The sequence below is a fragment of the Astatotilapia calliptera genome, chromosome 7, assembly GCF_964374335.1.
Source record: "Astatotilapia calliptera chromosome 7, fAstCal68.1, whole genome shotgun sequence".
Lineage (NCBI taxonomy): Eukaryota > Metazoa > Chordata > Actinopteri > Cichliformes > Cichlidae > Astatotilapia > Astatotilapia calliptera.
Window position 1 is genome coordinate 61,421,030 of NC_137428.1, and position 140,145 is coordinate 61,561,174.

At 42.2% G+C, this 140,145-nt stretch overlaps 10 protein-coding genes, 1 long non-coding RNA gene and 1 other non-coding gene across 31 annotated transcripts in view; 7 read left to right on the forward strand and 5 right to left on the reverse strand.

Annotated features, from left to right (window-relative positions):
* Positions 1–204: 204 nt before the first annotated feature.
* LOC113026924 (F-box/LRR-repeat protein 14-like) lies at positions 205–3,614 on the forward strand. The gene has a single exon (XM_026176218.2). It carries the CDS (start codon positions 1,110–1,112, stop codon positions 2,319–2,321), a length of 1,212 nt encoding a protein of 403 aa, XP_026032003.1. The 5' UTR covers positions 205–1,109; the 3' UTR covers positions 2,322–3,614.
* A 746-nt stretch (positions 3,615–4,360) lies between these two features.
* LOC113026925 (ELKS/Rab6-interacting/CAST family member 1) lies at positions 4,361–25,383 on the reverse strand. Of its 11 annotated transcripts, XR_013910629.1 has the most exons (23): positions 25,195–25,383; positions 23,258–24,022; positions 22,945–23,133; positions 19,802–20,093; positions 17,611–17,738; positions 17,421–17,498; positions 17,176–17,331; positions 16,024–16,191; positions 14,339–14,506; positions 14,101–14,238; positions 13,851–13,991; positions 13,338–13,478; positions 13,039–13,232; positions 12,489–12,500; positions 11,761–11,896; positions 11,512–11,643; positions 11,232–11,288; positions 10,473–10,633; positions 10,130–10,277; positions 8,884–8,979; positions 8,607–8,685; positions 7,392–7,577; positions 4,361–6,993 (listed from the first exon to the last, which is right to left on the reverse strand). XR_013910629.1 is itself a non-coding variant. In XM_026176220.2 (22 exons), exons 2-22 carry the CDS (start codon positions 23,801–23,803, stop codon positions 6,856–6,858), a joined length of 3,402 nt encoding a protein of 1,133 aa, XP_026032005.2. In that variant the 5' UTR covers positions 23,804–24,022; positions 25,195–25,381; the 3' UTR covers positions 4,361–6,855. The 11 variants fall into 11 exon arrangements, 8 of the variants coding, with proteins under 8 accessions (XP_026032005.2, XP_026032004.2, XP_026032011.2 ...); XR_013910631.1 differs by lacking the exon at positions 11,232–11,288 and having other exon boundaries at positions 17,421–17,495; positions 25,195–25,382; XR_013910630.1 differs by lacking the exon at positions 11,232–11,288 and having other exon boundaries at positions 25,195–25,382.
* Positions 25,384–28,328: 2,945 nt separating this feature from the next.
* On the forward strand, positions 28,329–60,095 carry LOC113026928 (serine/threonine-protein kinase WNK1-like). Of its 5 annotated transcripts, XM_080304792.1 has the most exons (30): positions 28,838–28,991; positions 30,196–30,431; positions 30,628–31,450; positions 44,131–44,303; positions 44,888–45,108; positions 46,794–46,951; positions 48,473–48,561; positions 48,642–48,861; positions 48,983–49,084; positions 49,247–49,589; positions 50,123–50,256; positions 50,581–50,646; positions 51,032–51,067; positions 51,513–51,632; positions 51,872–51,970; positions 52,729–52,808; positions 52,898–53,057; positions 53,146–53,262; positions 53,347–53,460; positions 53,543–53,591; positions 53,694–53,837; positions 53,931–54,883; positions 54,981–55,052; positions 55,191–55,283; positions 55,394–55,712; positions 55,874–56,051; positions 56,140–56,333; positions 56,447–56,587; positions 56,692–56,921; positions 57,051–60,095. In XM_080304792.1, the coding sequence occupies exons 3-30, from the start codon at positions 30,665–30,667 to the stop codon at positions 57,411–57,413; spliced, it is 5,754 nt and encodes a 1,917-aa protein (XP_080160918.1). In that variant the 5' UTR covers positions 28,838–28,991; positions 30,196–30,431; positions 30,628–30,664; the 3' UTR covers positions 57,414–60,095. The 5 variants fall into 5 exon arrangements, with proteins under 5 accessions (XP_080160917.1, XP_080160918.1, XP_080160919.1 ...); XM_080304791.1 differs by lacking the exon at positions 28,838–28,991 and adding an exon at positions 28,329–28,537 and having other exon boundaries at positions 30,196–31,450; XM_080304793.1 differs by lacking the exon at positions 51,032–51,067 and having other exon boundaries at positions 30,196–31,450.
* Positions 60,096–60,304: 209 nt separating this feature from the next.
* rad52 (RAD52 homolog, DNA repair protein) lies at positions 60,305–65,120 on the reverse strand. Of its 3 annotated transcripts, none has more exons than XM_026176243.2 (11): positions 64,978–65,120; positions 62,682–62,783; positions 62,465–62,558; positions 62,318–62,385; positions 62,122–62,240; positions 61,955–62,030; positions 61,636–61,868; positions 61,379–61,539; positions 60,887–60,940; positions 60,572–60,808; positions 60,305–60,494 (listed from the first exon to the last, which is right to left on the reverse strand). In XM_026176243.2, exons 1-11 carry the CDS (start codon positions 65,023–65,025, stop codon positions 60,433–60,435), a joined length of 1,254 nt encoding a protein of 417 aa, XP_026032028.1. In that variant the 5' UTR covers positions 65,026–65,120; the 3' UTR covers positions 60,305–60,432. The 3 variants fall into 3 exon arrangements, with proteins under 3 accessions (XP_026032028.1, XP_026032027.1, XP_080160925.1); XM_026176242.2 differs by having other exon boundaries at positions 60,887–60,958; XM_080304799.1 differs by lacking the exon at positions 60,887–60,940 and having other exon boundaries at positions 60,572–60,825.
* prr5a (proline rich 5a (renal)) lies at positions 65,116–74,881 on the forward strand. Of its 2 annotated transcripts, none has more exons than XM_026176237.2 (13): positions 65,116–65,132; positions 66,549–66,594; positions 67,032–67,203; positions 68,359–68,489; positions 70,751–70,876; positions 70,961–71,041; positions 71,506–71,554; positions 71,674–71,731; positions 71,831–71,922; positions 72,008–72,148; positions 72,599–72,734; positions 72,829–73,101; positions 73,188–74,881. In XM_026176237.2, the coding sequence occupies exons 4-13, from the start codon at positions 68,359–68,361 to the stop codon at positions 73,481–73,483; spliced, it is 1,383 nt and encodes a 460-aa protein (XP_026032022.1). In that variant the 5' UTR covers positions 65,116–65,132; positions 66,549–66,594; positions 67,032–67,203; the 3' UTR covers positions 73,484–74,881. The 2 variants fall into 2 exon arrangements, with proteins under 2 accessions (XP_026032022.1, XP_026032020.1); XM_026176235.2 differs by lacking the exon at positions 65,116–65,132 and adding an exon at positions 65,165–65,304.
* A 615-nt stretch (positions 74,882–75,496) lies between these two features.
* On the forward strand, positions 75,497–77,329 carry LOC113026933 (transmembrane protein 60). The gene is made up of 2 exons (XR_013910632.1): positions 75,497–75,689; positions 75,909–77,329. It is a non-coding gene; the product is annotated as a transmembrane protein 60 (transcript).
* An 856-nt stretch (positions 77,330–78,185) lies between these two features.
* Positions 78,186–98,322, reverse strand: LOC113024968 (lysine-specific demethylase RSBN1L-like). Its single transcript, XM_080304796.1, has 8 exons — positions 96,877–98,322; positions 96,485–96,610; positions 95,415–96,088; positions 87,632–87,769; positions 87,358–87,500; positions 87,093–87,260; positions 86,680–86,791; positions 78,186–80,690 (listed from the first exon to the last, which is right to left on the reverse strand). The coding sequence occupies exons 1-8, from the start codon at positions 97,358–97,360 to the stop codon at positions 79,008–79,010; spliced, it is 3,528 nt and encodes a 1,175-aa protein (XP_080160922.1). The 5' UTR covers positions 97,361–98,322; the 3' UTR covers positions 78,186–79,007.
* A 3,180-nt stretch (positions 98,323–101,502) lies between these two features.
* LOC113026934 (uncharacterized) lies at positions 101,503–111,956 on the reverse strand. The gene is made up of 3 exons (XR_003272969.2): positions 111,817–111,956; positions 111,584–111,651; positions 101,503–102,262 (listed from the first exon to the last, which is right to left on the reverse strand). It is a non-coding gene; the product is annotated as an uncharacterized LOC113026934 (long non-coding RNA).
* LOC113026927 (uncharacterized) lies at positions 104,249–113,239 on the forward strand. The gene is made up of 2 exons (XM_026176228.2): positions 104,249–110,736; positions 111,752–113,239. Exons 1-2 carry the CDS (start codon positions 104,322–104,324, stop codon positions 112,459–112,461), a joined length of 7,125 nt encoding a protein of 2,374 aa, XP_026032013.2. The 5' UTR covers positions 104,249–104,321; the 3' UTR covers positions 112,462–113,239.
* A 1,079-nt stretch (positions 113,240–114,318) lies between these two features.
* On the forward strand, positions 114,319–118,733 carry fam185a (family with sequence similarity 185 member A). The gene is made up of 8 exons (XM_026176244.2): positions 114,319–115,068; positions 115,149–115,258; positions 116,285–116,377; positions 116,590–116,728; positions 117,551–117,592; positions 117,681–117,776; positions 117,882–118,016; positions 118,169–118,733. The coding sequence occupies exons 1-8, from the start codon at positions 114,633–114,635 to the stop codon at positions 118,279–118,281; spliced, it is 1,164 nt and encodes a 387-aa protein (XP_026032029.2). The 5' UTR covers positions 114,319–114,632; the 3' UTR covers positions 118,282–118,733.
* A 14,113-nt stretch (positions 118,734–132,846) lies between these two features.
* On the reverse strand, positions 132,847–136,902 carry fbxl13 (F-box and leucine-rich repeat protein 13). The gene is made up of 9 exons (XM_026176246.2): positions 136,679–136,902; positions 136,466–136,586; positions 134,761–134,923; positions 134,564–134,683; positions 134,322–134,445; positions 134,142–134,222; positions 133,700–133,834; positions 133,430–133,593; positions 132,847–133,346 (listed from the first exon to the last, which is right to left on the reverse strand). Exons 1-9 carry the CDS (start codon positions 136,706–136,708, stop codon positions 133,232–133,234), a joined length of 1,053 nt encoding a protein of 350 aa, XP_026032031.2. The 5' UTR covers positions 136,709–136,902; the 3' UTR covers positions 132,847–133,231.
* A 124-nt stretch (positions 136,903–137,026) lies between these two features.
* LOC113026937 (leucine-rich repeat-containing protein 17) overlaps positions 137,027–140,145 on the forward strand; it is a 5,352-nt gene continuing 2,233 nt past the window's right edge. The window contains exons 1-4 of one of the 3 annotated variants that reach the window (XM_080304798.1): positions 137,027–137,254; positions 138,681–138,790; positions 139,486–139,618; positions 139,701–140,145. The exon at positions 139,701–140,145 is cut by the window's right edge and continues 32 nt beyond it. In XM_080304798.1, coding sequence (XP_080160924.1) covers positions 137,223–137,254; positions 138,681–138,790; positions 139,486–139,618; positions 139,701–140,145 — 720 coding nt within the window. In that variant the 5' untranslated portion in view covers positions 137,027–137,222. Of the gene's footprint in view, positions 137,255–138,680; positions 138,791–139,416; positions 139,619–139,700 lie in introns of those variants that run through there. The other 2 variants (XM_026176247.2, XM_026176248.2) reach the window with 2 other exon arrangements.

Here is a 140,145-nt window from a genome sequence, read left to right on the forward strand (position 1 = left end):
ATCACTTCATTGTGATAAATTAATTACTGAATTGGAAATGGACAAATTTAACTCAAACATAGTTTATGAATAATTTCTGACCCCTGTTTTTTTGCTGACTGACACATCTATTTTATTTGCAGCCCATAGCACATAAAAACAACAGAAGGTGACCTGGTCCTTTTAGAGACAGGCACATTTACAGTCCATGCATTTCAGAATACATGAAAAACTGAAAGGAATGTTTTGTTGTGTTAACATGGTATTTTTGGAAAGTAGCAAATTCTTTAATGGTGATTGAAATGTGACCAGAACTTGCAAATCGATTATGATTAATCACTTCGATCATGACACACTGCTCTCCCCTACATAAGCTGCTTTTGTAAGTTAAAAGTATCGGCATTGGTATCGGCAATGCTGGCCCTGTGGTTACTTGGTATCGGATCTACCTAAATTTGTAGTATCGCAAAGCACTATTGAGTTTGTTGGGGTTTTTTTGTTTGTTTGTTTGTTTTTTAACCATACAATCTTATTTTAAAAAGAAAAAAATGTTCATGGATCCAGTAGGAGTCGCTAGTCGCCGTGCGCTAACAGTTGGTTTATTCATGGGGGAGATCCGGGATGGAAATGCCAAAGAAGATAAAGGAGCCGGGCAGCTGTCGTTGTACGAGAAAACAGCGCGAGAGATAAAAGTTCCTACACAAGAGAGTTTAAGCGTCGCCATGAGCTGGAGTAAAGAATAAGCTGTTCCGGGCGTCTTGGACGAACGGGCTGTCCGACTTTGAAGCTCTCAAGTTTGGACAGCTAGCTGACGCTGCGCCGCTGCTGTTAGCCTAGCTTTGCTAGGTAACTACTACGTCTCCATCTCTGAGTCTCCTGCCTCTGTCTCCACCTTGTCAGCAGTACCGTGCAGCTAGTGGTCATTTTGCGTGCTCTTGTTTTTTATTGACTCTAATAGAGCATGTTTCTTTTTGTCATTCTACACTTGAAGCTGTCCGGTAGCTCGTCTGTATGCTAGCTGACGTTAGCTAACGTTTGCCGGGCCAGACAGCAACTTCGGCAGCAGAGTTTCGGGGGAGTATTGTCGCTCACAAGCAGCCTGTGCTGCCAAAAGGAGTCCGCCTGCAGACATGTTTGAAATGGAGACGCATATCTCGTGCCTTTTCCCGGAAATCTTGGCCATTATTTTCAGTTACCTGGACGTTAAGGACAAAGGGAGAGTAGCCCAAGTGTGCACGGCCTGGAGAGACGCGTCCTACCACAAGTCGGTGTGGAGGGGGGTGGAAGCCAAGCTCCATCTGCGGCGAGCCAACCCGTCTCTGTTCCCCAGCCTGCAGACTCGGGGCATCAAGAAGGTTCAGATTCTCAGCCTGAGGCGAAGTCTGAGTTACGTGATTCAGGGGATGCCGCACATTGAAAGCCTTAACCTGTGTGGGTGTTTCAACCTCACAGACAACGGTCTCGGACATGCCTTTGTGCAGGACATCTCATCCCTGCGAGTGCTGAACCTCAGCCTTTGTAAACAGATCACTGACTCCAGCCTGGGAAGGATCGCTCAGTACCTCAAAAACCTGGAGGTGCTTGAACTCGGGGGATGCAGCAATATCACCAACACGGGCCTGCTGCTCATTGCCTGGGGCTTGCACAGACTCAAGAGCCTTAACCTGCGTAGCTGCAGGCATGTGTCTGACGTGGGCATCGGCCACCTGTCTGGTATGACCCGCAGTGCAGCGGAGGGTTGCCTCACCCTGGAGAAGTTAACTTTGCAGGACTGCCAGAAGCTCACCGACCTCTCCCTCAAACATATCTCAAAGGGCCTAAACAAGCTCAAAGTGCTCAACCTCAGCTTCTGTGGGGGGATATCTGATGCGGGGATGATCCACCTGTCACACATGACCCACCTGTGCAGCCTGAACCTGCGGTCGTGTGATAACATCAGTGACACCGGGATAATGCATCTGGCCACGGGCTCCCTCCGGCTCACCGGGCTTGACGTCTCCTTCTGTGATAAGATTGCTGACCAGAGCCTGGCTTACATTGCCCAGGGGCTATATCAACTGAAGTCTCTGTCTCTGTGCTCTTGTCACATCAGTGACGATGGCATTAACAGGATGGTACGCCAGATGCACGAACTCAAGACTCTAAACATTGGACAGTGTGTGCGAATCACAGACAAAGGCTTGGAATTGATAGCTGACCACTTGAGCCAGCTGACAGGGATCGATCTGTATGGTTGTACTAAGATCACCAAGAGGGGCTTGGAGAGGATAACACAGCTCCCGTGCCTTAAAGTGTTAAACCTGGGACTGTGGCAGATGACCGAGAGTGAGAGGGTGAGGTGAAAGCTCTCCTGTTCAGTCCACATTTCAGAGGAGACTCTGCTTCCATTCTTAAATTTACCTTCTATGCTGCGACTAAAAACGAGGAGCCGGACTCGGCATTCATCACTGGAATATTGTTCACCTCTGCTGCAATACTCTGACTTTATTTCAGTCTTGTCCTCTCCTTCCTTAAAGTGCCCCAATTATGCTCATTTAGAGGGTCTGAATTTTTTATTTTAGGGATCTACCAGAATTTATTTCATGCTGTCATTGCTGCTCAGGTTGCATTGACCTAGCCCTCCACAATCTGTTGCCTGATTTTAAAGAAAAAGAAAGAAAAGGCTTTAGCCACAGTAGAAACGCATGCTTTTCAACTTTCTAAGTGATTGTTTTGTTAGAGTGACAGCTGCTTTAGATTAGTCTAAATAGTCTCCACTATTTTATGCTCAGTCTGCTGGCTAACATCAAAACCAGAAAAATTTGGAAACAAAAGAAGCTTGGTTGTGAATTTGTATTAAAATATGGTGTATATGTGCACAGAGTAAGGATATGAGTATTTTTAAAATGTGATGTAAATTTCAGAGGCAACAAAATCCAGAATGAGGTATTTCGGTCCAGCAGCAATGTTTTCTGTGGGAAAAGAGAAACTGTATTTGTTATAGACAACACAAAAAAAGGATGAGGGAAACCACCCAAAGCATAATAGGGGCACTTTAAATCTCAGCCTGTGTACAGTTCCTACTGTCTAGCTACCTCATTCATTGAACACAGGAGTGCCTGCTGTTGCTAAATACTAGATTAGAGTTTATATTTTTGTGACGCACATACCAATGGAGATTTTGATTTCTCTTTTTCATCCTTTTTTTTTGGTTTTCTGAGTAACAGCTAGGCATTTAACTTTAAACAGAAGTGCTCGAGTGCTTGAAGTTTTTGTAATAGATTTTGTTTGTTTTTTTTCCTTGTTTTTTTTATTTACCTGTAACATTTTTTTTTTTGTAATTGAATGACTAAAATTTGTACTTCAAATTGAAGTGGGTGAATCACTCCTGTCTTTGTTTACCTATGTTTAGTGGCCTCCCTTTCATATTACTGAGGAAGTAAGTTATGTATCACGTCTAAGGTTTATCATCACATATACAGTGAGGTGTAGTCATTAGCAACTACCAAGACTATATGCAATACTTTCAACTGGCGCTTCCAATGATAACACCAGAGTATTTCTTTAAAAAAAAAAGAAAAAAAAGCAGTAATTTAAGATTGTTTTATATTCATACAGGAGTGATATTTATGAATAAAGAGGACAAATATGTTTGATTCTTGTCTCTTATTTGTAACAGCTGTACCAACTTTGATTAGGTGTATGATTATAAGCTTTTATTTCTGTGGTTTGTACAGCTTCTATTGGCTGTGCAGTATGTTTGATCAGTTTTTGGTATATTTCTATAGTATAATGCTGAGTTATATCTGAAGTTGGCATAATACAAATGCTGCATAGTCAAATTTGTTAACTGCTATGGTCAAAATCTGAACCACAGAACATGCATTTGATGTATTTCAACAAAATATATTTATTTTATTCCTTTTTGAAGCAACCTAACTTTATTGTGGACCAAAGGTGAAGTAAACCTACCACAGCCTTCAGACATGGTCAAGATGACCTGCTGAAGTTCAGCCTGAGTATCAGAAGAAGTGTCTTTGAATGTGGCATGGTTGTTAGTGCCAGACGGGATGGTCTGAGTCTTTCAGGCACTGCTGATATACTGGTATTCTCCCCACAAAATCAGAAAGGTCCAAAAAACAAAATACCCTATGGGTGAAAATGCCTTGTTTATGTCAGAGGTCACAGATTATAGGATGGCAACAGGATAATACGCACTAGTTACAGCTAAGGTCAAACAAAGGACAGATGTGACAGCTACACTACATGTCCATTATAAGTCTTTATTTTCTTCTGTTAGTCAACTTCCCTCCTCTGTTTCAAAGGTAGGAAGCGATTGGAAAGGAATCAAAAGTAGGAATTTAAAATTAAAGGGGAAAAAAAAGCCCTCATAACAAGAAAACAAGGCTTATAATTTATTTATTTACATACATACAAAATCCAAATAACTCACTAACATGTTGCTTTCTTTTTACACAGTTTGATTCTTGACATGAATAAACAGAAGGCAGTACATCTGTTATACAAATGCAAAATAAAAACTAACACCATGAACTTTGACAGAAGCCCCTTAAGCAGCTCTGTGTTCCACAAACAGGAATTGAGAAAAAGAAATCATTAAGGCAAGGGCAGGGACACACAGGCCAAAGCAAGGGGGGGGGATTCTGAAAAATGCTTTTTCTGTAGTGATGACAGGTTACAGATATTAAGGAGAATTTACTGAGCAAAAAAAACAAGCATCCAAATAACATCTTCCAACACAGGGGGGTGTTTTTGTTTTTTTGAAGTACACCCTCCCTCTCAAATATACCAGTAAATTTACAACATACATAGAAATAAAAATAAAAAAAATCACCCATTTTCAGACGTATACTGGCGCAGTTTCACACTGTTGTGTAACATTGTGTTTCTCTTATGACAGCAGAAGAGCCAGGCGTATTTTTATCCGTCAGGCTCGGTCTGCCTTTGACATCAAACAGCCAAAACCATTGACATAAGAAAAGACAACACTGGAATCTCAGATAATACATTTACATCACCCTCTGGTGAACGATTAGAAATAAAAGTAAGAAAAGTACTCTTCCCATCACACAGTCACGGTTTGAAACATTTGTAGTTCACACATTATTTTGACACAAGTTTTTTTTTTTGACACTTCTTTCCTCCATTTCTGCTGAGGACGTTAACTCGACAGTCATGTTGTTCAGAGCAGCTTGCCCTTCAAGATTCTGTGCAAACATTCAATGCATATCGATACAGTAAACATTTTATATATTTATATATGTGTTATATTTATATATCTCTATTGAACGCGACTTTCCGCAAATTGTGGCAGTACTGTGTCACACGCGCGCGCACACACACACACGCACATTTTGTCCTGCAGACAAAATAAGACACAATGACAACTGCACTGCTTTAACTTTTCCAATATATATATATATATATATATATATATATTTTTTTTTTTTTTTTAAGAGAATGCACAACACCTTCCACCTAGGTACCTTTATTCAGTCACTGCACATGTTAAATATCACGTTATTTACAAACTTATCTAAAAAGTCAAAATCTGCTGAAAAGTGACCTTTCTGGAAATGTAGATGCACTTAGTAATTAAAAACCACAGCCCTGAAGAGTTCAAAAAACACAACAGCAGAGGCATCGGTCGTTTTTGTCAGCGATTCAGTCGACAAACTTAGGATCAGGTGGGCTTTGAGTACCATCTAAAGGAACTTTGGATGAAGACTGAATGTTCAGATCGTAATTTCTTACATCATGCCTTAGCACCAGTATTACAGAGGAATAAATATCCCTGCGTTAGGTCCAGTACTTATCTCTGTGCATGCTCCAAGGCCACTAAAACGTTCGCAAAACAAACATTGCATACCCTATAAACAAGTGGACAAGTGTGCAAAACCATCTAAAACTTATTAATCGTCACCAATAATAAAAAAAGCTTCTTTTTTTTCTTTTCTTTTTTTTTTTAAATCCTCTCTCTCATCTGTTGAGAACATACTAACTAAAATCTGACCTTTGTTTTATGTCAAAGGTCAGGCCTTGACTCCCCCTCTAATGACCCAGCCACAGACGATGACAGTAACACACCTACATCCTAATCCAAGCTACGTGGACAGACCCAAGGCTTTTGAGAATATTAATGTTGCATTCAGTGTTACTATTCAAGGACCAAACTATTACACAGATCCATGGTTTACCCACTGGGCCCAGCTCCTCTCCGCTCCCTCGAGATGTAGCAGCTCCCCAGTTCTCCAAGACCAAAAAAGTGCTTTCCTGTCCAGAGCAACAAATAAACTTACTACTTCAACTTGAAAGTTCTGTGAGAGAAATCCAAGGGGTTAAAGACTGAGATCAAGCCGAGTGCTCCTGTTATCAATAAAGCTATCTAAGGAGAAAAAGGTTGGCAGTATTCTCCGTTGTGCGTAACTATGTGCAAGTCTGCTTTTTTTCCCCCCTCCAAATTCACCCATGTTCAGTTTTTAGTTTCCTTTAAAAAGCAAAAATCAAATTAGGGGTGTTTGCAAATGCTACTTATTTTGCAACAACCGATAGTGTGCTATTGTCTGCCTGACAGTGATGAGGTGTGCACGTAAAATCTATCGGCGGCTGTCGTTACCTGTGTCAAGTGCCATATTTAACAGCACGAACATCCCTAATTTAATTTTGCCAGCCTGACAGATTAACATGTGGGACAGGAAAGCACCCAGAGGTCCTGACAGTTTGTTGCAGGGTAGAATGAGGGACACGAAGAAGAGGAGTCCAGCAAGATGTGATAATGCCCCCTACTTTCTCTTCTCTCCAGGAACCTTTCACTTTTTTGGGGGGTGGAGGTAGGGAGACCTGGACTCAGACGGGTTGTGTCTGAGGTCAGAGTTTTCAGCAAGACTCTTCGAGGGCGTTGACGACCTGCTCCAGGATATCAGGGCAGTAGTCTGCAATCTGCTGGAGAACAGAGTTGGCATATTCCTGCAGCTCTCCGCTCTCCTTCTCACACACCTCCAGCTCCCGCTCCAACTGCAGGAGAAAGGGCAGGAATAGCTTTTTAATAGCATTTGCATTTCTACACAGCCATCAGCACAATTCACAAAAAGGTGCATGTTTAGGTATATCTGAGGTTAAAAGAGGGTTCTTAAACAACACACAGCTGCATCTACTCCATTCCTCTTTTGTCTGTGATCAGTTTTCCCTGCTGCACCTTTTCCATTTCCTTCATGTTAAGTCATGTTACTGCACTGGAAGTGTGTTTGTTTGTCTCTTGAACCGATTCCCTGATTTCCTCTTTGAATTGCCTCGCCACCAATAAAATCTCTCCAAAAGCATATTTTTAATGCTCCCGCAAAATAAAGCTTAATATGTATCAAAGAAGCGGCTCAGAGATGAATGTCACGATGACTTAAGAGTTTCTTCATTACCTGTTCGGCGCTCATTTTCTGGAGGTCCTCCTCCCAGTCTTCAGGGTCGCTGTGGTGGTAGTGAGCGGGCGGCGTGAGCTGGCTGAGGATGCTGGGGTCTCGATCGTGGCAGAGGTCTGTCAGGTGGGCGATGTAAAGTTTGAGCTTACTGCGGTTCTGGGACAGGGCTAGAAGAGGGGGTATCATCTGCAAGATGTGAGGAAGAAGAAGTGAGAAAGGCGATTTGAAGGAAATGGCACGAAAAAAAAAATTAAACGATAAAATTTACCCCGGTTTAAACGGTTGAACAGAATGAAAGGAACCAAGCACGAGACACCACTTGTGTTTAAAAACAAAGAAAGCATAAGCCTTGACATGCATGCCCATCACCAGCTCATATGACAGCCAAAATTCCTGCTAAACCCCTAAAGCTAGAAAAGTGGTTCCCAAATAGTGTTTCAAGCCATGCTGAGATACAGCGAGTCGAGTCCTGATCTGCCCCGCGATTTTATGACGATTGGTTAGAGTAGCAAAGCACTGTACATAATATAAATAATAATGATAGCACATTATAGCAGAGCTCAGTACATCTGAGCAATTTCTACATGTTTGATTTATAACAGCTAGTCATGACAAATAAGTACAGCAAACTAACCACTAACAAAGGAGAAAAACGGTCAGCAGACAGTATCATTAAAGCCTGAGTGAATGGTGCCCAGTGAGCCAAGAGAGGCACTTAGAAACAAAACATCCCTTCTGAGAGAAGCTTGGCTGTGCCATAAGAGTCTGGGCGTTTTTGGGGGTTTTTTTGGTGTGTCTTTGGCATTTAAAAAAGAAAGAAAAAGAAAGCCACTCTGACAGAGTAAAGATTTGTGCCGCTAAACAAAGTGTCCTACAAAGCAAATAACTAAACCACTGATTAGATCAAGTTTAAAGCCATTATCCAACACCTGTTTGTCTGAGCCAAACGTCAGAAGCCAATCATTAGCATCAGACCAGTGACATGCAAAGCTAAGCTGCTTTCATTTGAAGTGATGACACTCTGGGCGCACGCACACGCACACACACACACACACGCACACACAGAATTCCCCACCCATAAAAAAAAAAAGCAGTATATGAATGCTGAAGCACAGGATGAGTTTGTGAGGAGAGATGTGCATCAAAAGCACCCCACAGAGAAATGGAAGACAAGCAAACATGCCAATGGAGCAACGGCTTTTCATACAAGCTCACCCTTCTGAACAAAATGGCTGAGAGAGAGGGGAGGGGGTGGGCAAAAGGTTGGCTACGCCCAGATACCCTCCTCGTCATCCTGTTAGCCACAAGGTAAGCCAATTGCAGCATTAGGAAGGAACATCTGGTTAGTGTGCAAAACAGACAAGAAAAGTAGCAGCAGAAAACTTCCGAGTTTTAGAGAGCAAGCCGTGAGTTCAACCTTACTTACAGACGTGGCCACAAATCGACTGAAGAAAAATTTAGCAAAGCAGTTTATGGCAGTTAAGAAAACTACCTGATCTGGAGAGGGTTTGTGATTCGTTTGGTCAGGTGCAGTCTTCAGATGGTCATCCTCGTAGTTGTCGGCCATCAGCTTCATCCTGTTCTGGGTCTGCAAAGTGTTAAAAACATCCAACTAAGATGAAGAGGAAATCGTAATTATGGCCAAGGTTTTATAGCTAACTGCTGAAATCTTGGGAGTACAGCCTGAAAACAAATTGTTAACAGGATAAATCTAATCTTACTTCATCATTTAATGAACACTGCCTGGCTCAGTTTTCACCACTGTGCACAGACGTCATTTGCATGTTATTGTACACACACACAGATGCGTGTGGAAACAGAAGGTGCACCAGGAAGTAAGAGCAAATGAGTTTGATTTACCATCTAAGACGACATAGTTTCTCTTGCTATTTACACTCATTGAATTCCTCTCCCTAGATCATCTCAGATTTGTCCCAAGAAATTCCAAAGATTCAGATGATGGAGATGCGACATCAACTCATGCTATGCAGGGTTTGATAAAACAGGCAAGTTCAACATGGACAGGCTCCAACAGGCATTTTCAGACTGGCATATAAAAAGAAACCAGTTTGGTTGACAGCGTGTGTTCAGTTTAACCTGTAGTTATTTCAGTTTTTGCCAAATTAAAAGTAAAAAATTTAAAGATATCTGCTCCTCACAGGTAGAAACACTACAAGCATATGCAAGCACAGTGAGGAGAGACAGGAATGTGGGGAGACAGAATTCTTTGCCACACGTCTTTCTCAACTCTAACCCGAGCTGCTGCATTTCAGCCATTTGGCATATGGTCATCTGGCACTGGCATCCCAAGCATGTGATTTCAAAGACTAATTAACAGATTGAACTAAGATGAGCTCTAACGTGCACATCTGCTCAGTAATTATTAATGCCACAGTGCTTTTAGTGTGAAAGTCAGACCTAAGTATGAGTAGTAGTAGTAGTGAAAGAAAGGTAGAGCCATTCACTTTAACTAACAATACATGGTAACACCCGTTTCTTTGTGCTTAAAAACACAGCTGCAGCACATTCTAGACATAGACAGTTTTACTTCTAATCCATCAGTTTCATAGAGCTTTTACTTTTTATTTAAAGAAAAGATCAAAATTATTCCCCCATCAGTCCTGTGAGGATTTATTTTCCTGCATATAGCAGCTGGAAACCTGGAAAAACTTCTGGTACCAGCGTTACATCTTTCACTCCATCACCCTCTCTGTGAACACCATCAGCCCCCTCCTCACCTGCTGCTTGAGCTGCTGCACCAGTCTGTCTTTCTCCCGCTTCAGCTGAGCCACTTCGTCCTGGGTCTTCTTCTTCTTAGAGGATGACAACTCCAGTAGTGCAATGTTAGCGTCTTTCTCGCTAATAGCCGCCAACAGCGCCTCCTGCCTGTTAGGTGGAGATGTAACAATGTGGCATTTACCCACAAAAGTAAATAGCTCGATTATCATTTATTATTCATTGCACAACATTAGCCTGCCATCTGGGAAAAGCCAGAATTGGATGACATTTTACAAGATTAAGGCGGTGATCAATAATCCAGAGTCTATGCAATCCCACTGTGTGTGTGTGTGTGTCTCTTACTTCATCTCCAGCACCTCCTCCAGGTGTTTCCTGCGCTCGGCTCTCAGGGTTGTGAGGTGAGCCTCTTTCTCACACAGAGACTGCTGAGTGGAGGCCAACTTAGCCCTCATGGACTCAAGCTCCTGCTTCACCTTCTCCATGGCCCCCAGCAGCTCCTCCATCTGGGAACACCGACACACACACACACACACACACACGCACACAAACAGCTCAATGATGATTGGAGTGGATTACCTGAAATCCACCAGGGAAAAGGATGGAGCTTTTTTTTCCAGAAAAGACACTGGATGATTTGTCAGTCTCTTATAAGAGGGAGGGACAGCAGAATTCACGTGGTCTGATGGGAAGGACTAGGGATCAAGACTGGATTTCATTTACCTGTTATTTAATTTAAACAGGCACTACAGTTATTCCTTATTAAACATTTACTTAATCACAACAGACTAAACAGGGGAATTAATGAATAATTCATGCTCGAAGTAAAAATGTACTTGGCTTTGGATTTCATTAAAGTGAAAACTTTAATGAGCATCGTTTTAAAAGCAAACAGCAGGTAAACAAAGGCGCATAAATTACATGGGCTGGAAACAACACCAGCACATTTCACACACATGCAGTCCCTCCAACAATTACTAAAACTTGACCCATGTATCCTGTGCAGGGTTGTTGCATGAGACTGCATGAACTGTAGAGGTGTTGCTTTTATTGTGTCCACCCCCTGTAAGAGTCGCTGCTCACTGACACATACTGGGCTCATACCTTAGACCACTTAAAGTTGGCGAGGTTGGACTCATGCATTGCTTTGAGTGAGTGCTTCTGAGAGGCGGTGTGTAGCGGAGAAAAAAACAAAACAAGAGAAAATGACAAGCAGAGATGAAAGAAGAGGAAGTAAGAGGACGGACAGGCAGAGAGGGAGAGAAAGGATGAGCGACAGCACAGTGGCAGCAGAAAAAGGCGACAGAGGAAGAACTGCAGTTTCTTTTAACCGTGCGGTGCTGGGTCATAAATATTGCTTTGCTATATTTGTGTGTTTGTGTACCTGTTTCTCCTGAAGTGACCTGGCAGCCTCCTCCTGTGCGAGCACCATCTCTCGCTCAGCAGTGATTTGAACGCTCTCTCTCAAGGCCTCCTCCAGCTCCTCTATGCGCTCTGTCTTTTGGCGTAAAGTGTCCTTCACAGTAGAAGAAGGAAGGAGATGTCAGATTCGCCCAGTTGTACCCTGACTGAGAAAGGCAGTAGCATTCCTACAGAATTTGCACAGTGCAGATCATCCACAGGCAAGCCTCACCTTCACCTGCTGGGAGTTCTCAGACAGGTTGTCTTCCCTCTTCCTGGCTTCCTCCATAAGTCGAGCATTCCTGCTCTTCTCCACCTGCTCTTTGTGCTTCAGTGATGCCACCTTCTTCGACTGATCCTTCATTTGCCTACAGGAAGTCAGTTACATTAGATATTCTATTTGGAGCAAGAGGACAAATCAGACCTCATTTTGGGCTCCAGTTCCTCTAGAACAGTGAAAATGTGTCTTACACACAAGTGAACAGCAAGCATTTTCAAGATATAGCGCTGTATTTTACCACTTTGAGCTTACGGATGCGTGACACAGATGGCTTATCCATAACTAAATAAAGGAACTCATGCAAATAAAGTCATGGGACCAAAAACAAATATTGTATATTAGGTATGTGCTTGATGACTCAGACATTCCCACGTTACAATTTCTAGGTCATTAATCGTTGTACACCAAGTAAATGTAGTTGATTCAAATATGGACATAAAGAGGTATAATTTGCCATTTTAAACAAACATTCACAATCTTACAGACTTGCTTGGGTGAGATTTCAGGCATCATTTTGACTTTGAGTGAAAAAACAAACAAACAAACCCAAAAACAATAAAGCAAAAAAGGAAAAATGAGCCTGAGCAGAAGTAAGAAAAAGACAACTGCTTGCAGCTCCACAGGAAGAGAGAGAGAGAAATGTGTCAAGGTGAGGAGGAGAGAAAAGCATTGTCACTAACCTTGAGGCCAAACTGGCGGGGTGGGAAATTTCCAATGAAAAGACAAGAAAGCAGTAAAGAGAAAAGCAGACTCAGACTAAGAGAATAAGCAAACATGGAGAACAAGACAGAAGGGGTTTCACTCATAAAATATCAGCTCACGGATTATGCAGCATCTTTTCTGGATCTAACAAGGTCATGTTACACAAAATAATAATAAAACAATTGCAGGAACATGAAAAGAAGCTGCCTGTTGCTGAGCATGTCAACACTGAAACAAACCACCTCACAAAACCTCAAACACCAGCTTTCAAAGCACTCCTGCCAGGATGTCAAATGGCAGAAAGCCAATTTAGACTGCTTTTAATGTGCCAGCCACAACAGTCTCTACAGCGATACCACGTCAGATGTTTACATCGCATGTGACGAACAAAGGTCAGAAGTCCCAGAGACAAACTGTGGACCTACATTATACCTCATTAAATACTTGTTATACACATTTATATGGTGCATCCACCCTTGAATATCCACCACATGTACACATGCACACTGACAAGATCCACAAACCCACCTCTCCAGCTCACTGATCTTTTTGTCTTTGTCATTTTTCTCATTCTCCATTTCTCTGAGTATCTCCAGGAGGCGGTCCACTTCAGCTTGAGCTTTCCCAGAATCCTCTCTGTGGCGGGCCACTTCCTGTTCGAGGTTCCTAATGCGCTCAGGCAGCTCAGTGTTGGCTTGAGCTTCCAACGCTGCATTCTGAGCCTGATGGAGAACAAAGGCTGTAGTTTAGACATTTCAGGCCACGTGAGGTGCCTGAAGCTTTATTTAATGTATTTGTATTTAATACGTATTTAATGTATTTCTCACTCTCTTAAGTTGATTCTCCAGTTTGAGGCACTCTTCCTTCTTCTGTTCCAAGGCAATCTCAAAACTCTTGAGTCTGGAGTCTTTCTTCAGCCCTGAGGAGGCCAGGGAGGAGGCGTGCTCCTTTAGGTCCAACAGAGAGGTCTGTGTGTGTACACACACACACACACACACACACACACACACACACACACACACACACACACACACACACACACACACACACACACACACACACACACACACACACACACACACACACACACACACACACACACACACACACACACACACACACACACGTGAATCCATTCCAGCTTTAACTAACAGAGCATCAGACTAAGAATACATTAACACCAATGCAGGCATCCATGCCTCAGTGCAAAGTTAGGACTAACAGGGGGGAAAAAAACAACAAAAAACTGATGCCCGTGTCTGACAGCACTGTTTTATTATATTAATAGAATCACAGTAAACAAGAGTTTGCCTGTGTGTTTTTTTGCATATGTTTCTCACCTCTCTGTCTGACAGGTCTCCCTGCAGTAAGCTCAACCTTTCCTTCAACTCTTTCAGCTCCTTTTTGGTACATTCAAGCTCCTCCGTCTTCTCCCGGTCGTCTCTATCTCTCTGCTCTTTTAGACGCTCGATGATCCGCTCCTATAAAGAGGTGGAGGAAAGAATCAAGCAAGATTCTTATACAGATTATCAACCAACATTTGTTTATTAATACAGATGGACTAATACAAGTCTGCAGAAATTAATCCACCTTTTCTGCAAGAGACTCCTCCAGTGTTGTGAGAGCAGTGTCAGTATTGGAAGTGTCAGCCTGCAAAGACTTTACTCTCTCCTTCAGGCTGCTCATCTGCTTCTCCTTGTCCCTCAGTTGTTCCTGCAGGTTCTCGATCTGCAGTGAAAACACAAGTAACCATCAATAAAATTGATCTTGCGTTGGACACATATTGCCATTTCAAAAATAAGATTGCACTATTCTCTGTTAACGTTACCTTCTTCTGAAGCACATTGATCTTGCGCTCCTTAACCTCCAGCATATCCTTAAGGTCGTGGATTTCCCCATTGAGGGTTCCCTTCTCCTCTGACATTTCTTGTATCTGCTTGCTCTTTTTATTCAAAGTTGCTTCCTTCTCTTCCAAACGCAGGCGCAAGGCATCCACCTAGATAGACAAGATGGGTTAGCAGTTTACGGACATGAACTACAGACGTGTCCTGCTACAAGTTAAAAATGAGTGTGGACAAAAGCAAAGATTTAAACTTCTGAGGAAGATTTCAGAGCGGTGTTGTGTTTCTGAGATAAAAAATACTATTATTTTACTATTTCCATGTCATTGTTTATTCAGTACCTATCAGTGTTTTGAGATACGAGGTGTGCCTGTTTATCCAGATTAAAAAAAATAAAAATCAAGCTTGGTTCAGGAAAGAAAAAAAAAAAAGAAGCTGCACAGTCACCCAGTTAAATTATGCAATCGGTGTGAATGGTTATGAGTCCGGTGTGTAAAGGCCTCCACAGTCTATACCAGGGGTCAGCAACCTTTAACACCCAAAGAGCCATTTGGACCCGGTTTCTACGGAAAAGAAAACACTGGGAGCCGCAAATACTTTTTGACATCTAAAATGAAGACAACACTGTGTATATTGGTTTTTACCTTTATGCTTTAATTAATTAAAAAGCTGAACTCAAATTATCCATGTAGCAAACAAAAACTGTGAGCCGTCATCCCTTCTGGGCTATCGGAGTGTAGCGGAGCCTTGACCAGAATTTTAAAAATAATTGGAAAAAAGCACTATGCTCCTAAAAAATTAAAAATAAATATTAAGTATCTGCATAATATTTATTTTACCTGGTTAATGTGCTTTGCGGGGCGTGACGTACCTGAGTGGCATCCGCAATCACGCCTCACCGGCTTGTTCTCTCTGCTGTTGTTTGTATGTGTCGGGCTGTGAGCTGCAAAGCTACAGCCGGCTGTGTGTGTGAAAAGTGGTCAATAAAGAGATGCTGAAGAGCATGTTCATGTAAACATCGTTGGGTCTGCCGTGATATGTTTACAATCGGACTTCTGCTCCTGAACCTCTGTGCACAGTGCATGCTGTACGATCGGGGCTGTACAAAGTCACTTTCCTCTTTACGCAGGACTGTAAGCTGTTATCTGTGAGGCGTGAGCGGTGTTTGTTTTTAGCATAGATCATGGTGGAGAATAGTTGTTCACATACGTATGTGGATCCGAAGATCGACACTCCACAAATTAGGCATACTGGTAGGCCACTCTCGTCAGAAGTAAATACAAATGAATCTGCCCAGGCATCATTAAATGTTGTATTTTCTTCAGATATTTTTCTTTTCTTACATTTCTCCATACTTGGCCTACCTGGGGTTGAAGGTCTCAGTAAATGCACGTCATTTCGGCAGGTATACTGGCTTCCCTGAGTGTGACGCTTATTTTGAGCGACGAAAAATAATAAAATATAACTTTATTTTTATTTTTATATTTCAAGATCAGAATAATCTTCCAATTTAGAACTAACACAAATAAAATACACTTCAGTTAGATTTATTTTTCCAAACCATGCAGAGCCGCAATATAAGGACTAAAGAGCCACATACAGCTCCGGAGCCACAGGTTGCCGACCCCTGGGCTATACCAATACAGTGGGTGAGAAAGTATGGATACTCTACCTCCGTCTGTAAGATGGCAGCCCGCTGCTCTTTGGCAGTGAGGGATTCCTTGAGGACTTCAATGTGTTGCTTGCTGTCTGAGAACTGGTTGGTAAGCGTCTCCAGTTTTGTCTGCAAACCGAGCAGCTCGGTGTCCTTCCTGGAGAGGTCCTGCTTCACCTGCTCCATCTGAAAAAAGATTAGCCCGAGCGCAGAAAGAAAGAGGAAGGGTTGGACTAATTGTAAAATGGTAAATTGATTCTTATATAGCGCCTTTCTACTGGCGGAGCACTCAAAGCACTGTATACAACGTGGCTCACTCACCCATTCACACAATGACTTTCTATCTACCAATCACAGACATTCAAGTTGGGGTTAGTTTCTTGCCCAAGGATACTTGGCATGCAGATCAAACCTTCTGATCAGTAGATGGCTAGCTCTACCTCCCGAGCTACTAGGGGTGGGGGGAAAAATCGATACTGTGTAGTATCGTGATATTTTGTTTGCTAATAACGTATCGATACAGGGACAGCAGAAATCGATATTTTGTTACAAAAAAAGTTTTTGTGGACTGGAACATGCTCTGACTTCAGAGCATGTTGATCAGCTCCTTTTTCTGAGCAAGAATCCTGACATTCCTTCACTGTCCAAATGTGTTTAACTTTTTTTTTGGCAGCAATAAACATATTTTATTTTAAGTTTAAAACTTTTTTATTTAATGTAAAATTATACTTTGTTTTAATTTACTTTCAAATTCTTCAGTTGCTAAATGGGCTGCATAGTTTTCATAAATTGCATAGTTCAGAATAGCTATAATTGTACCAGATGGTTGCATTCAGTTAAGTTGGACTAGACTGTAATACAAACCGTTCAGTTTGTCAACAATAAAACTGACTGAAATGAGAGAAAGACTGAGTGTGAGACTTTGATATTAGATAAAATGAATATTGATAAAGTTTACCTTTATGTACAGAATCTCAATATCGCAAAATATTTTTTAAAAATTGCAATAATATCGTATCGTGCGTTAAGTATTGTGATAATATCGTATCGTGGGATGTATGGTGATTCCCACCTCTACAAGCTACAGCTACCGTGAGAAAAAGGTAGTTTCTAGGGTTTTATGTGTGAACACAAAAAAAAACCCATAAGAATTATTACACAGTCTCTGACCTTGTTCTTCATGAACTTTGTGTGACTGCGGTAAACCTCCATCTGCTTCATCTCTTCTTGACGCTCTTCACAGCTCAGAAGTCCATTCGATTTCAGCATTAGCAGCTCCTCCTCCATGTCCCTGAGGCTCCGCTCCATTGAGTTGATTTTTGCATCCTGGAGTTAATGGAAAAAGGTTATCACCAATAGCATGTTGTCACCAATACACTATAAACACACACACATTTCTCTATCTAAATGTTCACCTTCATGTCAATGACAGTTTGTAGGGCCTTAGTTTTGGTGGACTCTGGAGTTCCTTCATACCGACGGTGCAGCTCCTGCTGTGTCAGATGTAAAACACGGTTGATGAATATCGATATCTTACCAATCAAACCAAATATGATGGAAAGCCTTAAAAGTAATGCATGCCAAAATTAATAAACTGGAGATTACCTCTCTCAGAGCAGTGATCTCCCTGTCTCTCTGGTCCAGCAAACTCTCAAGGTGATGCCTGTGCATTTCTGCATCAGCCAGTCTCCTTGTCCTCTCCTGGTCCTCCTCTGATGCCTTGGCAGATGGTCCTAACACAGCAAACATAACAACTTGTTACAATTCTGATGTATGTAAAAAGACTATTATGAAGTCTAGATGTTTACAACAGCCAATTGTGTTTAACTCTCAGAGACAAACAAAGAAACAAAAGCACACAATTGTTTAGCAGGTAAGGATATCCGAGGATAGACTCTGCACATCTACTGTAAAAGAAAAACCAAACAAACAAAGCACACAACATTGAACCTAATGGGCAGTGTAATTTAACTTACTGAACCCCTGAAGCCTTAAAAACCTGCCATCCTAAAAAAAAATCAAAAAAAAATCAAAAAAAAAATCATAGCGAATGCTGAGGGAAGTAGTGTGCAGAGGTCACCAACTTTCTGCAGAGTCAGTCACTACAAACCTCCAAACTTCATGCGGCATTCAGATTAGCTCGAGCTTCATGGAATGGGTTTTCATGGCCAAGCAGCTGCATCTAAGCCTTATATCACCAAATGCAGTGCTATAATGCATGCCGCCATTGGACTTTAGGGCAGTGGAGATGTGTTCTCTGAAGTGATGAATCATGCTTCTCCGTCTGGCAATCTGATGGTCTGGGTTTGTGGATGCCAGGGGAACGGTACTTGTCTGACTGCATTGTGCCAAGTGTAAGGTTTGGTGGAGGGGGTATTAGGGCATGGGGTTATATTTTAGGAGATGGGGTCAGCACCTTAGTTCCAGTGAAAGGAACTCTTAATGCTTAGTACACCAACACATTTGGACAATTTCATGCACCCAACTTCGTGTTTGGAATCATGTTCTGTTGCAGCATGATTCCACAGCAGTACACAAACCAAGGTGCAAAAAGACACAGATGAGCGAGTTTGGTGTGGAAGAACTTGACTGGCCTTCAGAGTCCTGACCTAAACCCGAGAGAACACCTTTGGGATCAATCAGAGCGGAGACCTCAGTGTTTGACCTCACAAATGTGCTTCTGGAAGAACGGTCAAAAATTGCCATAAACACACTCCTAAACCTTCTGGAAAGTATTCCCAGAAGAGTTGAAGCTGTCATAGCTGCAAAGGGTGTGCTGACATCATATCGTATGAACAAGATCGTATGTGTTTGAAAGCAGACAAGTGAATGTTTTTGGCAATATAGTGTAGTTTCTAGCTCTAAAAACAAGCACCAAAGGTAGAAGTGCCTTAAACCTGCCTATCTATTCTATCCCTCCAAGCAAATTCCCCCTTAAATATTTCCCTTGTAATTACTGTCATCTATTAGACTCAAAAGGGAGGATAAAGCAGGATATGAGTTGCTAACCTGTGAACATACAGTCATCTTCAGATTCGCCGCCTCACTCATGTCCAGTTTAAAAACAAGATGACGGTCAGTTCGAAGACTTCCCAACAGAACTTTGTAACTTTGTTAAGCAACAGGTGACATTATGGAGGTGACATCCATCTTTTACATACAGTCTGAGTGTTTCACCGCACCTGTTATAGGACACCAACCGTTCTGGGGACTGGCCTGAGTGTTTATACTGTGCAAAAAAAAAATCTAGTTATGATTGCCCTGTTAAAATGAGCCCAGAGTGAGTACATATGTGACAGGAGTTTAAAAGAAAGCCCCAAAACTGCTGAGGGTTCAATGGGTTTAAGCTTTTTCTGGAAGGAGTTTTAGGTTTCTTTTAATTTCATGTACCTTTGGGTTCTTCAGATTTCATGTCCTTTGTATTTACACCCTAGGGAAGACGGCATGCAATTACTTTTTAAAAACACCTGAGCACAGGCTTGGAGTGTCTTTAAGCTCCTGCTTGAGTTTAAAGGAGAAATCATGTCTAGAAAATGGAGCAGTGAATGCCACAATTGACCTACAGCTGTGTGAGCATTAAAGGAGCTGAGGAAAATAGGCTGGGACAAGTGGTAACCTGAGACCTACTGAGTAATAAAATGTTAATGGATGAATATGATTGGCCTACAGTTTATTTGTTTCCTAGTGAACCCTATACATGAACCAGAAGACATGCAACAAACAGCTAAACAGTCATTAATAATCAATCAACTGTAAACTTCATTAAACTATTTTGGTTTTTCCTGCTTAAACCCACCTTTGCTCTGCAGCATTTCCAGTAGTTTCTTGATGGACTCATCTCTGGCTGCCAGGGTCTGCTTCTGTGTGTCAATCCTCAGCTCCATCTCCTCCAGGGTCTTCCGAAGAAGGAAGAGCTCCTTGGCCTGCCTCTCATGCTCACCCTGTAGCCGTCGGTAGTTCTCCTCTGTAGGTTCGGATGTCAGGGCCAGGTCCCTTCCTTGACTAGCAGGATCTTGCTGGAGCAGCTGGTTCAGGTCCCTCTGGATCCTTAGCTCATCTTGGAGAGCCTGAACAGTCATCTGGAGATGCTAGGGACAGAGGAGAGACACACATATAACTGCTGACAATTACTGGTTCTACTCTTTGTTCTCTAGCCTTTATTGCAAGGCTATTTATATGACAAGGGAGACGAGGTGAAAATTTTATTGATTTTATGAATGATGCACGGGCTACTTTCTGGGAATGGCTCCTGGTAGAGTATTGCGTTGCATCCAGCCAAACAAAAACTAATCATAACTGAAAATTCAGCAGCGCCACAACTTATAGATCCAAAACATGGAGGCTTTCTGAGCATTGTTGCAATTCATGGCCAGAGAGAGAGATGCAAGTGGTGAAACACAATAAGCCCCGTATAGTATTGCATTGTTTGTGGCATCTGACGCCACAGACTCTTGGCAGAGTTGCTGTGAGACAGTAACACAAGGCTGTGTTACACTCTGGTCTGAACCAGCTGCGAGCATTTTCAGATGACAGAACAAAGAGAGAAGTCAGTGTCTGCCTCCCTTCGTATCTCTCCATCCTCCACCTCCCGCGCCCCCTCCCTTTCCTTCCTTTGTTATTCCCTTCTTCTCCTTCCACCAGCAGTCTACACTCCTTCTCTACCTCCCTCTGATACTCTCACCTCTCTTCTCACTAACCATCCCTTTCCATCACCCTCTCCACCCCGTGACTAAGGCTGACTCACTGCTGTGACTGCACCGATCCACCCCCCCGACACAACAGACGCACACACATGGGGAGATGCATGTGCGGACAAGAACTGACACACACACACACACACACACACACACACACACACACACACACACACACACACACACACACACCTCCCTTCCTCAGCCCCCATATTCTCACTCTCTTCTGAGAAAAGACAAGAGTTAGGTGTCTGAAAGAGCACAAAACATTGCGGTTATATGATGCACTTTCTAAATTGATATAACAAGAAGTCAACACATCATCTACAGCTTATCTTCCACACTGGATAATGTGATACAAACATTTTGTGTAACTTAACTCTGTGGCACCGCCATCACCACATCCAATAATTAAACATCTTTGGCAAATCTCACAAAAAAAGCAGCGTTTAATCAATGCGGCAAGGAATCATTAACAAGAAATAACTGGTGATTATTCTATTATTATCTGACTTAATGTAGGGGATGAAGATGGTCAATTCACACTACAACATATGGCAGTATATAACATTAATATTACAACAGCAAACAAAACAGAGGAAGAACAAAGCAGAGGAAGACTCGCCTGTGGTATGAATTGGGAAACACTGTGTTCAAATTCAAAGTAATCCATTTAAATATATGCATAAAAATGTAGACATCTGCTTAAACAGCTTTACATGAAACTTAAACAAATGCCCTCCAATGAGGACCTGAAGGGAGGCAGCTTACTCTTACAGACAAAAAGCAAGTAGCAATAATTTAAATCATATGCTTTTAAAAGCAAGACAGGTTTCAAGTTATAGTTAAGTAGCATTCCTCTCATTTTTCTGCAAGCGGAAAATCATTCACACCACCTACACCTCACAATTTTTAAAAGCGATAACTAATTAAAAATATCTATGGTTAAATTTCTGGCAGTTTATTTTCTCGACAAAACTAAAATCATATTCAGTCAACCTTTTTTTAGTTACTCTCTGGTCACCTCCTTAAAATGGCTCCACTTTAAGAACCACCAACGTAAAGTTATCTTTAGGCCTAAGACTAAGATCTACGCAAGTAGTAGTTAGGGTTAAGGTTATAGTAAGTAAATGTAATAAGCGTAAGTTAATGCAAAGAGTCAGTACACTGCTGTGTGCATGTTTGCGTGTCCATGCTTTCCATTGCACGTGTGCCAGTGTGGGAGGCGGAGGCAGACATACAAAAGCAGACATCTTTAAATTAAAGCACTCGCTGATTACGCAGTGCTAGTCAGGCATTACTGGGAATTAGTCCAGAGTGTGATTCTGTGACTCAGCAGGAGTGAAAACAGCAAATTATACAGGTCTGCCCACCCATTAAGAACCACAGTGAAACAAAGACGATGCCTCTTCATTAACGAAACCCAATTTGCACGAGCCCAACAACCTACCGTAGAGTATTTAAAAAGACCTTATCTGCACTTATCCAATTACACTTTTAGATTTTAAACCATAGAACCATCCTATGCAAAGTTTGTCGACACTACACTTATTTATTAAGAAAGAGGGAGTCGAGACAGAAATACCTGCTTAGATGAACTCCTATTTAACGGTGCCAAAATATGTACGGTGTATTGCTATATACTTAGTTTTAACAGGTGTAGGTCACAAAGGTGTGATTGCTTCACTAAAATGTTGACAAAAAATTTAAAAAGAGAGATTTGATAAAATCTTCAAATTGCATATATGCAGTATGTGATGATTAGTGCTTAGTTAAACATCTAAACACTAGTCATTACATACTGCATAGACGCAGTATTAGTAAATTGTAAATTGCACTATTTGCAAAGCCCTCCTTTATTATTGCTACCTTTTGTAATGTTCTCATCTCTTCTTTTTTTTTTCCTCGCACATTTTTCATCCTGTTCCTCAGATGAGACTTCCACCCTTTTTCATCTAAAATGCACAAGCATATAGCTGCATATAAGAGGATTAACTAGATGCTCAAAAACTGTCACTAACCTATGCAGAGAGAGAACAAAAAGAGAAAAGCATTTGTACTAAAGCGGACACACTGCTTGAAATGCTTTTTTCCCCCCTCCTCAAACATGTTAAGCTCTGGAAGTTTGGCAAATCTATCCAGACTGAGAGACATCATATGATGAAATTAGAGGGAAAACCCCCCAAAACAAAACAAAAAACAAAACAGAGGCTAAAAGTCTATTTAAGCATTAAGCAACGCTCACCTGTGCTTCATCTTGAATAACACGATACTGTTCCTTCCAGACGGCGATCTTGGATGCCTCATCTTTTCTGAGAGCTCGCTCCTTTTTTAATTCTGGACTCCAGAAGGTCTTAATAGAGTTCATGGAGGAGCTGAGTTTGCTTTCCTTAACTTCCACTTCTCGCCGCAGCATCTCATTCTCCCGCAGAACCTGAGAACGCAGGATAAATGGTAGGTACATGACAACCCAACATATGACCGGTGAATGCCATAAATTAACCTCTTCATCAAAATTTCAGAATTGAGAAAATCGTGGGAAAAAACTGGCAAAGTACCTCTTTGAGTTGGGCCTGCAGGTCAAGTATGGTATTGTCCCTTGCCTGCCTTAGAGAATGGGGCACTGTGGAGGCCATGTGGTGATCTCCAAAAGCTAGGGCATCTCCAGCCATCATGCCTGCTGGTAGCACAGCATTGGCAGGCACTGTGGTGGAGATATTAGGAGTACTTGCTGCTACAACTCCACTGCTGCTACCTCTCGACCCATAAGTCACCCTCTGTCTCCCCATGGTGGTCACTGTGCCACCAGTTTTGGGAAGGTGGTCACCTCCCATGGTGACCTCATTGTCACTCAGGTACATTGGTCCTGAGGTGGCATACGCAGCATTGAGGGACTGGATGTTCTCCATTGAAAGGGTCTTGCCTCCTGCTCCTCCAGGACCTCCCCCACTGCCTCCAGTGCTGTTGGTACGCCGGTGCCCCATCCGAGGAGAACGGGGGAGCCGAGGGGAACGGCCAGATCCCTGATTACCAGTACCACTTCCATCTCTTCCTCCGCTATGGTTTGTATCCCCTCTGCCAACAGAGCGAGCACTACCGTACATTTTTGACTAAATAGAAGGGAGGCACTACCAAATCTGAAGAACAACCCTTAGTATCTGGTTATATCGTTATGAATTTTACTAGTGTTAGAGATCCAGCTTAAACTGGTGAGCACAATGTTCATGATACAACAGAGGTCTGAAACACTCCACTCTCAGGGGTTGCTGATGCTAACAGACCTCAAAGATAAACTAGCCACTGTTACAAATGAGGACATCAATCTGCAAAGAAAACACAATTGTTCCCAGTTAACTGCATAGCAACAGCACACAAAATAACACATGAATAAAACAACTGAATGCATGCAAAACTGAAAACAGAGTACCAGTACAGACTGAAGGTTTCACTGTCTTAACTGAATACCTTCCTGCAGTACAGACAGTTACGCAACTGTACACAGTCATGTCTAAGAAGAAAATTCTTCTAGTGAAGGGTCCTTTGGAGAGAAATCTTTGCTCTAATCTACTTGAGGCCAAAGGTAGAAGTGATTTTAGGTTAGCTTTCAACAAAATGTTAATCTTGTAACAAGTACTTTCAGGTCACAACCATATAATTTGCACATATAGTCTAATGTTACAAGGTTTTGGTAGTAATGTAATGTGTCTAAGTAGTCTGACGTGTGTGTGTGTGTGTGTGTATACATACATACATACATGTATGTATATATGTCCACCACAGACATTTATCTTGAGTGTGTTTGGCCTTGCTAACTGCTAATGTCACGTTAACACGCCGGCTAACAGTAAAGCATGACACTTGTGCCTTTAATGACGCTTTAACCCCGTTTGTTAGCTTCTGAGTTTTATATTCCATTGTGTATTTTGCCACCAAAATAAATGCTGGCTCTCCGATTCATTCTTCTAATTTGCTATCGCTATGGATTAAAACTAGCAAGGGAGGGAAGGAGGGGACTGTCCATGCTGGACATTGTGGGGGGAAAAATGTCTGAGCGTGAAAATTTGTATACAAACGGAAATAACAGTTTGTCAGATAGCTGGGTAGATGTTTAATGTGACAAGTTAATCGTAAGTGTCGTCAAAATGTGACACGTTTAACGGGAATCAAAGCTTTTTTTCCTTTTTTTTTTTTGCACAATCCCATCGACTCCGTACGGTGTCTGCTTTGGAGACACCCATATCAAACCATATCCATTTTCCTTCTCCTCAGCTCAACGGTTTTTCATTTCAAGCTACGGTTATTCATTCACCGGTTTACATATATGTAGCTGTGATACTGCTAATTATAAAAGAAAGGGAAATACGACAAACGCTTAACGTTAGCTCGCCGTTACATATGGAGGCTAGTATATCCAATTTATGTGGTCAAGAAGAACCTTTTTTTTTTCTCGCTAACACAATAGCCACAGAGGAGAAAAACCCTCCGAACAAACTACCTTTGTCGTTGTCTGGTAGAAGCCAAATCCTTGTGGATAGTGGATCCTCTGTCAAAAATAAGTCAGCTGCAAAAATCGTTCATTTTACGTTAATTCCTCGATAAATGTCTATCAGATTTTCCCATCTTTTCACCAGCAGTACCAGCGGCTCAGGAGAGCCAGGGCGCCTCAGTGACGTCAAGCCTCCGGCGCGCGTTCACGGCGGCCTTCCTCGCCACGCTTGGATTTTAAAAGCGCGGTCACGATTCTACGTTAGAAGGAGGGGACGTGGACAGCAAGAAATTTACCGACATCTCGAAAAATACAAAGCTTTAAATGAACATAAGGACAGAAGTCAGAGGTGAGGGGAGTATTTTGAACTTAAATGCAATGAACATTCACATAATAATAGGAAAAAGTAGTTTACCACCATTTGATAAAGAATCGGTCCTCCTGATATTAACAACAAGTATTATTCAGATATGAAGGTATGATGGGCTGATGATAAACAGAGCATTTTCATTTCGAGTGAAATTTATGAAAGCAAATACATGTGGTAGGTTTAGGGAGTAATCACCAGCAGGGGGCAGGGCATACCTGCAGGAAATGTTTTAATAAAGAAACGTTAATAAAAAAGAAAATTGCAACTCTTCAATTCATCTTTCCCATTATGGTTAAAAAGTTAAATATAGCACTTTATAGGCTGCTATTGCAACAAAAGACTAGTGATCAGACTGTTTCTTTCTTTATCAAAAGAGATGTTTAGGACAATGTAAATGGTAAATGTGTAGATTGAATATTACAACTTTATTTACGTATAGAGCTTATACTGTTTATATTATTTTGCAAAATGTTTTAAAAGTCTTACAGGTCATAACCATTTTAGTGAGAATAAAATCCCTTAAAACAGAATACTTTGTGGGTTTATATTCCCCCCCCCAAAAAAAATTACCTGGAATGTCCCCAGGAAATATCGTGTGATGTCTCTTTTAGGTCACGTACAAACGTGACCACAAAAGCTGAAACAAATCTCTATTATAACTATACTTATTACTACATATTTAAGAATATAGGCTAATTTATACAAGAACAATATAAAATGAACTATTAAATATAGTAGCAACTAGAAGTATGAAAGTGTGTGGGATAAGTCGTGTTTTTCTGTGTACTAAAACATATTTTGGTCCATTGTTCCTTTGTGAGCCTTTCTATGGAAATGGAAATGGAAATTTCCATTTTTCTGTCCCTAACATTTACAGAAATATTGCACTCCACACATGCTTTGGGTGTTACAATTTATTTTTATGTTCAAATAAAATAATATGTTAATTGAACAATTACACCTTCTTGATCCATCAATTTATAGACATCCAAGCACTACAGGAGTTCTCATCCCCACGGTCAAGTACTGTCGATAAACACCGTGTTATTTTTACTAATTAATTAATTTTACAATTGTAAATGTGATAAACTACATTAGATTGTATGAAAAGGCTATTATTTTGAAAGAAAACACCACAGTGACTTCCTTTTACATATTTCCTAAAGCCTGATAAAGAATTGGTCATGATTGCTCAAGTTTGTAATAATTTTTCTATTTTATTTCACATATTTGACAAGGTAATAATTTTACATCCATTGAATTATGTTACACATCAGAGCTAAAATATAAAAGATTGCATCATACTTAATTACTCATTTCTAACTGTTTTTTTTTTTTTTTTTTCATTGTTATAGCAAATAAATGGTTGCACAAATGGACAAAAACACAGTTTTAACAAAGGTGAGTGAAAATAATAAAGATAATCTCCTGAAGTGTTGCATGATCATTGTTATTATTAGTCTGTCATTCTGTCTACAAGGCTGAAAAATCTGAGGGAAATAAATTCCTAAAAGGGTTTAAAACTGCCAAAAGATTAAGGTAACACATGTGACAAGAAGATAGTCTATATTTATCTCTAAAATACATGTATACAAAAGATATAACCAATCATTAATCTGTCATTTTTCTGGAGATCTAGGCCATCATCGATGACGTAACATATAATGAAATACAGAAATTGATGTGAAAAAAAAATCTAATTACAGATCAAAGAGATCAGGAAATTTCAAACAACATGCACAGTCATAAAAAATAAACTGTTTCCACAGACTTATTTGGACTAATTTCACTTTAGATCAATAGTATGCACCCTCACTGTGTAACTCTGTCAGTGTCAAGACTGTCTGATTTTGAATTTCAAAGTAAAGGCCTTCAGAGATGTCATATATGAGCTATCTTTGTATGAATTTAAAATGCTATTATAAGGAAACTTGCTATTTCCACAGACCGATTGTCAGATTGACCTGATATTAACTGTATAATAATGAGAGGATATGTACTGTGGCTCAAAATTGGAATTAAACATTGACAAGAGGATTTTTCTATATACTGGTGTTCTGAATGCAGGTTTTAAAAAAACCAACAACAACAAAAAACAAAACTCTAGTCAAGAACCGTGGGTAATCAAATTTCAAAGGACGATACTTTTGTCGTTCATTTCAGACTGACTTGACCCAGGTGGTAAACACTGTTGGGGTGTGCACTGTGGATCTAAAGTGAAATTATTATGTTAAAACAGCATATACTTTTCATATTTTATTATTTCTATTTAAATTTGGAATATATTTGTTTTAATAGTATTTTGTTTTTGTTTTCTAGATTTCATTTATGATTTACATATATCATTAATGACGGACTAAATGAGTAGATTGACTTGGAGATCCCTTTAATTTTGAAACCAGACCTTAGTTTCTCTTACCGTAATACCCATAACACAAAACAACGTGGGGGCTGGCTCAATCGTTTCAGTAAAATGATCCAGCTCATTAAATTCAAGGGTGCACATTAGTCCGCTTTATCTTCCCTCCATTTAACCTTTCAGAAATGGGCTCATTTATTGAGGGGCCCTCTGTGTAGTTGTCCATATTGACCTAAGTCTTTTTATTAATTTAAAATCATTAATTAATTTTGAATATGCTTATTACGTATGATTTTAAGGCTTATATCATTTAGTTTCATGGTAAAATCAAAAGCAAATGTAACAGCATCAAAGCCTATCAAAGCGATCGGTTTGTGAGCGTGTGTGTGTGTTATGGTTATGAGGTCATTCTCCGCCGGCGCAGGCGCTTTGTGCTGAAACCGTTTCTCTATCTAACTGCGCTGCTTATTTGAAAAGCGAGCCCCAATAATCGCAGCTTCGGTTCTCACACTGGGGAACGTATCTACCTGACATTTAGCTACACGTGTAATCTACCTGTGTTCTGTTTTTTTATCGCTGTGAGGACCGCTGAAACGCCACTGACCGTCACTTGTCTTATTGAGGTAGGTCGCTATCTGCCACCCGGCACAGCTCAACGTTAGCGCTTGGCGAGCTAACCTGCTAGCTACTAGCAATATTAAACTCACAAGCGCTAAGGAGTTAAACTCAGCTTATCATTATCAAACAGAAATTATTTTTTAAATAACGTAAGATAGTCTACCACTCAGCTATGGATATTTGACTTGAGTCAACAAATTCAAACAAACAAACAAAATAAAATCGCTAACTGCGTAATAACAACAACAAACAAGCGCTAATGTTATCAGATGGCGTTAAATTGAATGGAGCAGCCAGGAGGCGGGTCTAAGCGCGTTAGGCCACAAGAAAGACCCGCCTAGCTAGCTTTGAGTAGATGGGTAACAGTCATTGCTTTGGTAGCTGTTCAACCTATTACACCGGTCTAGCGCATCCGGTGTGATGTTAACCACTCGGGGATGGAAACGGGACCCGAATATGGTAAAGTTGCGAATTATAGCTTATTTTTAACGCTTACAGCGGCGTTAAAACGACGAGAGTGGTGCCAGTAATGTGAAATTGTAAATTATTAAAAGGGAATATATTTAAAGACGTGACGCGGAAATTGGTCACCGTCGGTTATCGGTTCCCTGTTAAGGATTAGCCAGCGCCAGCTAACTAGCTGTTTGCTAGCCGTACTCGTTAGCTCGCTAACAAAGAGCCTCTCCTCCTCCTCGCTTTGAACGAGAAAGTCGCTGTAGCTATTTCAAATTGATGTGCTGTCGCACATACGCAATGAGGACAGATGTGTGTGCATGAGAGGATTAAATTAACTCCGACTCATATTGTGTTAATTTGCGCAGCCGTTTGTTTTATTTTTCTGAATGTTATTACAGCCAACGTTATCCGGTTTAGTTCTGACATTATGGTTGCCTGGTCAGGTAATGGCTGCAGCCGTGGCAGGATAAAGATGAATAAGTAACAAAATTTTCAACGCAAGGTTGCATGATTAAAGCAGGAGAGGAATGCCAAGCTGCCACTGCTGTCATAAAATGCTAGATGGCCCCTGTCTTTTGCGGATACAGTAAAAATGTTTATGGCCTTATGCGGCTTTAAGAAGTGTATTATAAACTGCGTTAGCCTTTCTGACAATATTAATTGACATTAAAAATGCTAATAATATTTTTCGCTTATATTGAAAACATTGCTTGCATTTTGTAACAAATCTCAGGTGTAGAATCAAATGTCATTGTCGCCTCCCTTGTCATATAGTTAAAATGCTTAGTTTTGCTGTGCAGTAGTTATAGATAATAGCTTGTTTAGTTAACCTGTCAGTTGAATTGTATTTTAATGGAGCACAGCTGAACAATACCACTTTAAAGGGAAATTTGCCATGTGTCACATGTGCTAGGGTAAGACCGAAAATCTTTTGAGTGTAGATCTTATTTCTAAACCATAAATGATCTGGTGGTTAAGTGTATTGCACTGTAAATGAAGTCATGTTTTAATTCTTAGATTCTGGTCTATAAGCTGTACTTAGCACTAAAACAGAGTTGTTAAACTTTTGTTAAACTGTATACACTGTAAATTCTGTCTGCAAGACTAGATTAGACTAGATTTTCACAAGTCTTGTTGACATTTGACATAATTTTGGCTACTTTTCAAAACATGTCAGGAAGCTTTTGTTTTGTATTTTCTCTTGCAGTAATACTGGACTGGAACAAATTGAGACTGTCAGCTCATCCCGCCTTTGCCTGGACTGGGGAGTTTAGTGCCTGTGCCTGTTGTAGGCTGTGTGTGTTTGTTCCTCACCAGTGATTCCTTATGCTTGATCGAAGCTGCACCCTGTGTCGTACAGGATGGATGGTGTGGACTTAAAGAGACCTGTATATCAACATCAGCACTTTGTGTTCTGCTGCAGTGTTCAGTCCCTCTCCATTTGTAAGAGAACGCATCTCGTCTTACACCTTCAGTCCCCGAAATATATTTATAAAGATAGTCTTTGAGCAATAAAAAGGGAGAGCTGGAGATAGACATTGTAAATCTTTCTCTTTTTTTCCTTTTTGAAGCACAGCTAGATATTGCTTACATAAGCCAAAATGGCAAGCATGAAAATATCCTTATTTTAATTTTTCAGTTATCGTACCTCCTTAACTCTTAGTGTGGGTGGTGGGATGTCGGAAAAGCCAGACGACAAAATGGTGAAGTTCCTGGCTCCCCCTCAGAAAAGTGGAAATGCCCCTAGTTCTGGTTCAGATTCGATGGTTGGTGAGGGTCGGCCAGTGGAAGTGAGACGCCGGCATCACACCATGGAACGCGATCGATGTAACCCTGAACACCGTTTTCTACGTCGCAGTGTCATCAGTGATTCTAATGCCACAGCTTTGGCCCTTCCTTTACCCAGCAAGATCCCCATCCCTACGTCTCAGCTGGTTCAGCCACAGGAAGCAGTCCTCCAGCAGCAAAAGACTGCTGGTACTTACTCACCCAAGACTGAACCAAGTTTATCTCAAAATGAGAAGTCTGTGGATGATGGAAAAGAGGGAGAAGGAAAAGATATAGAAATAGCCAGGGTGGCTGTAGTGCCTTCACAGCAAGAGCCTGCTAGAGTGCGTGACATCTGTGATGGAGAGGCAGTAGTAGCAGCTCACACGACACCCAGCCTGGAAACAGAATTGCCAATTCAAGTTGAACCTGAAAGCGGCACTGAGGTGAAGGTACAACACGAGGAAGGAGAGGAGGCAGATAAGGACGCCAGAGCCCGAGCAGAGGCAGAGCAGCGGGAAGCTGAGAAAAAAGTCCAAGAAGACATCGAGGAGGCTGAAACCAAAGCAGTGGGCACATCACCTGATGGACGGTTCCTGAAGTTTGACATAGAAATTGGACGTGGCTCTTTCAAGACAGTCTACAAGGGCTTGGACACCGAGACCACTGTGGAGGTGGCTTGGTGTGAATTGCAGGTATGAAAACGATTGTATACAACGATTGTACTTTGTAACACACACATATTGCCTCATTTCCCCCCGCTTTTTTTTTTGTTTTTGTATTATTTTTTGTATGAGTCAAAATAATTTCCGTTCACCCTGTTACCTGAGCTGCAGCTACTATCATTTCCTTTCAACCAAGCATAGCCAGCATTTCCTGATTGTTTCGCTCTACATTTTTCATCAAAACAGCCAAAGAAAACTTCCCATTTCCTGATTTGACTTCACTCTAAGAGACTGGGAAGTTATTTGGTGCTATCAGTGCTTCTTTGATAAATGATTATTCCTTTATTCTTTGAACACAGGAAATTACCTTTTGACCAAATGTGTGCAGAATTGTTGTAGTCATGATAATGATTTTCCACACTTACTGTTCACACTGTTAGAGGATACTGCTAGAAAATCTAAATCTAGTTTCTGGTATCTAGTGTAGAAATATAGAAAATGCAACTGAGCAGATTCTTGAAACATCACTTTACTCCCAGATAATGGGACCTTTTGAAGCTTTGACTAAAATTACATAAAAGATTATAAATCTCAGAAATCCCATTACTACTACTGCTACTACTACTCGGCTAATAATGGCAACAGCAGGAATATTTAAGTTGACTTTATTAACATTCAGCGTTCTTAGTCACAGATCTGACCTTTGACCTACTTTTGAGTGGACTTGTTTTACCCCCCCCCTTTTTTTTTTTTTTTTTTGGCTTGTAAAAAATTTGTTCTGCTGTCTGTCCAGTTATAGCAACTATATAGCCCAGAGCAAAGTTTAACCTCATTCACCACATGAATGTTTGCTCTCACTGTCATGCTTTACCCTGCCATGAGAGCAGTAGGACTCACATGGCTGCGGAGAGAACCACAGTAACACATGCTCACTGGTTTCAGAACAATGTGAAGATTACGGGCAAGTTCCCCTCCCCCTCTCACACAATCTCACGCATGCTCAATGCATTCCTTTTTTGAATGCTTGCCTGAATGTAAAATGGGTCAAATTCCTCACTGAGGAATCTCCTGCAGGCTGACCTGCCAAGGCCTGCTTGTGAACCATCAGTCCACCTCCCACTCTCTTTCAGCTTTCTCACATTTTACTTTCCTAAATCTCAAATATCTTATGTATAATACTTGGGTGTTAGTGCAGTATAAGATGGGATACATTTTTAGTTGTGGTTTAAACTGCATTTAGTGGTGATTTTTTTTTTTTTTTTTTTTTTTTTTTTATTTAATTTGACCTCAAGACAGACTTCTTGCAGCCCCTGAACTTTCCACTAAGGTTGTTCATAGTAACATTTTTATTTTCTTCTTGAGCTCTCAGTTAGTATCACATCTGCAATTTGAGTGAACATAACATCTTACCCAGTAAATTTATGTTGAATTATTCAGAAGAGGGGGGGTTTCGGGGTCTGTCACTTCCCAAGCCAAATATGCAGATCCATCCGCTGTGGCGACCCTTTGGGAAATTAAGGGAGCAGCAAAAGCGTTTCCAAACAGCTGAGTTGTACTATTCTTGTTAAAGTCTCTTTCTGTCATTCTGCCTTTAGTTGAGCTAAATCTGCCACAACCTACTAAGAGAGAAGTCAGTTTGGGGTTTTAGAAAAGAGTGAAAGTGAACTGCTGCAATGGAAGGACAGAAACAAAAACCAGAACAAAGATACAGCTTCTAAAACAGAAAAAAAAAAAATCTTTTATCTCAATATGAGACTGAAGAAGTCACTTGGATGGGTGACGAAATATTTCTCCCACTGAAAATGCTATGTCCAGATGAACAGAATCAACCTTTTGGGTTTTATCGCAATACTTTTGCTTTCATTAGTAATGAAACCCATAAATGTAACTGAATTCTAGTTAGGTTTTTGTTCACTTGGCCCTCTTTGCTTTTTCCTTCCACTGCCACCTCAGAAGTTTCAGAGCTAGAAACTTCAGCTGTACATGAGAAGCTGAAATCCCCTTTACACGTCAGAGGTTTTTAATGTAGTCCCACGGTCATCCAGGTGTTAGCATGCCTTCAAGATGTACAGAGATGGTAACACTGGGTGGTATATGTTTACACACATTATTTTATTTAGATATGTTATCTTACCCTAGTTTCATTAGTCCAGTGTTAGGGGCATTTGATGATACTAGAGGTGCATATATTTAACGTAACAATTACAATGAGATTTAAGATTGAGTTGTTTAAGAAAGGAGTAGAGATCCAAGAAGTTAATTTAATTGGCGTCCTGCTAATACTTGAGTCATTGATGCACAATAAAGCTTGCAACATATTTGTTAAGAATTTGGCGTGCCAGCTATGAGCAATAGCGTATCTTGTGGCTGCTTGCTGGTGAAACGAGCCAGGCAGGTTTCCCCTTATAGGACCTTCAGTTTATCTCTAACATGATTAAAATGAAATGGTCACATTTGTAGTCCCATGCCTTAATGCTCTTTATATACACATACACACACAAATAAACATGTAAATCTTTTTTTTTAATTCATACATTTTTTTAGAGATTATGTAGATGTAAATAAACCTTAAATTCTTCTGCAGTTTGATTTCACTCTGACCAAAGGCAGCAATTGCAGGATATGCAGCAACTTTGCCTGAAAACTGTCTTTGAAATTTTAATGAAGTGGCCCTGGCTTTTTCAACCTATAAGGCAATCTGTGCTATAATTGACTGAGAATTTTTATTTGTTCACCTTTATTCACCCACTAATGAACCCCCACAGTTGTTTCACACTGCAGACATGTCTGAAGGATAAGTAGGTCACCCCAGAGAGGAAGTTGAGGAGGGACCAAAAATAAAAAAAGAAGAAATTAAGGAACCTCCCCCTTTGGCTCACTATTGCATTTTCAACTATTCAGTCTTCCAGTTGCTGCTTCCACGCCTCCTTCCTCTCAAATACAGATTGAAAGATGAGTAAGAATACTCCAGGCATCCTGTATAAACTATGGCAGCCCTCTGTCCAGCTGGCCGATGGCATCCGCTGGAAGTGACATGCTACAAGTATTTTAACAGAGACCTCATCACATTTCATGAATCAAGGTTTTCAGGTTTACTGTAAGAGTTTAATTTTCTAATTGTGACAAATTTGGATAGAAATGTCACTGAGGAAAGCATTAATGGGATTGCTCACTAAAAGCACAAGGTAGGCGGTAAACCCTATCTCAGCCTGAGGTCAAAGATTGGTGACACGAGGAACAACTATGTTGTACCAGTTTTACAAACAACAGTAGAACAGAAATACTTGGTGTGATACTGGTTCCCTTCTCACTCTTACTGTATAAAGGTCATGTCCTTTTTAGCTTGAGTCACTGATTTAGATTTTGAGAACACTATGGTAATTTCTAACCTTTATTCAGTCAGGGTCATGCAGAATATTTCTTCACAGAAAGAACATTTTTGGGTGGCTTTTTATTTAACCTGTAGGGAGCTGGTGAGGAAAAACTAACTTTGCAGTTGTTGTTTTTTTAATTGTATGGTTGGACTTTCACTCTTTGAATGCCATTCTGAACAAAAATTTTATTCCATAGGTTTCAAAGTGATACTATCAAACATATCAAATTTAAAAATACATTTAAAGCACCACATGCTTGAGTTTAGTTTGTAGAAAATAAAAGCAGCCACTGTAGTAGTATTGATCAGAAACATTTTAACAATATTCCCCACATGTTAAGGTTGTTTATTAATGGATGAAGGTTTTAAATACAGTTGCAAACTTAATGTTAAACTCTGCTTAAGTTTCAGATTTTAACAAATAAGAAGGAAGACAGATGACCTTTCAGTGGTTGTTTATCTATATAGTTTAAGAACTTTTTTTCTTTTTTGGGGTGGGGTGAGGGGTGATATACTCAGTAAGCACTGTATTGGTTTCTCTTCTAATTTGACTGGATATCTGTTTTTAATTCAAAGTCAATTAAAATGTGATAATAATACTATTAGATTGTGAAAGAGCCTGGATCTGGCAACTTTTTTTTTTCTTACTCCCTGATAATTTGCGTGGCAGTCACCGTGATCTTTGACCTCGATGTCATGTTACATTGTTAAGAGAACACCAAATATTTCCACAGATGCTGCATTTAATGCAACTAAATAGCAAACGGTGACACTTTTTAACATGGCTTTCAGCTGTTTGTCACATCTTAGCCAGAGGGCTCCATCTTGACCTTAGTGTCAGTGTTAGAGCCGAGATAGAGCCGATCCTCGGCATTATCGTTAGCATTTTTTCCTTTGTCTATTTTTAGGCCTGTTAGGTTATTTATACCGTCCTTTGCCTCGAAGCAGCATTTTCCACTCTGCTTTTGAGATACTGTAGTTAACTGTCCTTCACATTGCTTCAAACACCTTTTTTTAACACTTTATTTTTATTGGTAGTTTTGTATATTTTTTTACAAAACATTCAGACCCTTAACAAGTACAGAGCATCTAGGCTAGCAAAGACGCATTTAGAAGAAAGAAAAAAAAGACATCCATTTATGGTACAATCAAATCAAATAGGTGAATTACAGCAATTCAATGTTGAGATCGCTATATATTTCTCTATTAATACGACTGTAATTAATATCGTACAGTTGTGTCAGATCTCTAGGCAGAAACACTCCCAAATATTTGATAGCAGTTGCCTCCCAATTAAACTTGAATTTTGCCAGTAGTGTCTGGTCCGGAGAAAAATTAAATGACAGAACTTGAGTTTTTTTGACATTAAGGACATACCCTGAATACAGGCCATATGTTTCCAACATCCCCATTAACACTGGTATACCTGAGCTGGGATCCATGATTGTCACCAAGACATCATCTGCGTATAAACACACCTTGTACTCGTCCCCTCCTATTACAATCCCTTTCAACGATGTTTCCTGACGTATAGCCTGGGCTAGAGGTTCGATAAACAAGTTGAAGAGGTAGGGGCTTGCTGGACACCCCGTCTACATCCTCGTTCTAAAAAAATAGTATCGGAGAGGCTACCGTTAATTTTTATTCTGGCAGTAGGGAGAGAATAAAGAGCTTGGAAACATCTTATAAACTCGCTACAGAAACCAAATCTTTTCATCACTAGGAAGAGGAAGTCCCAATTCACTGAATCATATGCTTTTTCAGCATCTAAGCTAAGAATAATTGAGCTTTTTTTCTTATTATTAATGTGTTCGATGATGTGTAAAGCTCGTCTAATATTATCGTGGGTTTGTCTATTTTTCAAGAAACCCGTTTGGTCTTCATCAATCAAAGAAGGCATTACAGCATCCATTCTTCGCACCAAAATAGTTGTGTATAGTTTATAGTCTGAGTTCAGGACACTTATCGGCCTATAAGATTTGCAGTTTAGTCTATCCTGTCCCCCCTTTGGCAAAACCGATATGAAGGCCTCCTTCAAAGAGGGAGGTACCAGACCTCCTTTCAAAATGTAGTTAAAACTAGTTTCCAACAGGGGAAGAAGGCTTTCCCTCATGGTTTTGTACCATTCGGCAGGGAGCCCGTCGGTACCTGGTGATTTATTGGATTTAAGGCTGGAGATAGCTTTAATTATTTCTTCCCGAGATATTAAGGACGTTAACTTACTATTTGCTTCTCGACCAATCGTAGGCAGGTCTAAGGAATTCAAAAAGTCAGTCATCTTATTTACATCACCCTGAGTAGATTGACTATATAAGGATTTGTAATACTTTTCAAACGCTTTTTGAATTTTATCCAGGTCAGTTACAACATTGTTACCAACCGGGTCTCTAATCTTATAAATATTATTTTCAGCTTGCTGTTTTCTAATCCGCCACGCCAACCGCTTCGCCGCCTTAGGCCCCGCCTCATAATACCTCTGTTTCATGAACCTTATGTTTTTCTCTACTTCTTCGCTCAATATCTTATCTATCTCCTGCTTAATCTGTCTGATCTGATGGGTTACTGTAGTATTTTTATCCTTTAGACCTTACTGTTCCAAGGCCATTAATCTATTCTGCAGTTGTAACAATTCTTGTGACTTTTTCTTTTTAATCATGGTCGACCACGCAATTATTTTTCCTCTGAGGACAGCTTTGGCTGCATCCCATACAATACTGTGATTTGTCTCTCCATTATCATTGTCCTGCAGGTACAAGTTAAGATCGGCTGTCATTTGTTTCACAAAAGCGGGGTCATTTAACATACCGGTATTTAGTCTCCACAAAGGTGTCTTCCGTGTCCCGTCCAAATGTAACGTTATATAAATTCCACTGTGGTCAGAGACATCTCTTGGACCTATTCTGCAATCTTTTATCCTGTGTAAATCCCTATTAAACATAAAACAGTAATCTATCCTCGAATACACTGAGTGTCGAGCAGAGTAAAAAGTGAATCCTGACGCTGACCCATGGATAGATCGCCACACGTCAATAAGCCCTAATTCCGTTAACATTCCTTTAACCCGTTTCCCTCCAGACGTGCTTTTCCTGTCCCTATTATTTGAGTCTAATCTGGGATTTAACAGTAAATTAAAATCTCCTGCACAAATAAGAGTTCCCACCGTTTCCTTAGAGATCAAATCAAATATCTTCTTAAAGAAGCTTGCGTTGCTTCCTGGGGGTGCATAGACATTTAATAGTGTGACCGTCTTATTCTCTATTCTACCTTTTACTAAAACAAACCGACCTTCCTTATCACTTATAGTAGATATATGTTCAAATTTTATTTTATTTGAGATAAGGATAGCTACTCCTCGTTTTTTCCCGGCCCTATACGATGAATAAAATGTATGTCTGAAACCCATCTTTTTTTAATTTCTCATGTTCTGCATTAGTTTCTTGCCAATATGCCAAGTCTACTGTCTCCTTTTTCAATTTGGCAATTAATTTGCTTCTTTTAATAGGGCTATTCAGGCCATTTACATTTAGTGACAGCATTTTATAGAAATTATAAGCCATCAAGTGGATATGTGGAATACAACATAATCAACCCAGACCTCAGAACATCACAACCAGAACTCACTGAACAACAAACACACAAAACATTAACAGGAGCTTCCAATACAAAGGATATAACAGCATCCTTTGACATTGAGGGGACTGGCCACAGGGTGGGGCCCCTCATCCGACAAGAGGGGAGTGACCGACAAAAAAGCCAAAAAAGGGCAAAAAATAAACGAAACAGTCTCTTATCGCTACTAGACATAACGTGGTGGTTCTCTAACCATGTCCGTAGGCACCAACCTAAAGAAATATGAATTCTGAAGGATACGAAAGTCAGTGTTCCTGCGGTTAGATTATCAAAACTCTACCGCCAGCTATCTCACCGTTGTCCCGCCATCAGCTGTTCACTCGTCTGCTGACACTTTTTCTTGCTCCCTCCGGAATGCTTGGAGTTTTTCCCGCACGTGCTGCTGGAAGCCGCCCCCGCAGTGTGCTGTCTGCGTTTCCCAAGGAAGTAGCTGCTTTATCGTGTCCTCTGTCATCCTGTTGGTTTGGTTCCCCAAGGTGATCTTACCCACGGCTATTCCCCGCTTTCTTAAATCCTCGGCAGCTTGGCTCGCGGTATTATATAGGACATTGCCTGACGCATAAAACACTCGCATCTTACTTAGTGGTGTCTGGAAACGTTGTCCTTCAAAGCCTTCTTAACTGGGATATATTCCTGTCTCCTTTTCTGCACTTCCAGGGAGTAGTCATGATCGAAATACACCCGTTTGTTTTGGATATGTACCCCTTTGTTCCACGCCGTGCGGAGAATCTCTTCTTTAACAGAGAACCGGAGGAAGCGCACTATTATTGAGCGTGGTGGGGCGTTCGGGGGTGGTTTCGGTCCCAACGCGCGGTGTGCGCGCTCAATGCCGAGAGCACGGTCCGGGCCGAAATCTTCGCCTAGGTGGTCTTTGATCAGATTTTCAACAAAGGTAGTCACCGACGAGCCCTCCGAGTTTTCCGGTACGCCGTAGATCCGGATGTTTTTGCGCCTAGTGCGGCCCTCCATATCGGACACCTTTTCCTGAAGCGCCCGTTGATTTTCCAACAGCTGCACAAGTGTATCCCTAACACCAATGTCCCAGTGTTCCGAGTCAGCCATGTTGTCCTCGACGTGCTTTAGCCGACCAGTCATCTCCTCCACCTGATCCGCCATCTCGTGTAATCTTTGATTCAATTCCTTAGAGAGTTCGGCCATTTGCTTCTTTACATCCTCCCGAAATTCCGTACCGAATGCTTTGAAGTCACTCTTCAATTCGGTTCGCAATGTAGCCATTTCGGCCACCAGTACGCTACTCACAGCATCCCGAAGCCAACCCAGACCTTCACCTCGGTCGCCATCTTGTCCCGATGCGAGGCTTGCCTCACTAGCCGCGGCGTCCTTCTCCATTTCACAGTCAAGAATGTTTCGTAGCCCGTATCCTCCCTTTTTAGATTTATCCCCACTCATTCTTGAGTCGAAAAATGGCAATGTAGCCCTAATACAGCTCTCGAGTCCAGGGAAACACACGGTTGGTGCCGGAGGTCACTCTCTATGCGGCCATGCGGTGCTACGAGCCACCGGAAGTCCCCCGCTATTTGTCTTTTCAAATTATCCTGGACTTCTTTCAGCTCAGCGACAATGTTAGCTTCAATTGCCTCCATAGCTCCGTGTAGCTTTAGCTTGCTAGCACCGGCAACTTCTTTCGGTGAAAAAACTCCTTCCTCCGCACTTTCTTGCCGAATTCCTCTTCTTTCTCTTGTTACCCCCTGGCATACAACTATGAATATTCTTAGTTGTGTTATAACATGTCAATTTTCAAGGGGTAACCAGACCGCCCAGGAGCTGAAAGATTATGCTGCAACCAGTTTCCTCACCATCCGGAAGTCCGCTTCAAACACCTTTAAACTAAAATCATCACTCAACATAGTGTTATTCTTCCATAAGTCTCAGAAGATACATTTATGCATATTCAGTAATCAGTTGAAAGAGCTATGTTGTGCTATTACTGTGATAAAACTGATTAGGTACAAGTAGAATAAAAGGGTCAGTAACTACATCCAGAATAATTAAACATACTAGGAATGGTTATTCTGGAAGACATTGATATTTTAGTATAGTTTATGTTGGTCATTTTAGTTTTTCCATTGTTTTCAGTTTTTCTTGATGGGTTATTACTGTTTGGAAAGTCCCTGTCTGATATCGCTGCTGTTTTCTTTATCTAGTCAGTCACTAATTTTGACCCAAGAATATTTATTTTATTTAATTTGTAAATATCCTAAAGGCAACTAAATATAAGGGGAGAAATGCGTTGTTTAAAGTTCCTATTGACACAAAGTCACTTAAAAATGAAAGAGTTATTTTGACACCATTTCAGTTGACCTCACTGCACGGGATTTCTGGAGACAGTTGGGTACTTTCCCAGTGACAGTATAAGCAAGACATGACACAGACCAGAGAGCTCTTTAAAGTAACAGTCAAAAGAGGGTGTGATGTGTTGTCGTCCCTTTTTCGTTTAACTTTCATTGACAAAGCAAGGGAAAGGCGTGCCTGGAGTATGTGGAAGATCTTCATGTCCCTGACCATGTTGCACAGCCCCACTGCTGAGGGTCTTGTACCACCAAATTCTCTGGTGGGAACCTGTGATAAATAATTCTCAAGCTGAAGGAACATGTCGAATCAGCTTGGTTACCTTGTACCTCTCTGAAATCAGCTCACGGATAATAGCGGACCAAACGGAATGTAGCTTTGGCAGCTGTAGAAGCAAAAATGGGAATTCAAAAATTGAATTCAGCAAGGACATAAAGGATGGCTTTCACTCAGTGTTGGCAGAAATTCTGGCAAAACCCAAACACTTCAGAAAGGGGAAGCAGTGCTTTGTACACAGTGCATGCAGTGGAGATTGAGTGCTTCACGCTTCACCTGGACACAATTTGGGGTGTATAGGACATGCTAGAGTGGGGATTTCTATAGACCGATCAATTTTGTGCGTCTATAAAGTGAGCTAGGGGGATTTCAAGCAAGTTAAATTTGATCTTAACTGCAAACTATTCTGTTCTTAAAAGATTGCACCCCACCCAAACTGCTCTCAAATTACTGTGCACAGTTGTGGCAGGCTTGTAGCATGCTGGCTCCAGACTGGACCTTGTTTTTGCCTATTTGTTTTAAGGAGTTTCATGTGGCCCTTTTGAAGGCAGTATTAGACTTTGGCTTTGTCTTTTTATTCAGTTTGTACATCAGCATGTCATGGCCTTTACCTGCCCACCACCTACTGATGCCAACCTTTTTTTTTTTTTCATTCTTTTTTTTTAATTTAAAAAAAAAAAGTTAAATGATAAATGATGGCCTATAGTAAAATCAAAGTAAGTTAAATATAAATATAATGTACATAGAGAGAGTGCTGCATAAACAAAACAAAAGTACCTCAGTAAAGTCTGGACGTTTTAGGGCTAGATCAGATGATCCTGAACTCCTCCCTGGTCCTAGTGATGTTCCATAGTGATGGTCGTAGTAGATGGCTGCCCCCTCCCTGAGCCTGGTTCTGCTAAAGGGTTCTTCCTGTTAAAGAGGAGTTTTTCCCTCCCCACCGTCACCAAGTGCTTGGTCATAAGGGGTTGCCTAGGGGTTTTCTTTTTATTATTGTAGGGTCTTTACCCTACAATATAGGATGTTTTGAGACAACTTGTTGTCACTTAGTGTTTTCTCTGGGCTGGAATGGTGATCACTCCTTCAGAGGCATAGGCTGCTAAGCCTGTACCAGAGGGGTGGTTTTGTACCTACAATGCAAATGCTTGTATTCATACAAAGGTTTCATATTTGGGCGGGTGGAGGTTTGGGTGTTGCTCTGAGGCTGTGAATACTGCTGTTGATGTTTTGCATGACTGTTTTGACAGAGGGAAAATTACTGTCCAGCTAGATAAATGGATAAATCCTCTGGAAAGTAGGTCATTAGGTCCAGTTGCAGTTTCAGTTGGTGGAACCTTAATTCTTCCATCTTCTGTCACTGGTGTTTCCTTTCAGTGATTCCAGATTTATTGTCCTTCCTTACTCCTTATTGTTGCTCCTCAAATGTTTTTTTCCCTCAGTTTATCAATTTGTTTCCCTCAGACATTACGCAAACATCCAAGATATCTCCCGTTAAGGCTTTTTGGTCAGTTATGTTTTTGTTCAAGTGATGTCAGTTACTGGAACATTTTTGCTATCACATACTTGCAGTCAAGAGCTCACACTGCACTAAAACAATGGGCTGAATTTCCTGGACAGCCTGGCCTATGGCCAGTTTTACCAGGCTTGTTTAACTTCTATGGGTTTACTGCTCTGTAGTCATACAGCCTATAAATGTAGGTCATGCTAGCAATTGACAGGAAACTAGAGTTTTTTACCCTGCAACATTTTTGTTAATACCCAGAAACTACAGGAGGATTTAATGTCATTCCTTCTGCATGCATCAGTCAGTTGATGGAATTTTAAGTCACACTTGACCAACAATGCTATCAGGTGTACATACATACTGCTATGATTCATTTACAGTTCATCAGCTGCCAGACACTTGACTCTTTGCTGAGAATACAGTGTCAGCCTCAGTTGCGCAATTGGCTCTATATATTCGTTGTTTATCTGTGATTGTTCACGTTTTAAATTGTCTTACTGACTAAATTACCATAGTTACTCTCATCTTTGGATGTGTGGCAGTGAAAATCTGAAACCATAACATGGAATCATGTATATTGATCGTGTTAATACGATTTGATAGTGGTGGAATAGGGGTTTTCTTGCTCAAAAAAAGATGACTCTGCACATGAGTACAGATCGTTTTCTTATACTTGACGTAATGTTTTGGGTTTGTTTGTTTTTTAAATTTCCCTGTTATTTTGGGCCATTCAATTAATGTAACAGGAGCCCTGGGCTAAAGTAAATTAAATGCCACTATCTGTCTTAAATCTTTAGTTACAAGGTTTTTACTTTAACTGTGTATTTTTAAAGTATATTTTTAAAAAAAAATTTTAGCCAAGCTTGATGCATTATTTCTTTGACATGATTGTCTTCATTGTGCTGATATCCCATATTTCTTACTGAGCACTGGCTCTTCTAGCATTTTGTTTTTCTTTACCCAAGGGCAAACAGAGTTGGGTGCGTTTTTTTTAGTATGCAGTCATCTTCAATAGAAAACAGGCAGCCACATTCCTATATCCTACTGTATTTTTCCTTTTAGAAGAAGAATGTATACTTTATTGATCCCCTTGGGGAAATTCCTCTCTGCATTTAACCCATTCACTCAGTGAAGCAGTGGGCAGCCATTGGGCGCCCGGGGAGCAGTGTGTAGGGACAGTACCTTGCTCAGGGGTACCGCAGGGTAGCCGTTCAGTGGATTTGAACCACCGACCTTCCGATCATGGGGCCACCACTCTACCTACTGAGCTATCCCTGCCCCTCTTTTATCAAAGCATATGTGAAATTTTTGAAAAACTAAAAGCATCTTGAAAACCTTTTCTTAGTTAAACTGCTAGTGGATTAAGAAATACTTTGTATGAATGTGTCTTTGTAGGTTTTCATTCATCCAGCTTAGAAGCTCCAAGCCCCTTAGCCTTTGTAGGAATGGGTGAATTCAGATACTAAAGAACAGATGTAGAGTTCAGGTGTTCCTAATGATAATTTTTTTTATTACCACACTGTACATTGTACCTTTTTATTATTCCGAATTACATGTGCATCTGTATAAATGGTGCTGCACTCACTGAGTGAAATCTTCCTTTTTCATCCCTTGTAGGATCGTAAGCTTTCGAAGTCGGAACGGCAGCGTTTTAAGGAGGAGGCTGGCATGTTAAAGGGACTACAACATCCCAACATTGTTCGCTTTTACGACTCCTGGGAAGGACCCTCCAAAGGCAGGAAGTGCATTGTGTTGGTCACAGAGCTCATGACTTCTGGGACACTCAAAACGTGAGTTACGGTGGCAGGGGATTTGTAGATGCAGGGCATATTCAGTATACACACTGTAATAGGATGGGTTCATCTTGTTTTGACTTACAGTTGATGTACAGATGTAAAAGTTCAGATGTAAAAAGCAAAACAAAAAAACCTCAAAACCATAATCTTAAAGTGGACTCTGAAGTTGATGTGGAGCCAGTGCAAGTGACATAGAACTTAGAAGACTTAGTTAGAAGCCTTGCAGTTGCATTCTGAACAACTTGCAGCTGAACACACATGATTGGTAGTTGACACTGAAGTATTAAATTGTTATATATTCATAAATTTTAACTTGGCTGGTCCGCATGTCAGTGTTAGCTTTTTAACTACTAGAAGTTAGCCGATAACCACAGAAGCAATGTAGTTAGCAGCTGATACATTAATGTGAAAACATGATCAGTCCAGCATGTGTGTAACATTAACAGACTGTTAATTTCACAGGATAACCAATTCTTTTTTATTAAAGTGTTTTTTCTCTCAAGAAAAAGCCCAATGTTTAAGCTGAAAGTATAGAAAGTATTTTACCCTAGTGAATAATATGATCTGCTTTCCTGTAGATATCTGAAGCGGTTCAAGGTGATGAAAATTAAAGTGCTGCGGAGCTGGTGTAGACAAATCCTGAAGGGCCTCCACTTTCTTCACACTCGGGCTCCTCCAATCATCCACAGAGACCTTAAATGTGACAACATTTTCATCACAGGCCCCACAGGGTCTGTCAAGATTGGAGATTTGGGACTGGCCACTCTCAAACGCGCATCCTTTGCCAAAAGTGTTATAGGTACGAATCCAGTGGGTTTTCTGTTTTCTGTCCTGCAATGGGACAGTACCTTTTCTGGGGCCATGATAACATGTTTTATGGAAAATTATGGTGTGTAGATAAGAGATTGTTTTTCTGACGATGTGGTTCAAAAACAGACCACAGCGTTTCAGCTGTCTCTCAAACCACAGCTCAAAAGGAGGCCAAATACTGTGGTAATCTTAGGAAGATAACCACAAGGTTTTCTCTCTCTGCACTCATACAGTAACTAATCAAGTTTGGTCTTTGTACAGAGTATTTCTGTTCTATGTTTCTCCACAAAGAGAGAGTTTTTTTTTTTTTCCCAGGCATCTACTGAATGTAAGTAGCGCCTAACATTTCTACTACTGTTAAATATTAATATTATGGTAGTTGTCGTGCCTTCTTGCAGGCTAACCTGGCCATGGCAAAAGGTATGGCCTTTGCTCCTGTCTTAGACTGGTCTTTGTTCTGTGGTTTGGAAATATGTGGTCTGTTTGCCAGTTTTACCAATGATGTTTAACATCTCTTTCTATGGGTTTGCCTCAACAGGTTTTTTATTTTTATTTTTATTTTTTTGGTGTTTGTCTCTTGATGTTTTTGAAAATATTTGCAGGACTGCAGAATCTTTTTGCTCCATCTTTGTGTCCAGGGAGCTCTCCCCACTTTCTCTCTGTCAGCGTTTTGCAGTTTGTTTGTTTTTTGTTTTGTTTTGTTTTGTTTTGTTTTGTTTTCTTTTCTTTTGTTTTCTTTCTTTTCTTTTTCTTTTCCCTTTCACAGTCTTGGGTATGCTTTTAAAATGTAGGCTCTAGCCTCAGCTGTGCCCCATTCTGCTGTTTGGAATGAATAGGGTACTGCTGTTCATTGAGTAAGTATGATCTTTTATGGGCCTGGTAAGTCTGACAGTGTGCTGTCATACGCATCAATATCAGAAAAATACATTCAAATAACCAAATGAGTTTTTCTGTGTAAGACCTGAGATTGAATATAAAATAATCTACTAATATAAAAAGGCTTATGTGCACGGACACACTGTTGAGCACTGTTACTAGCTATGGGATCTGCTTCTCTCAGCCTTGACCATAACACTTTCTTCCTGCAGGGGAGGATGAAATGGTAAGTCAGACATCGAAAGGTGGGTGTACTATAAAAGGGAATGTTATTGTGGCTGTAAGGTAAGGTCTTGACAAAAGTTATTTCCATAGCTAGTCCTGTTTACATTACAGGGTCAATTGGCATTACTGTGAACAAATTCCACTTCGGCATGGGTATTATTCCTGAGTGGTTCATTTTAGAGGTAATATTTGAATGGTGCAATGTTATTTATTCAGGCTAACCAGTGTGTCCTGCACATTGGTTATCTCAGCTACACGTGTATATCCCATCATGTTAAGGTCTTACACAGACAAACACGTGCCTTCTTCTCAACAGTCTAACTGAGCCCAGCTTCTCCCTCCTTTTTTGTTTTCTCTCTTTTTTGCTTTCCTCCCCCTTTTTTCTTTTTTCTTTTTCCTCTTTCTTCCAACTTTCATCTCACAGGTTCTACTCCAGGGGATTTCAACAGGCTGGTCAATCTTCTCATCCTCCTCTTCCTCAACCCCTCATGGGTTAGAGGAGCAGAGGAGCAATGGGTTGTGAGAAGCCCACTCAATCAGTAAGGGAGTTCTGAATAGTTGTTTTGATTTAAGGTACCCCTGAGTTCATGGCGCCTGAGATGTATGAGGAGAAGTACGACGAGTCAGTGGATGTGTATGCCTTTGGAATGTGCATGCTGGAGATGGCCACCTCAGAGTACCCTTACTCAGAGTGCCAGAATGCTGCACAGATCTACCGCAGAGTTACCAGCGTAAGTCGTCTTTTCAACCCTCCAGTCACCCCTCTGCCCTGCGTTCACCTCTTCCTGTGTGCCAAGAAGGCTAATGTCCACTTCTGGAATCATTTCATGTTCCTGCTGACATGTCTTTAGTTTGCATTACTTTTATTTCTTCTGCTCTGATAATACTATTTATCTTCTTATTCTGTTTGAAGAACCTACAAGTTTAAAAAGAACAGAAGCTATTAATCCTAATAATCCTCCCTTGTCTTCCTTCTTTCCTGTATGTTAATTAAGCCATTAGAGTTGACTAATATAACACTAAACAAGTTCAGACCTGCTGTTTTCTGAATAACCAGCATGAGTCTTGTATGATCCCAGAGGGGCAGTGACTGTAAAAGGAAAAACACATTTTGTTTATTCATACGGATCATACTAATAGATGGCAATCCGCAGTCACCTATGGTTCATTTTCATGCAATCACTGGACACTTGGAGATAAAGCAGTTGAACTCACTCTGAGAGTGCTAGCTATAAAATTTCTTTTGAAGTCTATAGCAATACCTTCAGTTTATCATTAACCACAAAATAAAAATGGTCTTTCCACTCCATTGAACAGAGCATGTTCTTTGACATTTACCCCTGTGCTACGCTGAGTCATTGGAGTTATAAAAGCTTTTAAGGATGTAGTGTCACATGCTCTGGCTGTATTGTTAACTGCAGGAAAAATTGACTTTTTTCTTTCTTTTTTTTTCTGGCTTTTAACTCAACTGCTCAGTTCAGTCTTAAATTTTCCGGCACTTTCATTTGTCATGGCTTCAATTCATCGCCTCTCACCAGCCGTCCATTACTTTCTTATGCACTGTTTCTTCCAACCACTTATATTTCCCCTTCCACTCAAACGTGCATCTTGGTCAGTACCCCCTATTTTTGATGTTTGACCTTTTCTGAACATAGTAAAGTATCTGCATGTTCATGCTCTTCTTTAAAAAGGAAAAGGTTTCTCTGAGCTCAGCTAAATTCAGAGCTTAAAGGCAAGTGAGTCTGCAGGCTAGCAGTATGACATTAGAAATATTTTAAAAGCTATTGCTTGCCCAGTAGGCATTTTGCACCAGTGTTGAGATTGTACACCTACGTTGCATATAATACTAAGTTTATTGTTTTTAAGGCACAAATGGAATGTGGGAAGTATAACTTGTAAAACTTAAATTTATCAATGAGGAAGGATTGGATGACATTTAAAGAATTTTTTTTAAAATAAATTTTGAAATGGAAAAAAGAAAACAAAAGACGCATTATTAAAAGCTGTTGAAAATTCCAAACGGGGTTCTTTTAACTTTCCAGGCAGAAAGAATTTCTTTCTCTTCACATTCTTTGTCAAAAGTGAAAGGGGAAGTTGGGTTAAGATGTTTGTCACTTCAAATGCCAACTGTTTTTGGTAGTGATATCAGGTCTCTGAGCTGAAAAACACAACAAGGTATGGGGCATTATCCAGTATAAGAAAAGATGCGGTGAAGACAATCATTCTCATTCAGAGTTCTGTGTTTCCTTTAGGGGGTGAAGCCAGGCAGCTTTGACAAGGTGGCCATTCCTGAAGTGAAGGAGATCATCGAGGGATGTATTCGTCAGAACAAGGACGAGAGGTCTCTTACTGAGCAAGTTCAGGGTGGTCTGCCTCACTACAAAAATGTCTTTTTGCTCACTGCTTGTTTCATTTGCCTAGGTACTCGATCAAGGACTTGCTGAACCATGCCTTCTTCCAGGAGGATACAGGCGTGCGTGTGGAGCTGGCAGAAGAGGAGGATGGAGAGATGCAAGCTATTAAGCTGTGGTTGAGAATTGAGGATGTAAAAAAACTCAAGGGGAAGTACAAAGACAGCGAAGCCATTGAGTTTTCTTTTGACCTCATCAAAGATGTTCCAGAGGATGTGGCTCAGGAAATGGTGAATTGAGCTTTAATGTTCTAGGCAGACTAATTGTGTTGGTGCATGACAAACAATATGTTTGTTTGTTTGCAGTTTTTAAACGTTTACTGATGAACCTTTTGTCGCATTTTTGTTATAGGTTGACTCTGGTTATGTGTGTGAAGGTGACCACAAGACCATTGCGAAAGCCATAAAAGACAGAGTTTCTCTAATCAATCTTAAGAGGGCTCAGCGGAAGCAGGTATGATCGTTGCCCATCTACTGTTATGGTCACTGTTTACGTGCATGATTTTGTTAGATTTTTTTTTTTAAATCTCAGCCACATGATCTAGGTGATATGCTTTAGTGTTTTCAAGGTGGGGTTCTTCTGGGTGATTTTATGTGTTCTCTCCTGTCTTTAAAGGTCAGAGAAGATCAGGAGAAGAGAAGGCTTGAAGAAGAACAGCAATCACAGCCCCCACAGCAAACAGGCCAACAGTCTGGCATAGAGGCGACTCAGTCACAGCCCGTTTCACAGCATGCATCTTACATGCCTCCACAGCCTAACCAACAAAGCTCACAGATGTCTGTCCAACCAGCAGCTCAACAGGGCCTTCAGACGTCTAACTACAACACTCAATCGCAGGGCGTTTCTTATGTTCCCCAGTCAACTGGGCAAATCCCAGTACAGAATCAGAGCTTAGCTGCTGTTCAGCCAGAGTCCGAAGAGCCCGAGAGTGACCAGCAGCTGCAGCACACTGGAGGTGGTATGTATCAAAGTAACAACACTTAACACTTCAGCGTATTGAAAATAAATATTGAGTATAAAAACTGAGTCAAGCAATCCCCCCCCCCCCCCCCCCCCCCCCCCCCCCAAAAACAAACAAACAAACAAAAACAAAACATGGAAGTTGCTGGTTTGTGTGTTTGTTTTTTGTTTAGCTTAAAATAAAGAGGAATAATAACCAGTTTGGTTTTAGTTAGTACCCCACTTGCGCTCCTGCGTCCTCATGACTCCATGCAGTCACACCTTGTTGCACCAGTGCCCTGCTGCAGAGCCTATACATAACCATAATTTCACAAGCATACCAAGCAATGATTTTTTTTTTTTCAGGAGCTCAGAATAGTATTGTATTTCCCCTGTGCATACACTACGTATACTAGTTGTTGTACTTAAGTGAATTTATTAAAACATATTCTGAATCTGTTGTTTAAGGGGAAATGGCTAAAACATTGTTACTTTAAATAATTCTACAATCTTGAGTCTTCATAAATTAACCTTTTTGTCCTTTTTTCACAGCTTGGGACATGGGAGATAGACTAGCAGGTTCCTCTGTTGTTACTGAGGCTCAGCCCTCTCAGTCTGGAGTATCCTACAGCTCTTCCACTACTCAGACACAGAGTGATCAAATGCAGCAACAGCAGCTGGCAGTGGTGAGACATTAGTGCATAATAATGTGTGTTGTGGGTGATTTTGTTTTGGAATATTGTCTGTATTTTAAACCAAATGTTTAAGTTGCAGATTGGGGTTCTATTTATTGATTATCTATTTTTCCCATATCCCAAATGGCCCTTTTTGTTGTTGTTGTTGTTGTTGTTGCCCTCACCACTGCTGAATGTACTTTTCCCTGTTACATGTAGACAGCTGTCACATGGCCTACCTGCAGTGTGTCTAGAATTCACATGCATGTGTTCATGATACAGTTTAGGGTCCTAGGCTTTTCTAATTTTTAGAACATGTGCTTTTATCTGTTGCAGGGTGGTCAGTCTGAAGTTGTTCCTGTTCCAAATGCCAACCAGACCGTCCCATTGACACCTGCACAGGTATATATCTATTAGTGTATGTCTAAATGTCTTTGAAGAGTAACTTCACACTACATGAAAACTTTTGCTTCACTGACATCCTCCATAAAAGCAAAGCTTGTGTTAATATCAGGTTCTGCATAACACCCTGGATACACTTCAGTATCACACCTGCAAATCTGAACTTCAACCTGTCAGAGTCAGCAAAAACAAGATACTCACTCACATTGTGTGAAGTTAAACTTTAAAGCCTATATTCTTCGGTTGGGTGGCTGCGAAAGCAGAGCTGAGAGTTTCCTGGCCTGATCTTTTTTTTTTTTTTTTTTTTTTTTTTTTTCTCCTTTAGGTCTCTTTTCTTTTATCGGGTTTTCTACTCTTACACTTTGCTATGCTTTGTTTCTTATAGTATGGAGTTTACTACCAATCATCGCTCCCCCCTCAGGTAGATGAATACAATACACCCACAGTATTTCAGACAACTTGTTGTAGAAAACAAAATGCACTTATTATCAGTACTGGTCTGTACGTCAGGCTCTGGTAGGGTTGATGTAGCGGGTTTTTAGAGAAAAAATAATGTGAAATATTAGACCTTTAACATGTCTGCAAAACTCACTTTAGAGTTGACTTTGATTAATCCACACCTCAGTGGTGGCAAATAATACATCTGATTCAACTAACCTGATTCATACAGCTATGTTACTTAGCAGGTAAGTACAAGTCACTCAGCAAAAGAGCCCAAAGGAAATCTCTGAAAGGTTTAGATTGTAGAGAAACCAGACTTTCAGGAAGTTGCCTTAATGCCAGTCTGATGGTATCAGCTTTTATCTCAACCTACCTTTTTAAATCCTGTTTCTTCCCCTGTATCATTATGTGATCTGTTCATTTAGATTCCCTCCCAACAATCGACAATGGCCCCATCTTCTCACCCGCAGCAGCAGTCAGAGAGCACCAGTGCTCCACAGAGCTCTCTACAATCACAGGCACAGACAGGAGCTCAGCATTTACAGGTGATTTTTCCCTCCCTTGCTGCTCTTTAACATGCAGCAGCTCACTTATTTTAAGACTCATTCTAACATGTCCTGTTTTGCTTCACCAAACTATAGTATAAATGTGATTCTGTCCATTTTTTATGTCTTTTTCTTTCTTTTTTTTTCTTGTTCCTTTTCTTCTCTCTGAATGCTCTAATTACCGCAACTGCCCCCCATTTCTTCTCCTTTGCATGTTTCTTATTTTGCATGACTCTTAGTCTTGGGCCAATGATCCAAGTACTCCTATCCTGTCTCCACCACTCAACGCAGAGCACCTATACTTCCTCTATCAGGCCTCATGCCTTTCTGTTGTGCAGGTACTCTGACTTGTGTATGCTGATGTTTCTTGGTCAGGCGTGAACCATTTGGTTCAGACCTGGTTCCTGTTCCTTTAAATGTTCTGTGTCCATTTTCTTTTTTTAAAAGTATTTATTTTTGTTGTTGCTGTAAATTCATGTAGTTTCTGTCATAGTATCAGTTAACATTATCTTAAGTAGGGTGTTGCTTAATGATGCATGAAACTAAATAGTTTATTTTGAGCATCTCATGGCTCTTTTTTGCTTCTCATCTGTGAACTCTCTCCATACTCTTTCACGTGATTCTTGAATAGGTGGTAGAAGAGAGAGAGAGAGAGAAAAGAAAATGGCCATAAACAGTGTATTTTGCGACACCATGAAACAAACAATGGAGTGTAATATGAAATGATAGATGTTTTCATATTGTCATCTGATATTTTTCTTCATATCACACAGCCCTAGCTGTAAGTGGGATTAAACATAATTAATATCCATATAAACACAGCAGTGACAGAGGGTTACATTCAGATAGGAGCTGAAATAAAAGCTCCATATCACAGCAGTATTTACACTCCACCTGAAAGCTAAAAAATGGAGTCTCTTGCAACTGCCAGTTGCATGTTTCACCAGATTAAAGAGCTCCATCTAGTGGATGATATGATTTAAATTAGTGTACAGTTAATGCTGTGTAACCACTTGAAAATTGTATTGTGCCAAACAGCACTAGAACCTGCTTTTGAGGTGAAGTGTTTGACTTCTTAATGTTTCCTGTGTGTCAGGCTCCTGTGAGTGTTCCTCAGTCCACACCAGTGGAGCAGCCAGTGGGATCTTCTTCCCTAGCACCACCGTCTGTAGATAGGTAAGATGCAAGTTATTTTTTTAAAAGTCTGGTTTTCTCAGCACTGCGCAGCTTGTAAAACCTTCCTTTGGTGGATTTGTGTGTTTTAGCTGTCCATCAGATGCAGCTTCGGGTCTTAGTGATGGCAATGATGGTTCTACATCAGGAGGCCGCCATGAGGGACGCTCGCTGAAGCGGCAACAGCGGCGATCTGTACGCAGTCGCTCTCGCCACGAGAAGACGGCAAAGGCCAAGCTAAATGTTCTTAGTGTAAGAATTTTAACTAATGAGAATGTTTACATTCTTTTTTTAAGCTCTTAGTCACTGAACAGTTTTAATATAAGTAAATGTTTCACAGATCTCTAATATGGGAGACAGAGTAGCAGAGTGCCAGCTGGAAACGCACAACAGGAAGATGGTGACCTTCAGATTTGATCTTGATGGAGATAATCCAGAAGAAATTGCCCAGATTATGGTAGTAGTGCTTCTTTAGTTGTCACTCAAAAGATATTCACATAGTTTATTCAGAGCTATTGATCTTTTCCGTTTTCTCTTCCAGGTTGAAAGTGAGTTCATCTTGGAGACTGAGCGAGAATCATTCATTGACCATATCCGTGAGGTCATAGAAATGGCTGATGAGAAAGGAGAGCGCATGAAGGACAGCTTTCCTCAGGTATTTATTCACTACACGTCTCCTGTTAGGTGAATAACTATGACTGCCTGCGAACCCTCACTATGATTCTTTCTCTTTGCAGATGAGTGACCTCCAACAACAACCTGAGTTGTCTGTTCCCATGCTACCAGGTAAGCAAACGTGTCAGAAATATAGCTTTGTTCAATTCTTTTTTTCTTTTTTGTTTTTGTTTTTGACTTTACACTCATATTTGGACCCCCCCCCCCCCCCAGGTATTTCCCCCAGCACTACAGCCCAGGTGGTGCATTCAGCAGGACGTAGGTTCATCGTCAGCCCAGTGCCAGAGTCTCGACTCAGAGAGCAGTTCTTTGGAGGCGCTTCAACCAATACCTCAGTTGGAGAAGAGCCTGTTACAGGTGAAAGGAGCTTATTTATCTATTTGTAGCTTTCGATTTAAATGTCTTTTTTGTTTACAATTCATCCTCTTTTTTTTTTTTTTTTTTTTACAGCTCCTTTGGTGTCATTGGGCCTGTCTCTCTCTGCTCCATCAGCAACTCTCCAGCAGGCCTTTAATGAAGTAAAGCAGACTCGTATTCAGAAAGGCAAAACATTTGATGCCTCTGCTGCTGAGCAAGAATCAGTCACTCCCCACTCCGAGGCTGTCCCAAGCTCTAACAATATCACGACTTCTGTCGAGTCTGTAGCTTCCACCACTACTCCCACATTTCCTTCTCTGAAGTCTGGTGCAGCATCCTCGCCACCTTCGTCAGCTTCACCTGGGAGGGTTTCCCCTACACCAGTGTCTGTGCCACCCCAAACTGCTGGGAGTGACTGCAGTCCACCACCTCAGTCCTCCCATGAAACGACCCCTTCACAGTATCCAATAGCTGTTAACGTCCCTCCTTCCTCTGTTTCTCCTCCATCTACACAGCCCTCTGTCCCTGCTGTAATTGGATCTCAGCTGGGCAATAGTTCTATCTCCTCTGGCTCATCCAGTACTACTGGAAGTGTTCCTGCACCAGAGCAGCAGCCATTTAATAGTGCTGTTGCATGTTCTCAGCCGGTGAATTCATCCAACCATGCACCACAGAATACAGCCACCCAGCCCCCACTCCCCACCAACCAAAGCCAAGCCCAGCAGCAGCCAGTGGAGTCAGAAGGGGCTGAGATTCAGACAAAGACCGCTGGCAGAGATGACATCCATGCCCTTGAGCAGAAGCTTCGGTCTCTTTTTAAAGACCAGAGCTCTGCCTCCCAAGCACTGGATTCCAGTCAGAATGCAGGGACCTCCTCTCCTCCCACTGGGACTTCTTCCCCTCCACCCGGACCTGCCTCTGTGGCCCCTTCTAATCTTCCCCTCACCTCTGGGGCACAAAGTGTTCTGGGCCCGACAACCACTCCAGGGCAGATTGTAACTGTGGCAGGACATGCCCAGACTCCTCCAACGAAGCCCAGAGCACAGGTTAATGAATAATGCACCATCCTAAAATAAATCACTCACTGTTTTATTCTGATGATGTGTCATAACAACTATGTTTTAATTTTCCATGCTGGCTCAGACTTTACCTGGGGGTTTTGACCAAATTTCTACAGCTTCGTCTGATGTGCCCCCATTTCCTGGACCAAATCAGGTTAGGGCTATATTGTCTCTGCAATGATTCCTGTGCCATTAGCTCTGTTGATTTATTTATTTATTTTATTTTTTTAAACTAGCATAGGATGCTGATGTACTACTTAACGTGTTCCTTATATCTTTTATGCAACCACAGCAACCCCTAGATAATTTGGATGCCCAGTTGAGAAGAGCTCTAAGTCCAGAGACGGTTCAGGAAGGCAATGGTGTCATTGTAGGACGTTTCCAAGTAAGTTTTAGTTCCAGCTTAAATTAATGTGCCTAATTCATTCTTAGAAGCTTAAATCCCATAAAACATCAAGCTCAGTTTATTAAAATGATCTCTTCCTTCATACTTAGGTCTCTATTGCTCCTGATGGTGCAACCAGCAGTGCTCAAGATCCATCCAGTGTTGTTTCATCCTCTTCCCAGACGCCGTCCTCAACGTCCTCTTCTTCTTCTTCCACCTCTTCCTCTCCCTCCAGTCCAGAAAATACCTTTCACCGATCATCTCCTCTGCCTAAAGGACTCACTGAAGTTAATGCTGTCGATGGGGGCTCTTCTGTTTCTGAGAGTCAGCCCACCACTATTGGGCGCTTCACAGTGTCCACGAGCACCAGTGCGACATCTGAGCCAACCGCTGCCACTGGCTCTAAAGTGGGACGATTTTCAGTCACAGGTGTGCAGCAGGTTCACAAAAAGTGTGAAATTAAGTAATAAATTATTTAACTACTGATGTTAATAATCCGTTATTTTAATCACACCAATTGATAGAGATTAACCTATTATAACACAGTAATGACCTTTTATTTTTCATGTATTTATTTATTTTTAACCCAGTGACCCCTGGTCCAGCAGCTAGCTCCAGTCCAACACATGACTGCAGCGTGCAGAATGGACCATCATCCTCAACTTCTGATTCTCATGTCACACATCCACATTATAGTAGTGGGAATGATGATGACTCGGAGACTGATGATGAAGCCTTGCAAAAAGAAATCAGTCGTCTGAGGGAGAAGTATGTTACATATTTGTTGTCCTGTCTTATGTAAACTTTGCTTCACAGCTCAGGGGAAATTTGGCTTTAATTTTCTGTCTCTCCTCAGACACATGATGGAAATTCAGGCCTTGCAGGCTCGTCAGAAAGAGGAGATAGAGGGCCTGTTCACTCGCATGGGAAAAACTCCTCCTCCTTCTGTGCTCTCCCCTGCTGTGGCCATGCCTGGAGGACGACGAAGGCTAAAAAGCAAAAGTCACAAATCGGCTCGCAGTAGTGGACAGCCCAGCCCTGTACACTCAGGTAATATGATACACAATCTGTTTCTTGTTATGCGTCCTTTGTTTTTTCTTTTTTTGAGTATGTCAGTGTTCTCTTGTTTAAATATTGATTGTAATCTGTATTGTAATCTTCAGCTCAGAGCCAAGGTTCAGAGTCCCCTCCAAAGCAAAGTTCAGCCTCAGTAACAGAGACCTCAGAAATTGCAGCAGAGTCTGTAACACGGTCACAGCTCACATCCTCTCCATCCATGCCAAGCCTCAGCAATTGCTCCACAGGTATGTGCAACTCCAGCTTTTAACAGTCAGCTGCTTCATTTGAATTTTATGATGTAAACTGAATTTTCTAGTGCACATCTGATGCCTCTTGTCTATATATTTAGGATCAAGTGGGATTAGCTCCACAAATGGTTCAGGACACTTGCAGGCTGAGTGTTCTACCCTGTCCCAGGCCACTGGAGCCCCTCCTGCTGGCTCTAACACCCAGAAGGGTAAGGGGACCTTCACTGACGACCTGCACCAACTGGTGGATAACTGGGCCAGGGATGCCATCAGCCAATCCCAGGGGAAGAGAGGCCCTAAAACTGGAGCACAGGGAGGGTTGGGACTTGATGTAAGCATTTGGTATTCTTTGAATGTTTAAAAAAAAGTCAAAGTATTTCATGACTGTGTTTTAATGTTTACTTTTTTTTAGTACTAATCGTGCATATTGAACAATAACAATTTTTCTTTAACAATGCAGATCATCCCTCCAGCCAACATTGGCCGTAAATTCTCAGCTCCAGGCTATCTCGGCCCACCACATTCCAACACCACGTCCACTCACCTCCCCAACCCAACCAATCCCTCTGCTTCTTTGGGTCCTCGCAAAGGCTCCCTGGGTCCAGTTGCCCAGGGGTACGGATATACTTCAGTCTCGTACAGTGCTCCTCAGTGGGCAGGACCCACACCAACATGCCAGATGGTTAACCCGGGACAGCCACTAACACAGTACCAGCCATCTACAGCAACTCCAGTGTCTCTGCACCAAGGTTACCAAGTGGGAACTACATCAACCCCCCAGAAATCAGTCAACCCTGGAGGGTCCAACCTGAGGCCTACGTAACCCAGTCTGAGCCCTGATTGAGGCTGAGATGAAGGGCCACACAGGGCAGAGGGGACCAGACAGTTGTAGACTGAGATCACAGCCTCTCTTTGTGGCTTACTGGCTAACTGGCTTGGTATTGTGCATTTTATTTTTAACTTTTATCATTGTGTATTTTTTTTTCTTTAATAGCTGACCTGTGTGGTTCAAGTCCTCTCAGGCAGAACAAAGTCTGTCTGGCAATTGGAGGGAAAGTGCAATACACACCCACAGCACAAAAAGTCTCACACTTATCCTGCCATTAGCTGTGGAAACGAGCTGTGACGTATTGGCCCAAAGGCACAACGAACAGCAGCCAAAGATGTTGCTGGAGAGCCGATCTTTGAAGGGGAGAAGTTGGTGAGGGATTGTGGTTCATATCCTTATTTGTCTGGACTTTAAGCTGAGCTGGGACTTAAGATTGTTCCAGTAGTCCACCACAGAAATCTGTGTGCACACAGACAGACTATACATCGAACTCGTTGGGATTGGTTTGGAGGGTAGGTTAAGTTGTCTGTTAAGGAGGAGGAGAGAATGTGAGTCTACAGAGAGTGGGATAGTTGGTTTGTCCCTGATGGATAATTACTGTGAATGATGCTTAGGAGAAGAAAGACTTGGAAAGTTTGGAGTGTGATGGAGGGTAGCAGTACGAATACATCCCAATAAAAATGCAATAATAGCATAATCGACAAACTGCCCCTTGTAACTGTGGCCTTAATCTAAAAGAAACACATTGGCTTTGTACATAGACATTTCTTGACTGGGTTATGATTCTATGTTAAACATATTTATGTCTCTGTGAAAGTCTGGTGTTGTGTGACTCGAGTTGTCTATCATACTGATTTATTCATGCGAGTAGATCTGCGAGATAATAACACGTGGTCCTGATGTTGACCACCATTCAGAGAATTGAAGAGGTGATGCTGCTGTAGATCACAATCTGAGTATTAGGTGTTAGCAGGGTGACCCCCCCCCCCCCCCCCTTTTTTTTTTTTTTTTGGTAAGGGACACATTAAACCACTTCACTTAGTGCTTAGCTGTGAGATATGTGCAGTTCATAATCTGCTTATCATATCATACAAAGTAAGAGTTTTGTCAGGATAGTATTTGAGGAGGGTTTCATACTCTTGAGGGGAGCGAGACCACTTCTTGATCCATTTTTCTTTTCTTAGATGGTGCACAGTACATGTATAAACAGCTTGTTACTGAACTCATATGTCCCAAAATATTTTTACCCATAACATCTAGCTGTGGCCTCTGAAATCACAAGTGTCTGGGGTTCTCTCTTTCTGTGGTCTGTTTTTTGTATGCGTATATTTAATAAACAACAACGTTCTTTATGGACTTGTATTCAGCCATCAGATTTTGATGTTGTTTCACTGTAATTATTATTAAAGGTTGTTAAACAACATGTAAAGGAATATTAAAAAAAAGTGCAATTGCAGGGTTGTTATTGGTATCATACTCGCCATGCAGGAATAATCCTGCAGTTTATTAAGCTTGTCTCTTTATGACTGCCCTGCCCCCCTCCTTTTTTTGGCTTTTTCTTTCTTTTTTTCTTATTGTAAATATAATTGTGAGGTAAATGCTTTCAGTTTGCTCTCACTAGAGTATGTTCATTGTGACCCATTCTAAATGCACATGCACTCTAACCTGTAAACATGAGGAACACTTTAGTGCCTTGCATCCTCACTAATGAGAAGTTCCAGATCCATCCAGTCCTGTAGCTGTGACTGTATTACAGAAAACCAGTTTACTAAACCAGTATACAGTTTAAACACCACCAGATGCAGCCAGCTCAGAGCATGCAAAACTGAGGTAGGTGCCGCATGCAGGACAAAGAGCACACTGAGTAAAGTGGACAGTTTCTTTCCTCTCTACAGTTACCTTTGTGTTGGTTGTTCGATCAGCTGTGTATTTGTATTTGGCACATGTTTACGTGGGTTTGGATGGTATTTGTTTTTCCAGATTTATCATTAAACCTTTTCATAGAAGAACTTGTTTGGGCAGTGAGCGAGCTGCGCAAAGGTTTAAAATTCTGTCACGCTAACCCGACTTCTATCTCACCACCTCACGAGTGCCATGCTGTCATCGTGATTTTTGGTTTTTTTGCCTGCTTGTAGATTGAATGAATAGTTGAACTTCTCTAGAGAAAAAAACAAGTTACTGCAATGCAGAATATGCAATGTTCAAAGTTTTGTAGGGACTGAGGGGTATTGGACACATTTGCATGCTGATGAGGGTTGTTACGGATTTCAATGTTTTTGATATTGGATTATTTGTTTTGTTTTTTTATTATTTGCCTTTTTATGAGTGTTGATCTGCTCAATTGCTATTCATTAATATCACAGGCACAACTTCAGTATGAGACTATCAGTGTATGAGTTCTGCATGCCGACTTTACTGGTGTTTAATCTTACAAATGGCAGCCAGTGCACCACTGTACAGCACAAGCTCCCCACAAGAAGTTAACATCCATATGCTACTCTGCTATATCAGTAATTATCACAGATCTCTACAGTACTGTTTGAGCCTACTGACACGCAGTTATACTCTTATTTCTGATCCCCCCTTACTGACTTCCTGTGATCCAGTGTCTGTTTTGTGTATGTTTTTCACATTGTACAAAACTTAAAAAAAATAAATAAAAGAAATCAGGTAAAAGGCACGTTTATGTGTGTTTGTCAAAAATTAGATCATGGTTAGTTTTTGTTATGTTTGATGATTTTGTTTTGTTTTTGAACAAAGTCTTAATCTTTCAACATGAACAAAAGGCTACATTCTAAAGATAATTAAGAAGTTATGTATCAAAAGTATCATTTATTTGTTTTATCTGAAATTAAATTTCACTTTTTCAAATAAATCTAGCAGGATTCCCAGTTTGGTTATGTTTTTATTTTTTAACAAAATCAGAAAACATGTATCCAGATGTATATAAAGCAGCAATTCTTTACAATTTCAAATGTACAAAGTGAAGTAAAAGCAAAATAGTGGCTGGATGTCAGGTGTCCAGCCTGCGTTTTTTCATGAACTGTCCTTGTCTGTACGGACTCGAGGCTTCACCTGAAAATTGGAGAAGTAGTAGTGAGTTTCAGACAGAATTTAGCACTGAAGCTCATTCACTGACTGATCTGACTCACCTGGTCTGCCCTGATACTGGTTCTGCTGCTGAGGTCTGTACTGAGCCTGCTCCCGTCCTCTGCTGTTTGGCGGGGCCTCTGGTCGCCTATCCGTCGTCCTCTGAGGGGTTTTACTGCGCGTCTGCATCTGATGATTCCCAGGCGTACTGGGCCGGGTTCCTCTGGGTGAAGGGGCAGCCGCAGGGACATCCAGATCCTCAATCCCATAAAGAGTGAAATCCCAGAGCTCAGGGTCATCTGCACAGCAAGACCAACTGGAAATGAGATGCAGGCCTCCTCATCACACAGTCCAAGTATGTGGAGCCTTTACAGCACCTGCTAAATACACGTCTCTGCTGCTGGTGGACTTCCTGAGTTCAGCTTCAGCACCTGCGAAGATAGGAACCCCTTTATGACAGAAAGAGGGGGGGGGGGGGGAGGATGTCTCAAACTGTAAGAGCCAAACCAACCTGCAAGACATGCTAAACTATTTTTGTGAGATTATTTTGACAACTTTTTCTTCCATCTCAGAGTAGAAATCTACCCCAAACCTCAGTGTTGCTGTATTACTTTTAATCTCTCCCCTGTAATAAAGTGTAAAAACCGATTAGCGCATTTTACCAGTCTGTAATCACTCTATACCAAGGTTATTAGAGTTAAATAACTACAACTAAAAACTGAAACCAACTAAAACTACAAACTAGACTTAAAAAGGAAATTAAAATTCATAATCGTAAATCCTGCCTCTGACATATACCCTCCATACAATAATCACAACATAACAATAAAAACTAAACCGATAAAAGAAAATCAAAATATTCTCTCTACCTTCACTGGATCCTTGTCCTATAGTGACCTCTTCCTCCTCAGATTTGGCTCGGTCTTGCTTCTGCTGCAGCTTCTTGGCCTCCATCTCTCTCCTGAACTTCTGCTGAAGCTGCTGCTGTCGGAGTTTTCTCAGCTGTTTGGGGTCTGTGTGTGTTTCTGACCTGACAACAACATCCACAGAGTTGACACCAGAGCTTAGAAGAGGACAGCAATTAGGAGATGTCGAGAAGATGAGGGAAAACCAGAGCTTTTCCTACCCGGAGCTGATGTTCTCACTCTTCATGCCAGGTGCAGCGTCGGCAGCATTGGGAGTGTGAACTTCTGAATGACTCTGGTTCTGGTTGATGACTCTGGGCTCCAGCGGCGTCCTGACAGGAACCGGTGCTGATATAAGACTCTCCTCTCGGAGCAGACTGCCAAGCCGGGCCTTCTCCACCGACGGCTCACCTTCAGTACGCTTAGTCCGGGCTGGATCTAGAGGAGGTGGCGGCTTTGTGTAGAGAAGTGACAAGAATCAGCTTCCAAAAACCGACTAGACTGAAAACTAAAAATGATACTTTAAATGTTGATCCTGACCTGCTTGGGGATCTTGTTAATGGCTAGGAGGTATTCTTTATTCAGGATGCAGTTACCAAGAGCATTACCAAAACATCTAAACATAGGAAAAAGAAAAACAAACTTTTTAATGATTAAAATAAAATAATATTTCCAGCATGTTTTTAAATATAAGTAAATTCCCATACTTCAGAGCTCTCTTCATGCCATCAGTGACCGCTTCCTTCCTCGCCTTTTCCAGTGACAGAGCTTTCGACTTTAGTCCTTCGCTGACTCCGTAGCCAACATCCTCATGAAACGATCCATCCTGGAGGAAAAGCAACATGAACTCATATGGATGGAAGAGAGGGAGGCAGAAAAATAAAAGAGGCTCATTTACCCAACCTTGAGCTGCACTTTAACAAACGCGCTGACGCCGACGTAAAACTTCCCATTGATGAGGTCTACGAAATCTGCCAACAAAAATCATCAAACTGTTAGTCTGAGCGTGAGAAGGTAAACCTGGATCCTAAGCTGTGAAACGAGTCATACCAACGTTCTGCTGGGAAATGGAGTGAGACCATCCATTGTATCCAAACATCTCATTGGCCAAGCTGATGACACGATGGCCTTCAATGTAGCATACCTGTTGAAATCAGAGTAGCTATTTGAAGTTGAAAAATGAAATTATGACATGTTATAGTGAAGAAACATCCCCAGTCTGAGGTGCAGGCAGCTTTTCTAGCTGCAGAGGAAAACAAAGACCTGCCTTCTGTCCTCCTCCGGCCATTCTGGTGCTGATGTACTCCGGTCCCAGCTTCTGTCGCAGAGCATCTTGCACCGCCTGGTACTCCTCAGCTGTGTAGGTAAACTGTCCACACACCCCAGTGTCAGCAAGGCACACAGCGGAAACACCATTAATAATGAAAACAAGCTTACATTGTTGTCACATTTGTATGACCTGAGTGAAACTGGCTGGCAGTTATTATCCTCTGGAGGTGCAGGAAGCTAGGTTTACACTAATAACATAAAGAGTGATTCATCACTGATGCTTTGTGTTCTACTTCATTTCAGACATTAAAAAGCCACCGAGAGTACAAGCTGTTCTCGGCAGCCTTTGGACCCGAACTATTTCATGGCATGCAATTTTAATTTCTCTTCGCTATTTGGGCTGATTGGGACCTGATGAATGTAAAGACAAAGAATTACCAGATTTTTTTTTTTTTACCGGTACCTGATTTTTGTTTCTAACAAAAATGAGATCCACATATGAGGATATTCGTATAAAATTTCGATCGAACAGCAGCAGTATAATGGCCTCGTAAGTGGATATCAGGCCCCTGTAGAGCAAAATTAAGTATTTTGGTCTAAATAACCCAAAATGTGATGTCCACATATGTGGACGCCAGGTCCTAGGAGGTTAAAGAAAATATAATAAAATAGAAAGACTTCTGCAAAAACAGACATGCCAGCAAGATCAACAAACTAATCCATAAGACTGGATCAATTATTGCCCAGAATCTGAAGCCATGTGAATCAGTGAGAGACCGGAGGTCTCTGAACAAACCTCTCCATCATCGGCAACCCATCGAACACGCTCCACTCTACTGCACAGACACAGGAGAGCTTCTCCTCCCTCAGACTTATTAAGATTCCTCACACACTTCTGTATTATGGCTTCCTGCTCCTCTTTCCTTTGTTTTCCTCTTTAAATGTATTCTTTAATTTCAATCACTGTTGTAAATATTTTTAAAATTGCACTTCCTCAATTTATAAGGCAGGCGAGTCAAAAATTAGGCAAAGACTCCATTTCAGGGCATAGATTTTGGAATTATTACGGTATTTTCATGTGTTTGAAAAAATGTTCCCACTGATTAAAATCTCCCCTACCGCCATTCATATCACATCAGAGTAACTAAGCAATAGAAAAGCATTTAAATGACAGAAAACTATTTTTTCACCATCTACTAAAGAAACCAGGCATTTTCTGTGAATTAAAACTTTGTTTTATCGTCTTGATGCATGCTCAATCATCCAGGTAAGTAAATCCCCAAAAGTCGATTCTGTTCATCTGGACATAGACTGAAGAAGTCACTTGGATGAATGACGAAACGTTTCTCCCACTGAAAACGCTACATCCAGATGAACTGAATCAACTTTTGGGGGTTTCTGTTTTATCACTACAGGAGAGTCTAGGCAGTGAGCTACTGGACCATTTTATCTAATTTTGCACATTTATTTCTTACAATTTGAGAGTCGGGCTGACAGCATCTTCTTTATGATGTAGAAAAACTGAGACACACTGTTGAAATTGCATTTCTTCTTCTTATATTAAGATCGCCTAGTGATTAAATGTGTAGTTGAAGTCCTTTACAATAATAGAGAGGAGTGTTTCACTGCTCCAGCCCTCTTTATATCAAAGTGCGCCCATAGAGAGGAGTGGCAGTGATTTTTAACAGAAGAATAGCAGCAAGAATGAAGAGTAAGGTTTAGAAGATGGTCGTGAGAACTGCTACGATGTTTAGTTTGGAGAAGGTGAACTGACAAAAAAAAGACAGGAGGTGTGACTGGAGCTGACAGAGGTGAAGGTGCTCAAATTTTCATTGAGGTTGACCAAGAATAGACAGGATTAGAAATGAGTACATCAGAGCGACATCTCAGGTTAGAAACGGTTTGACGTGTGCAGAGGACGGATGGTGGATATATTGGACCAAGGATGCTGAAGATGGAGTTTCCAGACAAAAGAGGAAAGACCATAGCGGGGGGTTTAGGGTGTATAGGACCGGAAGAAAAATAAAAACTAAACTTTCAAAAGAAATTACAAACTTTGTAGAAAATACAAAACTATGATACTCTACTACATAAATAAACTCGGTCCCCTCTAGTGTCCAGTCACAGACATTCAGACTGACACACATTGTGCTTCAACCCGTTTCAATCAAAACTTTATCAGCAGTGGGACTGGAAGCAAAAACTGGTGTGCTTTATCATTCTAATTTAACTCAACACACCTGTGTCCAATTTAGAATAATTAGCTTTTGAGAAGTCTCATGGAGCCCACATACCTGTCCGAAGCACCTGGACGCAGAGCTGCTCTTCTCCTCACTGGACATGACTGCCGAGATGTTCTTCAGTCACTGGAAAAACAGGCTAAGCTGGCTTCACTTATCGATAAAACAACACGAGATGAGCCTGACACCTCCGTAGACACCCGATAGAAGTCAGTGCATACAAACTAGCCGGTTACAGTCCCTCTAAACTGCTTTCTGTGTTGAATGAGCAACAGAAAACACGAATATTATTTCAAAGAGGCAGCCATCTTTCTGAACTTCCCGCTCGGACTACCGGAGGAGGAGCTTATGATGCCTTCACGCCTATTGGAAAATAAACAAGTAACTGAAATCTAGGGGTTACTGGGTTTACATGCAAAATTTAATTATTAACTTATATATTTTAAAGGCAGAATCAACTATTTAATTTTTATTTTATTTATGATAGTTTAAAAAAAATATACATCCACTGAAACATAAACGATGCGCCATGAAAGTCATATTTCCTCTCAGAGGGCTAGATATAGAAAATGACGAGGTGGGCTTAAATGCATATTTCATTGTAAATATCTAATAATATTTATGTTTGAGTATGCCCCATCTAATGACTGGAACTGGTGTGCAGAAGAGACAAAGGCAGGTGATACTACCCGTAGGGTGTGGCTAGAGGCACATTCTTTGACCTCACATCCTCAGGTCAAGGTCTCTACAGACACTGGTTTTGAGTTCCTTAATTAATCTTTGAAATCATTATATTCGTTATTCCATAATAAAACAGTGTTTACAACACGAGGTTATTAGAGGGGAGACTTTTCACTGCTTTTGATATGATCTTTTACGCTGGCCCTTGTCTGGTTTGTGTGCCTTGTGGACTGTTTATCTGTAATGATTCCAAGCTTTAAAATAAATAATCAAATGACTACAATAGCACTGTAGGGAAAACAGCTTTATAATAAAATAAAAAACATAATGCAAGCTTCAGAACTCAATCGGCTATCATGGACACACAAAGCCTGCATATAACAGCATGCAAACCGCATGCAAGCGGTTAAACAGGTTTGGATTCTGCACACAGGGAACATTTTCCGTTCGCCAAACCTCTATTTCAACAAGCTCTGATCCACAGACACTAAAGTGACCTCAGAGGAGATTTGCAAAAGAATGTAAGTAGCTATGAGAGATTTGATTAATGCAGTTAAAATTTTAACAGAAGCTAAAGGTTTTGCATTTGTTGTTTGGTCTTCCTTGTGCAGTTAATTAAATATCTGCAAGAGCTCTAGATCTCTACCTGTTTTCCCTGTTTTAGCTGGAATAGCAGGCTGATCAGGCTGGTGTGTGTTTGCACTAAATCTCGTGGGATTGTATGGGACAATACAATCTCCCTTTTATTAACAATCTGAGCTAAACGCACCGTGTTATAAGTTATAACGCACCTCTTTGATCCAACAAGAGCCATTTTCTGTCACATGTATAGGAGTGCCAGGATTTTTGCACTGCAGACAGAAAACAAAATTTATTCCTTACAGTTTCCCACAAGACTGCCCCCACACCCCCACCCTTATTTTTTTTTAACATCTCATCCACAGAAAAAGGGGATTATCCGGAGAACACACGCATCTGCACTCACAGATGGTAAGGCTCCCCCTGTGTGAAACTGCGTGGATTTGGGTCAGAGCTGGAAACTGTGTTTACTATCTTCTGTTTATGGCCATATTGCAAAGCAAGGCCTTTCTCACCACTGACTGCACACCTGTGCACTGCAGTGTTAGCACACTGTTTGCGTATTAGTGTTCCCCCGGTTTGTGTGTTAATCCTTACAGTCTTCGTCTTAATAATAATAAAATCATCCCTCCGGAATTAAACTCTGCCATTATTCTTGTTTCCCATTGGAGTTATCCCCTCCCGCTTACATACAGCTATAACCACGGACGCACGTGCACGTGCTGCTCGTGGCCGCGTCCACGCGTCCAGGTTTCGCGTTTGCATCTCGTCAAAACAAAGCGGGGGCGAGCCGGAGCGAGCAAGCGGCGGTTCTTTCTTCTGGCTTCTTACTGAATGAGTCCCCGCAGGTCGGACCTTTCCACCGCCCGCCCGCCCGCACCCCGATGCCCGTGAGGGTGCGCAGACCGGCGGGTAACAGAACAGGAGGCAGCCGCTGATGAACCCGGACAGTAAACACTTCCCCTCAGCACTACATGACCGTTTCATCCCAGCAGGAGCTACACGACAGGATCAGGAACGGTGAGTGCGGGCTACAGTGGGCGGGCAGAGGCGCATGACATACGGCAACTTTGTGGCCATTATGATACAGTTTTTATCCAAAGGTGGACCAAATGCAGCATCTGCATGTGTTCGTTACACGGTGGCTTTGTTTACCGGGGCACTTTGCTTCATTGTGTTCTGCGCACAGGTTTTTAAAAACATAAAACATCCACGTACGCACGACTGGCGGTGCATTCCTCCCAGTAGGATAAACGTGGACTGTTGATTGCGTGTCTGGCCGATTCAATGGCCGTATGATGTGGAATGGCTCAGCTCGGAAGCACGGGGAGAGATCCATACAGCAGAAAATAAATTTATGTTCATACGGATAATTTTTCTGAATTTTTTAAAGAGGCATCGATCTTATTGGAATCGCCCCTAAAAGACAAGCCAAGGAGGAGGGGTGAACAAAAGCAGAAATGCCCAGACTGGCGTGGCATGGCATTCCGGGTAGACAGTGAGCAGCCAGCGCTGCTGACTCAGATGTGATCTTACTCTAATTAAACTGCACGGCCGGTTCTTCTGAAAACACACGAGGCACCCCCCTCTCTTTGTGCTTTACATGTTGAGGCTAGTGTTGGCTCTTTTGTCTGTAGAGTGACAACCCAGACTGCTGTTCTCCCCTCTGACCAGGGGATGGTGCTTTACTTTGTACAGTACGTTTCTATAGGGAGACACCCAAACTGAGAGCAACTGTAACGCTTTTACAGGAATAACTGGCGCAGACTGATGCGTGTACACACATGCACTTCTCTTTTCTCTTTCCTCTGATGTAATGCGTGTGCAAACCCTGGAGGTCAGCCCAGCTTTGATTGCAAAACACTCCTCTGTGGTTTTGAACTGACAGTCAGGTAGAGAATAAAGAAAGAGAAAGCGCTCATTGTGAGGAAGTCTCAGATGTGGGGTTTGATTTTTATCCTGTACCCCTTTGACCGTGAATTTCGCTTTACTGTGTTGTGTCTCTTATACCGCTTTAATGTTCCCTGCTTGACTTGCTCTCTCAAAGTAAAGGGCGGAGATGGCTCATGACTGCACTTGAGACATTTCTCATCGATGCCTCACACAGCTCCTTGATCCAATTTTAATCCCTCCTGCTAGCTTTTGTTGACATTTCCACTTTTACGCAAACTTCAGATGCTTGATGGACTGCGGCGGAGGCACGCCTCCCGGCCCTCCCCTCGACCCCTGTCGCTCAACTTCAGCACCTTCTCGCCCCCTCCTCCGAGCCCGGATTTGGACAGCAGCAATGAGCATCCAATCAGGAGGTGAGTCTCAGTTCCTGGGCTTAGCATTTCACAGCGTGCAGCCTCCTGGAAAATGCATTAAATATTTATAACCATTTACAAAAAGAAAAAAGAAATCACACCATGTCTGTCCCAGAAGATTTCATTAACCAGCTGAAACACATGCTGGTCTAATGGTAATGATGTCCTGGTGGGATGTTTAATTGACTCATTTCCTCATGTATGGGCACCTCATTCGTTTGTGCACTCTGCTTTCCATGTTTTCTGTCTTCATGTGTGTGGGTGTGAAAGGGGGGGCTCTGTTGTTTACTGCTGTGTTGTCAGCAGAGAGTTTCAGGACTGCGTGGGTTTGAACTCATCATTTCTTCTTTTTCACCAGGTCCTCCTAAAAATATGCAAACAGTGTTTTCTGTCTCTCTCTCTCTTTTTAAAAACTTTTAGGATATTTTAGATTGATGAATGTGTTAAAACATGCACTTAAATTTTAGGTATACGCGAATTACATTACATTTTGGGAATTGTGCCTCTTAAAGGGGGGGGGGGTTCACCCAGAGCTGGTACTTCTGACAGCATTACAAGATGGAAACATCAGTGTTTCCCTTCACTGAGCTGTAATCTTAATGTGCAGCACACGTGCTTCCTTTGCTGGCAGGTGCAGTTCCTACATGAAACTGCTCACACTGAGGTTTGTGGATTTTTTTTGAGGGTGGTAACAGATGATTTCTAAATTAGAGACGCCAAAACCTTCAGTTGTGCAGAGAAGTTTACAAACACTCATCATGGACACGAATGTCACAGTCATTTTAGAATTTTAATTTCTTTGAACTTTTTCTAGGTTGGAATGATACACCATACATCTTTAAGGACTATTTTCTCTAAGGCAAAAAGTATACATACACACTCAAATACATGTATACTCCCTCACTAATATTTGATTAAATGTCTCTTAACAAGTTGCACCTTGACCAGATGCTTTTGGTAGCTGTCAACAAGCTTCTGGCATAACAATGCCTGGATGTTAGATCACTCTTCTTAGCAGAATTCGTATAGTTCATTTAAACTGGTTCATTTAAACTACCACTGCCAGTACCACTGGCAGCAAACCAACCCCGCAGCATGATGCTATCACCACCATGCTTGACAGCTATTTCTGTGTTCTTAGGTTTGAAAACTTAAGCTTTACTCCTCCAAATATGTAATCATAACAACTAACAGGAAGTTAACAGGCCTTGGCTTTTTTTTAAAGTTAAAAAACACTGTAGAAGCTTTAGCACCACTTATTAAAAATTTAAGGGAATATATGAAGATTTCTGACCCTGATTAGAAAAAAATCCAAAATAAGTTTAAACTTGTAAATGCATTCCTTGTTTTTTGATAAGATGCAATCACCCCCCCCCCCCCCCCTTCATATCTATATATGTTCATATGTTCATATCTCTGCAGTACGTTAATCAACTCCTGGCTGTAGCTGCATATTTAGCTTCAGTGGTTAAAAATATGATATCAATCTTCTCATCTGACCCCACAGCAACAAAAAAAAAGAAAAAAAGAAGAAGATAAGAAATCTAATATTGGTCAAGCTCCTGTCTCACATATTGTGCTACTTTTTACTTTTATCCTGCTGCACTCGCCACCAGCTGTGGGAGAGCAGGAAAAGCCTCTTTTATTGTTCTGTATTGTGTCCGTGCTTCCTATCACTGTTTCTGCTGTTGTTTAAAAGCCGGACGACTTCCTCCTCCACCTCATCTGCGTACAGTAATATTCACAAAGCCCCGGCTGCTTACCATGCAGTTCCTTCTGGTATCTGTGCTCTGCATAAATATTTGTTTGCATCAATAGCTGTATTGTACCGACAGAGAGCCAGGGAGGGAGGAAGAGCTTGCACGCCCCCCCCCCCCTTCCACCCGAGCATGTGCGTGCTATTGTTTTTTGCTGTTCTGAGACAGGCAGTACAGCGACACTGTGGCCCACCTCTCGGCTGAGCTCCACCCATCCTGCTCTTAATGTGCCGCTTCCATCTCACCATGCATCATTCTGTCCTTTATCTCTCCTCCTCTATCACTGGTTGCTCTTTGTATTGTCATTGTGCTTGTTATGTTTTGGGTTTTTTCCTGTGCATACTCTCTCCTTTTATGTTCTCCTCCCTTCCTCCTACAGCTACAGCCTCCTCGTGTTTCCTCTCTGTGTGTCTCTGTATGTGTCGGCTCATCGGCTGACCTTCTTTCTCTCCCGTCCTGTACTTAGAATACTCTGTCTCTCTCCCTTTACATTTGCCTCATGAGGACTCTGCACCGGCTGAAGTTGATGAGCTCTCCCAGCCTCAGTGAGCTGGGGAAGAGTGAGAAAAGTTCGCCGGAGGACCGAGGGGAGAAGCAGAAGAGGGCAGGAGCCAACGCCACCTGGAACAGGTACACAAGATATGACAAAGGTAGTGTTTAAATGTGTGTGGAGATTCTTAATTTACACCAGCTCGTGTGTGTGTTATGTTGCAGCATCCATAATGCTGTGATAGCAGTCTTCCAAAAGAAGGGCTTGGCGGATAATGAACTTTACGTTCTTAATGAGGGTGTCCGGTGAGTGTAAACAGCCACACTCACCCACTCACTGACTCACTCACTCGCACACAAACACTGCTCTCAGAAAACTTCCTTATTTTAGACCGTTGATGTCATTTTGTGCTGTAATCGTTGTAATTACCGTGTGTGCTGTATGTGTTGACTGAATGTTTTCTCGTGAACGGGTTTGTTTGTGTGTGTAGTGTACAGCATGTAGGCTTGGGGAGTCATGTGGTCACGTCAGATATCTCATTATCTTTCTGAACCAGACCCATCACTTGTATCCGCTTCCATTATAGCTGGGTAAACATATTTCTAGAAAAGTCACAAGGAGGTTGACACATTTTTCTATAACTACACAGACGGATCTGAACATAACATGGCTGCCAAGCACTGTTTTTACAAAGTTATAAACACATAATTAGCCCAACACCACTTATTATCTTTCTAACTGTATTTATTCATTTGTCCCTTTTCCTCAGACATCTTTTAAAGACTGAGCTGGGGTCCTTCTTCACAGAATACCTTCAGGTAATGCACATTAAATAAAACAGGACGTTTATTTCAGATGTATTAAATTCAGAGCTCTTTGAGACGGGAATTGGAGAGCAGTTCTACAGTGATTCATAATTACTGGCTTCTTTTCACAGAATCAGCTGCTAACGAAAGGCATGGTCATCCTGCGGGACAAAATAAGATTCTATGAAGGTAGGCAATCTTGAAATTAATAAATAAATAGAAATTAGCATATCTCACTGGAAATCAGCTTAATTCAGCTTCGAGCATGTTCCTTTGGGATCCATGCAGGCCAGAAGTTACTTGACTCTCTGGCAGAGACCTGGGACTTCTTCTTCTGTGATGTTCTCTCAATGCTGCAGGCCATCTTCCACCCGGTTCAGGTAGGCGAGCATCTCAAGAGTCTGATCTCCGTCCTAGCCCTTTATTGAATCGATGCTCAGTCTGTCTGCTGTTTTCTGCGCGCAGGGTAAGGAGCCTTCTGTCCGACAGCTCGCCCTGCTGCACTTCAGGAACACCATAGTGCTCAGCGTAAAGCTAGAGGACGCCCTGTCTCGCCCGCGGGCCCGTGTGCCTCCCTCTGTTACACAAATGCTGCTCATCCTACAGGTAGGCCTGCAGACATCAAGCCAAGCTCATGGCTTCCTTATGTGCTGCTCAGCACCGAGTCTGAGTTTGTTTCCAAACACCTGCTGTTGTGCATTTTTGGCCCAGCTTGTTTCTAACATTAATGATAAGGTTTAATTGTATTGCATTATTCTGAAGGTGTTCATGAAGATAAAGAAGTACTACACTGCTGTTGTTTCTGAGTAAATTACTTTTAGTTGGGCGTATCTTCATAAAATTTACTGATTATTAGTTGATCTGCTGGTTATTGGTTGTGACATACTGTGTTAATGCATTAGTTTTTAGTCATGCAACCCAAACATTATTCAAACAAATATATATTTTTATTGTCACACAGTTTTTTTTCCTCTTCTAAACTTAAGCACCAACAGCCCACAGGGGTGATCTGTGAGTATGATGGTGCTAAATATAAAATTTAATGCCTGTGTTTAGGGGGTCCATGAGCCGCGTGGTGTGACTGAGGAATACCTGAGGTTGGAGTCACTGATTCAGAAGGTGGTCTCGCCCTATTTGGGCACCCATGGGCTTTACTCTGGAGATGATGCTGAAGCTCACTGCAATGTTCTGGGTGAGGCAGAAGCGGGATAAAAATAACAGTTTTCAGGGTTGAAGGGTTGGTGAAGCTTAATAACGTCTTCCCATCTTTCCCTCTTGTGTTTCAGAGAAGCCTTGGGGCTGGTCCAAGTCAGCGGATCAACCGTCTAAAAACCCCGTGGTACGATCAAAGAGCTACAATGTTCCTTTGCTGCTGACCCCAGTGGCTGAGTATGACCCAGATGCCAACTCGGTTGGCAGTGGAGGAATTCGGCGTCACTCGGCCTGTGAGATTACATCGTGCCTGGAGGAGCAAGGACTGGCCTATGCTGACCTGGCCCCAGGATCAGAACTGTCTGGCTCCTCCTCCAACAGACTGTGTGTGGGCTCTCAGTTCAACGGTACGACTGTAGTCCTCACTGTGTTGATTATTATGAAGCATCATTATATGCTAAACCTTAATAATCCACTATTATCTCCTTCATAGGTATAGTACAAGCTGGAGCCAGTGCCATGGACTTGCCTCTGCTGTCTCCCTCCATCCTCCCGCTTCATTCCTCAGGAGCTCTCCATGGCACCGAGGCCACAACAACAATGACTGATCTCAGTAAGGGAGCATCCTCTACGCCGCCCAGTGAATCATCCAGCCCTGAAACCATAATTGGACAAGTGCTAGAGTCTGCAGACTCAGGCCCAGACGGGATATTTATTGATTTCCCATCTCACTCCTCAGAGGTGATGGGGCTCAGCCTCAGCCACGAGAGCAGGCAGAGCACTGTGTAACTGTGGTTGCCTTTAGGGATGCACCCCCCTATTCTGGAGGCAAGAAATCGTACATTTTGAATGGGTACCATCTTACTGTTTAGCTTTGGGTTTTTTGCTGAAGTATGATAAGTTTCCCTAACTAGTTCCTTCCAAGTGCTTTCACTTTTGAATGAAATTTTCATTCTTAAAAACAAGAAAAACACGATTGTTAGATAAGTGGTACTGCTATTAAAGGACTCGAGGATGCATCTGATGGTACTTCACATTTTCACTGTTATCAACAAAAAATCTCTTAAAAAGACTACAATGAGCAATGAATTGATGATTATGAACAAGTGCTCCATTGTTTTTTGAACATATCAGTAAGCCACACACTTGGACTGTAACGTTCCTTATTTCTTTTGTTTGCATTTCTACTTTTATGCACTACAGAAGTGTTGGCTTATATTATATGTAAAGTGAAACCACAGAGCAGTCTCACTATTTCATAGCCACCATTGACTCACATCTTTTAGACTGTTATTTTGAAATATTACCTTAAAAACTGCATAAAAAGTTTAGTTAAATAATAAATTGTTTTAAAAAGTTTTTTCCCCCCCGACGTTATACATTTACCACCATGTTTGCTGTTGCAGAAAAGTGTCGCTCCTATAACGTCTCTGCTGTAACTTGGTTCTAAAGACTTGGGTCTAGGAATAAATGAGCTTAGGTGAGAGTCACACCCAGACTGATACACTGTTTATTTTCTTGATGGGTTTTGTCAACAATATAAAAACTAATAAAACTACGGAGTGTTATCAGACTTATCCGTTGCCCCACAGAGGTGCTCTTAAGTAAGAGTAAAATTTGAAATGATAAGGATTTTCTTATCTCTGCAGAGGAGAAAGCTGCCACAGTTACCTAGAGAAACTTTTCATACACAATCCATTTCGTGGATTTGCTTTGTAAATGTGTAATGTCGAACAGTTTCATATTTTTTGCCGGGTAGTAATGAGCTCCTCTGCTCTCATGCGTCAGCGGCGCTCGTAGAGTCTTTTCAGAGCAAACATCAGTGTGACGGCATTTTGGCGAACAGGACAATGTTTATTGTTTACATTTAACAAAGATATGAAGATTTTGACTGAATGTTGTCTCACACACTGTATTTTGCACCACCACTATCTTGTAAATAAAACTGCATTGTTTTTATTTGTATTTTTTTTCCAGAAGCTGTAAAGTGAGCATTTACCTTGAAAAGAACTTAAATTTTAATAAGGGCTTTTTAACTGAATCTTTTTCAATGATGTTTTACCTCAAGCGTTTTGTACTTTACTTTTTTGACAATCTATGATGTCTCTGGAGTTGTACTTTGTATTAATTTGTAATACTAGCCCAGTAAAAGAGAAATAAATGCATTTGAGGAATATAAAAAGAAAACATGGTGCATCTTCTTCTGTTTTAAAAAAGCATTTTATTAGAAATAAATGTCTGCTCTGCCTTTGTACAACACATATGTTGGATTTTAGGAAGGGGGGGGGGGGCTCTGCAGCTGAAGCTGGATTATTATTTATTTATTTATTTAATTAAATTATTTATTTATTTATGTTTAGGCAAGTTCCACTTGCAATCTAGGTTGTAACCAAGATTGTAGAAATCCCCCTCCCTAGTTTAAACCTGTACCACTTCAATAAAACAAAAAACTAACAAACAAAAAGACCAGGAAGAACACATTATTTACATTTTATATTTATAAGTGAAATGCTGAAGTCAGTCAGCTTTCGTTTTATTGTTAACTCCCCTCGGGTTAATCTTGGAACTATTAAATCCTTTCAGCTACATCATGTAATCTTTATCAGCACAGCAGATGGTGTTTGCTGAGTTGCTGGAGGGAAGAAATCAAGTAAGTCGACCTTTAAAAAAAAAAAAATCAAGCATTTGTTTGGTTAGATCCCCACTAGGTTGCTATGAGTGGGTGAAGCCCCAATCCAAAAACAGATTGACAAAATCACGGTTTTGCTTTGAAAATTATAAATGTAATTTTATTTAGGACGTGCACTTGTTTTGAAAGGACTAACCGGAAATGCAGGGTAACTGTCGGCTGTATGTAGCTGAAAGCTAACGTTTTGTCGCATTTCTTCGCCGCTGTTTTCAGTCTGTCTGCTATTTTGGTATTTGTCTTCGTTTGAAGAGTTTGTCGTTGAAACCCCGAGTTAAAGACATCGAACTGACTCTGCTGCTGAACTCGGTAAGACTGCGAACAGTGGGGTCAGTTTTACAAGTTAGCTACAGCTTGCTAACATACATTAGCTTCATGTTTGCTTTAATACTGAGTGGAAGTATCAGGAGATGGATTTCTCTACAAGACCCGTGAGGGTCTGCTTCCTAGTGGGGGAGGTCTAGTTTTCAGTCATGTGTTTATAATTAAGGAGTGACGGGCCTGTGCTGTCTTCTGCTGTGTTTTCAGATCACCTTGACTGTGCTTCTCCTCCTCCTCACCTTCTTCAGTCTCTCTGGGTGTGGGTGACACTGGCTCTGTGCCAGTCCTCCACAGATGAAGATGTCCCTGGCCCAGCGAGTGCTCCTCTCATGGATATTTGCTCTGATCTTCTTGATTCTGCTGGTCCTCAAGCTGGACTCCAGAATCCACTGGAATTGGTTTCTAATCTTCCTCCCTGTTTGGACCTTTGACAGTATCCTCATCCTCATGCTGATAGTGAAGATGGCAGGCCGCTGCAAGCCAGACTTTGACCCCAGGGAGGGTGAGCAGAGCTTGAAGAGCAGGCTGTGGTACCTAACAGCCCTGCTGCTAAAGCTGGCCTTCTGTCTGACTCTGTGCTCCCGCATGGAGGGGCACACAAAAGTGTGGATCAGTGTGGTCTGCATCCCTCTGTGGGTGCTGCTGGGTGGAGCACTGATAGAACTGGGCTACAGCGTCTTCCACTATAGGAGAGACTGAAATTGCCAGAATGTGAACTTTTTTTTTTTGTTGTTGTTGAAATACTCAGGCATCTGTCACGAAGCATACATCACTGAAGGAAGATGCTGACCTTTATTTAAAACACTGTTCCTTTGCTGTAAGTGCAGACTCACTGGGTTAGTGACATCTACACACTGGGGCATGCAGGCTCTGCTTCACCTTCACCTGCTTCAGGCGGCATCAGAGTGTTATTTTGGGACATGTTTTTGGACATGTGTTGCTGCCTTTTAGCTCATTTTTAGTCATTAGTAAGGAATGGATTAAACTTAAGAGCCAGGTAAAAAGTCTGGCTGATCAAACATGTGCTACACAAAACACTGATCTTAACTTTTCTACATTAGCTGCAGTCTGTCAGCAACAGTTTGAATGTAGATGAGAACTTCCCCCATCTGCTCATATTAAATGTAATTTGCACTGTACAACCTGCTGTAGACATCTTTTTGAAAGCCAGGGAAAAAAATGTCACTGTTCATCCTTTTGTCGACTGTTTTACGTCATGTTTGCAAACAAAATGACCCAGGGAGATTTAAGAGTAAGTGCAACCTTTGCTGCAGGTCAGTATTTAAGTCTTTTGAGCCTTCATAGCAGGAAAAGGCTGAATTCCAGGATGCAGTGTGTTTGTGGTGTCTCTGGATGAAGAGACATGAAATGAAATTCTATCATAAAATTCATGATAGAATTTAATTTTTTAAAAATCCAGTCATCTCAGAGTGACTGAGATATCTACAGCTGATAAGTGAAGCCGATGTCGAAGTACGTTTAACCTGCATTCTTTTTAATGGCCACCAGGGGGTGATATATGTGGTTGCAAGAGCACTTCCAATGCTACAAAGACTGTGTGAAAATGATTCTTAGACATAACCTCTGTTTCAGGTTATATTGAATAAAATTGTAAATTTTGGGCTGTCTATGTGACAGAGATGTGGATTTTCTGGACACGCTCATTGGCTAACAACTTGTGATTGTGTGCGAGTCCTCCTACTACACTAGCTGTGTGTCACACTCCTCTTATACACCTTTGTATCCTTTATTGTAACTTGTCCAGCAAACCTATGCTCCAGATGCATTTTCAGGAACCTAGAGATCCTGCAGCACGGCATACTGATTTCCAGGTCAGGAGGGTGTATTAGATGAGAAAATAAAAATTAAAGTTAAGAAGGTACTGCTTCCTTATGCTCCAAGAAGTTGGGATTCTCATGTTTGATTTGGCATAGATTTTTCCTGATGTAACCCTTCAATTTATCCGCATTTGGGATTCCTCCTGGACTACAACACCACAGTACCACCTCTTCTAGGATCCAGTCAAGTTTTGCTCAACATGGAGCCAAAAGCAAGCAGCGACTTATTTTTACTGTTTTTCTCTGGTGGGAGGGGCTTAGAGTTCACACTCACAGCATATTTGGAATACATCCTGCCATAATCTGAGGTTTCTTTTTTCCCCTTCCCTACAGTGGATCATCTGCCTCCATCTCACCCTATACCTATCATCCTGCCCTCTCACATAAACTACTCATTTGTAATCCTGTCCTGGTCGCTCCCAGTGAAAACACAAGCATCTTCACCTCTTCTCTTGACTTTATGTAGCAAAACCATCTCCAAACCATTATAACAGGTCTAACTACTATCATAATATCCTTCTGCCCCACCCCTGCCTCCACATTCTTCTTTACCTGCCTTGTGCCCTGACTGTTGCTTTGCATGCCTGACCCAGCAGCCAGAAAGGCAAATGACTGTGACCTCATTGATACAAAACACAGGCGAGACTTTTAACGCTGACCAAGTCAACATTTTGAACCATTTATTGAGAGGTTCTGATCAGAGTATAAATCACACTACCAATTCTTAGGAAATAAAATGTATTTACAACAGAATTTTCACATACATCGGTTTCAAATAAAAACAGACAGTAAATGATATAAATAAGTTCTATGGAAAATAAAACCTGTCTTACAAAAAATATATGCAATTTCTGTATACATTTTCTCACATTGGTGCTAATAACATCTATACTGTACAGTTTTGGTACATACAGTATCATTTACAGCCCTGTGTGAGTCCAACAGTCCAGTCTGAAAACAACTACTTGCTCTGATATGAAGGTTTAAAAATAACAAACCTCCAAATCGGCATGAGCAACGATAAACAGATGATTTGAGAGAGATCACAGGGATCTCCTTGATGTCTCAAACACTGAACAAAGGTCGTTCTTACAGCAGGGGAGTACGGATGGTTGTTTTCAGACTGGCGAGACCAGTACCTAAAATAGGTGCTTTAAGAGCGAAGCTAAGTAGTGCACAGGCACTGACACACGGGGTCACATAACATTTTATATAAAGCCTACGTACATCTGCTAACAAACGTGAAGTGAGCTACTTAGCTTACATTCTTAGACCTTGTTAAAATACCTGCAGAGCGCACCCTCGTTTCACTGCGTCACAGGAGGTCTGGCAATGTCAAAGCAGCTTTCGCTCACTTTTGTGGTATCTGAAGTAAGGATGCACTTTGAAATATTTTACCAAAGCCTTGGCGCAAATTGTACAGTAAAAAGAAAAAAGGAAAAGAAAAGCAGACTAGACATCTAGACATTCATATTAAGAAGTCTTTCTGTGTTTGGGGGGTGTGTGTTTTCAGGGGCTGTTTTAATAAGTGCTGCTGTGGCGCTGTATCCTGTAGCGCTGACCCGGGCTTACCCGGCACCGAGTCCTTTACTTTTGGTCCTTTACAGAGCGCAACAGTCCGACTGTCAGATGCAGGCTTAGACGAGGAGCCTCGAGAGTCACTGTGATGGTGGCTCTTGGGTCTACTGTCCGTGAAGGAAAGAGCCAAAGTTTGATGGGCCTCCATGGGTTTAAAAAGGTCAAAGGTGACCAGTGTCCGTGGTTGTTTGTGTTCTAGTTGGGCAGGACCAGAAGCAGGTTTCTTCTTCTCTTCTTTGCTGCTGACATCTCTGTCCTTCTTTACTTCTTTCTTAACCTGAACGTTCGCAGGTTTGTGAGTTTTTCCGTCTTCTCTCCCCCATTTTCCCAGCGCGCTGCCGTCTTTGCCCTCCCTGTGGCCACTCTTCTCCTTCTTCCCATGGGAAGACTTGTGTTTATGCGTGCAGGAGTCTCGAGCCTCCTCTCTGTCTGGCCGTGGGTGAGCCGCAGCAGGCGTGCTTGCCCGGTCCTTGTCATGCTCCTTCTCTCTCTTGACATGGGGTTGCGTTTTTGAGTCCCACTCCTTGGCCCACTTCTCGTCTCTCTGAGCTGACGGGTTGGTTGGGGCGGTTTTACCGCCCTCTCTCGTCCGTTCCTCTTCCTCTTTTTTCTTCATCTGCGGCAGTATCTGCGTCGTTGTGCAACCCTCTCGTCCTCCCTCAGTCTTAACTTTCTCTTGCTCTCTCACCCGGTCCTTCTCTCGCTCTCTGTCTTTCCCCCTGTCTTTTTTATCCTTTTCCTTCTCTTTACTCCTGTCCTTTTCCTTCCTCTCCTTCTCTTTCACCCTCTCCTTTTCATCCTTCTCTCTTCTGCCTTTATCTTTGTCCTTTTTGATTTGGGGTGCGTTATAAGTGCTCAGAATACTCTCTTTACTTTTCTCTTTCAGGCCCTGTCCTGATGTTTTGTGCTGCCGCTCTTCTTCCACATCACTTTCCTTCCTAATCTGCTGTGATGGCTTTGAAGGGGCACTATCCGCTCTGTTGCCCTCCTCGTGGTCCATCTGCAGTGTCTGACAGGTGTCTGCAGCTCCTTTGCCTTCCTCTTTTACATCTTCCTCGGCTTGAGGTTCAATTAGTGTGGGACTGAGTGCAGATTCATCTCTTTCTTTCTTGACCAAAGGTAGTGACAGTGCCGCTGACAACTCCTTCATGTCAGCTCTGTTCTCTCGCTCTTCCTCATTGAAAATCTGTGTCGGAGTGTCTGGGGGTGCCCCCTCCCATTTCCCCGTGTCCTCCTCATCCTCCAGCTTCGTCACTGCCTTTACAGCAAGGTCACACTCCGTCGCTTCTACCTCCTCCTCTTCCTCCTCTTTTTTAATATAACATGTTACTTGTCTTGGTGAACATGTCTCCTCTTCCTTAACCACCTCCTCCTCCTCCTTCTCTTCATGTTGGTGATACTGTTTAAGTCGGATATGCCAGGCCAGACTACAGACAGCAGACACTGTCTTGAATTGGTGGACAACTCCTCTGGGGATGAAGTAGATGTCATTGTGGTAGAGTTGGATACGGGCGTATCGGATCCCCTCCCTCCTGAGCTGGTTCAGCTTGGCGTCATCGATCCACTGCACACACTGTAGAGGCAAGGACAGGAGCACATGATATTCAACAACCCCTCAGAGAGTGAAAACATGCCTGCGGTGATAGCAGATCTGTGTTTTCTTACACTTAAAGCAGCATTAGGCACTCTTTCTGAAAGTTTTTTGAGAAAACCCCCAACAGTTTTTAATGCTGTCATAACAAATATATTAGAATACATTTGCTTTTAACACAACCAGGAGAAACAGCATGATTAGAAACACACTCTTCAATTTTCACTTACAAATGAAATGTAAGGGTTTTAAAAATGGTCTCAACAACCAGAGTGTGCAAATATATTCACGAACAGTTCTGTTGGTGTGCACAGGGGTGAGGTGAGTTAGTCCCACCTCACATATCCCATTTTCTTCAGGAACCGGAATTTTGGAATAACTTGTTATCTAAAAATGAAGCAAACTCATTGATTTGTTTTGCTGTTAATTTGGTCAACTGAAGCAAATCATGAGAGCTTCTCACTAAAAAACTTGCTATGAACTTATTTGGGTGAATGATCACTGATACAATTTTTGGTGTAGTTGCCAAACAGTTAAAGGTGGAGAGAAGAGCAACACCCTGCCTTTCATCTGCCAATTGCCAGAGCCGACACGTCATATGCAGAAGAGGAAAACATTAGACTCCACAAGGTGCAACTGAAGGCTGTAACGCCAACAAAATACCTGCCAGCAGCTCAATATTTAAGATTCCAGAGCTAAGTTTAGCACCCTGTGAGTGTTAGTTTTCTGTTAATTTAAGTTAATTTTTAGCTTTAGAGTGACACTCATGGGCATAGTGAGTGTCTTATCAGCAGTATCCACTTTAGTCGCCTCCACACTTTTGTTTTTTAAGTTTGGCAGCTTATACAGGGAGTGCAGAATTATTAGGAAAATGAGTATTTTGTCCACATCATCCTCTTCATGCATGTTGTCTTACTCCAAGCTGTATAGGCTCGAAAGCCTGCTACCAATTAAGCATATTAGGTGATGTGCATCTCTGTAATGAGAAGGGGTGTGGTCTAATGACATCAACACCCTATATCAGGTGTGCATAATTATTAGGCAACGTCCTTTCCTTTGGCAAAATGGGTCAAAAGAAGGACTTGACAGGCTCAGAAAAGTCAAAAATAGTGAGATATCTTGCAGAGGGATGCAGCAGTCTCAAAATTGCAAAGCTTCTGAAGCGTGATCATCGAACAATCAAGCGTTTCATTCAAAATAGTCAACAGGGTCGCAAGAAGCGTGTGGAAAAACCAAGGCGCAAAATAACTGCCCATGAACTGAGAAAAGTCAAGCGTGCAGCTTCCAAGATGCCACTTGCCACCAGTTTGGCCATATTTCAGAGCTGCAACATCACTGGAGTGCCCAAAAGCACAAGGTGTGCAATACTCAGAGACATGGCCAAGGTAAGAAAGGCTGAAAGACGACCACCACTGAACAAGACACACAAGCTGAAACGTCAAGACTGGGCCAAGAAATATCTCAAGACTGGTTTTTCTAAGGTTTTATGGACTGATGAAATGAGAGTGAGTCTTGATGGGCCAGATGGATGGGCCCGTGGCTGGATTGGTAAAGGGCAGAGAGCTCCAGTCCGACTCAGACGCCAGCAAGGTGGAGGTGGAGTACTGGTTTGGGCTGGTATCATCAAAGATGAGCTTGTGGGGCCTTTTCGGGTTGAGGATGGAGTCAAGCTCAACTCCCAGTCCTACTGCCAGTTTCTGGAAGACACCTTCTTCAAGCAGTGGTACAGGAAGAAGTCTGCATCCTTCAAGAAAAACATGATTTTCATGCAGGACAATGCTCCATCACACGCGTCCAAGTACTCCACAGCGTGGCTGGCAAGAAAGGGTATAAAAGAAGAAAAACTAATGACATGGCCTCCTTGTTCACCTGATCTGAACCCCATTGAGAACCTGTGGTCCATCATCAAATGTGAGATTTACAAGGAGGGAAAACAGTACACCTCTCTGAACAGTGTCTGGGAGGCTGTGGTTGCTGCTGCACGCAATGTTGATGGTGAACAGATCAAAACACTGACAGAATCCATGGATGGCAGGCTTTTGAGTGTCCTTGCAAAGAAAGGTGGCTATATTGGTCGCTGATTTGTTTTTGTTTTGTTTTTGAATGTCAGAAATGTATATTTGTCAATGTGGAGATGTTATATTGGTTTCACTGGTAAAAATAAATAATTGAAATGGGTATATATTTGTTTTTTGTTAAGTTGCCTAATAATTATGCGCAGTAATAGTCACCTGCACGCACAGATATCCCCCTAAAATAGCTAAAACTAAAAACAAACTAAAAACTACTTCCAAAAACATTCAGCTTTGATATTAATGAGTTTTTTGGGTTCATTGAGAACATGGTTGTTGTTCAATAATAAAATTATTCCTCAAAAATACAACTTGCCTAATAATTCTGCACTCCCTGTAAAAGCCTAGTTTTAGGTTCTATAATTTTGAGTAATGCATCCCATCTGACAGAAAGCTTTTTGTCATTTTCAGTGGGGGTTTTTTAGCAGACAGCTGACAAAGAGGCACCGTCACACAATAAAAAGCCAACAGAGAGCTATGAACTGTTTCCCCTCCGCTGTGGGTGAGACTTATTGATGCTCAGTGTCCATTAGTGCAAGATCTGAATTGTGTTTTACAGGTTAATCATTTATGGAGTTAAATTCTCCCAGAGGAAGACCACTGAAATAGCAAATTAAAACATCTACATTTGCCCCGGGGAGGGAAAAATTGGGGATATTCCAAAAAGCCAGCATATGTGTTTTATAGCCCAACAACCAAGTCTGGCTGCTGTTCAGTGCAGAACAGGTGGTGCACTCTGTATTTATACGACCTTTTAAATTACTGCTGCTGATTTTATGAGCTATACAGTAGGGGTGCAACGATATTCGTATCGATATTGAACCGTTCGATACAGTGCTTTCGGTTCGGTACGCATATGTATCGAACAATACAAAATTTGTAATTTATTTCATCAACTTTCCTTCTGACGATGCTGTCTGTGTTGAGCGCTCAGTGAATCTGCGTTCGACTACTCCGCCTAGGCTACACTGTTGAGCGCAGATCCACTGAGCGTTCAACACAGACAGCATAGTCAGAAGGAAGAGCGCAGGGCAAGCTAGTGAGACAGAAGTTAAGCTCTCCTTGCAACATGGCAAATTGAACCTCCCCCACCCTCATTCAGATGTGGCGTTTGGAATTATTTTGGTTTTCATGTGACGTATGACCCTGAAGGTAAAACAGTATGTTGGATGTGCCACGCAATGCTCAATTACATGGGTGGGAACTAGTGTGTTAGCGCAGTTAGCTCGTTAACGTGTTGGCCGTCTAGCCCCATGCACGGGGCAATCAGGGGTAGCTCGTTAACGGAGATTTGCCATGTTGTGGCGTTAAGGTCATTTCAACGAGATTAACCTGAAAGCACTAGTGGGAACATAACAAATATGACTGCACATTTACATCATCCTAGTACAAAAACAACAAGCATGCATGCTACAAACTTTACCCGAGTCATTTAGACAGCCGTTAGCACATGATTCTCCTTATGGGGACCTGATATGTTTAATATGCTGCTGAGAATATAGCCCAGAAGAAGCTGTAGTATAGCTTTTATTTCGGAAAGAGCCATTTCTGCATCATTCCATGTTTGGCACTGATCACCACCTGTACTCATGTATATATCATGTATATATCTATCTATCTACTTAGCACTTTTAATTCTTATTCTCATTTTTATTTTCATGTCTATTTAAGCTTAATTTATAACAGTATGTTTGCACTGAAGCACCGCAGCAATTTCCTAATGTTGTAAACCCGCTCAACATTTGGCAATAAAACCCTTTCTGATTCTGATTCTCTGTAATAAACTCTCTTTTCCAAAGATGAGTGATTCCTCAATCAGATACAGGGCTCGCAATATCGCTAGCCCGACGTCCAGGGGCTAGCGATTTTTCCAGTCGGGCTACCAAAATCTATCTCTGCCCTGCCCGTCGGGCTATTGTAGGAAGGAAAAATATATGTCAATGCTTTTGCATTCTTTCGGAAATGTAGCTGGGTAATTATGTCATTGGCATCGGTGAGCCACTGCCAATATGTGACATATTGAAATCGAGTTTGAATTTGCGCTTGTTTTTTTGCTTTCACTTTGCAATCGCTCGGACAGCACTGATTGGTGAGTGATGATAATTTGCGCACCAATTCCTCTGACATCGTCTTATTAATCGTTAGCTTACTACGCAAACATGACGAGTGAAATCTCCCGCAGCTTAAACATGTGAGAGGTTGATCGCGCAGAGAATCGCTGACCGTTATGTGAGTGCGTGTGTAAAAGCAGCAGGATTTATATTTCAGTTCTGCTGAGCCAAATAAGACAGGTCAGGGTGAAGAAGTGACAGCCAAAGAAAAGCTTACCACAAAACGGAGAAGTTATGACAAATCAGACTATAAGGCAAAAAGAAAGTGAAGCTTTATAGTTTCATGGACAAAATAATTTCTGTGGCTGCAATATGACGAGCTAAATAATAACCAGGGCTGCACATAAGTGGTCCACAGGTGCGCATTCGCTGTCAAAATAAAAAACACGCACAAGGGTAGAGCTGGGCGATATATCGAGTTTTTAAAAAAATATCGATATATTTTTATACGAGATATAAGATGTGACAATATCCTTTATATCGATATAGTCTATGTTACGTCATAACTATACTTGTGGAGCCGCAGGTTTGCCTCTCTTTAGTCCACTTTTGTCTTTACATTACTTGGCCTCGCCCCTCCTTCACTGAACACAACTCCCCCTCCTCCCCCATCGCTTTACCTGCAGGAAGCGACAAGATGAACACGGCAAATCTCCGTTAACGAGTTACTGCGCATCGACCCGTGCGTGGGGCTGGACGCCGTCAATGTGTTAGCTAGCTAACCACGCTAACTCCATGCAGCCCAGAGGCGCTGCACAGCCTAAAATCCTTGCATTTTCTCAAAAGTTGACAGCGCGCCTTATGTATGAATTCTGGTTGTGCTTGATGGCCGCGAACCGATTTTATGTGGTACACAGCGCTCAGCAATCTGTCAAAAAATGTTTTAGTACGACTTTGGTAAGCTACGGTGCTGCACCGCTTGATGGCTTGTCAGATACGTACTGTGCTTCAACGTAATATTACCGTATTGTGTGTGTATAAGGACCATAAATGGCACCTGTTAAGAGATGTGGTTACGAAGAGGATTTCAAACTCAAAGCTGTCAGTCACACAGTAGAAGTTGGGAACAGAGCAGCTGTGAAATCTGTCTTTGTTACTATGCTCAGCGTCTTTTAGTTTACATTTTGACTGCACAATTGTGAGCTTTTTTTTATGCACAAAAACAACATTGTTTTCTTTTATTTATGGAGCATTATTATTTAATAAATGCTCATAATTTATTTTTGAGTAAATTTTATGTACATCTGCTCTATGTTAATAAAAGTGCCTGTGTGACATCTGGGACACAGCTTTGACTAAGAACTCTCTTTTTGTTCCTACTTTATGGCTTTTTAAAAAAATAAAAAATAAAAAAATCGAGATATATATCTTATATCGCCGTCTAGGTAAAAAATATCGAGATACGAATTTTGGGTCATATCGCCCAGCCCTACACAAGGGTTAGGGTTAAATTTAAAAACTGTACTTTTGAGTTAAAATATATATTTATAATTTTAATAAATGACAAATTCAAAAGGCATGAACATTTTTTTTGTATCGAAAAAAATATTGAACCGTGACACCAAAGTATCGAACCGAACCGTGAATTTCGTGTATCGTTGCACCCCTACTATACAGTGTGTTGAAAGATATGGGCTGCAAATATAGGCAATCTATTAATTATTATTTTTTTATCATTTTAAAATTTATATTTGCACACTTTTTAAAGAAGACGTGATCTGAGAGACAAAAAAATATTTATTTATATCTGGCATGTACCCCTAGACACTGTTAAAAACGCCGGCCCACCTGAGAGAGTGGGGGTTCGTGGAGATCCAGCTGCAGCCTCATAACCACATCTGGAAAATCTCCTGCGTGGAAACACACAACGTCTTTGGTGATCCGCGCAGCAGTGTCGCTGCTGTAAAGAATACACACAACGTTTGTGATCAATCTCTAATCAGCAAAGAAAAAGACGCAAAAGCTACTGTAGACATATTATTATATAATATCATGATATTTGGAATTAACAGCACACAAATAATAAGCTGACCTTGACTGTAAATGTCAGTATTTTACATTGCCTGTCTTGACTGCTGCCGTTTTACCTTCATAAAATTTGTAACCATCTCTGTTAGTCTAATATATAATACACAGCTGTTCTTATACAGATGTTTAAGTGATAAGCTTAAAAACATAAGAAGATGTCACTTTGAACTCACTCCTCTCCACAGCGCACAGCCTTCAGCACACCGACAGCTGCAGTAGTTTGCCTCTCAAAGCCCTGACCGATGTGGTCAGCGTGAGCTCTCGTCCGGTCCTCAAACAGCATCTCTCTGGGCTCACTGGTTCTAGGAAGGTACTGCAGGTTCTTTATCTCATTGGTGGACCTGAAATACATTTATTTACAAGAGTCACAACAAATTCGAGATGTGCAGGTACCCCTAAAAGATAAATGCAGCTGCTTTAAAGACAGGGCGAACACACCTTTTCCTTTTGAAAGGTGATTTTGGCATGTCTGCCAGAGGTATCATCTGTTCTCCAGGTCTGACCCACATGATGGGGCCGTCGTCACTCTCTGTGGGGCTTTGCAGCCGCAGACTGGAGAAATTTCCCCAGGGCAGGGTCCGCTGCACAAACACAGGACGAGAAACGTCGGGTTACATAACACCTTGCAGCACTTCACAGGCAGAAGTTAAACAGATGTTGACACGCCACTGACTCCAGTGCTGTGCAGAAATACAGATGCAAGCAAACAAACCTCCAGGAAAGGAGACTTCTCTAACATGCTGATGAACTCGGGAAAGTAGTCTCCGACCTCTTCATCCACAGCTCCGACCAGACTGACCTGCCGCATGGCCCCAGCTCGGTATGTTCCCTGGGAATATGTCCGCTTCACCTGCAGGAGGCGCCGCAGAGGACACAGATTAGACTCAGCAGGTAATAATAAATCTAAATGTTAACCTGACACGCTGTTTTACTGCTGCACAAGATGCTTTTAAGTAGGGCTGCCACAAACGATTATTTTGATAGTCGACTAGTCACCGATTATTTTTGCAATTAGTCGACTAATCAGATCATGCATCCATTGGACATAAAACGTACCGCTTATTGCACCAGCAGCATCTGCTCTTATATAACTATCATTAGTTTACAGCTTTAAGTGTTTAAGATATGTGCTAACTAAAAATAAAGACAAGATGATAGTTTATTACATTTTAATGAAATTTGCAGATTGTTCGGTGAAGTTTAATAAACTCAGCCGTCTGCTCCTTGCTATCTAAAGTATAACAGGACACCGGAGTATATTCTCGAGCATCTCACACTTCTGATAATCAGCTGTCTGCTTGACGTTATTCAGCTGTGTAAAAACTATAACTTTAATCTCAGCCAAACCGATTTACTCAGGAACAAATAAAATACTGATAAAAGCCAAACAATAACATTTTTAACTTATCTAAGTGACTTCCATATGTTTAACCTGAGTAGCGAAAGACTGCGGTGGTTTGAAAACGATTTGCCCACCGGCTGCAGTGACCTAGCCCCCGGCTAGCTATCGAGCTAGTGGGTAACAGACGTCTCCGAAAACGTCGGAGCGCTTTTGAAAATATGTGGTGTCTTGATAAACTGAGCAGATATTTGAGGTTTACACAGCTACATACTCGTCTGAAAATATGTTAAACGTTTATTTTGTGACCCAGAAAGAATAATAAGAGTAATATTAAAACCAACTAGCTGCCGCCATTGTTGGAAACTGAGCAGGGCCGCGCTATGAATTCTGGGATAGGTTGGGCCACGAAGTATACATCCGACCCATCCTTCAAATTTGGGGAAACGAAGGGCTCATTTGTCGGAGTCTTCGAATTTGGACAGTCTTCGTCGTGTCGCTGTAACGTAATTGGCCTACAAATGCGGGCACAGGAGGATGCGGTTCCTGAATTTGGACACAGCTACGATACAGGACACCGCTTCTTCTTCTTCGGGGTTTAACGGCAGCTGGCATCCTTGTACATGCAGTGCTGCCATCTTCTGTTTCAGTCCGTTATTACACTCTTAAAACCTACTACTTATTCCTGCGTCTTTTGGGATCTTGCAAAGCTTCAAACGATGCGTCAACTATTAAATTAGTCGTCGACGATTTTGATAGTCGACGCAATCGTGACTAGTCGACTAATAGTGGCAGCCATACTTTTAAAACATTATATACACCTTTTATAGGCATGTTCATCTAGCAGCTGAGGTTAACACAGTCTATGCATTCATAACATAAATGGAGGAACCCTTCCACTTCACCTGCCCTTAATAAAGCCCTCATTAAGAAGACAAACAGTATTAAGAGGACAAACAGTCTGACAGACTGAAGACTTAAAAATCTGTAACACAAAATGCAATGGAGCAGACATGATGACGTACAGCACTTCATAAAGTTTTATCATTTGTCACAATCTGCCACAAGGCTGTTTGTTTCCTTCCTGCATCGTAATGTACCGCAAGTACTTCTAATTTTAACCCCTAACTAATCATTAAGGGTTTGTAGTGATAAGGTTTTAATGATAACACATTGCATTAACAAAAGATCCAACTGGATTCATCTTGGTGGAAATTTTAGAGCAGAAGATTTGTTTATTTAGTAAACATATGTCAGAATATGTCAACAGACCATAAACAGATGATGTTTATATGATAAATACATTACACAGAGATAGTACAGGTAATCTCCCAACACACATTTCACACAAAGAGTTTAAGTTCTGTTCTTTGAGACAGCCAAACAGCGATAGCACTAATTTTCTATTGTAGGGGGGCTTTTTTTAACCAAAATGTAATTTGTTCTGTCACAACAAAGTCGGCACTTTCTGGGTTTTCTCTACATGATTTTTGGAACAAACAATCTTTTTTTCTGCATTTGATACTATTCTTTGTTAGTGGATTTATTTTCCTGCTGTATTTCATTATTATTGATAACTCCTGTAATACTTAAGGACACTAAAAATGCACTCATTGGCCACTTTAATAGGTACACCTCACTAGCACCAGATTGGACCTCATTTTGGCTTCAGAACTGCTTTAGGTTTTGGAACAAGGGGCTGGAAACGTTCATCAGATTTTGGTCCATATTGATAAGATAGCATCACACAGCTGCTGCAGGTTTATTGGCTGCATTTCCCAAAGGTGCTCTGCTGGATTAAGATCCATGGAGGCTATTTGAGTACAGTGAATCCATTGTAATGTTCAGGCATCAGATGGGTACACTGTGGTCATAAAGGCTTGGATATTGTCAGTAACAATACTCAGGTAAGCTGTGGAATTTTAAAAAAATGCTTAGTTACTACTAAGGAGACCAAAATGTGCCAAGAATCCTCTAAGCCCTAAAGACGGTTTTGTTGGAAAATCCCAGAAGATCAGCAATGCATGTGTCTATGTTATGCATAGAAAGTTTTTACCCAGAGCTGAAGGAAAATCAGCTGCATGGTGATAAATTAATTATTTAAAGTTATTTTGTTAATTGGAATATTATTCACTGAACCATAAAAGTCATTCTGCTTATCAGACAGTTAGAAATGGCAGGACACTGCATAGATTTCTGTCAAATAATAAAACAGATTCAACGTCTTTAACTCCACAGGACCTAATCTTGCATACAGGTGTAGTTAACCACCAAATGGCCATTAACCAGGAAAAACGGTGTTTACACAAAGGGGAAGACAGTTAAACATCCTGCAAGGGCTGAATAACAGCGTTAGAAATTACAATCAATTAACGCAGCCCTGCGGTTTCAATGTCGAGGCGCAAACCATTAACTAAATGACCCTAGCTTGTAACCAGCAAAGGACTTTTCACCCATTTCCTGTCATCTCTCCTCTGCTGTTGTCTTACCAACCACAGAAAATAAATGGAAATGCATAAAACAGCATATTATAGAAGTACATCTCCATGCATCACACCACAAAGCGGAGATGTGATAACCGAGGCAACAGGAGTTAGACGATTTGAGTTTTTATTCATTTACAGGTACATGTGTTAAATGTTTAAAAAAAATGTTCAGCATAATGTGCAAAGATTTGCAATGAGGGAACGTGTAATAGCTAAACAGACCAAATGTTCCCCTAAAACATGTTCTCACCAGCCAAAACCATGTCCACTAAAACCTTCAAGAATCTGTATCCCATTTTTCTTTTATTAAAAGATTTTTTATGCATTTTTCACTTTGTTAACTATGTAAAATGATTTGAGCCCAGAATAAGTCACATCATAAACCGTGATCTAAAAACAGGGATTCCTAAAGTGTAAACTGTAGACCCATGTCTACTCGGTCTGTGACACAAAGCACTCTCAAGTCAAGCCGTGCAATACTACAATCCATTACTCCCACATGTGAGCTTAGTGTCTGGAGAAACTCCGACATGTCTGACAGCGACACGGCCGCGAGTACATCGCTCACTTTACTCAGGGGGGCTTCACCATCTCACTGTGCCATGAATACAACGACAATAAAGGCTTCCTATTCTATTATAGTCAGCTGAAAGCATTTTTTAATCGTATGTAAGAAAAAAAAAATCACCTACACAGTTCACTAGAAAAGAGCTCTCATTATTCCTGTTTTCAAATCAGGGGGAGAAAACAGCTTCTCATTTCCAATTTTCATTTCTAATTTCCACAGAGGTAGCAGCTCAACAATTACTGACACATTCAGAGGATAATAATCTAATTAAATAATTGTTATGGCTAAAAGGGAGAGTAGTAAAATAGTAAGAAACAGTATCATTCAAGATCTTAAAGCATTTGAAGGTGATCTGTGTGTGACCTGGTTTAATTATTACTGCTCAAAGTGGGGCTTAAACCTACATCTTGAGACACTAAAGCAGGTATTGCACAAGGACAAATTAGCTTCTATATTAATGACATTAATGTGTGTAACACAGGTAATGGATTACAAACACATGCTGACACTTCAGTTTTATTTGCATTTCTGCAGCCAAACTAACAAATTGCTTGGACCAGGAGGTACACTGCTTACAAACAGTTTCTTTGTGTTTCCAGTAACAAACATAATGGAATCATTTTGGTTTAACAACGATGGACAAATGCATAAAAAAACAATTAAATTAAATCTGAGCAGCACTGTTAAGAGCTGGTAAGCAGGTTTAGAGATTGGCGTCACCATATTGTATAACCTCCTGGCCTCGGGCATCTGCCTCTTATCAAACCACTTACATCTTTCTCTAATCACGCTATCAAAGTTCTGAAACCAGAGGCATTTCATTTCTATAATATTTCTTAAGCTATAATTTTCTCTGTTTTATTAATTTCACAAATTACTGCAATACCAAAATAAAGGCAGGAGGACAAAAGTGCCCACAATACATTGTTGCACAGTTTTAACACAGTTTTACAACTGACACCACTGAGGTAATATAACATGTATCAATTTACTGTCAGTAATATGTATCCTTTAGAGATTTAAGACATTCAGAAAGTCTAAACTCATCTTAAATGATGGCTAAAGAAGAACCAGATCTGTGACCATTAACTTTACGCTGATGTGTGTTATATTTAATGTTGCATGCTTGCATTTTTATTAGTTGCTCTGTGTTTTCTTACTCTACTGTGAACTTTCATGTTGTAATTTGTTGTGTGGGCTACATTGTTGCACATGTCACTTACAGACACATACATATATCTTAGACAAAATCTTTCTTTTTTTGCCATAATATTATAAACAATGTATTCTCTCCTCTTTTACTCGGTTTCTTTGTTTGAGGATTTTTTGACTGATTTCTGATGAATAAAACCCACGTTAGAGTGAAAAAGTTTTTTTCTGCATACAATTTTCACGTAACTGTCAACTTAAATACATGATTTAGCTTTCTTCAGTCACTAGATTGGTTCTTTGGGTCTGAAAACTAGTTTTTAGCTTATGTCTGTGAAGGTTCTCAGTCATCCAGGTCATCGTAGTCAAAGGAGCTTGCAAAGAAAAGCGTCTGGACTTCTTTAAGTTACTTGAAGACGTTTCACCTCTCATCCGAGAAGCTTCTTCAGTTCTAAGGTCAAATGGTGGCGAGTCCCAGATATAAACCTAGTGGGAGTAACCCCCCACAGAGGGACAAAAGGACCCCCTGATGATCCTCTAATCGCCTGAGCCAAGGTGTGAAACTGGGTGTGGGTCCCAATCAGCCAGAGTTTCGGATGAGTTCATTGTGAATGAACACACCCGAGTCAGCTGGTGGTGTTTGTGTTGTGCACCCTTCTGAACTTTTTACATCGTGCCTAAACTAGCACTGAACTAATAAAAGCTCAGCGGAGATGAGAGAACCCACAGTGGAAATAAACTTGAAATAAACTGAATTGAAAACATGAATGGATGAATGAATAATTATATAAATAAAGTCAAAATATAAAGCTACATCGCAGGTGCAGCGATTTGTTAAAAACACGTACAAGCATGGAAATACAGTATATCTGGCAAAAACAGAGTTTGCTGATAATCCCAAACTGCTCCAATTGAGGTCTGGACTCTGGGGAGGCCAATCCATGACTCGTTGTGTGCGTTTTGCTATCCCATGTATGCTTTTTCTGCACTGTCAGAGAGTTTTGGATCACCGTCATGCTGAAAAATGAAGCCTTGGCAATCAGAGGCTTTCCAGATGGTATTGCAGAGTGGATCAAAATCTCAAGGTACTTTTCTGCATTCATAGGTCTATGTTTACAAGATCCCCAACACCATGACAAAGCCTCCACCATGTATTATAGATGGCTGTAGATACTCGTTTTGTACATCTCGCCTCCTCCATACATATGAGCCAAAAGTCTGGCATACCTCAGAGGCGTTTCTCCAAAGTTTTCAGCTTTGGGAATCACATTGTTCCAAAAATACAATTTTACACCTGTCAAACTGTGTTATCTTTGACATTTCAAAATTTGAGAAAATTTCTCATTTGATTCAACTAAAAAGACCTTTGGAAACCATGGAGAACTATTGCTGAAGACCACTTTAAAGATTACAAGAAAATCTGGCTCCTTTAAAGCAAAATACAAAGAAGTGGGGGCTGGCTCAATATTTTTGCACAATACTGTGTGATAACTCTGTTCCAGGATCCATATCATAAAGCAACATTAATCCCAAAGGAGATAAATCGGGAAAATCTGCTGACAGTTGCACAAAGTTTGGTTTTAGTGAGTCTAGCAACAGGATGAAATGCACCATCTGCCTTATGTTAAAGTCATGATGCCAGACAAGCAGAAGCAATATCTGATTACAAAGCACTTGGAATATCAGTCCAATCGAGAAAGCGAGAGCGAAGGAGAGAGAGCCCTTGGAATAATTTTCTTCCCAGCGAGGGGTCTCTGGCATGAATAATTTTTATTTTTCTTGACCTAAATTGATTCGCCAAAATTCTGCGAGCATGTTAAACCGATGGCTGAATATGAGCTGGATGTCCTTTAACTCATGATTTCTTCACTAAGACACTGTCAGTAAAAACAGATGCAGACCGATTACTGATAAAATGAAAAGTTAGGTCCTGGCACTTCTTCAGACACCTGAAACTCAAATTAAGAGTTAATTTATTCTAATGCATGGACCATGTTTTAAAGGAGCAATTCATGCCAAAAATCACACATACATATTTTTTTTGCTCTGGTCTGTAGTGCTTGGAAATATATTTGGAGATATCTGCCTTGAATATAACAAAATGGAAATCGCCTACCTGAGCAAACACTGTTTTGAGCTATTTCTTATAGGAAGTATTTTCTTTCTATTGACTACATCCACCAGGCAAAAGCTCAGCTGTCCTCATTTATATTTCCATCCAATCTTGTTGTTGCTACCATGAAATTCTGGCCATGGGTAGGTGGACACTTCTTATGCAAAGTGATGCAGCTTACAAGTTTAATAATTTAAAAAGAAAACACTTCCTGTAAGAAACTTTTTTTTTTGACTGACTGTAGAAAATGCTTAAGTGTCTGATTCACAACAAATGCTGTGCAAAAAAATGTCTGATCTGTTTACATCTTGTCAATTTTGAATCATCTGAGTAAAAAGGAATCTAGAACAAAACCAAAAGGAAACCTGCTAAGTAAACTGATAACAACATGACCTATGATCTGCTGAAATTCAGCCAGAAGAAAGCAAAAGTTAAGAGTTGTGTTTACCTGACACCTCAGGAAAAATATAAGTATCTGAAACACTGCTATAACCTTTTTTTCCTGTTCTCTTCAAGCACCTGAACTAAAGGTGTGAGTCCACCTGAAGATGCCCTTGAAGAGGTTTTCAAGACACACACCATTCGCGCTCACAGCTCAATGAGACCACTTGAAGACAGAAACCCTCTGACAGCACGAGTCCCAAAAAGCTCTACCCGGTAACAGTGCGGACAAAGACTGTTGAAGTGGTGTTTCAGCCTGTCACTGTTAGAGTCTGAGCTGCTCACGCCTCCAGACTACAAAGTGACACTTTACAGTATCAAAGCAGACACTTGAGCATCCTCTCCTTTTCATGCTTTCCAGCACAGAAACTAAAATTAAAAACCAAAACTCATTCTCACCTGAGAATGGAAGTTGGCCATGGTGGTCGTCTCTATGTCCTTCTTCCCGAGCACCTCCATTTTCACCGGTGCGTTGGGGAACTTGTAGGAGAAGTAGTCCAGGAAGTCTGGGAGGTAGGACGCAGCTCCGTGGATGATTCCCATCACGAAACACGCTGCCTGGGCCTCGTCATCGCTGAATGACAGGGTCACAAATTCATCGGCGAAGCGCTGCATCTCTGCCGGAGAAAGGCAGGCCAGCTCCTCGTTGTAGGCGTGCACCACAGACGCACCTCCGTTGGCCTGCTGCTCGATGTGAATCAGACGTCTGAACTCCAGGCCAGCCGTGCCCGGGGCCGGGCTGCAGTGCAGCGGGGGGCTGTAGCTGAGCCTCTCTCTGACCATGGAGGAGATGGAGGTGGAGGTAGCCGCAGAAACAGCAGCATCCTGGTGGTGTTGTGCGGCACTGTGGTTGAGACTGCTGTTGTCGCTGTTCACGTTAATCTGATTGAGCAACTCCGGCAGACCCAGGGACACCCCTGAACACACAGTCTGGCACGAGCGGTGGTACATTTTGGGTCTGCCTTGCCTCTCCTTCGTCCGCTCGCCATCTTTGTGCTTCTTTTTCTTCTTCTTCTTGAGCTTCTTCAGAAGGAGGTCTTCCTCAGAACCAGCCTTGGGCTTCTCCTTAGACTCTGTCATACAGACAAGATCGTGTTTAAAATAACAAGCAGCTTTTGCAGCCTGTAATCTCTAGCTAAACTGATATTACGAGTAAAGTTTACTTTGAAACAGCTGATCTTTTGGCAACTCTTCAAAGGTGAGTTCATTTGCTCTGCTGTGTTATATTTCCATGTTTCTACATTGCATTTAGGACATTTACTTCCTTTTAAAACTGAAAACACTTCCAAAATTCTGGCATAATATCTAAAATAATGCATTTAGTCACATGGAAGCCACCTGCTTTTACATTTGAAATACAAAACATGTTTAAGGGCTTGAAATAACCTGAAATTATCCCCCCAAAAAACAATCGGTGCTGTAGTTTCTCACTTTCAGCTCCCCTGCCCAATGCTGGATTTTATTACTACCTTTCTGCGGAGAAACCACTTCTCCGTTTTCTCTGGCAATCTCGTGGACAGGTGGCAGTTTGTGATTTTTCCACTCTTTATTCTTTTCCTTCTTCTTCTCCCTGTCTTTCTCCTTCACCTGGTCATCTGAGGAGGAGAAACGAGAGAGGACAGCGAGGTGAAATGCTGCTGCATCCATGCTGGGAGACATAAGTGACGGACAAACAGCTCCACGTGTGTGTTTATATATCACCATCTGGGCCCAATAAACACTGGGCCCGAGCTACAGTAAATTATGTAATAATGTCTAAAATGTGTTTTTATGACCAGTACTGCTTCGCGGGTGGGTTTTAATTTGCCCATAAAGTGTGTGAACGCGGTTCAAACAGGGCAGCCCGGCTGGGCTCTCCTACCTCTCTGTAGCATTTTCACGTCGCCGTTCTCGGGCTTTGTATGGCAGCTAGCTGGGCTCACTCTCTCCACAGCAGCGCCCGGGCTCTGCTGCGCTTCGCTGCTCTTCTCCTTGTGTCGCTTCTCTTTCGCTTTTTTTACTTTGTGGGGCGACGCGAGGAAGTTGCTGATTTTGAATATTTTCCGGACAGGGGTGGCGGGCACTGCGGCGGCGGTGGAGTGGCTCGCCTTGGCCGGGCCGAAACTCCATTTCGCTGGGCTCCCACAACTCTGCTTCCCGTTGTGTTTTTCCCCTGCGCACACCTCTCCGTTCAGTTTCCTGTGCTTCAGGCCCTTCTCCTCCACCCGGACCTTCTTTGGGGGCGGTGGGAAAATGTCGCTGGAAGACTGCGGACGACTCTCCGGCGGTCGCTTAGCTATCAGGGGTTTAGGGGAATTTGTTTTGCTGTTTGCTGCGAAATGCATGGAGTCCACGGACTCGGCCATCTTGGAAGTTTCTATTTTTTACGGTCAGACGTAACTGGTGCGTGAGAGACAGGCCGGGGGCGGGGCTTAGCGGGTTACGTAGGACGGAAGGAGATGCGCAGCAGCAGACGGTAGCGTGTTTACGGGCTGCGGGACAACACTGCAGTGAGTGGAGGAGGGCCGCTGACAGAGGCGGCTTTATGGGCTTAATAATGTCACAGTGTTCTGCTTTGCTGGGCTGGACTATCAGCTTTACTCCTCCAACACGGGTGGAAAGGGTCGCAACTACCTTCATCCCACCGAAGAAAGAATTCAGTCATTTTTCAATTACCTATTATCAGAGGACATTGCAGCAGCCGCCAGTCTATCCGAGGAGCCAAGAAAAAATATTTTATTGTAATTTTTTAAAGTGTTCTGGAGCAATAGCTCCCCAGGCTTACTACTACTACTATTACCAAGGTCAATATAGCTAACTACAAGTAAATTAAAAACCAGGAGTGAAAATATTACTTTTTAGATAGATAAAATAAATATAAATACTAGCCCTTTGAGAAAAAAATAAATAAAAAATATTTAAAATTATTTAAAATTAAAACTAACTGAAACAATTTTGCAAACTTATCAAAAAATCCTTTGCCTAAGTGTTTGTTACTTTGTTGTTATCTGTGCTCAATATACAATAATAACTAATGGAGACTTGAGAAAGTAATAGAAACTAAAATAAACATTTTCAAAACATAAAAACTGAACTGAAACAAGGGAACCCAATATGAAAACTAACTGACCTCAATTAAAAGCAAAAAGTCCAAATGAAATAAAAATAAAGACTAATTAGAAATTACAAAACTATAATGACCCTGACTACTACTACTACCACTACTATTACCATTAATAAACACTTTAGTGTCTGTGCACGCAAAATAAAACGGATACAACGAAATTTACTCAGCTGTCATCTCAGTGTAAAACCCATAAAATAACCATTATGAAAAAAAGAGCCTTTCAAAGTTTTTCTGTGGACATTGGCTGCTTTTTCATTTTTTTTCCGATTTCCAGTCCAGTCCTTATACCATACAAAGATGAATGTTTTTGTTGTTGTTTCTTAAGCCACGTAACACTGACCTATGAATCATTCAAGGATAAAAGGCACCATCACTGGGCCTCCATTTTAGCCACACAATATGAACTTTTATTGTGTATACATATAACAGAAGCTATTTTTAAATTGTATATATAGCCAATCTTTTACTAGCAGTTCGCTGCAATAAAAGGGAATTTGTTCACTTTCCTTTAGTTGAATCTACAAAAAATGTCAAAGATAACAAAGCTTTACAGGCATAAAATAGTTTTTGCACCAACGAAATTAAACTCAGCATCTTTTGCAGTGTGTCCTTAAAAAATATGAGGACACTGGACAAGTGGAGGACCAAAGAAGAAGTGGCAGGGCTAAAATAAATTATGGATAAGTTGCTATACTGTATTTCCATTTTTATTCACGTTTCAGTAAATTACTGCAACTATGTCACCATAAATTACTAGTTCAAATTAGTTTTGTTTCATTAATTATGGGTCATGTCAGATTAGTTTTAACATGAATTTGCACACACTGTCATAGTTAGACTTTCCTGTCCAGACAGATATACAGAAATAAGTATGAATTTTATAGTTTCGTGAGTCCATTTTGTTCATTCAACAACAAAAATGTTTTTAATCAGAATCATAATTTTGCAGTTTTTATCTCTACCAAAAACATCTGTTATGTTCTTGTGGTTTTAAAATGTTTTTTGTAATGACAGAAAATTCAAAATCCCCATAAATGCATTTAACTATGGGGTTGTAATAAAAAAAATATGTGAAGGATTCACGTATGTTCTGTCTTCTTTTTTTTAATTGCAGTTTCTCCAAAGAGTTGAACACCTTTTTTTAAAGCATTTTATTATCATTCTTCAATGCAGCGTTTCTTAAATTAAGCTATTAGCACCCCCTAGTGGTACACTTGATTACTACAGTCATCCATCCATTCACTTCCGCTTATCCTAATCAGGGTCGTCAGGGCCGCAGGATTTTTTTCCATCCATCCATTCTCTTCCGCTTATCCTTTTCAGGGTCGCGGGGGGTGCTGGAGCCTATCCCAGCTGTCATAGGGCGAGAGGCAGGGTACACCCTGGACAGGTCGCCAGTCTGTCGCAGGGCCAACACACAGGGACAGACAACCATTCACACTCACATTCATTCACACATTCACACCTAGTGGCAATTTGGATTATCCAATTAACCTATCCCCACAAGCTGCATGCATCTTTGGACGGTGGGAGGAAGCCGGAGTACCCGGAGAGAACCCACGCAAACACGGGGAGAACATGCAAACTCCACACAGAAAGACCCCAGCCTGATGGTGGAATTGAACTCAGGACCTTCTTGCTGTGCGGCAACAGTGCTAACCACCGTGCCACCGTGCTGCAACGTGTGAAGGTAGAGATAAAAAATAAAAAATAAAAAAGAAAGAAAGAAGAGAGCTACATGTCTGCGTGAGACCAAAACAAAGCAGTGAAATTGATTTTTAAAAATCCAGTTTCAGAGAAAAAACGTATTTCAGGACATGGTGAAAAAAATTGATTGCCATTATTTTAACGATGGAGCATTAAAGGTGTTTGTTGTGCTCCTTTAAAAGGGCGTGTGTTTTTTCTCCCACAAGATTTCGCCCTTGCTAGGGGCTATTATAAAGGTTTTAGAGCTATTATTGAACTGGGTTGTATGTAAACTTGTTTTCACTACTGAAAAAAAAATCACAAACTAGCCATAAGTCAAAATTTAATTATCTCAAAATCTTAAGGCACTGAGAAAATAACTTGAAACTCAAGGCTTTTATGTCGACATTTGGAGACGATAATGTGAAATTTTGAGTATGATGAAATGTTGTTTTTTTAATTTATGAGACACTTCTAGCTTGTGCCAGCAGGTGGCAGTGAAGTAGTGGAAATGCATTGAAGGGCTTTTTACAAGTGTTTGTTTTCCTGTGGAAATCACCCTGCTCACTGACCCTCACCACTGTGCCATCAAACCTTACTCATGTTGGGAGTGGTCAGCTGCACGTGTTTTCATCACTATTGCACAACAACAAGTTAGTCACTAGTTTAATTAAATGCAATATCTAAAAACTATTATTCATTTAATGTCAATGTTGGGCAATTAAAATTAAAATGCTGTCTTTCGTCACATACTAATATTAGATGAAAGATATCTCTCTGTTATGGCACTGAAACATTTCAGTCTACATCCACTGCCTTGAAAGAAGAAGTCTTAATCTGTGCAGAGAGATCGGAAAGGTAGTGTGCACAGTGTTCACGAGCGCTTACTCAAAAATGAGATTTGTTTATTTCTTTTGGCTAACATAGCTCATTAGATTGCACACTGACTCTTTAAACAGTTTTCACAGAGAAGAGAAGACAGTTTGAAGTACATAGAGCTTATTTCTGGTTCCTATCACACAAGTCAGTGGAAAGACGATAACGCTTTGCAGCATCTTCAGCAGAGGCAGAAAGTCCAGCTACCTGACTGCTATGCTTGAGGACAGATTTGAGGTATCATTTTGTAGTATTCTACTCCAACTGGGAGGGAAATAGCTCAACTTTTTATTTCCCCACATTTGGCATCTTCAGTGACTTTATTATCGTTTTAAACATTAAACTTGGAGTAGCTCAAATTCTGAAAATAAAGACCAGCTCTCACAGTTTGGTTTTCTGCACTCTTACTCGTGGCACGCTGGAATAATAAACAGTTTTATTGTTTTAACATTGTCAGGCAGCCATACTTTGCCTTTTCACGTGCAGTGAAGTATTATATGGCAACACCTGACTAATGTCATAATGTTTAGCAGTCTCTAAAAATATGACTGTGGAAGTGGTGCTGAGAAGAAGAAGGTTTAGTAAATAAGGGGTTTCTGCGGTGCGTTCAGGCACACCTTTATGTGAGTTTATCTCTAGGCTATTGTCTGTGTATGATGCATGGTTTCTATTAAGTGCAGCTGGGACATTTACAGTATGCAGCACAAATCTATTCAGTATGAACATCAGGTTATGATGGAAAACCGAACGGCTACGTCTCTGTAGAACCTTTACTACAACACACGCTTCACACGTTTTTAAAAGAAAAAGCACCTCTCCTGCAATGGAAAAATACCTCTTTATTCGATGTGCATGCCAGGGTCTCAGAAATGTCGGCTCCTGGTGGGCAGGCAGTGACAACAACAGATAAGCTGTTCCCATGTTAAGCCCGTTTTCCATATCCTTTATCAGGACGAGGATTATTAAATATAAGTTTTAAACAATTTCTTAACGAATTCCAGGATTTTGGATTAGAAACTAATTGACCTGACGTTATCTGGTGTTGGCTAGCTGCAGGAAATTCAGCCCAGATGTGAGGGACATTTGATTGTCTCACTTTTAAGAGTCACTATCAGTGTTCAATGAAAAACATTCTCACACATGGCAAAGGATTGCATCCGTTACTGCAGAATTAAAGATCCAGGCAAATCATGTGAATATGACTATAGGCGCATTTTTATAACAGAGAGGGATGAAGGAGACTTTACATTTGGGCCCATTCACATGATTAGGCCAGGTACTGCATCACAGAGCTGAATATTTATTTATTCTTGGCATGCGAGCCGAGAGATGGTGGAATAACGCAGGTAGGGTTATACCTTCAGGCAGGCAGACTGAGTGTGGTGTTACAGGAGGCTGGCGCTGCACTACGACAGCTGTTGGGTTCACTCCAGTGCAGCTGGAAATGAGACACTTATGCACATAACAGACGCAAACGACGGCACTGGCTCCTTTGCCCGAAGTGGATGGAGATGACATGGTCTGCCAGGACGCTCAGGCAGCAGAGCCCGGATTGATGGTCAGATGTTTGTTCTAGTCCCTATGGAAAAAAAAAAAAAAAAAAAAGCACAGTGTTTACATGATCAGGGACAGAGAGTGGACCCAGCCAACTCACCGAGGGAATTCAAAACACTGTATCCCAAAAGGGCACCATGAAGAGAAAAAAGCTGCAGTCCATAAATGGATAAAGCAGGAGTGAGGTTATTATTGGGAACAATGGAGCTGCTGACTGGGATCTGGAGCTGTCAAAGAAACAAAATGAATTCATTCAAATGAATCTAGCCTTTACATGTCGATCGACTGCTCTAAAAACTCCAATCGTTCTCATTTCATCGTGCGGCCCGTGCGTCAGGCTACTTTGTTGTGGTTAAGCAGTAAATGTCTGAGATTTAGGGTTGGCCGCTCTGTAAAAGATGCAGCCCTGTGATAATAAATCAATACAGCCTAATGCTAAGAGAGCGTAAACATTTATCTCACACCATTTCCCAGTGTAAGTGTTGAAGTACTGAAGTGCCTGTGAAAGGTGAAAGGACACTTATTCCTGGCTTTTATCCTGCCAACAGTTGTCAAACGTCAAATGAGCTCATAGCTGCATTAGCACAGCAGGAGAAGGAGGAGGAGGAGAACCATCCAACTTGAAATTTAAAGTTAGACAGAGAAGGGTTACACAGATTACAATAGCCAAAACATTTTAAAATACTCCTCTCTGAGACCAACCGCAGGATTTAAAGCTGTTACACTCTTAGACGATGCAGTTTCTCCAGATGCGTTCGTGACCTCGCAGACCGGCGATGTGCCGCATCCAGCCTTCTACTTCAATCGTTTTTCATTTCTAACCTGAGGCTTCCCACGGTGCTCTCACTAAACAAATGGTTTCCTTTGTCATTATTAAAGGACAGCTGAGAAATCTCTCAGCTGGTCAAATAGACACAGACAAAAAAGTGCGCAGAGATCGTGTCTCGGTCGATAAGTAAGATCATTTTAGTGGTCTAACAAACATTAAAAACAGACACATTTCTGAAACATCAAACACTGGCATTGCATGCTATCACTCATATCTCATATCCTGTTGTGGGACTGACATTCACACCCGTGGTCCGAGAAAGTAAAGCCTCATTATCCAAACTCCCTGTGAAGCAGATGCCTCATTTAGTTCATGTGACTCGGTTTTCTCTCTTTCCTGTTTTCTGACTATATGTAGACAAAACGAATTAGCCAAGACCCCAAATACAGATGAACAGTCTGTACATAGTCAGATCAACCTCTCCACCCAGAGATTGCCTCACCGATCCCTGACACTTGTTGGGGATTAGAACTGTCCGAATAAAGTCAATAGTACACGAGATATTTATCTCTTCTGGAACTGTGTTTTAATCAAATGGTCTTCTTAGATAAATCAGACATTCCTGCCCACCATTAATCATGAGCTGAACTAAGCCTCACAGTTTACAGTAAAATGAAGCATGCCCATTCAAATCTGAATAACAGCCTCTTGGCTTCAGTCCAGCAGCAGCTTTTTTGCTTCAAATGTTACATGTGCCATTCACATGTTTGTGTACGCATTGTCAGGAAGCTCGGGACGCTCTTGCCAAAGCAACTGCGACACACATGCATATTCAAGTCCGTGATACATTTATCATTACAGCATAGAGGGAGAATGTGTTGCAAATGTTCTTCATTAACTGATGTGAGTGGAATTAGAATCAATTGTAATCCAATAAATTGTTAAGACATGTGCTTTCTAAAGTTTCCATGTTTTATAATGTTTCCCAAGTGGTTACTAACTGCTGCAGTTAATTCTGCTTATATTATGAGGCAGAAATATCTTCGGATTTCCTCACGCTTCATCCATATCATTCACTATCTTAAAAACGTACCTACTCTCACTTTTCTGTTTTATTTTCCCCTCTTTCTTTCTTCCTTCCTTCATTTTTCTCAGATATCTCACAGATTCACTTTTCACTGCACAGCTCCATCATTTCCCACTCCCTCCTCTTCTCCCTCCCACCTTTCCTCCTTCGCTGCGCTTCTCACAAACTGAGGTGGGTGTTTTTACACTCTCTCCCTCCTCTCCCTTCACTCTTTGCTCTCAGGCTGCAATGAGGTTAACAGCCCTGTGCGTATGTGGGACCCTGCTGGCCTTCTCAAGTCTTTCTTGGATCACAGCAGACTCTGATGAAGGAATACTCCTTGTGGATAAAGGATTTGGTCCCTGCACTGTAACACTGACGCCTGGGGGGCAGTGCAGACAGGTGCAGCATGAGAACACGTGCCCTTACTTACTCACTTTGCCACCGCTGAGGATTCACCTGCCACAGCAGTTCAAAGAGCTGGAGAAGATCGTGGAGGACCTGCAGAAGCTGAAGGACAGTGTGGATGAACTGCGGGAGATCTGCGCAGACTGTACAGTAAGCCAAACTGAGAGAGAGTGTGGAAGGCACAGAGAGAATGAGCGTGAGACGCTGAGTGAGGAGACGGATAGACGTGAGGATGACAGAAACTGGGTGAATGAGAGACTTCAAGAGAATGGTTTTAAACAAGAGTGCAGCACAGTCAGTGTTATGGAAGGAGATGGAGACTCGGAAAAAACAGGCACTCTGGAAGAGAAAGAAAGAAAGAAATGGGAGACAGAAAGAGAGAGCAATGGAGGACTCATAAAAGAAACTCTGACAGAAGTGCTGGAAACTGACGGAACAACTCAATCAGACAGAGGAAAAGGAAAGGACAAAGTAGTTCCAACAAAGGTAACAACTGGTGGTGTAAATGAGGGAACAGTAGGAGAAAAGGTTGCTGACAAAAACAATAGGCAGGGGGAGAGAGACAGAAATAAAGACACCGCCGGAGAAGAGAATTCAAAGGGATATCAAGAGAATAATCTGGAGCATGGAAAAGAAAGAAAGACTTTCACTAATGTAAATAAAACTGAAGAAAGTGGTCATCACGTGTGGCAAGATAAAACAGAGGAAACAGAGACCCAAACTGCAGCCAGTGATAGGATAAAGATCTCAGAGAACCATGATGAGAATACAAATCAGGAGCAAGAGCAGAGCAGGGAGGAGAAGAAAAAGGAAATGGAAAAGAGAGTACAAGTAGAGCAAAATAATGAGGAACGAAAACAGACCGAAAAAATCAGGCACACTGAAAAAGAAAAGACTATAAAAGAGGGGGGCGAGGGCAGAGAGACGGGAAAGGAGATCAAAACAGAAGACGAAGAGACAGAGAGTGGAGAGGGAGACGATAGAGAATTACCATCCAGCGAAGCAACTAAAAGGACAGACTTTGTTTCAATCAGCCCAACTCCTCACTCTACAATTAATATAGCTCTAGGGCTAGACTCTGTGGACTCGAATGAAGCTACGTCATCTATTCCATCTCCCCCAATGCCCAGCTCCACCTTGCATTATATCACAGATGTCAGTCACGAGATAACAACCCAAAACACAGGCCTTGTAGCAGCTGGGATTTCTAAGCCTCCAAAAGCTGATGCAAATACTCACACAGAAACTACAATGAGCACAGGGAGTGGACAACACATAACCAATCAAACTACTACATCCAGGTCAGGCCTCCACAGTCACATTAGTTCAACTACGACAACTACAGTCACCACAGCTCATCATCAGGATTTAACTGTAGGAGCTATAGATGACAGCCGCTGGACAGCTAAAAAGAACATCAGCTCAAATACTAAGATTGGAGCAAAACCTCTGCCAGGCCAAGGACCAAAGCCTGGCAAAAGACCAAAATACAACCAAAAGAAGCATCCTTTTCACCACAAACCCAGAATCGACCAAAGACCTAAACCTCAACCTGGCAAAGACCCAAAAGGAGTCGAAACTTCAAAACCTAAGCAAAGAATTCCCCCTCATATTTTACCCACTGATCAAAATTTGAATAACGATTCTATACCTAAATATGGCCAAAATTATACATCTGATCAAAACAAGTTACCTACTCAAAAGTCAAAACCTAATGAAAAGACTGTGACTCCTATTTGGACACCTCCGCCACATCACAGACCTCAGAATGCAAACACGGCCGGATCTGATGAATATCCTGATCAAGTTACTGCTACTAATCAAACCGAGATTGAACCGAAATCCGAGAAGGGAATAGTCCATAATCCAAAAACTGAGAAGCCGGACCAAAATCAAAAAATAGAAAAATGGTCAAAAGGTGGAGAAAAAACAACAACTGACCAAAAACCTGGCTACAGTGGGACATCTGATGAAAATCCAACGCAAGTGTCTTATTTTAATCAAGATTCAACACCGCGAAAGAAGACCACACCTGATCTAACGAAAACACCCCCCAACCAAAAGTCTAAAATCACGCAGATCATCCCTACAAAACCCAAACCTGTCCAAGAGCCTGAATCAAAAGAAAGTCCAACAGCTAGCTATGCAGAAAAAGCTAAACAAAATGAGACATCTGATGAAAATCCATCACAAGTGCCTTATTCTAATCAAGATCCCATATCTGGAAAGAAGACTACACCAGATCTACCAAAAACACCCCCCAACCAAAAGCCTAAAATCACCCAGATCATCCCTACAAAACCCAAACATGTCCAAGAGCCTGAATCAAAAGAAAGTCCAACAGCTAGCTACACAGAAAAAGCTAAACAAAATGAGACATCTGATGAAAATCCCTTGCATGTGTCTAATTCTAATCAGGATTCAACACCGCGAAAGAAGACCACACCTGATCTACCAAAAACACCCCCTAAAGAAAAGCCTAAAACCAGACAGAACATCCCTACAAAACCAAAACCTGTCCAAGAGCCTGAATCAAAAGAAAGTCCAACAGCTAGCTATGCAGAAAAAGCTAAACAAAATGAGACATCTGATGAAAATCCATCACAAGTGCCTTATTCTAATCAAGATCCCATATCTGGAAAGAAGACTACACCAGATCTACCAAAAACACCCCCCAACCAAAAGCCTAAAATCACCCAGATCATCCCTACAAAACCCAAACATGTCCAAGAGCCTGAATCAAAAGAAAGTCCAACAGCTAGCTACACAGAAAAACCTGAACAAAAGCAGACATCTGATGAAAATCCCTCACAAGTGTCTAATTCTAATCAAGATTCAACACCGCGAAAGAAGACCATGCCTGATCTAATGAAAACACTCCCTAACGAAAAGCCTAAAACCAGACAGAACATCCCTACAAAACCCAAACCTGTCCAAGATCGTGAATCAAAAGAAAGTCGAACAGCTAACTACACAGAAAAAGCTAAACAAAATGAGACATCTGATGAATATCCCTCGCATGTGTCTAATTCTAATCAGGATTCAACACCGCGAAAGAAGACTACAACTGATCTACTGAAAACACCCCCTAAGGAAAAGCCTAAAACCAGACAGAACATCCCTACAAAACCAAAACCTGTCCAAGAGCCTAAATCAAAAGTAAGTCCAACAGCTAGCTATGCAGAAAAAGCTAAACAAAATGAGACATCTGATGAAAATCCAATGCAAGTGTCCTATTCTAATCAAGATCCCATATCTGGAAAGAAGACTATACCTGATCTACCAAAAACACCCCCCAACCAAAAGCCTAAAACCAGACAGAACATCCCTACAAAACCCAAACATGTCCAAGAGCCTGAATCAAAAGAAAGTCCAACAGCTAGCTACACAGAAAAACCTAAACAAAAGGAGACATCTGATGAAAATCCCTCACAAGTGTCTAATTCTAATCAAGATTCAACACCGCGAAAGAAGACTACACCTGATCTACTGAAAACACCCCCTAAGGAAAAGCCTAAAACCAGACAGAACATCCCTACAAAACCCAAACCTGTCCAAGAACCTGAATCAAAAGTAAGTCCAACAGCTAACTATGCAGAAAAAGCTAAACAAAATGAGACATCTGATGAAAATCCAATGCAAGTGTCCTATTCTAATCAAGATCCCATATCTGGAAAGAAGACTATACCAGATCTACCAAAAACACCCCCCAACCAAAAGCCTAAAACCAGACAGAACATCCCTACAAAACCAAAACCTGTCCAAGAGCCTAAATCAAAAGAAAGTCTAACAGCTAGCTATGCAGAAAAAGCTAAACAAAATGAGACATCTGATGAAAATCCATCGCAAGTGCCTTATTCTAATCAAGATCCCATATCTGGAAAGAAGACTACACCAGATCTACCAAAAACACCCCCCAACCAAAAGCCTAAAATCACCCAGATCATCCCTACAAAACCCAAACATGTCCAAGAGCCTGAATCAAAAGAAAGTCCAACAGCTAGCTACACAGAAAAACCTAAACAAAAGCAGACATCTGATGAAAATCCCTCACAAGTGTCTAATTCTAATCAAGATTCAACACCGCGAAAGAAGACCACACCTGATCTACTGAAAACACTCCCTAAGGAAAAGCCTAAAACCAGACAGAACATCCCTACAAAACCCAAACCTGTCCAAGAACCTGAATCAAAAGTAAGTCCAACAGCTAGCTATGCAGAAAAAGCTAAACAAAATGAGACATCTGATGAAAATCCATCGCAAGTGTCCTATTCTAATCAGGATCCAACATCTGGAAAGAAGACCACACCTGATCTACTGAAAACACCCCCTAAGGAAAAGCCTAAAACCAGACAGAATGTCCCTACAAAACCCAAACTTGTCCAAGAGCCTGAATCAAAAGAAAGTCCAACAGCAAGATACACAGAAAAACCTAAACAAAATGAGACATCTGATGAAAATCCCTCACATGTGTCTAATTCTAATCAAGATTTAATAACTGGAAAGAAGACCATGCCTGATTTACTGAAAACACCCCCCAACCAAAAGCCTAAAACCAGCCAGAACATTCCCGTGAAACCTAAACCCACCCAAACGTCTGAATCAAAAGACAGTCCAACAGCTAGCTACACAGAAATACCTAACCAAAGGGAGACATTTGATGAAAATCTCTCATACATCTCCAATTCTACTCAAGATTCAACATCTGGAAAAAAGACCATGCCTGATCTACCAAAAACACCTGGCAACCAAAAGCCTAAAATCACCCAGATCATCCCTACAAAACCCAAACCTGTCCAAGAGCCTGAATCAAAAGAAAGTCCGACAGCTAGTTATGCAGAAAAAGCTAAACAAAATGAGACATCTGATGAATATCCCTCACACGTCTCTAATTCTAATCAAGATCCAACATTTGGAAAGAAGACCATATCGGATCTAATGAAAACACCCCCCAACCAAAAGCCTAAAGCCAGACAGAAGATCTCCACAAAACCCAAACCTGTCCAAGAGCCTGAATCAAAAGAAAGTCCAACAGCTAGCTACACAGAAAAACCTAAACAAAAGGAGACATCTGATGAAAATCCATCACACATGTCTAATTCTAATCAAGATCCAACACCAGGAAAGAAAACCATGCCTGAGATCATGAAAACACCCCCCAACCAAAAGCCTAAAACCAGACAGAACATCCCTACAAAACCCAAACCTGATCAAGTGCCCAACCAACCAAGCCATACAAAACCTGGGACAAGCTTCAAGCCAAAACCGAATGTAAGGCCCAAAACTGGCCCCAAACCACCAGAAACCAGTCACAACTTTAAAACACCTAAGCTTGGAGAAACGCCTAATCTGAATGCCAAGCCTGCACCTCGGGCAGAGTCCAATAGAACGTCAAAACCAAGGCTTCCCTTCATTTACCGACCACGAAGCATGCCTACAGTTAGGCCAGGAGCACCACCAGTTCAAAGGCCAAAACCAGCAGTGCAACCAAAGCTAAGTCCAAAGACCAAAACAGATCCACCTAACATCAGCTGGACTACTTCAGATCACACCCAAACCTCTCAAATCAACACGCCTTCTACATCTGGCCCCATAAAGCATACTGCTGAAGTGACTCATTCCCCAGGGGACAGAGAGTTCAATCCCAGTCTAAGTAAAACTGTCACTCCAGGTCCAAAGACCTCCAACAGTCTGGAAAATGGAGCCTTCCCTCACCTTCAAAGTCAGCCTAAAGATTCCACTATGAGCCCAAACAACAGGATTGTGTCTGATCTGAGGCCACAAACAGCCAGTCAACCAGCATCAATCCCAATGACAACAAAACCAAACAAAATCATCAGTGGGATCCTCACAAGTGTTATCCCTAGCACCACTCCAGGATCCTCAAAGTCAAAGACAAATTCTGGCTCAGACACACAAACTGAGAAACATCACAAGATGGAAGAAATAGCTCCTGCATTCTCTACATCTCCTTCTCCCATATCTCACACCATCTCTCCACCCAGCCCTGACTTCAGGTCAACAACTGCGACCACCCCTGGCCCCAAGCACCCCGAGCTCGCTGCCGAGGCTTCCACTCCCAGTGCACGTGAGTTACGAGTGAAAATCAACCAGGTGGCTGCTTTCTTCAATAACAGCCTGAGTCCTAATGGCAGACCACCAAACATACACCACAAAGACCACTCAGAAGAGAACCAGGGAGGCATCAGGCCTGACAACACGGACGGCAAACTGCCAACAGACAAACCACCTAAAGGCAAGAGATTCTGTTTTATTCTATCACACTGATCCTGTTTTGTCTCTGTGTGCTTGTGAAATGTAAACTGTTTCTGCCAGTCAGCTGCAAGACATGTTAGTGATCAATGCAGATTATACTGGGCTTGAAATGCGAAGCACGCATACATTCAAGGTCCCAAGGCCGAGAAATGTGCAATGAATTGTGCCACATTAGTATCTGAATGCTTATTGCTTTATTACTACTCAAAAAGACATAAATAAGACCACTAATAATGACTTAAGCTGAAAGGAATTAAGCAATACAATCTCATAGTAAACTCTAATGATCCTCATAATATAATTATGTGGGCAGATTTGTATCATACATCACTGGCTATTATTTGTCAAAGGAGGAATCTGCATGTGTGTGAAATGTGTCGCTCCTAATGAATGTCATGACTAAAGATAAAACCACAACTATGCAAAGACCAACAGCTTTAAACCATCCTTTTGTGGAGAGCTGTTTACAGAGAGTGAACTCAACAAGTGGCTATTTTTCCCCCAGCAATTAATTAAAATAACATTTACCAGCATCCATGACATCATAGAGTAAAAACAGAAGGTTAATAGGATTTTAAATGCACGCTTTTCTTTCTCTAACTGCCTGTTATTGCCTCATTTCACCTTCTTTTTAAAAGTCAGGAGGAAAATATAGGAAAGTTGGACTAGACAATCAATTATTTTAAAGGTGAAATTATTAAACTTCCTTCACGTGTATGCCTCCAACACCATTTCTGTTTTAAACGATATCTTTTCATCTACCGTGGAGGTCCACTTTGAAGGCCCTCACACACAGTAACTCTTTTTATGGTGGAAAAGCCACTGACCTGATGCACTCGTGACCTCAGCCAGCTCATTTCACGAATAAATCCCAGCTGCGAGATGATAATATCACCTGGAATATGAGAGAGAGAAGATGAGAGAAAACAGGGCTTAAATAAATCAGGGCTTACTGGCTTTTTAAGAAATGTGTCATTTCTTCCATTGTGTTACAGTTACCATGCTACCGAGAGACTGCTCAGATCACCTGCTCAGGGGAAAAACAAAAAGCGGGCTTTACCTGGTGACCCCTGACCTCCGCACTAGTAGCTTCTCGGTGTACTGTGAGATGGAGCAGGAGGGTGGAGGGTGGACAGTCCTGCAGCGCCGCCAGGACGGCAGCGTGAACTTCAACCGCACCTGGGCAGAATACCAATCCGGCTTCGGGGAGCTTGACAGAGGGGAGTTTTGGCTGGGCAACAACATCATCCACCTGCTGACCCGCGACAGGGAGATGGTGCTGCGGGTGGAGCTGGAGGATTTTGACGGGTTGACGGGGTATGCGCAGTACGAGCAGTTCAAGGTGGCCAGCGAACGCCTGCGCTATAGACTGACAGTAGGCAGTTACTCGGGCACCGCAGGTAATGCTCTCCGCTTCAGCAAAAAGTACGATCACAGCAACAGGGCGTTCACCACGCCGGACAGGGACCACGACCGCTACCCCTCCGGGAACTGCGGGGCCTACTACAGCTCCGGCTGGTGGTTTGACGCCTGCATGAGCGCAAACCTTAACGGGAGATATTACGACGGGAGGTACAAAGGTGTGCGGAATGGGATTTTCTGGGGGACATGGCACAACATATTATCAGAGTACTACCCCACCAATGAGAGACAGTCTTTTAAGAGAGTGAGGATGATGATCAGACCTAAAGACTTTGTGCCATAAGATGTGCTGGGGAAAGAAAACAAGGGTTTAAATACCATCGTCAACGATAAGCCCGCAGGATACTCCATAAAAGTTTAATGAAATCTAGTGTACGCTCCACACTATTTAACCAGTAAGGCAATACTGCCGCCCTGTGGTGTTTTCTATAATGTGTTGTTTACAATGACAGGATGTATATACTAGTGACAAAAGCAGGGTTGCCTAGTTTCTTTTATAACCTTTCCATAATAAAGTGATAACATTGCTTTTGTCGAGAGGGGAATTTGAAAATGAAGGAAATCTTCATGTGAAGAGTTATTTTTCTACCAGTGATATGAATCCAAGGTGACCAGGTGCCCCACTTCACGGCATGTTTATCCTTTTGCCCCTCTCCACTCCAACCAAGGCCCCGCATTTTAAGAAACATGTGGCGATCCGTGGATGCGTCCTTATCAAACAGAAATGACAAGTAGGAGTATTAGGACTGTAGAATAAGGAAATATAGGAGTGCACAAAGACTAGAAAGCTCGTTACATACGCATCGGTTTCAAATAAATCGTCATTCCTATCACACCGATGCCAACCCTGACACCAGCATAGTTTTGTGTAATTATTTGTATTTATTTCGTCAGTAACAAAACAAATGGTTTGCCCCACATGTAGTATGTTGGGATCTGGTCACCGTGACGGGTATGTAGCATAAGAGACTTTTATTACATGTACTGGAAGGGCAGTTCATAGATTGAAGCTGTCTGTGGTGTGTTGAATGCTTTTGTTTTGTTAAAATGAGTTTACAGAAGCATTTGCATTCAGTTCGTTTTCCTCTGTAATAATCAGCAGCACAGATTAGCCAAAATCCAATAACAAATATAGCTAAATTAAAAATAACTAGAAGTGCAACACCAGGGTCTTCCGACTCATGACGGGCTGCTCCACCTCCACCATATTAGGCTTCGGTAACAGGGGTCCAAACTCATTTTTTTCCTACACCCTTTGCGACGAACCTAACGTCACTTCCGACCTGATAGCGTAATCCTACTGATTGGACAGGACCGGTAGAGGGGAGGTTCTAAGTTTGCGCCGTTTACGCAAGACTCTACATCCGGTTTGTTAAGCGTATGAGAGTGACACGGAGCAACACCAGAAGTCAATTACTTTCCCTTCAACCCAAAATCATAAACTTAAATAAAAAGTAAGGTGACGTGGAAAAGTATGATTTTTAATATTGGACAGTCCACAGAGCATAGAGAGTAGCAGAGGTTTTGGAAAGCTTGAGCTTAGTGCAAAGCAAATATGATGTTTCTTTTGAAAGATTGTTTAGAAATATTCAATAAAGTTTGTCAGCCGATTCCTGGCAATAGGTCCTGTTACGCTGACTTTGTGTCAGCACCTGAGAAATTACTAGTAGATTTTGGTATGATCCAAAATTTTAATGACCATCAAATCCCTGTGATTAATAATTAGTTAACAAAACGTGCTAATTATGTGCTATAGACTATAACTAAAATAGACATGACAGTAAACACAAAAAAGGTTCAGATGCTTTTCATAGTGGATGTTTGAGGTATATTTTTCATTAAAACAAATAAATCATTAATTTCACACTGTTCAGTGGACGATACACTGAACTTAGATGATAGAAACAATGTATCGATCCTACAGTGCTACAATGATATGATACCAACATTGGTATCGATAATACTGCTATTTAGATCAATCCGCCCACCTCGAGAAAATTAGTTCAATCCTGTGACGACATCTTTGTGATTAATTAATGCATACAATAAATGACTGGCAGATGCCAGAGTCAGGATTTAATGCGGACCGGATTTGCGAATGTGCCCAGAAAACTGTCTTCCTGAAATAAAAATATTTTTTCTGAACCCATAACGAAGCACTTTCTCACTGCAAACCTCAGGACAAGTGTTTCTGCTTATAACATAAACATATTGCACAGAAAGGTAAATGAATAAGAGTTTAGTGTTGAAAGAGCTATTACCGAGGTGCTGTAAACACAGTATATACAGTTTTTAGGATCTCTTGTGCACATATTTTTCATGAAGCTTTTAATCTGAAATGTCATACCGGAAACGTTTTGTCTTGAAACCGTGCTTGCGCGGATCTCGAGTGAATGGCGTGTTTATAGTGTGTCTTGTGGCTACAGTCAGGCGTGGATTAGTTGATTTACCGAGATGTTTTGGGGATCAGCAGGTCAGCGGGGGTCTGTCGGGCTTCTCCGCTGCTGGTCCCTGACGGTCAGCCCCAAGACTCTCACACCCACCCGGTGTCCTCTGCACACTCCACGCTCGCTCTCGTTCTCTGCCTCTCTAAAGTCTCCTGCTCATGAAGAGGTGAAGCAGCCTCTGAGGCGGTGGGATCTGTCAGTGAGCCCCTTCACCACGGTGCGCGCACAGATAGGCTGCAACATATCCATCCACCCGCTGGACCCGCACACCTACCCCGAGGCTGATCGAGCCTTCATAACAGTCCACGGGCCAGACAAGGAGCAGGAAGTCAGTCTGGACCGGTTAAAGGTCCACTATGATGACCGGAGCAAAGAGCTTCTAATATCCGCTGAGACGGTGGACAGCGACGTGTCCATCGAAATGTCTGCACCCATCAAAAGCAGTGAGTGTGTCTATGACAGGGGATCCACACTAAAGTGATTCTGCGCCTTTGAATAATTTCTGTATGTGAAATTTTGTCAGATCTCTTCATTACTACTCAAGGAAAGGGAAGTGTGCAAGTTAAGAATATGGAGTGTGATATCTGCAAGGTGCGAACAGAAAAGGGGAACTGCCTGCTGCACTCTGTCAAGGTGGGTATTGGCAACACATGTCAGGCCTGCAATTAGTCGGTCCTACTTGTTGGAGCAATTTACCCACACTATGTCTGTCTCCAGCCTGCTTATGTTACAAAGACAAAGCCAAACCACACACTCTTCTGCTAAAACAGCTCGGCCCTGACCTTCATCTATCAAAACATTTACTGACTGTGACTGTTGATCCTTAAACACTTGAGCTGAAGGCAAGTGGACTTCTTCACTGGCCTGTGAATCAGGTTGTAATTCAATTAAACTGATTTTCCATGTATTTTACCTGAAATTACGATGCATTTAAAATTCAAGATTCAAAATTCAAGTTTATACAGGAACGAAGAAATAATTATACTCCAAGCAGTTTTAAGTAATGTGTAGTTTCTGGGTATTTTAGTGAAAAGACAAACAAAATTTCCCCATCTTACACTGTAAATGCCCTGCACCTTTATATTGTAGTGGCTTCACCTTGCCTTTTTACATTTTGCATGATCCATTATATTGATGTGCATCATGCATGCTCCGCTATTCAGCTGTCCTCTTTTATTTATGGTTCTTATTTGTTTTTGTTTTTTAATGTCTCTGTAAAACCCTTTGAATCACTTTGCTGTTGAATTGAATTGCTATATAAATAAACTTGCCTTGCCTTACATATAAAATATGTCATGAGGACTTGTTTTTTTAACAATCCTGGAAATTATGCACTACTTAAATTACTAATGTAATACTTGAAATGGCTCACAGTATAATTAGTCTTTTTTACGTCAAAATACCTGAAGTTACACCCTTTGGAGGTAGTCCTGAAAATTGTCCTGTGAGTCATTAAGGTCACACCGGTCAAGGTACAAGTTGTTGGAAAGACATCTCAAGACTGGATCACAGGTAGCTGGCAGTTTATGTTGTAGGCCACCACCTTTGTTCAGTGTCAGTTGTCCCTTTACTGTTATTTCAAATCATCTGTCTTCTCTATGCAAACTGTGAGCATCCTGAAAAGAGCGCCCTTTCTCATCTTTTCCTGTCTTATTTCAGGCTCATCAGGTTGAGGTGCAATCCCACGAAGGGCATGTTACAGGTGTGGGCACAATCAATGGCAACGTGGTCATCAGCACTGGGGGAGACAGTGTAAGGATGACTGTTATTTCTACGTGTTAGTCCTTATACTCAGCAGTCATTAGGGGGCAGCAGTACCCTGAAATACGCGTTAGCAGTGTTGAGTTTCATGTTTTCCTTTTTTTTTTTTTTTTTGTGGCTATTACTTAAAACAAACAACATCAAAAAAGCTGCGATTATACATCGTGTACATCCCTGTGTAGTGATCAGTTGTACGTTTACAGGCAGTGGATGTCAAGAAGCTCCAGGGCACCAAGATGAATGTGTCAACAGAGCACGGCCCTCTGAAGGTCAAAGCCATCTACGCGGAGTCCACCTGCATCTCATCCCGTTCGGGGAGAGTGAACCTAGGGCACGTGCACGGTGAGCAAAAGCGAGCGTCCATCATTCATTTTTAATAAAAACTTGTAGCTTAATGAAATTACATGTGTGGTTATTACGAAAGCCAGAGTCCAATGCAAAGTGAGCCAATAAGCAATTAAATACTTAGACTCTACTACACATTAGATTGTTTAGATTATGATAGTTTAGTTTTTAAGTAAATGTATATATTTTTTGCCAGTGGATAAAAATATCAAATGAAGATCTCATTGCCAGCTATTGATCCCAACAGTGTGTGAAATTGGAACAAATAGAACCGACCTGAGTGTTAAAATACTGTTGGCAGGTTAACACACAGGCAATAATAATCTAAAGTAACACAAAATGGGTAAATCTGCACAAAGAGATGACTGAGAACCTTCACAGACACAAAGAGGTTGCTATTTTTTGCACACTATATTACATTGCAGCACATTTTGTACTCAGCTGCTTTATGTTACTTGCTTGGTAAAGCAGGACTTTGGTATGTCTGGAATCCCGGGCTCGAAGCAGAGGTGATTTTAACTGCAATGTGGTTGTAATTTATCCGCTTATCCAGCTTGTTACTCGTTTCTGAAAAGCTATGAAACAATGTAGTTTTAAGAAGACTAATTCTTCAAAGTCAAGATGAGATCAGAGCTTTGTGATGTGTAGTAAGAAAAATGCACCATTGATGCAGACGTTTCCTTTTCTTCCTGATAATGATGAGCCTCAGACTCCAACACATGCATGGAAACAATTATCTTGTTGACTTAGAGCTGCAGGCTTGTGATATCTACAGTCTTAGAAGTGTTATCATTAATTATGTGCTTTCATTAATTAAAGGTGAGACTACTGTGAAGAACGCGTGTGGAGATACAGTTATAGGTGAGCAAGTCGACCGACTGCACATTGCCCTTTATATGGTCTCCGTCAGTGGAAGCAAAACAAAACACCCGAGGCTTTGCTTTTTCAGATGGTTCAAATAGCTTCCTGAAGGTTTCCTCTGACAGCGGAGGCATCGATGTCTACGTGGGAGACGGTGGCAGTGCTGAGCTTCACAGTCAGCAAGGTAAACACACATTACAAGAACAACTTTGTCTTTATTTGACACAACTTTCTTTGTTACATCTTTTGAGTCATATTGTTTTTCTCCTTCGTTCTGTGTCTTACGTAGGAGCGGTGAGCGTGCGTGTGCCGTCCTCATTAAGAGCTGGGGTGAGGCTTTGTGGGACGTCGGTGGATATCAGCCCAGAGGTTGTTCTCCATGGAGTAGAAAACAACACGTCTGAAGGCCACACCACCGTTACTGGTAAGCTCGTAACCTTCTTTATAACGCTTCCCTGTGGCACAGTTAATGCCATATCCTAAAACAAGTAATCCCATACACAATGTTCTGTTCATAATCCGCCTCTGCTTTGTTTTCCTCCTACTTTTATGTGCCCTGTTCTGTGTTTCTTACAGGCTACATGAATGTAGAGTCTCCGGCTAATCAGTGGGTTAAAGCTCAAGCAGACAGAGGCTCCATCAGACTGACCGTACAAAGCTGGTTTGAGTCCCGGAGGCTAGTCAGCTGAATGTCCCGTTTTTTTTCCTAGAATCATAATGATGCATCGCTGAACTGGGACTTAAAAAATGTACAAGAAAGAGCCAAACATTACTGCAGCTGTAAGAGACTGAATGCTTATTTAACGCAGGATATACTGCATTATAATCTGAAGTATATTACAAATGTTCTATGTGTGTAAGAAGCCACTGTACATACAGACTGCAGTGAGATTATGTGTGCACAAAACCGTTGGAGTGTTTTGGATGTTTAAAAAAAAAAAAAAAAAAAGTTTTGCTCATATTTTCTTTTCTTTTTTTTTTTTTTGTCCAAGTTTACCGAATGTTACTGGAAGCTACCTCAAACTATGAAAGCACCGTTGAATACCTTGCACCTCTCCACTGTTACCCTTGTGTTCACCTCTAATTAATTATAGAGTCACATATTTGGAAATATTACTTTAAAAATGAATTTTGCAGCTAGCAGCATGTCAGTAGCATGATTGGGTTCAAGTACAACAGTTTACGCAGTTTCCCAGAAGTAAACACGTGCAGAGGTTTACCAATCTGCAAACTGTGGAACGATTTTAGAATAATGTTCCTGAACATAAAATTGTAAATATCTTGAATATTATAAAGAGACTCTGGAGAAATCTCTGTTGCGCAAAGGACAAGGCCAAAAATTGATGCTGGCTGCACGTGATCTTTGGGCTCTTGGATAGCACCGCATTAAAAACAGAGACGATTCTGTCATGAAAATCAGTACGTGGGCTCAGGAGCCCTTCCAGAAACAGGTCATAGTTTGCAGCGCCATCCAAAAATGCAGGTTAAAGCTCTGTCGTGAAGATAATACAGAAATCCCACTGTCTTCTTTGGACTAAAGCCCATCAAACATGGATTGAGGCAAAGTGAAATACTGTTCTGTGGTCAGACAAATTTAAATTTGTAATTGTTTTTAAAAAATTTTGGATGCTGTATCCTCTGAACTAAAGAGAGGATAGACCATCTGGCTTGTTGTTGGTGCTCGGTTCAAAATCCTGCATCTTTAACAGTATAAGGGTTCATTAGTGACTGATGGCAGCTCGCACACGGAAAAGTACCGTCAACGCTGAAAGATGCATATAGGTTTGCGAACAACATGCACCGCCATTCATTTTCAGGAAGAACTACAAATTTCAGTAAGGCAAGTTCAGCATCTGTTAGAACAGCATGACTTCATAGTAGAAAAGTGCTGAACTGACCCAAAGCCCAGACTTAACTTATTAAAAACATTTGGTGGATCATCATCGTCAGACCCAGCAGTGCCGAGCAGTCAGAATCCTATATCAGTCAAGAATGAGACAACATTCCTCTCCCAGACGTCCAGCAGCTGGTCTCCTCAGTTCTGAGACATTAACAGACTGTTGTTAAAAGAGGAGATGCTACACAGTGGTAAAAATGGCACTCTGTCAAATATGAGATGCTTTTCTGCCATTAAATTCAAATTGAGTAGTGACTCTATAGTGTGGTCCACGCCAAATCCCTTTGGAGTTGTGTCAGGAAGGACATCTGGTATTTAAAATAAATCAGATGGGAATAAGGGAGCAGTAGAAAAAAGCTTCACCATCTATGGGATAAAATGTACATCACCCAAAATTGGAACAGTAAACTTCTAAAGCAGGGGTCTCAAACTTGCGGCCTGGGGCCCACTTGCAGCCCACCTCACCCCTACTTCACGTTTGCAGTTTTGTTATACAATATTTGAAATTAAAAGAAAAAACGAAACACTACATTTTTGGAAATATTTGTGGGAGTTTTCTTGTTTGATTTTGTACTACTTGAAGACTAAAGTGGTCCTCCAATGAGCAGTGGCCCACGACTCATTTAAGTTTGAGTGTTAATTTGGGTTGAACCCAGGACTGTATAGGCGTTGGCTGAATAGCAGTGGTGTTCACCTTGGGGTGTCGGTCAGAACACACAGGACGCACAGATAAAGGTTATACCGTCTTTACTGTGATTCCTCAGCTTAACAGCACAGTACAGCAACACAGTAATGCAACCGCAGGCTTACAGAGTGGTGAGGGGTGTGGGTGTGTGTGGTCTGTGAACAGAACATATACAGAATACTGAATGTAATAAACATCTAAGTCATGAATTATGATGCATTAGCGTTCTTCGAATCTAACCAGAACTACAAATGGGAATTCCTATATGAACATCTACATGCACGAGTTTCATACACTACTCCCAAACCCTTACAGTACATGACATTGATTGCCAATACACCCAACAACAATATATCACAAACACCAAATCGTTTAGCTTACAGCTAGCAGGTATGTAGCATAACAGGTAGCATTAGTAGCATGAACTAGCCACATAGCGAACAGGTCGATACACATTGCACTTCTACATCCACTAAATGTCTAATTGGCATAAAAGACTAAAACTGTCCTTTTCAGGCATGGCTCCACGTCTACTCACAGTTCTTTAGCGACGCACACAACTCACACCGTGTGTAGACACCCCCTGCAGAGTCAGTCTGCCAGGCGGCTCTTGCTATGTGCTAGCTCCAACTCTGATCACTGGAACATGTGCTCAATAGTGCAACTGTGCTCTCTCGCCACAAGGGGGCCCCCCCACACAGCTGACAGCCTTTCCAACATAGCCGCCCCCCAATTTGCGGTGCAAATTGGCCCCATGGAAAGGCTGTTTATACAGACGAGGGCTCCCCCACCTGGTCATCCTCATCCTTGATCGCCGGAAGCACAATCAGACGTACTATAGGCCGGGTGTATGTTTTGTCACGTATCTTCACCTCTGCTGTTCTGGTGTGGCCATCAGAACCAGTAAGAATCTTCGTCACTCTCCCAATCTGCCATGATGCTCTGGGTAGCTGTGGATCCACCAGCAGAACAACCGCTCCCTCTGTTATGTCCTCCATGGGTCTCTGCCACTTCATGCGAGTTTGGAGATTAGGCAAATAGTGTCTGATGAAAGATGACCAGAATCTGTCCACCAGGATTTGCGAATGTCTCCATCTTCGCCTCCCTAGCGCTTCTTCTTCGGGATACACTACCTGAGGTAGGGAGCTGTCAGGCCGCCCCATGAGCAAGTAGTTAGGGGTCACTGGATCGATGTCAGCCACATCAGCAGAAACATAACCTAGGGGTTTGGCATTCAGGATACCCTCGATTTCTGTAAGAACGGTCCTGAGTACTTCCTCACTCACTGTTTGAGAGCCGACAGAGGTGTATAAGGCGTTTTTGATAGAGCGGATTTCTCTTTCCCAAGTGCCTCCAAAGTGGGGTGCTGCAGGTGGGTTGAAGCGGAAACGAACCTGCTGCTTAGCCAGTTTCTGCTGGAGGTCCGGACTCATGATGGAGAACGCCTGCTGGAGCTCCTTTTCCCCTCCTTTGAAGTTTGTCCCCTGATCCGAGTAAACTTCTGCCGGTTTCCCTCTTCTCGCAATGAACCTTCGGAAGGCCATCAGAAAGGAGTCAGTGTCGATGGATGTCAGGAGGTCTATATGGACGGCCCGAGTAGTGAGGCACTTAAACAAAATGCCCCATCGCTTCTCCCTGCGTCTGCCTATCTTGATCCAGAAAGGACCAAAGCAGTCCATGCCAGTCGAATAGAAGGCAGGTTTGAACAGCCTGAGGCGGGCAGGTGGCAGGTCAGCCATTTGCTGAGAAGCTGGGTTTGCCCTCCACCTACGGCAATCCATGCAACTATGTTGGTGCCGCTTAACGGCCTCTCTACCTCGCAGGATCCATACAGTCCGCCGAAGCTCAGCGAATACTCTCTCTGGGCCAGGATGACCGAGACGTGCATCCACATCTTGAATAAGTAGTCTGGTATACACATGGGTGGGATCCAGGACCACAGGGTGTACAACAGACAGATCAAGGCTCTCTGCTCGCCGCAGCCTGCCACCAACCCGGATCAGTCTATGATTGGCATCATACTGCGGTGCTAGGCATAGCAGCCGACTGTTAGCCGGTATAGGTTTGCCTGCTTGTAGTAGGTGGTAGTCCTCTGGGAAACAGTCCATCTGAATCTGTCTCAAGATCTGTTGCTCTGCCTCGGTGTAGGCCCCTGCAGTAGATGAGTTACTCCCAGCTGGGTCACCCTGCATTGCTGCATTTTGAATCTCCTTAGCTGTGGCTTCTACTAATTCTGCCCATGTGTTGAACCGCTGGGCCTCTGGGGTTTGATTACCCGGGGTCGTGTTAGCCATATGACATATGGCAGAGCGTTTTAGCTCGATGCCATCCTCTGGGTCTGATGTACCCAACGATGGGCAGGAGGGCCACTGGTCAGGAGGTAGGAGGAGGAAATCTGGTCCTTGAGGCCACCTATTTGGGCTGGCCAGTTCAGTGAGACTTTTGCCCCTTGTGATGTCATCAGCTGGGTTTCTTGTAGAATCCACATATCGCCAGTCTTTGGGGTTAGTAAGCTCTTGAATTTCTGTAATCCTGGTGCCAACAAACACCTTGAAATGGCAGGATGTGGAATGCAACCAGTTGAGGACAGTGGTTGAATCAGACCACAGCGTACATGTGGTCACCTTGAACGTTAGTTCTGTCTGAAGTAGCTTTGCGAGCTGGGCTCCAGTGAGTGCAGCGCAGAGTTCGAGTCTGGGAATAGATATCTGCTTCCTTGGAGCAACCCGTGATCTGGCCATGAGGAATGACAGCTGCGCATTACCATAATGATCTTCTGATCTCAGGTAAGCCACAGAGCCATAGGCTCGCTCTGATGCATCGCAAAAGATATGTACCTCTCTTGCAATGTCAGATAGATCCATGTGCGGCAGTGTGTAACATCGTGGCAATGTTAACTCTGATAAATGCACCAACTCCCCCTTCCATGTCTTCCACTGGTGCAGCAAATCATGAGGTAACTGGGGGTCATCCCAATCTCGATGCTTGTCCCAGAGTTGCTGTACAATAATCTTGGCCCTGGTGGTGAAGGGAATGATGAACCCAAGTGGGTCGTACTGACTAGCCAGGGTTCGATATATGTTCCTCATAGTGGGCTCTCCATAGTCAATGGGTCGGTGCTTGAGGCTGAGGGTGTCCGTCTCACAGTTCCAGTTCAGTCCCAGGGTTGATTCATGCGCTTCTTGTCGGTCCTGTGACAGCCAGAGTTCCAGTTTGTCTGACCGTGCCTCGGATGGCAGATGACTAATCACTTCTGGCCTATTACTAGCCCACTGCCGAATTTCAAAACCCCCGGAAGCCAGAAGCTGCCGTAGTTTCTTGACCAACTGCTGGGCTTCTTCAATCGATGAAACACTCTGTAGACAGTTGTCCACATAGAAGCACCGTTCGATGGAGAACCTCACCTCCTCTCCTGGTTCACTATGCAGGAGGACATGCCGCTGTAGCGCAAAGGAGGCACAGCAGGGACTACATGTTGTCCCAAAGGGAAGGACTTGCCATTCATAGCTGTGAGGGGGCTCATCCCGATTCATATTGCGCCAAAGAAACCTCAGGAGCGGTTTGTCTTCCGGGAATAGGCACACCTGGTGGAACATCCCTTTTATGTCACCACTGATGGCAATGCTGTGTTCTCTGAAGCGCAGGAGCACTCCAACCAGAGAAGGGCTCAGGACAGGGCCAGGCAATAGGGACTCGTTCAGGTTAAGTCCCTTGTGTCGAAAAGAGCAATTAAAGACCACTCTATTCTTGCCATTGTGCTGGACCATGTGATGAGGTATGTAGCAACTCTCTTGGCTCTGAGAGGCAACCTCCGGTTGCAGTTTGGCTACGAACCCAGAGGTCACCAACCTTTCAATCTCGTCCATATATGCAGCAGCCCTAACTGGGTCTTTGCTCAGACGTCTCTCCATACTCCTCAGGCTGGGCAGTGTCGCCTCTTGGGTGGCCTGAAAAAGTGGTGCATCCTTCCTCCTCAATAAGGGTGTGGCATACCGGAGCACTCCCTTAACCTCCACGCGCCTTGTTCTGGCCTCCAATATCTGAAGGGCTTCATGATCCTCCTTCGACCTTGTCACCTCCTTTTCACTCTTATATGGTAGAACATCCACTTGCCACAGCTTCTCCACATTCCTCTGGAGTTCAACAGATAGGGGGCTGCAGGAGGTATAGAGACACTGTTGAGACTCTAACTGTGACTCAAGCGACTTTGCAGGCCCTTGCAGAGTCCATCCTAGTCGGGTTCGCATCGCAGCTGGCCCTCCTGGTGATCCAAAGCGCACAGGCTCTATAGGGTTTATGAGATGTGGGTGATCAGCCCCAATTAGCAACAGGGGTGAAACTCTGCTGAAGGTTTGTAGGGGCAAGTCCGTCAGATGTCGGTACCTTCTCTTGAGCATGGTAACTGGATATGAATGCTCAGCTAAGCCAAGCCGCTGGGCAGTGAAGGCATTAGCTATGTGGAAGGATTTCTGGGGCTGCATGATAGGGGACAGTGTGAATGAAACGCAGGCCCCATGTAACGTTTGGATATCCTGACGGATAGTTCTCAGGGCGAGGTCTTCAGGTGTGCCTGTTAGGCCCAGTTGCTGAGCTGCAGAGGAGAGCAGCATGGTGCGGTCAGAGCCATCATCCAGGATGGCATAAGTGTCCAGAGTTTTGTCACCATTTCTCAGGAGAACTCTAATCACTTTAAGCAGAACACGGGTAGAATCTGAAGGTTTATCTAGGTGGAGTATTTCAGTTGCAGAGCTCACCAGGCAAGTACCTTCCTTCACACTCTTGGCGTTGACCTCATGCAGGATCTGAAGGTGTTTGCCTTGACATAGGCTGCAAGCTTTCTTCAGATTGCACTGTGCTGCTTGATGTGATCTGCCACATCGCCAACAACGCTGGTTTGTCTTAATCCAGTCTAAGATTTGAGCCTTATCAAACGACTGGAATATGGGGCACTGACTCAGATAATGGTCCTCCGTATCACAGTAGGGGCAGTAAGCTTTCAGCGGGCCTTTCTTCTTGCTATGGACAGCTGGTTTGCTGCTCACCGACTCGACAGGCTGCTTCGTCGGCAGATTCTCTGAGCCATGCAGGATAGTGGCCATGCGCTTGACTGACTTCGCCTCTCTCAGGCGCTCTGCTTTCTGGATGACCCTCTCCTTCTGCCCTGTAGCCCCAAGCTGGGTACTGCTATCTTGGTACCATGTTTCCAGCTGTAACCAGTCTGAAAAGTCTGTTAGGTTGTATACTACCCCTGGATGGCGACACATATGTCTCCAGAACTCAGACCTCATTTCAGCTGGCAGCTTACTGAGGAGCCGTGCCACATGAGAGCCACATTTCAGTTCCACTTCGCCATCCGGACCAAGGGTCTTCAGCATACCAACGAGAGCCCGAATCTGCAGTGCGAATCTTTCAAAAGCCTCCACATCCCGGCGACGAATGTCCGGTGCATCCATAACACCGGCAATCTTCCTGAGGGCTAACTGGTGGGGCTGACCAAACTTCTCCGATAGGGCTGCCATGGTGTCAGTATAGGGGGATGGAGAATTGAGATATGCATCAGCTATGAGACGTGCTTCATCTAGTTTCAAATGATCCATCAGTATCTGAAACTTGAAAAGCTCTGTCCCATCCGGTGGCAGTAGATTGTCAAGTGCGATCTTTAACCGGGCAAACTCGCTTGGGTCCTTCTTAATGAGATCGGGAATACTTGGAGTTGGACCCCTGTATGTTTTCTCTTGTGCCATTACATGTGGTGGCTGGTAGGCTGGGGATGGATGAGGTTTATATTGCGATGATGTTATGATAGGTCTTGATACCTCGGCGACGGGCTGCTGGCTCCAGATGTTGGTGGGGGCTTGACTCTGGAAACTGGGATAAGCACTAGCAGAAAACTGCTCCTGCCAAGGAGGCTTCAAATGTTGCGGAATGATAGGTGGATGTTCAAACCCAAAGGAAGGTGCACTGTTGGGGAATGGCGGGGTTGGCCGACTAGCTGTCAGTGTCTGCTCCTTTAACAGCTGTAGTTCACCCATCATCCTATCCAATGTATCAATCATTGTAGTATCCTTGGGTGGAATACTCTGAGCTGATGGTGGGCGAAAGTATGGCCTTTGGTATTCTTGTTGAGCATGGATGTCCTGCCTATTGTCATACTGCGGCCATGGACTCGTTCGTGCATCTATTCTATGTGTATGGGAACTAATCGTGGGGACACTGATGGGCTGCATACGTTGGAAGGAAGACAGAGGGGGTACATGTGTTGGGGGTGATCTCTGGTCCCGTTGCTCCGACACCTCTGTCTGGTTCACGTGTTTGGGCGTAAGGCTGAGGTCTGCCATTCATACCACACTGCGAACCCGAAACTGCAGACATTTCCCATGGTCGATGGAAAGGAGAAGGAGGCTGATGGTTCAGGCCATCCCTACTGGGCGCATGCTGCCACATATCCTGCAGATCATTCGAGGAAGCGGTCCATTCATCCACGGTGTGTTCCCATCCAGGCTGACTTGTTGGGCTAGACGAGCGGGAGGTCTGTACAGACACTGCCGATGGCACGTACTGCTTTTGCTCTTCTAGCCCGGGTGCATACTGTGCTGTGTACGAGTGACGGTAGGGTGTCATGTCTCGTTGGTGGCCCACCAAGCTCACCTCATAGTCTGCAAGGTAGGGAGGAGGTTGCACTTGGCGCCTTGGGCGAGTTGAATCTGAGACATCTTCACTGGAGAAGAAACTAGGCTGCATCTTTAGGATCCAAGGAAAGCACCATCCGGCTCGAAGGACCAATGTTAATTTGGGTTGAACCCAGGACTGTATAGGCGTTGGCTGAATAGCAGTGGTGTTCACCTTGGGGTGTCGGTCAGAACACACAGGACGCACAGATAAAGGTTATACCGTCTTTACTGTGATTCCTCAGCTTAACAGCACAGTACAGCAACACAGTAATGCAACCGCAGGCTTACAGAGTGGTGAGGGGTGTGGGTGTGTGTGGTCTGTGAACAGAACATATACAGAATACTGAATGTAATAAACATCTAAGTCATGAATTATGATGCATTAGCGTTCTTCGAATCTAACCAGAACTACAAATGGGAATTCCTATATGAACATCTACATGCACGAGTTTCATACACTACTCCCAAACCCTTACAGTACATGACATTGATTGCCAATACACCCAACAACAATATATCACAAACACCAAATCGTTTAGCTTACAGCTAGCAGGTATGTAGCATAACAGGTAGCATTAGTAGCATGAACTAGCCACATAGCGAACAGGTCGATACACATTGCACTTCTACATCCACTAAATGTCTAATTGGCATAAAAGACTAAAACTGTCCTTTTCAGGCATGGCTCCACGTCTACTCACAGTTCTTTAGCGACGCACACAACTCACACCGTGTGTAGACACCCACTGCAGAGTCAGTCTGCCAGGCGGCTCTTGCTATGTGCTAGCTCCAACTCTGATCACTGGAACATGTGCTCAATAGTGCAACTGTGCTCTCTCGCCACAAGGGGGCCCCCCCACACAGCTGACAGCCTTTCCAACATTGAGACCCCTGTTCTAAAGATTATGTTGAGACATTTCTGAATTTGAAGCTGTGGTATCGCAAGAAATAAGTGGTTATATAAATATGAGTATACATAATAGTTATTATTCATAGATACCTACATCCTAAGTTCCTGTTAATCTTCTGAAAGAAACAGAATGAATGTGTTGTTACAATGGTAATGCCAGGAGAGGCAGTATTAGTTCTGTGTTACATTAATGTGTAAGGAAGTGGAAGAAGAGTGTGTCCTGTAGGAGGCAGTAGAAAATGGATGCTCATGTTCTGTACATGCCCTGAAAGTAAGGTTCAGTAAACCAGTGCAACGATACCCCGGTGTAAGGCTCAGTTATTGTATTTTTATTTTTTGAAGATGCAACATCTTTTTGGCGATGAGGACGTTTAGGGGGAAGGAGTTTGGGCGATCGGACTGAAAGAAAAGAGAAGAAAATAAAGTGATGGAGTCGGCTACAGGTTTGGCTAGCTTTTCAAAGAATGCAAAAGTTTTCGGCTGGAAATAGAAGGCAGTGACCTCGAAGCGGAAATGGCTACAATTGGTACGCTAGTAGCGTTCGATCCAAAGAATCAGACTTGGGATGAGTACACGGAAATACTCGAGCAGTTTTTCGCAGCTAACGGGATCGACGATGCAGAGAAACAAAGAGCGATATTAATAAGTGTCGTCGGAGCAGCGACGTACAGCTTGATGCGAAACCTTCTCAGCCCGGCCAAGCCCAAAGACAAAACCTTCCAAGAGCTGGTGCTTCTGATGAAAAATCACTTCGATCCGAAGCCCAGTGAAATTGTGCAAAAGTATAAGTTCGACTCTCGCTCCCGCAAGCCGAATGAAACCGTCATGGAATATGTAGCGGAGCTGCGTCGCCTGGCACAGGATTGTAACTATGGCAACACGTTACAACAGATGTTGAGAGATAGGATCGTCTGCGGAATTAAGGATGACCGAATTCAGAGACGTCTCTTGTCAGAAATAGATCTCACTTTTGACAAGGCTCTGTCAATTGCAGTAGCCATGGAGACTGCAAATAAAAATGCACAGGATCTGCAGACCTCAGGGGCGTCAGCAAAATGTTTCAGTCTCGCTAGAGGACAACAGGAGAGTCGTACCTTTAAAGCAGAAAATAAAGAGTGTTATCGTTGCAAAGGAACCAAGCACACAGCAGCAGACTGTAAGTACAAACAAGAAAAATGTCATGCTTGTGGTAAAATGGGACACATAGCTAGAGCTTGTAAAAGCAAGACTAAACTGAACCAGAAAAAGTATGGATCGACATATGTAAAGAAAGAAAAAAAGCAGAGTTCACACTACAGTACTCACAATGTGGGCGAGAAAGCAGATAACAACAAAACTGATAGCTCTGAAGATGACTCTTTTATGTTGAACTGTGTCAAGTGCAGTCAAGGGCACAAAAGAAAACTGTTCAAGTTAGGGTGTGGCAGTGCGGTACACTTAAGAAGAGTAGACCCCTACACTGTGGATATGCAAATTGATGGAAAAAAGGTGAACTTTGAAATAAACACTGGATGTTGCCTAACAGTCATGAACGAAGCAACATTCAGAGAAACAGGGAAAGACAGCAAGCCCCCCAGCCTGCAGCCCATCAAAATCAAGCTCGAAACTTATACAGGGGATCCTGTTAAGGTGATTGGTGCAACACGAGTCAGCGTCAAATACAAGCAGCAGAAAAAACATCTGCCCCTGGTGGTGGTCGAAGGCGACGGCCCCAGCTTGCTAGGTCGAGCTTGGCTCGAGGAAATTAAATTGGACTGGGGTGAAGTGAAAAACAGTCCTAACAACAGAAAGCTGCACCAAGTCAAAACAACAGAGAAAACACTTCAGCAAGTGTTAAGTAAACATGAAAATGTGTTCAAAGAGGAGTTGGGCACCCTGAAAGGAATGAAAGCTGCTATTCATGTGAAAAGTGATGCCACCCCACGCTTCTTCCGTCCGCGTTCTGTCCCCTTTGCTATGCGAGCAAAAGTCGACGAGGAAATAGACCGACTGTTGAAAGAAGGCATCATCTCGCCAGTGAAATATGCTGAATGGGCGGCACCAGTAGTGCCACTCCTGAAGCCCACAGGGACAATAAGACTGTGTGGGGATTACAAGCTTACTGTAAATACCGTGGCTTCACTGGAGCAGTACCCCATACCCAGAATGGAGGACTTGTTTGCCACACTGTCCGGGGGTAAGCAGTTCTCAAAATTAGACATGAGCCACGCTTACCAGCAAATCCTCTTGGATGACGAATTGAAAAAGTACGTGACAGTAAACACATCGCGGGGGCTGTTCACGTATAACAGATTGCCTTTTGGAGTGGCCTCTGCTCCAGCAATATTCCAGAGGACCATGGAAAGTCTTTTGAAGGGGATACCTCATGTAGCAGTGTATTTAGATGACATCTTAGTGACTGGAGTGGATGAAGTAAGCCATCTACAGAACCTGGATGAGGTGTTGACCCGGTTGGAGGAAGCTGGGTTGAGGTTAAAGAGGTGCAAGTGTGCCTTCATGCAAGAGAAAGTGGAGTACTTGGGGCACATAGTGGACGCCCAGGGGCTCCACCCAGTGGAAAAGAAAGTTAAAGCAATCATGGACACACCTACCCCCACAAATGTCACTGAACTGAAAGCATACTTAGGTTTGCTAAATTACTACAACAAATTCCTTCCAAACCTGGCAACCCGGTTGGCACCCTTACATGAACTTTTGAGACACGAGGTACGGTGGACATGGCAAAAGAGACAAGAGGAAGCATTCCAGAAATCTAAGAACCTGTTGAACTCAGCAGAGGTGTTAGTTCATTATTCTGCTGACCGTGAGTTGGTTCTCTCATGTGATGCATCATCATATGGCGTAGGCGCTGTATTGTCACATAAGATGGAGGATGGAAGCGAGAGACCTTTGGGGTTCATGTCACGCACACTCTCTCCTGCTGAGAAAAAGTATTCTCAGCTTGACAAAGAAGGTCTAGCTGTGATATTTGGTATCAAGAAATTTCACAAATACTTGTATGGCCGAGTTTTCATGATTTACACAGATCATAAACCCCTAATCTCACTGTTCAATGAAAAGAAGCCTATACCTCAGATGGGCTCACCAAGAGTACAAAGATGGGCCGTGACATTGAGTGCTTACGAGTACAACATCAGGTACAAGCCAGGAAAACATCATGAAAACGCGGATGCGCTCAGCCGGTTGCCGGTACCAGACTCAGCACCTGAGCGAGAGATGGCTGAGCAGGTTTTGATGATGGATGTACTGGATGACACATTAGTGGACACTGCACAGATCAAACGATGGACAGCTAAGGATGTCTTGTTGTCGCAAGTCCACGAGTACACCTTAAAAGCCTGGCCAACTGAGACCGACACCTGTTTAAAGCCGTATCGACAGAGAAAGCTGGAACTGAGTGTGAGGGATGGTTGCGTGCTCTGGGGAGCCCGAGTAATTATTCCCACCAAAGGCCGAGACAAAATATTGAAACTCCTGCACCAGACTCATACAGGCATGTCGAAGATGAAAGGCTTGGCAAGGTCGTATGTATGGTGGCCAGGGATGGATGAGAACATTGAAAGAGAAGTGCAGGCATGTGAGGAGTGTCAGAAACACTCCAAGTCACCACCTACTGCACCATTACACCCTTGGGAGTGGCCGGAGTCACCATGGTCCAGAATCCATGTGGACTATGCAGGGCCTTTCCTCGGGGAGATGTTTCTAATCATTGTGGATGCTCATTCCAAGTGGATGGACATTTACCCTGTGAAATCCTCTACATCACAGGTAACTATAGAGAAACTGCGCCAGAGTTTCAGTGTGTTTGGACTACCTAAAATGTTAGTTTCAGACAACGGAACATGCTTCACAAGTGCTGAATTTGAGTCATTCATGAAGCAGAATGGAATTGACCATGTAAGATCAGCACCTTTCCACCCTTCTTCAAATGGGCTGGCTGAGAGGGCGGTCCAGACCTTTAAGGAGGGGATGAAGAAAGTCAAAGGTGATACCTTGCAAACCAGACTGTCCCGATTTCTGTTCAGTTATCGCATCACACCGCATGCCACTACTGGTTTATCACCTGCAGAGTTGATGATGTCACGGAGACTCAGATCAGTTTTGGACTTGCTCATGCCTGATGTGAAAACAAAAGTGCAGCACAAACAATCGAAACAGAAAGAAAATCATGACACCAAGAAAAGACTGAGAAGTTTCACACCAGGAGACAAGGTCTTCATCAGAAACTACTCCTATGGCCCGAAGTGGATTCCCGCAGTCATTGTGAGAGCATCGGGTCCAGTGTCTTACATTGTTACCATTGGATCAGGTCAAACTGTGAAGCGGCATGTGGATCAGGTGAGAGCAAGAGTGGCTGACACTGTTCCCAGTACACCAGACAGGGAGGTGGAGCCATTGCTTGACAAAGAATCAGTGCCTGAGTGCTGCTGGCCATCAGAGTTGGACACATCGCCACAACCTCCGGCAATGGAGTTGCCTTATGCTCCGGAGACTCCAGCTCCCGGAGACTCCTCAGGGACACCCGTGTTGCGACGTTCCCAGAGAGAGAGACGTCCACCAGAGACTTTAAAGGACTTTGTTAGGTAGTGTGAGATCTTCCAGAAATAGAGCAACAATGCGCTCTGATCTCACAGGAAGGACGTACCTTCCTAGTTAGAAAAAAAAAAAAGAGAAACATGGAAACCTATGTACAGTTGTATGGTTGTATGGTTACCTTAATTACATGTTGATTGTTTGTTAAGCATTCTTTAGATAAACAGTTATTTTGTAAGTCAAGGGAGTTGTTGACTTAAGGGGGGAGGAGATGTGGTATCGCAAGAAATAAGTGGTTATATAAATATGAGTATACATAATAGTTATTATTCATAGATACCTACATCCTAAGTTCCTGTTAATCTTCTGAAAGAAACAGAATGAATGTGTTGTTACAATGGTAATGCCAGGAGAGGCAGTATTAGTTCTGTGTTACATTAATGTGTAAGGAAGTGGAAGAAGAGTGTGTCCTGTAGGAGGCAGTAGAAAATGGATGCTCATGTTCTGTACATGCCCTGAAAGTAAGGTTCAGTAAACCAGTGCAACGATACCCCGGTGTAAGGCTCAATTATTGTATTTTTATTTTTTGAAGATGCAACAGAAGCAAACTTTGAATTCAGTCATTTCAGACCAATGATGGCCGGAAACATCAAGTCCATGAGAAACTGTGCATATAAATAGGATTTCCAGTGAGAAAAGGTTGCTATATTATTAATAGATAGGACCGCAAACTGGCTCCTGAAGTAAACTAGTACACCACTTCAACTGTGCTGTTGGAAACTGATGAAATGTGTCAGCAAAGCAGGTAAAACTTTGTGTTGTAGGCTTCTGTCCTGACAGGTACAGACCAGAAAGACCACACAGGTAAACCTCTGTTTATTTCCTGCATGGACTTACTGCAGTTGTCATTACTGATTACTGCTTTGCTACTTCTGATGGATCATCACTTGCTGGGTTTTGTGACCAGATGCCCCATGTTGTATCCAAACCAGTATGGAGGGGTGTCGCTGCTGTGCTCCCAGTATGTCACACGTGGCTGAAGTTTTGAGGCAGCTGCCCTGAGGAAACACACCTTTATCGATCGGTTAAAGTTTTGGGCAGGAGTTTAGCTTTGCTGTGAACTTTTAAGAGCATGCCGTACCTCGAGATGCCGCTGCAGCAGGCCATCGTGATGGAACTGAGTGGAGGACAAATTCTTTCCAAGTACCGAAGTGTGAGATCTGTGAGAAGAACACAACCACTCACATCAAGCTCTCGCAAGTACTGAGATCCACTTGTCAGATACTGCACGGCCATATCGGTCATCTGAGGCAGGGGGAGAAAAATGAAAAAATGTCATGAAATGACAAGAAGAAAGGCAGTTCCTTCAACTGGGTAACATTAAATGCCTTAGTAATGTGCACGTTTATACCTTAAAACAGCCGACCATCCGCAGTGCGACCAGGCCTCTGCAGTAAAACGAAAAGGCTCTGACGGCTGCGTCAGACAGAGCCACACAATGAGAGATATCGACATGTTCCAGGTCTGTCACATTCTTGCACAGCTTCTGCTCATTGTGAGAAACAAAGAAAATGAGAGATGTGTGATGAAGTGTTACTGATTAGAAAATAAATGAGGACTAAACATGGAGGAAATTGGAAATCATTTCTTCAATGGTGTTGGCTTGTTGAAAGCAAAAGATTCTTTGAAATAGCTGTGGAAAAAGAGAAGGGTTTCATTTTGTAAAACCATTAGTCCAGGAAAAGGTTTGGATACAATTGTAATTCCCATCAGTTGTCAATGTTACAAAACAATGTGAGAAGAAGAAAACTTGGACGCTGAACAGTTGGCTGAAATTCCAGATAAATATGCACCTTAATTCCAGCGTCTGTGACAGAGAAGCACTTGGCAATAACCAATTTCCTCAAGGGAATTCCCTCAAGAGTGGCCAGTCCCTAAAAATGCAAATACCCAAGTTACAGGTTGTTCTTCAAATTCCCAAAATTCAAATCTTCAGCAATGCGTGAAAACAAGAGCAAACATGGTAACAGTACTTGATCCTGGATGTTGCAGCTGCTGAGGTCAAGTGAGCAGAGAGAGCTCCCACCCAGCCACTCCACGGCCGAGTCCGTCAGCCTCTCGCAGTAACTCAGATTGAGATGGAGAAGTTTACACAACCTAACAAGTTGGAAAAAATGCAAACAAAAGCTGCTTTATGATAGTATTTAGGCTCAGTTCTGGGTAAATACTCATGAAAAAAAAACTGTCATATAATCAGAGACGTAACTGTGTGTACCTTTGTGCAATCCTCATGACAGAGATGTCGGTGATGTGACTGCAGTGACTGACATTCAGTTCTTGCAGTTCATTTGCTGAGCAGCCTTTAGTCAAATACTGCACCCCAACATCAGTCACCCTGAAACACATTATTTAAAGAAATGTAAAGAAAAGGTATGAAAAGTGAGACTTCGGTCATCACAAACAAGCACACACCTGTTGCAATACGAGATGTTAAGATACCGCAGATGTTGGAGGGAGGCTACAGATTTGAGGCTTGCGTCAGTCATCCCGGGGCATTCTGCTGCGTGGAGCCTGCGGAGACCTTGTGAGCTTCTGAACAGGGCGTTCCAGCTCAAGTCTGTGAGCTGGTAGTTGCCTAACGCACAAGCATTGTGTACAACATAGTGGAGAATAACTGGAGCAGTATTAAAACTCTTCACACAATGGGGAAACAATTATTTGATCCCCTGCTGAAATTTTAAGTTTGCTCGCTTGAAAAAAATGAACAGCCTCTTAATTTTTATTGTAGTTCCATTTTAATGGAAAAAGACAGAAATCAACCAAAACACATTACATACAAGTTATAAATTGATTTTTTAATGTCATTGAGTGAAATGAGTATTTCCACCCCAAGCAAAACATGACCTAATACTTGGTGGAGAAACCTGTGTTAGCAGGCACAGGTAGGTCACCAGGTTAGGACACATCTTAGGAGAGACTTTGGCCAACTTCTCAGTTTGTTGGCCTCTGCTTGGGCACTCAAAGCTTCAAGTCCTGTAGAATTGTCCTGTACCAGTATCAGAAAAAAACAGTCCCAATGGATAATGTTTCCAAGTCCATGCTTCACTATCGGGATGGTATTTTTTGGGTCATACTCAGTACTTTTCTTCGTTCAAACGTAACGGGTTGAGTTAATACTGTAAAGCTTGATTATAGTTTCATCTGACCACAGCACTTTCTCCCAAGCCTCATTTAGATGTTCACTGGCAAACTTACATGTGGCTTCTTGAGCAGGGGGACCATGTGGGTTCAATCCATTATGGCGTAGTCCAGGGGTGGGCAACTCCAGGCCTCGAGGGCTGGTGTCCCTGCAGGTTTTAGATGTGTCCTTGAACCAACACAGCTGATTTAAATGGCTAAATTAGCTCCTGCAGTTCTACAGAGGCCTGGTAACGAACTAATCATGTGATTCAGGTGTGTTGACCCAAGGTGAGATCTAAAACCTGCAGGGACACCGGCCCTCAAGGCCTGGAATTGCCCACCCCTGGCGTAGTCTATTGCCAAGCTGATTAACAAGGTCCTCCTGTGTAGTTTTGTGCTGATCCACACACAATTTTCACCCCATGAGGCATCGTCTTGTACGGAGCTCCAGAATGAAGGATGAGCAATGATCATTTTATAGTTCTTCTATTTCTGAATAATTGCACTAATAGTTCTCACCAAGCTTCTTGCTGATGTTGTTGTACCTCATTTCAACCTTTCCCAGGTCTACCATCTTGCCTCTGATGTCCTGTGGCAGCTCTTTGGTCATGTCTATGATGGTGGAGAGGTTGGAATGGACAAAACTGATTATGTGGACAGGTGTGCTTTGTACATATGAGTTGCAATCAGGAGTATCTTTGTTTGACTGACTGAAATCTGTGTGCAACTTGGGCACACAACCAATCTGTGGAATCATGAATTATTCAAATACTTGTTTCACTCAATGGCACTTAAATCAATTTGTAACTTTGATGTAATGTGTTTTTTCTGGATATTTCCTTGATATTCTGACTCTCCTTTTAAATGAAACTACCATAAAATTTAGAGACTGATCATTTCTTTTTAAGCCGCAAACTTACAAATACAGCAGGGGATCAAATAATTATTTCCCCCACTGTGCGTGTATTGAAATGAAGACTGTGGGATGTGATCGCACCCTCTATGCTGAAAGACTTCAGTTTGGCTGCTTCAGCAACAGCTTTGAAAGCGATATCGGAAAGATGTGGTGCATCCAGCAGAGAAATAGCAGACAAGCAGTGACATCTGGTAAGGAGGGCCTGTTAGAGAAGAGCAACATGGGGTTAAGGGTGTGGGTACAAAGAATTATGCACAAGACAAGACACATTCATGTGCCATGATTTACACTCACCAGGACACAGCTATCTGAGAGCGTGAGCATGTCGTTGATCACAATCTCTTCAAGTGCAGGACATCCAGCAGAAATATATCTGAACCCAGCCACGGTCAACTAGGAGGAGAGGGGAAAATCTGTTTCATCATCTTAATCAGTCTCCTGGATGCACTTTTCCTCATTCACAGAATTTTCAGGGCCCCATAAAACTATACATCTGGAAGCAAACTAATACGCATTCCCAGAAGAGTGTCTTTCATATTGCAGTACGTGGGTTACGTTACAGAGTGTACACATGCTGAGTGGGTGGGCCAACCCAAACCTCTGCTTGGCCACAGCTGCCTTTTCCTCTCTTCTGCTCATTCGCTCGGCGCTCTCCCCGAGTGCAAACCCCAGCAACGCCAGGAACAAGAGAGAACACGTGCAAACAGACGAGTGATTGGATTTGTTCAAGACGGACTGAGGAGGTCAAAAGCCATTTGCTGTTTTCAGCTGAATTTGAGTGGAGCAGCTGAGAGAAACGCATCAACTGACCTGGGTGCAGCCGGACAAGTTGAGGTGGATGAGATTGTGGCAGCCCTTCCCTGTGGCCAGGTACAGAAAACCTTCGTCTGTGAATCTGTCGCAGTAGGCCAGACTCAGATACTGAAGGCTCAGGCAGTTTCTGTTAGATGTAAGAAATGATGAAGGCATATTATGTGTTAATGAGCCTTGTACGGATCATAGTTGGTTGTTTGGTTGTTTGTTTTTAGCACAAAAAATTTGAAAAGAAAGCCTTGGCATAAAAAAGGAAAATGTCATTGTCAATTAAAGGTGAGCATCCTCACATTATTCTGTGGGAAAATGTGAATCAGATAGCATTGCATAATACTACAAGCCGTGAGAGAGCAACACCATCATGGAAATCGATCAACCTGTCATACAATTATACAGTGTAGCATCTGTTTCTCTAAATCATTTTGCTGGCACAGACCGCATTCATTTCGGACATGAAATACAAGCCAGCTGTGGGCTTCAACTGGACAAACAGACACGTAGATAATTCTGGAACCTGAGGGGCGGGATGCCATCAGAAAGAAACATTATGCACCGTTTGTAGCATCTTTTAAATCTATTCTGGTGACAAAGTCTAAATCACTGATGGTTTTACCACAAATGGAGACCTACCTGGACAGCTCTTGTAGAGTTTTGTTTGTTAAGAGGGTGCAAGAAAGGTTCAAGTAGAGCAGGCAGGGACAGCCCTCCAAAATTCTCTGGACCATCATATCCTACAATAGGAGAGATTGAAATGTTACTTCCCATCCAACCAGGAAGGAACCTGTTACTAGAATCTATATTTGGAAAACTGACCATTGCCTGTTTATTTATTGGTGGATGAAATCAATTAGAATCAGGGTTTTGTCAAGGTTTAGAAAGTCAAAGTCAAACTTTAGAAAACTGTAAATGTGCACATACAAAAGCAAGATGCATTTTTCTGTAGCTTTAAGATGTTCGTTGTTAACATGTTCACTTACTGTAACATTAAAGCACTCAGACACATTGAGCTCCTGCAGGTTTCTGCATTCACCTGCAATAAAACAGTGAGCAGTATAGAACAGATACATGTTTACTTGTACTATGCTGAATATTTTTTGAAATACTTTATGACTGTATCTTAATGAATGAACAAGTATTGTCATAGTAATCCACTGTATTTTAAAGCTGTACATACACCAGTCAGGAATAACATTTTGACCACCTGCCTAATATTGTGTTGGTTGCTGTCAAAACAGCCCTGACCATCGAGGCACGGACTCTACCAGACCCCTGAAGGTGTTTCTGTGGTATCAGACACCAAGATGTTAGCAACAAATCCTTTAAGTCCTCTAAGTTGTGTGTTGGGGGATCCGTGGATTTGACTTGTTTGTTCAGCACATCTCACAGATGTTCAATTAGATTGAGATTTGGGGAATTTGGAGACAACTTAAACTCATCGTTGTGCTCTTCAAAAAGTTCCTGAACCATTTTTGCTTTGAGACAGGGTGCATTATCCTGCTGAAAGAACACAGCCGAACATTGCCCAAAGCATCACACTGCCTCCACCAGCTTGCCTTCTTCCTACAGTGCATCCTGGTGCCAGGAGTTCTTCAAGTAAGCGACACACCTGCACCCAGCCAACCATGTGATTTATAAGAAAACATGATTCACCAGACGAGAACACTTCTTCCATTGCTCCATGGTCCAGTTCTGATACTCATGTACCGCTTGTTAGTTTATTTTTGAGCAAACTGCGATGGACTGTGTATTCTAACACCTTTCTATCAGGACCAACGCTAACCTTTTCGGCAGTTTAAGCTGAAGTAGCTCGTCTGCTGGATCGGACCACACAGGCCACCCTTCGCTCCCCACAAGGATCAGTGAGCCTCGGCCTCCCATATTCATTCCTTGAACCACTTTTGATAGGTACTGACCACTGAAGACCAGGAACACCCCACAAGCTGCAGTTCTGGAGATGTTCTGGCCATCATAATTTGGCCCTTGTCAACCTCGCTCAGATACTCACGTTTGCTTGTTTTTCCTGCTTCTAACACCAACTTTGAGGACAAAATGTTCACTCACTCGATAACATAGAGATAAGTGTTATTCACTTCACCTGTGATTGGTCATAATGTTATAACAGATTGGTGTGTTACCTCTCACTTCTGCTGGGATGACAGCTCCTGTGTACAATCAACAATACCAAATTTGCCCTTTGACCTGTTATTTCCATTTCCCAGTTTGAAAACTTTCATCAGAAGCTGATTTGACTCCAGTTAATCTTGCTGAAGAGACAATCCCCCCTGCAGGGTTCAGGATGCGTGCAATCCCCCCTCTCCTCTTATTCTGCCTTTTCCTCCTGCTGCTCCCATCCATCCAGATGAAAAAACCAGGGAAGGGCAGAGGCCTCAAAGGAGCAAGGCACAAACTCACACGGGACAGGTATGGATTACTCCTACATTTAATTTGATTTCTGCAGCCCATTTTTCACAGATTAATCAGCTGTTTGTGTTTTAATCGTCAGGGCAAGAGGTCCTCGCCGTCACAGCAGGTCAGGCCCATCTGGTCTTGTGTCACCCAACTGTTTAGAGTCACCAGAATCTGGGCATGTCTTTGTAGATTGCCAAGAACGGCGTCTCTCTTTTATTCCCACCGCAAACACATGGTCCAACAAACCCAAGCACCTCCTTCTAGCCCGTAACCGAATTAAAGTCCTTCATGATGGAGCCTTCCTCGGATACGAGAATTTAGATAGTCTGGACCTGCAGCAGAACCAGATCTCTCTAGTGGAGGATGGGGCCTTCCAGGGTCTGACAAAGCTTACCACCCTGCTGCTTCAGCACAACCGCCTCCAAACACTTAGTGAGGAGGTTCTCATCCCCATGCCAAACCTTGGCTACTTGCGTTTATATGATAACCCCTGGAACTGTCTCTGCCCAATTGATAGTCTTGTACGCACTCTTCAGGTA

Coding starts and splice junctions, on each gene's coding strand:
- LOC113026924 (XM_026176218.2), top strand. CDS start 1,110: ATGTTTGAAATGGAGACGCATATCTCGTGCCTTTTCCCGGAAATCTTG.
- LOC113026925 (XM_026176219.2), bottom strand. CDS start 23,803: ATGTACGGTAGTGCTCGCTCTGTTGGCAGAGGGGATACAAACCATAGC. Junction 16,192..17,175: donor CAAAGTTCATGAAGAACAAG/GTCAGAGACTGT, acceptor ATCTTTTTTCAG/ATGGAGCAGGTGAAGCAGGA. Junction 11,644..11,760: donor AGAACTCCCAGCAGGTGAAG/GTGAGGCTTGCC, acceptor TCTACTGTGAAG/GACACTTTACGCCAAAAGAC.
- LOC113026928 (XM_080304791.1), top strand. CDS start 30,665: ATGTCGGAAAAGCCAGACGACAAAATGGTGAAGTTCCTGGCTCCCCCT. Junction 49,590..50,122: donor GCTGCAGCACACTGGAGGTG/GTATGTATCAAA, acceptor CTTTTTTCACAG/CTTGGGACATGGGAGATAGA. Junction 50,257..50,580: donor AGCAACAGCAGCTGGCAGTG/GTGAGACATTAG, acceptor TATCTGTTGCAG/GGTGGTCAGTCTGAAGTTGT.
- rad52 (XM_026176242.2), bottom strand. CDS start 65,025: ATGTCCAGTGAGGAGAAGAGCAGCTCTGCGTCCAGGTGCTTCGGACAG. Junction 61,869..61,954: donor TTAACAAGATCCCCAAGCAG/GTCAGGATCAAC, acceptor CTCTACACAAAG/CCGCCACCTCCTCTAGATCC. Junction 60,809..60,886: donor CAGAGACGTGTATTTAGCAG/GTGCTGTAAAGG, acceptor CTTGCTGTGCAG/ATGACCCTGAGCTCTGGGAT.
- prr5a (XM_026176237.2), top strand. CDS start 68,359: ATGCTTGATGGACTGCGGCGGAGGCACGCCTCCCGGCCCTCCCCTCGA. Junction 71,555..71,673: donor TCTTCACAGAATACCTTCAG/GTAATGCACATT, acceptor TTCTTTTCACAG/AATCAGCTGCTAACGAAAGG. Junction 71,732..71,830: donor CAAAATAAGATTCTATGAAG/GTAGGCAATCTT, acceptor GGATCCATGCAG/GCCAGAAGTTACTTGACTCT.
- LOC113024968 (XM_080304796.1), bottom strand. CDS start 97,360: ATGGCCGAGTCCGTGGACTCCATGCATTTCGCAGCAAACAGCAAAACA. Junction 96,611..96,876: donor CGTGAAAATGCTACAGAGAG/GTAGGAGAGCCC, acceptor TCTCCTCCTCAG/ATGACCAGGTGAAGGAGAAA. Junction 86,792..87,092: donor GCTGTGCGCTGTGGAGAGGA/GTGAGTTCAAAG, acceptor TATTCTTTACAG/CAGCGACACTGCTGCGCGGA.
- LOC113026927 (XM_026176228.2), top strand. CDS start 104,322: ATGAGGTTAACAGCCCTGTGCGTATGTGGGACCCTGCTGGCCTTCTCA. Junction 110,737..111,751: donor AACAGACAAACCACCTAAAG/GCAAGAGATTCT, acceptor ATTGTGTTACAG/TTACCATGCTACCGAGAGAC.
- fam185a (XM_026176244.2), top strand. CDS start 114,633: ATGTTTTGGGGATCAGCAGGTCAGCGGGGGTCTGTCGGGCTTCTCCGC. Junction 115,259..116,284: donor GCCTGCTGCACTCTGTCAAG/GTGGGTATTGGC, acceptor GTCTTATTTCAG/GCTCATCAGGTTGAGGTGCA. Junction 117,777..117,881: donor TGAGCTTCACAGTCAGCAAG/GTAAACACACAT, acceptor TGTCTTACGTAG/GAGCGGTGAGCGTGCGTGTG.
- fbxl13 (XM_026176246.2), bottom strand. CDS start 136,708: ATGCTCACGCTCTCAGATAGCTGTGTCCTG. Junction 136,587..136,678: donor TCTCAGATAGCTGTGTCCTG/GTGAGTGTAAAT, acceptor CTTCTCTAACAG/GCCCTCCTTACCAGATGTCA. Junction 133,594..133,699: donor GGATGGTCGGCTGTTTTAAG/GTATAAACGTGC, acceptor CCCCTGCCTCAG/ATGACCGATATGGCCGTGCA.